This window comes from Gouania willdenowi, chromosome 6, assembly GCF_900634775.1.
Source record: "Gouania willdenowi chromosome 6, fGouWil2.1, whole genome shotgun sequence".
Taxonomy (NCBI): Eukaryota; Metazoa; Chordata; class Actinopteri; order Blenniiformes; family Gobiesocidae; genus Gouania; species Gouania willdenowi.
The window spans coordinates 60,921,696-61,043,262 of NC_041049.1; the positions used below are offsets into that span (position 1 = coordinate 60,921,696).

The 121,567-nt window shown below is 37.4% G+C and overlaps 3 protein-coding genes across 4 annotated transcripts; all 3 read right to left on the bottom strand.

Annotated features, from left to right (window-relative positions):
• Positions 1–20,418: 20,418 nt before the first annotated feature.
• Positions 20,419–29,004, bottom strand: morf4l1 (mortality factor 4 like 1). Its single transcript, XM_028449724.1, has 12 exons — positions 28,879–29,004; positions 27,524–27,570; positions 27,373–27,440; positions 27,214–27,300; positions 26,108–26,185; positions 25,997–26,022; positions 25,824–25,915; positions 23,123–23,224; positions 22,962–23,050; positions 22,657–22,829; positions 22,008–22,092; positions 20,419–20,755 (listed from the first exon to the last, which is right to left on the bottom strand). Exons 1-12 carry the CDS (start codon positions 28,916–28,918, stop codon positions 20,671–20,673), a joined length of 972 nt encoding a protein of 323 aa, XP_028305525.1. The 5' UTR covers positions 28,919–29,004; the 3' UTR covers positions 20,419–20,670.
• A 3,054-nt stretch (positions 29,005–32,058) lies between these two features.
• On the bottom strand, positions 32,059–50,168 carry pias1b (protein inhibitor of activated STAT, 1b). The gene is made up of 14 exons (XM_028451144.1): positions 50,145–50,168; positions 44,079–44,511; positions 43,879–43,963; positions 42,958–43,005; positions 41,451–41,541; positions 41,244–41,378; positions 41,070–41,175; positions 39,503–39,576; positions 39,223–39,383; positions 36,542–36,675; positions 36,279–36,456; positions 36,063–36,202; positions 35,935–35,972; positions 32,059–33,949 (listed from the first exon to the last, which is right to left on the bottom strand). Exons 1-14 carry the CDS (start codon positions 50,166–50,168, stop codon positions 33,626–33,628), a joined length of 1,971 nt encoding a protein of 656 aa, XP_028306945.1. The 3' UTR covers positions 32,059–33,625.
• Positions 50,169–53,354: 3,186 nt separating this feature from the next.
• Positions 53,355–64,785, bottom strand: skor1b (SKI family transcriptional corepressor 1b). 2 transcript variants are annotated; one of them, XM_028450490.1, is made up of 8 exons: positions 64,640–64,785; positions 62,762–64,431; positions 62,158–62,251; positions 61,957–62,058; positions 61,759–61,812; positions 60,638–60,712; positions 58,753–58,827; positions 53,355–53,498 (listed from the first exon to the last, which is right to left on the bottom strand). In XM_028450490.1, the coding sequence occupies exons 2-8, from the start codon at positions 64,421–64,423 to the stop codon at positions 53,404–53,406; spliced, it is 2,157 nt and encodes a 718-aa protein (XP_028306291.1). In that variant the 5' UTR covers positions 64,424–64,431; positions 64,640–64,785; the 3' UTR covers positions 53,355–53,403. The 2 variants fall into 2 exon arrangements, with proteins under 2 accessions (XP_028306291.1, XP_028306290.1); XM_028450489.1 differs by having other exon boundaries at positions 53,355–53,501.
• Between the last annotated feature and the right edge of the window lie 56,782 nt (positions 64,786–121,567).

Genomic DNA, 121,567 nt, shown 5'->3' on the forward strand with positions numbered 1-121,567 from the left:
CTGGGGCCCCCCTCCCTCTCCTCTCATCTCCGCCTCTCTGTAGTTCAGTAATTGGGCTCAACTCATTGTTATTCAAAACCCTGTAGAACCAATTAGCCAGAGACCCTCTGACCCTGGGTTGCAATGTAATGGTTCCAGCTAAAGACTCTAAGTGAGGAAGCCAAGAGCAAAGGTTTTAAATTTCCTTTAGTTCCTGATTAATAATCCGGTCAGGGCGATCAGAGACATTAAAGAGAAACTCGAGTTCAGCTCCTGCTTTTATGGCTTCTCCCTCATTCCTAGGCTGTCCATTAAAGCTTAATGATGCCAGGGTCCACTGTCTTGTCAGATAAATGTACAGTTAACAGGATAATGAGGAATCCTAATCCTCCAGCAATCTGGGCTGAATCTGCCCTCTGACACCGCTGGGAAGAAGGGACGGTGGAGAGGACGGGGGACAGAGGGAATGGAGGGATGGAGGGATGGAAGGGTGTCCATTCAGCCGCTGGATGGAGATGAAAGAGTCAGGCTTGATAAAGCCTGCTGGAAGGCAGAGATGAGAGGGATGCAGATAACATCCTCATGCAACATTGATGAGGAGTGGAGGGGAGGGAGTAGAGCAGCACTCCACTCTCTAGAGGTTTGTCTGTTTATACCTGCTTATCTTAACCCTCTAGTCCTGGGCAACACTATCACAGCGGGGGCCACAAGAATGTCATTGTATCTGATCCGAGGGCCACGTTAGCAACATTAATGTCAGCATATAGAATAATGACTGATCTGAGCTTTAATACAAAGCACTGTGTCTTTTTTTGCCTTTGTCTATCGCTTTGTTGTTTTGTCAGTTTTTAGTCATTTTGTGTATTTTTGGAGTCAATTTGTGTGTTTTTTGTATTCTGTTGTAATGTTGTGTATTTTTCTGCATTTATATTGTCAATTTGTGCATTTTTGGGGTCACTGTATTTTTGTGGTTTTCCGTATTTTTCTGTCATTTTGTGAACAGTTTGTGTATCTTTGGAGCTATTGTGTAATGTGTTGTTTTTGTGTTATCTTAGTCATTTTGTTTGTTTAAGTTCTTGTTTTGTCTCTCTTTGTAGTCATTTTTGCATACTTGGTGCATTTTGCAGTCGATTTGTATGTTCTGGGAGTTATTTTGTGTATTATGTTGGGATTTTTATTCCTTCCAACTTCTTCAAATAAAATTATTGGGGATTTTTTTTGGGAGCCGCACACAATTAAACCGAGGGCCAAATGTGGCCCCCGGGCCCCCAGTTGCCTATGTCTGCTCTAGAGCCAAGTGTGAATCTATTGGTACATGCAGGAATCTGCCATACAGGTGGCCCACATTTCAGCATGTACAACCACGAAAAACACAAGTGGGACTTTGTGGACCATTGAAAAAGTAGCCAAAGTAAAGCAACCCATATGTGAGGAGAACATACAAACTCCACACAGAACTCCACACAGTGGTTCTTGAACCTACAACTTTCTTACTTTTAGATTTAGCTACAGTATACATTAAAAAAAACTTGCTTTAATATCATTCAATCAATGATATCCTACTTTTTAAACACTTTTATTGAACATGAAAAAATTAAAAACATTCTGTTATGGTACTTTATGTAGTTATATGTGGATAGAAAATTAAGTTTAAATATAATACCAAATGTAGTTTAATTTATTATTCCCTTTTTAAGCATCATTCAAGAGTTAAAATAATCACATTTTTGTTATTTAAATATTTTGAATGAGTATTTCCTATACAGTCTATTAGAATGTGATATATCTTTTCAATTTGTCATTACAGCTTTTCACTGTATTATACATTTGTTATCAAATGTCCTTTTAATTACAAATCTTATTTATTGTAAGTTAACAACTGATCTATTTTTTGTGCTTACTCAGATAAGAGGTGGAATTTTAGATACAAGTTTTCTTACCAAGCAGAGTGCACAGCGGACGCTAATGTTTCCGTTGTTCTTTTACAGAGTCAAACTCAAAGTAATGTCGGTACGTCCAAGTGGCTTGGACAAGCTCTTCATCGCGCTCCAGTTCGTGTGTGTTGTTTACCAATGATATCAGGCCGCTTGCGTCATTGGCTTGAGAGTATGGGGGACGACTGGGTAATAATGCAAAAAAGAGAGAGAAAAAGACTGGGTTTTGATGCGCTATAAAACACAAGACGCCCAACAAACAGTTGCGAGACGGTTTCATTCAGTAACGCATAACACAGCCTGCTTGCGGGAAAATAACTGTAATCTAATTACAGCTTCTTCAATTATAATCCCTTACTTTACTCGTTACTTGGGGAAAGTAATCAGATTACAGTAAGTGTCATGTTTCCTGGTGAGATTGTGTTGTATATTCTTTCCATAACCGGAATGAGTTTATTCATCTATCAAAGTCTGTATGGCCTAAACTTGACTTGTAAAGAATAACTTCAGGTCATCGGTGTTTCTAAACCAAAGGATTATCAGGTCACACCTGGTTTCTAAAGCCTCCCTAGAGACGTGCACGTGTTTGCATTCCTGCTCCTGATGTGTTTACTTCTTCTGGCACATTTGACAGTTGAGGAAAAGATTCCCTTGCGTTGCTGTTGTAAGTCTGTTATAAATCCTTTTACAACAAACGCCACAAAGCTCTTTGGTGTCTAAATATTTATGGTTGCCTTAGAGGGTTATTTTCTGTGAGCACCAACAGAAGTGAGTCGCGTGGACTGATTCCAGACGTGTTATCTGTGAGACGGGTTAAGAGGCTCAGTGGTCTGGTCATCTCTGCAGGATGAGAAACACAAAGAGAGCAGAGATCACTAATGACTCCACCATCAGGCATTCCTCTGCTGTGTCTGTGGAGTCATGTGACCCATGTTCAGTAAACATTCAGTTGTGTGACCGCCGATGACCAGACAAACAACCTTTTTGATGTTAGGGACCATAAGACAGTCGAAGTAGATGCAGACCAAACATACGGAGAATATCAATAAACAGTGGAAGATAACAGATAGAGCCCATCGTGGAGGTCAAAGGTTGTTATTACTACACACTAGGGATGGGCGATATAGGCTTATAGAAAAAAAAAATATCCCGATAATTTCTGATATTTATCATGGAAACAATAAAAATTATGATAAATAAAAACAATAAACAAATATTACAATTTCCAACTTAAAGTGTAAACAGATTCCTTACAAACACAAATGTATTTGCATACATCAACAATAGACACAATCTGAGGCCATGGTTCTCCACCGGAAAAAAAGTGGCTTCCCCTCTCTGGGTTGGTGGAGAGTCCTTGCCTCAAGTGGAGGAGTTCAAGTATCTCGGGGTCTTATTCATGAGTGAGGGTCGGATGGAGCATGAGATCGATAGACGGATCGGTGCGGCGTCAGCAGTGATGCGGTCGCTGTATCGGACTGTTGTGGTGAAGGCAGCTGAGTCGGGGGCCAACGCTCTAAATTTACCGATCGATCTACGTTCCTACCCTCACCTATGGTCATGAGATTTGGGTAATGACCGAAAGGACAAGATCGCGGATACAGGCGGCCGAAATGAGTTTCCTTCGCAGGGTGGTTGGGCGCATCCTTTGAGATAGGGTGAGAAGCTCAGTCACCCGGGAGGAGCTCGGAGTAGAGTCGCTGCTCCTTCACGTCGAAAGGAGCCAGCTGAGGTGGCCCGGGCATCTGTTTCGGATGCCTCCTGGTCGCCTCCCTCGGGAGGTGTTTCAGGCATGTCTGAAATGCCTGGTGTCGCCTCGGGGTCCCCCCAGAACGGCTGGAGAAGGTGTGCGTGGATCGGGAGGTCTGGGCATCTCTGCTGAGACCGCTGCCTCCGCAACCCAACCCCGGATAAAGCAAAAGAAGATGGATGGATAGACACATTAAAAAAGGCTACAATAGCTGCTGACTCAAAGAGCTCAAGATATATTTTATGGAATATATTTCTGCATGTGGGTTACTCTATTAGTGTTATTGCATGCAATTCATTAATGTCCTCACCTAAAATGCATATATATTCTAAAAGAAAAAGCACATGAAAAGCAAAAATAACTTCAAAAGTGTTTTTACTGCTGCTGAATCTTGTTTATTTTATATCGGATAATGAGTTACATAAAGTTATGACTGATAAATAACTCTCTGATTTCCTATAATTAAACCAGATAAGGCTGATGATTTAATCATTCAGGATATGTTGGTGTAATAATCACAATAGTTGCATTACTGTCTCATGGGACCAGCCTTGTCTTGTGAACACGTGAAATATAATTAAGAAATATTGTGTTTTACAAATTGAGATGGGTGAATAGTGACATTAGTATTTATGCTAACATTTATTTCATTTAGCTTTTATCCATCCTAACAAGTGTTAAATCTGACCAATTGGTGGCCCTTTGCGGTTTGATGAAGTATTTAGCGTTAACCCTTAGCCCAGTCTATGTTTCGGTGGGTTAGCTTAGCTTAATTAGCTTTAGTTAAATTTCCAGTTCATAATTGTTGCTGCGGTTTCATCTCTGTCACAGCGTTCGTGGGGACTTTGGGTGGATCTGGCGGAGGAACTTGGACCATTTCACTTTGTTAGGTGGTTGTCTGGTCTTAACCAAGTAGCGGTCCATGATGTACCGCTGCACGGCAGCTTCAGGTAAGCTATGACGAGCAGCGCCATCTGTGTGTACACAGTGGAGGCTCCACAGCGGTAACAGCGCTCCCGAGAATAATAAATTGTTGGCAAAAAACTTGGGGGCAATTTTTCCCCATGGAACAAGGTTTTTAGGGGAATTCTTGGCTAAATGGCCCCTGGCCCTCGCTAATTTCCAACCTGAGAATTTATCGTTTCTATCGTGGGATAACATATTGTTACCGGTGAGAATTTTTTTCACGATGTATCGTAAACCATAACATACCACACATTCTTACTACACACTATGGGTCTATATTGGGGAGTAAACACAGGTGTGCTTCTGGTGAATCTCATCGCCTTCCTGAAAAGTGTAATTTCCCTATCGCTGAGCTGCAGGCAGCTGCTAAGCATAGTGGCTCCTTGAAATAAGTGTCTCTAAAAAAGCAGCAGTGGGCCTGATGAGTCCTCAAGCATCCTCCCAGTGCTGCGATTACTGACGTTTACCCTCTTTAATATGTGTAATTCCCATTTTCTCTGATTCATGGCTAAGGGCCCTCAGGGGGGGGACCTCACTAAGTGGCAGTCTGCCAAAGCCCTTCTGTTGGAAAGCCTCTAAAGTCACTTCTCACGTAGCAGTGAGATACCTGCTTTTATTATTGCTATTTACATCCTACAGTTATACAGTGTTAAATTTATTTTTTTTTCAAAAGCAGGTGTGACACCGGTTTGGTTTGTGACTACATACCTGTTAACGTTGAGATGTGATAATATACAAAGTGTTCCTGCTGTTTAAAGGCACATTGCAGCATGTGTAGTAGTCACTGCTTACTAAAGGCACAATCATGATACATAGAGGATGTAAAAGCAAAGCAAACACTTTTCCACAAACACTCACAAGCTGGGACTTGCAGTCATGAATATGATGGGGAAGTACAGCTTCTATCAGACAATACATGGTGGAAATGTGAAAAAAGAATGTTTTCCAACTTTTTGTCCCTTCGAAACCTTGTCATTAGTTGGGTTTCCATTGCAGATTTTCACAAAATCAAAGCAATATTTCTAAATGTCAACAAAGTATAATTTCACTTTGCACGTGTTTCCATTAAAGGTTGTTTTAGAGCCTGGTAACTCACATGATCTCATCCGGTGAGACTTCGCTGCAGGAAGATGGGCACTCCAAACCTCCTTATAACTCTCTGTGTTCCTTTGTTGTTTCACATCTAATGTGGCAGTAATATTTTAATATTACTTTAGTATTTTAATGTCTGGGTCTCCACTTCTGTTTACACGTACCGCGTCATGTTTTCTCTGAGAGAAGTGGTCATGTGACCAGGTACGTCTCGTCATGTGACATGTAGTTGTGCTTTTGCGACACATTTCAATATTGAAACGTTTGAAATACCTTCTCATGAAAGCACTTTTTAGGCAAGGCAAGGCAAATTTATTTGTATAGCGCATTTCATACACAAAGCAACTCAATGTGCTTTACTTTTTAGCAATATTTGAGTGTTTTTTCAAAAATCAGGTGTTTCCATTACCAATTAATATTGCTCCATTTAGATTTTGTACATTTTCAAGGGTAATGGAAATGCAGCTTTGGTAATATATGAGCTTCAGTCTGGCAGGCATTGTTGAGTATCAAATCAGTCCTATTGCTTAACCAAAAGAATACACAGATGATTTCTGTGAAACCTTTAAATGTTCTGGTTTGTGGTGAATGGACTAATGTTTGCACTGACTCTACATACACGAGTAGCAACATAACAAATAACAGAGATTATCTGGAGGTTCATGCATGCAACAGCCATCAATGAGAAGACAAGAAGATGTTTGAAGCCAATTCAATGCAAAAACTTATGGTGGGAAGATACACAGTGTATCACACACTGAGTTCAAGATACGATAAGATGCAATGGACGATAATATACTGTATAGGCTCAATAACAATACAAAATTTTTGGAACGAAGAATAAGACCAAAGAAATTACAGTTGGAAACTGAACCATGCTTTTCTCTTCTTTCTGGACATACAGTACTTACAGTACATACTTGCCATATGTTGTTGAATTATATATTGTCCCAACTTTACTAAAAACGAAGTATAATGAAGTAGGACTACTCTAGGAAGAAAAGCTATCCTCTTAATCAGTTTCATCTTCCCAAAAGGTGACTTTTATGGTTATTTTTTAATTATTATTAAACAATGGTTTGAACTACATGTCGGTCTAAATACACTATATGCCGATTGCATGTACTCCCTGAACGTGTGTAGATTTTTCCTTGTACTTGTTTTTTTTGAGTCTCATATTGAGCTGTAGGTGTAAATGTGAGTGCATACCACCATGGCATAGACTCTAATACAGGGAAAAACCTGCAAATAACCTTCTAACAGAATACGAAAGCTACGCATTTTAACTTCTCAAGTTCTACTCAAGTCAAACTGAAACTATTTACAAATGGTAAAAGATTTTGCTTGGAAAATACAATTCCAGTCTCCTGAGAGGAACCAAGGCTACTTATTGTGTGTACAGTTTTAATTAGTGGTCCACTTATGTTGCTCTTACACCCATTGAGGGCACTTTGGGCAGTGGACAGGGTTTTGTAAATTTTTTTAAGCATCTGAGCGCACTGAAAAGCCACCATTCCCTGCAACTATCAGTGGTCCTTGGCTGCTAACTGCAGGAGAACTTGAACAATTTCCTTGTGGTACACATCACAAACTAACTTCCATGATAAGCTGACACTTTATTCAATAATATTAGCTGCTTCTAAAAAAACAAGGTACAGATGCACCAGACAAATGTTGGAAAACGATTGACAAATTTAGAACAGCTAAAACATTGGAAATGCATTAAAATAATTGGCTGGAATTTGGGCACAGGGAACATTGTTGCTGTTGTACTGACCACTGTAGACCATTGAGATCTATGGAATCAGATTTGTGTCAAAAAGATACAAACAAACATTTGTGAATTGCAAAGAAACAATAAGACTTTGCCAAAAATGTAATCTCAAAAATAAAACATATTACTTCTAATGTTTCCCCTTACTGCCGTTTTGCTTGTAATTCTTGACTTTTTGCTTGCAATTTTTGACTTGTTCTTGACTTTTTGCGTGTGACTCTTGACTTTTTACATGTGATTCTTCATTTATTCTTGACTTTTTACTTGGGATTCTTGACTTTTTGCTTGAAATTCTTGACTTTTTGCTTGCAATTCTTGACTTATTCTTGATTTTTTGCTTGTGCTTCTTGACTTTTTGCTTGCAATTCATGACTTATTCTTGTTTTACTTGTGATTCTTGACTTTTTACTTGCAATTCTTGACTTATTCTTGACTTTTTACTTGCAATTCTTGATTTTTTGCTTGCAATTGATGACTTATTCCTGATTTTTACTTGTGATTCTTGACTTTTTACTTGCGATTCTTGACTTATTCTTGACTTTTTACTTGTGATTCTTGATTTTTTGCTTGTAATTCTTGAATTTTTGCTTGTGATTCCTGATTTTTTGCTTGCAATTCTTGACTTATTCTTGATTTTTTGCTTGTGATTCTTAACTTATTCTTGATTTTTTGCTTGTGATTCTTGAGTTTTTACTTGCGAATCTTGACTTTTTACTTGTGATTCTTGACTTTTTCACTTGAAATTCTTGACTTATTCTTGATCATTTGCTTGTGATTCTTGACTTTTTGCTTATGATTCTTGAATCTTTGCTCGCAATTCTATCACAACTGTCTCGTGTGGGTGGAGTTTATTAGGAGTGCGTCCTCATTGGCTTATTGGTTTTTGAGGGAGACAGCTCAGTGACCCGGATGTTGATCTGTGTCTATGGTTCATTACGGCGGGGGTGGGGTTTTAACCTAAAAACTGCATTAAACCAACAAAAGAAGAAGAGCTCTGGCGTTACTGGGCGTCCTTCATGACACGTGAGCGCTTTGTGTATTTTTGACGCAAATGGATTCTTCAGAGTTCCACGTATTGGAAAGCTGAACTCAAAGTCATTCAACACCTTCTATTTACACCTCAAATTTAGAAATATATTTTCCACTTCCTGCCTGTTATTTCCGAAAATGCGAGCCCTAAAAAAGAGATTTGTCTTACCTGCCAGTGGTTTTAATATTATAGCTGATTAAGTATAAATCTCTGCTTCGGGAAACTCGGAATGTGAAAGAGGCCTAAATGTTGATCCACTCAAAGTGTTTGTGTGGCTTTAAAAAAAAAATCCCTGAAGTCAGTGGTGCTGCTGTTTTCTCGTCCACACCTCCCAGTGACAGCCGGCCTCAACCTGCCCTGTTTACTTACAGAAGCAAAGCAAAGACAGACTTTTCCCCTTCATATTATTTCCAGCTCCAGTGACCCGTCGAGATATTGCATTTCTCCCACTTCCTGACAGGAAAAGCTCTTCATCTTCCCAAGCAGTAAGGACGTGAGCGGCTGTGGTTTTATTTAAAGGCTTGTTGGTGTATTTCTTTTCATCTCTGGGTTACTGACTGTGACTACAGGCCAAACACAGAAGGCTCACTGTTGGAGAGCAGCTACATGATGACAGACCCACCAAGAATGCTAGCCCGACCGCCGCATGTAATCCAGCACCAGAGTCGCCTTATTAAGGGGTGAAATAATTTCCACCAAAGTGGTTGGTGGTGCTGACAGCCCTGATTAATGCTCTCTGTAAAACAGCCAGAATAACAACTGCTCCAGCACACATCATGAAAACCAGTACATCTGGCTGAGGGAAGCCTGCCAGCTCAACAAATTCATGCATATTTGGGTCTGTGAACATCTGCCAGCGCAAATAATTTATGCCGCTCTCTCAGCTCAGGGCCAACGAATCCCCTCTGAAAAGTTTTCTCCAACTTCTACCGTGAGCCAAAGCCGACCCCCCCTCCTCCCTCTGGTGTGAAGTGGTGAAGACACACGCTCTAACCACAGGCCGGCGCACTGAGGAGCATCCTGAGGCATGTGGGAAAGTCCCAGGCAGCACTTCACTTCAGTCAGACAAAGAGCAACGGTTTACTGGGCCTGTGCTGGGCCCCAGGGTTCCAGAACATCCATGGGTGGGATCTCTGCTGCAGGCTCTCGGCCACACATCATATCTGCATGCATGTTTCTCCGCTGGGGCGATGACTATCTCATGACGCTGTGGATCGAAAACATTAGAGCACATTCAACAGCTTTGTTGTTGAGCTCCGGCACAATGACATCGGGTGGTTAAACATCTAAGAGGTGTTGATGTTCAAAGCCTTGCAACCACAGACGGAGCATTAATCATTAATTGATTCTTTGCTGTTTCCTGTTTGATGTATTCAGAGCTGCATTCTTGGCTAGTTTAGTTTAGCTACGCGACAAGCATCTCAGTCAGACATGGCGACCCAGGGGCTAATTTTGTGCGGCCCCCAAAACAAATCCTTGAAAATCGTATTTCAAGAAGTTGGAAGGAATAAAATCCCCGACATAATACACAAAATAACTCCCAAAACACATAAATCAACAAAAAAAATGCGAAAAAACCCCACTTAAACAAACAAAATGACTACAAAAGACACATTACAGAATAGCTCCAAAGACACACAAACAAAATTGCACAAAATTACAGGAAAATACAGAAAACAACCAAAATTATAATAATAATAATGGCTTGGATTTATATAGTGCTTTTTTCGAGGAAAGTCAAAGCGCGTTACAGAAACCTACAATGTAGCCACAGCTACCTCCAGCCCCTCTGACCACCACCAACATTCATGCACAATTCATACCCATTCATACGAGGCAATGTGGGTAAAGTGCCTTGCCCAAGGACAAAACAACAATGACTCAAACCCCCAACCCTTCAGTTACTGGACGACCCAATCTACCACTGAGCCACGATCGAGAGTGACTCCAAAAACGCACAAATCGACAACAAAATTGCAGAAAATGACAGAAAAATACACATAAATACAACAAGAACACAACAAATAACAAAAACACACATAATGACTAAAAACTGACAACACAATAAAACCACAAAGATAAAAAATTACAAAACCCTTTTTCCCCCTTCCTTAATGCTCTGATTGGTCTAAATGAATGTTGATAATGTTGTGGCCCTTAGGAGAGATACAATCACATTTGTGTGGCCCCTGCTGTGATAGAGTTGCTCAATCTCTGTTTTCTGTCGTAATAGCTGGAGTATTTATGTGCTGAGAGGAGACCTATCATTTTCCTATAAAATCATAACAACACGTTTTTCTGTTTCTACAGCTCAACCAGATCACGCTCCCATCATCAAACCAAACAACCATGAACATATTTGTGTCAACATCCACCTGATGACTGATTACAGTCTATGAGAAGTAGCTGGAGGCAGAAGGAAAGTGGTAAATTATTAAAGCATCACTTCACCCTTTGACACACACTTTAATAGTAGCCCATGTGTAAAAAAAAAACAGGTCATCCCGACTGTGTGTCTTGATGTGAGTATCAGACTGGCAGGCAGTCAGTGTGTCGGCCCGATTCCCAGACGCCTCGGGAGGAAATCTGCTGTCAACATGTCAACAAGCAACTCCGAGGGTTTGGACTCAGGACGAGTCGCTCTGACCACGACTGTCAGAGTTCAGGCCCCACGGGGCAGATGTTGGTTCATGTTCTAGAACAAAACTCTGAACCCAACAACATGTTAAAAGATAACTTGGTTAGAAATGACCAGAGGTGTAAAGAGTACTGAAGTACTGGTTCTTGATTGAAATTGTACTCAAGTACAAGTACAAGTACAAGTACAAGTAAGTCATACATAAAATATTCAAGTACAAGTAAAAAGTAGCTCAATTTAATAGTATTTAAAGTAAAAGTTACTTTCATCCTCCATGTTTATTGTTGGGAATAAATCTTGTGACGGTTCCCTTGCATACAGTAAACATCTCACGTATAAACTTAAAAAAAAAAAAAGAGAAATTAAATCTTGCACAATTGGAACTTAATTTATTTTCCACAAAGGAATCTGTATAAAATAAAAGGTTAATCAGAATGTATAATTTGAAATAAATAAATAACACAAATAAATTAAATTAAAAAAAAAAAAAAAAAACATGATCAGGCTTTAATTATAGCTACATTTATGAAGTCAAACTCTTCCATTCAATGATGTCTTTGGTGCCGTGTATTACATTTAATCTGATTGGTCGACTATGATGTGATACATTTGATTGTTGTCTGGTCATTTCATTTTTTGTAGTTTCATAATGTCCATTGATCATTTTAACACAAAAAATAATATTTACTCAGTAACTGTTGGGTGTATAAATGTAACAAATCACTTCAATTCTTTTAAAACATAAAGTAAAATTACTGATTTAGAAATGTACTCCAAAAAATTACACTTACCCATAAAAGCAACACAATAACAGTAATGTGACTACTTGTAATCTGTCACTTTCACCTTGGCTATGCATGTTGGTTCCTGTTCTAGAACAAAACTTTGAACCCACCAACATGATTCAACCAAAAAAAGGTTAGAACGGTTAGAAATGACTAATGTCAACGCACAGTGGTTCTCCATCCACATCAGTGCATTGTAGTAGAACAAGTTATAAATATCAAAATATGCAGGTGTGGTTGAGAACCTTTAAATATATAAATACATGGTTTAACAGTAGCTGTGTTTACATTACCCTTGAAAATGCGCAAAATCTTAATAGTGCAATAAAAACTGGTAATGGAAACACCTGAATATCGATATCAGATATCGCTAAAAAGTTTGTACGCTTTCATGAGGAGGAATTTAAGACAATTCGATATTGAAATGTGTCCCAGAAATTTATTAGCATTATACTTGAAATTATTACTGCCACATTAGACGTGAAACAACAAAGGAATACAGAGGGTCATAAGGACGTTTGGACTGTCCATCTTTCTGCAGAGAAGTCTCACATTTTCAAAGCACAATTATACTTTGTCGACATTTAGAAAGTCTTGCTTTTATTTTGCGAGAATCTATAATGGAAACCCAGCTAGTGAGATGTGCTTTTAAAAAACAAATTTAATGACAAATAGAATTTCATATACTGTATATCTCTCTGCATTTCTCTTTAGTTTAAAGACTGATTTTGTTCAATTCATTATCTAATCTTACTTCAGTTGGTTTATGAAGACTGTTGGACTAAAGCAATTCTATCTCCCCCAATGTCAAAAGGAAGAACAAGTTCAATTTTTGAGATGTTCCGGAAGGTACTATAGATACGGTAACTCTAAACTTGATGGAGGTTTGCACTTTTTTGGTTAGTAATTACAGGCAATTAGAATACTTCTCTCCCTAGAATAAAGAACTTCCAGGAATTTTAGTTTCAATCATTAAAAGTTATTTGTATTGGATTTTAATTTCAAGCTCCTTCATGAAAATCATGTATAAGACTAGAGGTTGAATCAGGCTCACAATAACAATATAAAGGACCATATTTTTGGAAAACAAAAACCTTCATAAAAAAGAAAATAAAAAAACAGGTGAAATCTGGCCAAACACGGATGCTTCCCATAGGTTATAAGATAGGCCTATAAAATCATGCAAAAAGTGCACATATTTTATTTATTGGTAATACATTGAACACATGTTATGTTATGTACATGACTAGTACAAGTACCCTGTAAATGTGTTAGTTGCTATTCTGTTGAGTTAAAACATGCACAATCATGATCATTGTATTTAAAACATGACAGTGACAGTGGGTCACAAAGCCAGAACAGAACCAGTATTTACTTCAGCTTATTTTACTTATTTATTGACGTTTTTTCCTTTGTATTAATTATATAATAGTCCACTTTTATTGGACTAAACTGATTCTTTTTAAAGGTGTTTCCATTATTTAGGGTTTAAGTGTAACTGTTCTTTGCCAATGTAAAGCAATTTACGTTTAGTGTAATATGTGTTTACTTTTCATACTAATCTGTTTTAGACAAAAGCACAAATTGATCATGAGTTATTAAATGAAAGAATTGAATCATATTCCCAGATTTCAGCCATAGATCCTTTAGCCATAATGTTGCAGCTTGGCAGATTATTGCTAAGCTCAGTCTGACCTCTGGTGGTTATACTGTAATATCAACTCTACTTTCCTTTAAGTCTTACTCATTCACTTCATACTTTAAAATGTCAGAAAAGTATATTTACTGCACAGACCATCCATTTTTACATTCTTCCTGTTCATGTGAAGCCTATCTCAGCTGATTTAGGACATAACTACCATGCTTTCATTCCCAGAAGAGATTGTTTCAGTCATAAATTGAAATGAACAGAGAGACAAAATCCACTGCAAAGCAACACTATCAGGCTGTGCAGATCAAAGGCCTGAGAAAGCTGCACATTAAGATGGTTATACCGTTGAGACATGAAAAGACGTCTCTGGGTTGTTTTCTGGAGAACAAAGACATAATGGTGTATTTTCAAAGGTGCCAGTTTACACCATTTAACATCAAAGCTGGTGTCTGATAGATTCATTTAGGCTGAAAGATCATTTGATTAGATACTGATCATGTGCCTTTGACTGTTTATCTGTTTCTCTTGTTACTTTAAGGCTTTAAAAAGGATAAATTAGATGAAAAAGGACTTCATTATTAAGTGAATGGAAACAGGATTTATTTAAAGTAAATGTGGTTCATAATTGATATAAGTGCCATGACATGTAATTTGCAATGGTAACTTTGTGGCAACCATTTCAATGTAAATTTAAAGGCACACCGTGGACTTTTGGACCTGAAGAATTGACCCATATGAGTTATTTGAAATGATTTCTCAGGTCAATATACAGCGCTTGACAGTATCAATGCTCTGAGCGGGGCTTCGAATCACTTTATGGCAATGACGTGACCAAAGACGAAGAGGGCGGCGAGGCCAGGGATTAGAGAGGGGAGTGCCACCAACGAGGTGAAGAGGGCCGAGGGCCGGGCCTCCGGCGGCGGGGAGAGGAGGGTGGCGGCGGCGGCCCAGCCCCGCTTCGCACCCAAGCTCGACCGACCCAGCCCTTAGAGCCAATCCTTATCCCGAAGTTACAGGTCAACTACTGTCTGCATGCTAGGGATGTAACGATTAATCATAAGGCAGTTAAAAATCGATTCATAGGTATCACGATTGACATCAATACTTTGAAAATTGAATCGCAGTACTTTTTTTTAAACAGCAGAGGGCGCTATATATTTATCCCTTCATTTGTCCAGCAGTGTACACGGCGGGCGGAATCTGCTACTACTTTCTTTCTGGCCGCCTTCTACTCTTAAACATGTTAATAAATGATTCCTTACCCCTTTAGCACCGAAATAATATTTGTAATATAACAAGAATATCTGTAAAAGTCACGTTTTTCTATTAGCTCTGCTAGCATTGCATCTCTTCACTGCAAGATATCTGCATGCCAACCGACCACTGGGTTACCAGCGACCTCTGCTGGTCCAAACAAATATCTGACGTAAATCGGTGAAATGACTGTTTTTTTTTTTTTTAAGTCCAATTGTTAAGGCACAAAATACATTTTCAGTTGCACTTTTAAAAAGAAAAAGAACTATAATGCAGTTTTGCATTGTTTACTATAGAACCAGAATTTAAATTAATAGGCTTCTTCTTCATTTGTATTATTCCTTTATTTATTTCCTTCAAGATTTATTTTTAGTTAAATTGCATTGTTTTGAATAGTTTATCAAGGGATTATTTTGACCATGAAAAATAAAAGGAAAACAGTACAGTTTTGTATAGTTTTGAACCCAAAAAAAATAAAGGAATATTTTTCAGTCATTATATGTCTTGTAAAATAAATCGTGAAAGAATCGTATCATGAACCCAGTATCGTGAATTGAATTGTATCGGGAGTTGAGTGAACCGTTACATCCCTAGTTCATACCATAACTGCTCTGAGTTTAAAAACAAATTGGCAACACAAAAATCCAAAACAAAATACTTGTCCCTCTTTTTCTTTTCCTCGTTCTCCTCTGCATCTGCTCATTCATTCTCTGGCTCCACTGCACAAAAACTTTGAGAGAAATGCAAAAATGCACATGCGGGACAGTTTGGAGATGCAAACCGTTCAAAACTACTGGAATCTGATACAGGTCATATTTTAAATGTTAATGTAAACTGTCTAAAAAAAAAATAAAATCTGAGCAAAAAATCGTAATCGAGCATTAAGGTTTGTAGTGTGAACGTAGCCCAACAGACTCAGATTTAGACTGAGGTGAGGGACTCCCATTCAGCCCTACTGGCCTCCATCAGAGAGCTCATCTGATAACATCTGTTGTGCGTCTGTGCTTTTGTAAGCAGACTTAATTTTAAATGGAATTACATGTCATTACCTTACAGTCAGCGACCAACTTGAACAGCACTGAGCAGATTCCCATATCTGTGAAATGCTGCCCCCTATGGACCTGGGGCAGCGTCACAGCTACTATGTAGGACATGAACGCAGAAACACAGTCATTCCAGGTGTTTAAAATCACCCTAAGTCAGGGGTCACCAACATGGTGCTCGCGGGCACCAGGCAGCCCTCAAGGACCATGTGAGGGGCCCTCAGGGGCTCTATGGGGGAAGCCACGAGTTGAGAATCTATCTACTAAAAATGATTGAATCACAAACCTGACTGAAGAGTAGATGAGATTTGTCCCTGTGTGTGTGTGTGTGTGTGTTGAATGTGTATTTGCAGTGAATACACACATCCTGCTGCTTATGACTGAAAGGAAATTGGATTTAAGAAATGATTCTGTAAACACTCTGGATTGTTCTTGTCATAACAGCTGTGAGCAGCTGGCAGATGGAACCAAGAGTAATATTTAGCAGCTCTTTTTCCACATCAGCTCAGTTACAAATATTGAAAGGAAGCCAGTGGAAAAGGTCTGTGTGGAAAGAGGAAGTAGTTTGGTCTTAGATTATTTAACCCTAAAACACTATCAGTGGGTGATTTTCACCAGAGCAAACAACGTGTTGACATTGTTTTCATGAAGTTGTATTTGTGAGAGTGTATCGGGTTCTGGGGTAGCTTCAGCATCTTCTCTGATGTTTAGAAGGTGTGGATGTTCTCCTACTCCAAACATTAGGGTGGTTTTCACCCAGCAATAGTGATAATGTCAGATTATTATTATTATTACTGTATTAACTGACTGCATCTAAGGAATAAAGTAAGTAAAAGTGGTTCTGAAATTTCCACATCATCTTTATTTAATCCTGTAGTTATAAATACAGGGGTTTTTTTCACAATTATTTTTCAAAACTTTTCCAAAATATTTCACCAAATTTCCATGACTTAGTTCTGAAGCACTAAGATATTTTTTATGGTGTATAGATATTCTCGTTTTTATCGTACGCACAGTTTTATAAATGAGGCAGAGTGAATTTGCAAGATCTTGTTATTCCAGCTCAATGATGCTGCCGGTATGCAACCCTTTCACTTTGAGATAATGCTTAACATCTTTGGAGTTTAACATGAATTAAAACCACCCTAATGTTTAAAAATATATGCAGTATTTCCAAAAAATTAATGAGGGCCAAAGTTAAATATTGCAGCCTTGATCGTGTCATTAATTGATAGCAGAATAGAATTTAAGGCATTATTATTTTTAGCACAAGGACAGTTTTAAAGAAAAAAATACACTTGTATACCATGTATATTTTACAAGATGACACATAGTTCTGTGGTGCTTATTGTAAATGTGATAATGGTCTGTTTTTAATTATATTAGTACAGTGCCCGTTGGAAGTATGTATTCATATAGTGGGAGCTTTGTTAGTTGTATTTTTCTTTAATGTATGTTTTTTGGAGTCATGTGTATTTTTGTGTCTTTTTGTGCAATTTTTGTATAATTATTGTTTTTATTGCCATTATAGTGTGATTCTGGAGTGTATGTGTTTTGGAGTCATTTTGTGCATTTCTGTTGTCGTTTTGTGTACTTTTTGTATAAATATTAATTCGTTTTTTACTCATTTAGTATATTTTATTATAAATACCTTGTGTGGTGAGGGCATGTTTTGAGGTGTGTGTGTGTGTGTGTGTGTCTACCTGTCTTCCTGGTTGCTGTGGGACTCTCTCCATCTCATCCATGGGTTCTCTCTCACACACGCACGCGCGCATGCACGTACTCCGTCACAAGTTGTTGAAATGCGTGTGTGTCACGTACAATGTGGTCAGACTTGAGAGAGAAAAAAACCGAACCCGGAAGTAACACGAAAAAGCAACGTTGTGCAACACCAAGTAAGTCCAAAATAATGGATGCACACCATGGGGCCATGTGGTCTTCTTCTACTGATTATTAGAGGTTGTAAATGAACAGATTGGTGCGCTAGCGCCCCCTCACACTGAGGTCAAAAGCTGAATAGGTTTCACTTCTGGGTAAACATGAACAGGGCGAAATAAAATTAAAATAAACATTTTGCAACAACAAATAAGTCCAAAATAATGGATGCACACACTCGGGCTATGTGGAAGCTGTTAAAAAGATCAGACACCGCACTTATATTATGCCACGTTTTTATCACTGAATATAAAACTTGATTTATTGAAGATTAGAAATCCAGGCCTTCACTAAAATTCCCTTAAAACTTTATGCGATGGTCTCTGATTGGTGGTTGGTCATTACAAAAAACATATTTTCTCTTTATTTTGAAGGTAGAGGCTTTGATCTATTTGGTATTAATTGAAAAAGCATTATGATATGTCACAGTATATGAAAAATATATGGTTACAATGAGAGTCAATGGTGCATATTTGGTCACAAGGTTACTAAGTGTCAGTATGATGCATAATGTATCTCCTTTTCTATACACTTCCAATACACAGGTCTTTGGAATTAAGCAAATAAAACTAAAAAAAAAACAATAGTGACAAAATTTCATACAATTAGCCTTAAAAATTACTGAAATATTGAGAGGCACCAAAATGTCACTTTTGTTCACAAAGATGCTTTGAGGGGGGTTACTACACACTTTTAGCTCAAACTGCAGGGAAGTAGAAATAGTGAAGATAATAGAATTATTACAGAGAAAGGCTGTTGTGATGCTGATCTAATCCTTTTTGAGCTTTAAATACAGCAGCATGAAGATGAAATGTGCAGGTTTATCGAGCTCAATAAACCTTTAATAAAACCTCAAATAGTTTCATTCAGAGAGAAAAGCAGCTTGAAATTATTTTAAACAAGGAGAATATTGAAAGCATCTCAGCACTAGGCCTGAAGCCAAGGCAGCTGCAGTCAAGTGTTTAAATTCAAACCATCTGCTCCAAGCAAACCAAGTGATTTACATTTCATTTCTACACAAAGAGGAACTTTGGCTGCCCTCGCCCAGTTACAGCCGTTTACGACCACGACGCAGACATAACAAACCATCCTGATTTACACAACATTACAAGTTTGAAAGAACATGAGCTTTAAGTTAAACCAAAAGTTTCAGAGGAAAACAATGTGTGTTCACCAGGATCCTTCTTTGATCTTCTTAAACACATGGTAAAGGATACATAATTATGAGCTGCTCCAGCTTTACGGTCACGTTGGTGCCGAAGATCAAAAGTACTAGTCTGTAGTGCTCAAGTAAAAGTATAAATGCTTGAATAAAAAATGACTCTGGTAAAAGTTAAAAGTATTGAAATTGCTCCCTACTTGAGTAAAAAGTAAAAAAAAAAAAAAAGTACATGCTACTAAATGCAGGATTGGGGTCAATTATGTTTTTCAGTACAATTACAATTCAATTATGATTACTGTATCCAGCATTTTTTGCAATTACAATTACATTACAATTGTTTTTTATCCTCAAAAGTAAATTACAATGACATTATCAATTACTAAAGTTAAATTACAACTAAGCACAATTACTGAGCTTGAAATAAATAACATAGTAAAAGTTAACGTTACTCATGTGTTAGCTTTCTGTTAGCATCTCTAATGCTAACAGGTCCTAAATCAGCTGTAAAATACACTAAAAACAAATATCTATCATCTAATTTTTGTCCTATCTATTGGTTACCATATCAGGCTTCATAATCAATGAAAATATAGGTTTTCATATTTTTGGTGTGGGCATCTGAGCCCTTTTTGTGTCAGTATACTCCTAGGTTACATTTTTTTTTTTAAATGGTAAAATGTGGGAAAGTTCAATATGAAACATTTTAATTGTTAACTACATATGGGTAGAACTGTACATAGAACTGTAACATGGTTGTACTATTATATTTACGTTATAATTGTAATTCATTATCAAATACTTGATTACAATTATAATTGACCCCAACCCTGACTAGATGTACTTTAGTAAAACAGGAAAACAAATGTCCCTTCAATAATATCTTTTATTTAAGAACTTGTAGAATACTGGTACACAGAAACTGGTTAAATCGGTTATCGCTGAACACCTGAAGAATTTAGTACTCACGATAAATACAATTTGTAAATAAAATGTTAAAAAAAAAAAAAAAAAACACCCATGCAGAGCAGCTTTGAGTTTAACAGTTTTAAGAAGTTGTAGAAAAATTTTACATGGCAATAAATTAAACCTGTTACCTTTTATGAACACCTGGAAAATTTAGCACTCATTATAGATACAATTTGTAAATAAAAAAAAGTTTAAAGCTTCTCATCCAGCATTGTGGTTGTTTGTTTTGCATCTTTACATTGTGACATTATCCTCGAAGGTCTTAAAAGTGATGAGCTCATTTTTAAAATGTAAGGAGTAATAACTACAGATATTTGTTTGAAAAAGGAGAAAAAAATAAAATAAAAAAATAATAATTTTTAGAGATACAGTACATATACCAGAAAAAACTAATTAAGTACAATAAAAGAGTACTTGTATTTCATTACTTGTCAGAAGATGAAACACCAAAACAAAGTCTGTAGAATGAACAACTTTTATTAGAAAAACAACGGCCGAGGAGACAAAAACTAAAAAGTGGTACTGAAAAACATACCAATCCAGAAAGAGTGACTCAGCAGCTTTCCACATGAAAGAAAAAAAAGTTAAGTCCAGGCATCAGAGCCACCTTTGCTCTGCAAACAGATAATCACACAATCCCACCCTACTGTTTAGTAAATGTCCTCCATAATCTACACAGTGGATTAGGATTAGGATCAGGATCAGGTCTGGTTACACTGCCTTGCGGTGATATTCTGGTGGAGCGACTTCATAGTCACTGGTGTTAAAGAGTGATGCAGAGTTCTTGACGAGATACCTGAAAGGGAACACATGTTTCAGCTCAGGATTCATCACTGAGAGCACCATTTCAACCTCTTTAAAGTGTAAACCTGTAGTGAAAACATTTAGAGCAAAAACATGTTTAATGTATTACCAATAAACCAAATATATTCGCCTTTTATTTTTGAAAAAACAAACAAACATTGAAATGACTTTTTAGAACGATTATACTGTATACTGTCAGGCATAAAATATAGCAAGTGGCCATTTTAGACAGGATATGAAGCATTTGTGTCCAAAGCCTGTCTCTTTAAATAACTGGTGCATTGTGGGATGTAGAGGCGTAACAAATCTGTTTACATTATGGGAAGTGTAGCAGTGTGTAACCTCTACTTCAGTGATAAAAGTGCAGCATCCAGGTTGTATGTTAGGAAAGGATTAAATATCACCTTTCTCACCAACTTCCTGCTTCTTGTGAGCCTCCCTGCACCCACTCAGAATCAGAATTAGCCTAATGGACAGAGCTACTGTTAGCAGCAGAAACGAGCCATGGCTGAGTAGTTAGGTGATGGAAGTGCTAAAATACGGCTAGAACTGTGATGAAAGCTGCGTCAAAGGATATTTATTCATGGACGGGAGGATGAACAATTTGGTGGGGGTGCGTTTAGTGCCAAGACACCCGCCCATGTAAGCAGAAACGTAGTTGTGCTGTGAACAAGTACGTTTACAAGCTACATTGTGACTTTCTGTGAAGGAATTCTGTCGCGACCGCATCTGATTTCAGATGTAACTTTTGCTTCGTGTACATTAGCTTAACCCATTAGCTTAGCCTACAGATCCCTCAGAGCAGCTCGGCTTGAAACGGTCCTTATATATCACCGAATATTGTACGAATGTAAACAATCTAAGTGTGTTTACTGTATCGATATTGTGGAGCCAACGTCTGGATAACGCTGCCTTAGTGTCGTTATTTGGTTTTGAGACGCTTAAAAAAAAATTTCTATGGGGTTTTTCTGTTGTTGTTGTTGTTATAGCAACCAATAGCTTTACACTCCGCCTTCTGAAACTGTAGACCAACAGAACACCATTGCCTAGCAACAGCTAACAGGAATCAACGAACGAAAATGGCAACTCTCCATAGCTGATGCCCCGACGGCATAAAATTGTTCTAAAAAATCCTTTTAATGTGTTTTCTTTTAAAAAAAAAAGTGCACAAGGTTTATTGGTAAGACAATAAACACATGTTTTGTTATATACATTTTCACTACAGGTACACTTGAAGTACTCACTTGAGAAAGTCTTGCAGGTAACTGAGTAGCAGAGCCAGGCTCTTCTCATCCAGGGGTGTGTACGCCAGCATGGCTCCGATTCTCACTGAGATACAAGGACAGCAAGAGGAGCTGCTTACAAACTGCACAACATTCTTTAATGTGATGCACAGTCACAGATGTGCACAGAGCACAGCATTCCATTAAAATTATAGGGCCCTAGACATTGTCTGCCAAAGTGATAATGACTGTGTAGCTTCTGTAAACCAATCCAGGATTCGCATTGTTTTACAAAACACAGCAGTAACAGTCATTAGAAGTCATTAAAGTCCTAATGGCATCAACAAACAAGTTTATTTTAATAAAAAAAGAGAATCCAATGATCATTTTAATATAGGACATATACGATCAAATGTTTGCTTTTTTCTGTAGTGTGACGTCATAGAGACAACTTCCACTGCCTGTTTCTGACACACAACAACTGCACATTTTAAATTGGGTTGTGGGCTTTCTGGTGTCATTGGAAAGGTCTAGGCCTAGTGAGTCTGTAAATGTGCCTCTCATAGTGGCAGAGCCTGAATTGATCCCACTGGAGACGAAACGCACTCTTTTTGGACACCCACTTAATAACTTGAGTGAAAACTCTGGTTAGTGTGTTTGTTATTTTTACCAAAGAGTCTGAGCAGGTGCGGGGCTCCGTAGATCTGAGACATGGACGTGTCCGGGTGGTTGGCCAGGATGTCTGCGTACTGCGGCCGCTCAAACTTGTAAAGCAGCTGCGTCCCCAGCATAACGTTGAAATATTCTCGGACACCAGCGACAACCTCGTTTACTGCAAACTCCCTGAACAGAACAGAGAAAAACACACGTTTACTACTGCCTCAATAGGATCAATACATTAACCAATATACGAGGGTGTTAAACTGAAGTCCTGCTGTAGCTTCATATTAGGCCTGTTCCTGAATCAGTTCCTACTTGCTGTCAGAGTTTCCTCTTGATTTCTTGTAGTTTGCATAATCATCAAGAACAGCGTCGACGTTCTTTTTGGCAGGTAGATGGAAAAGCTGCAAACAGACAAAGAACAGATGATAAACAACTTAAGAAAACATAAAGATGTGAATAATAAATGTGCTCACCTGTTTTTGACGTGTAATCAGGTCCCAGTCGTCCACGAGCCACGGTTTGAGTTCCTCTGGGATTTTCACTTTAACCTCAACTCGATTGATGAACGTTTCCTCCTAAAAACAAACATTTCAACAATGTTGCATCTTTTGATGAATTGAAATCAAAAATCAATATTCCGCAGTGACATTTCTTTTTAGATATCTTCAGATCCATCATTTTGTACCAACATTTATCTCCTCTTTTCCATCTACACTGACCAGCTCTCTCCTACACTCTATTTTGGAACTTAATCATCTTTAAAAGGGTCTATTGGACTCATTTATTCTTTAGAGACTTCAGGTGAAGAAATGTTCAGAGGAAGAATTGGGGTTAGAACTTTCTAAGAGTGTCTGGGAAGAATATATAAGGAAATATACACATATACACAGTCTTCCATTTGCTTTATCAATCAATCAATATTTATTTAACCAGGTAAAAATAAAAATAAACTAATTCAAATTTAATAACCTCTTTTAAAAGAAAGAGTGACCTGGTCAAGACAGCAGCACAAAGAAAAAAAACTGAACAGTTAAAGCAAACACACACACACACAAATAAAATGTAGTCACACAATACTGGAGAGCAAAAGTGAAGTATACATGTTTAAATAGCACAGTTACAAGATCAAATTAAGCTAATTTCTCTTTTTTGTATAATTGTGTTGAATTCCCCCAGAGTTACAAGTTATGTCAATTTTAAGTCCTTCTGCACATCATTCCAGGAAGACGGGGCAGAAAACGTAAAAGCTTTTGCCCAGTTCAGTTCTGACTATCGTGGACCTGCATGTGTATGGTATCCTGAGAGCGCAGGCCATACTGACTGATGTTGCTACACATGTGCAAACACAAATATGTAGGTAGAAGTCCAAAAATAGATTTATAAATAAAAGTCAAGCAGTGAGAAAGTCTACAAACATACAAAGATGGGCAATGTGCAACCGCAAATAAGGAACAGTGATGTACATGATAGCTGCAACCAGTAATAGAACGCAAAGCAGTGATATACAGTATCCAGTTCCTTTAAAAACTGATCAGCAGGTCTCTATAGTCCAACAAAGGTAAAAATGTTTTCTGACTCGCAATGAGAAACATGATTTATTTCTATAAAAAAAACAAAAAAACCCAATTTGAACTTCATCTTGGAGACAAGTTTATCAATATGCAGTTTAAAGGGCAAGTTTTGATCAATCAGAATGCCTCAGTATTTATAAGATGTGAGTGACTATTTCAATTTCAATCCCATAATAAGTTAATAACCTAGGAAGGTGAGATGGAAGCTGCTGCGATATGAAAAAAGCCAGGTTGGTCTTTGACTTATCAGCATTCAGCATTAACTTAAGTTGAGTCAAACGTCAACAATGTTGAAGGCTGACTGCAAGAACTCAAGGCATTTCAAAGCTGAAGAAGATAAACAATAAAAAACAGTGTCATCACAAGGGCTGCTCGATTATAGAAAAAATTATAAACAATTGTTTTAGTCAATTGAAATCAAAATTATTTGTCAACCAAAAAGTAATTTATTTTTTGGACAAAAATAAACATAAAATATATTCTTTAAACATAAATAAAATCCTTCAAACACTAAAATCAAGTATGTTCACTTTTGCACAAAACAAAACACTTTTTGCACGTGATGCGTCTTTGCTGTAGATCTTCATCATCAAACCCAACGTGTTCCGATAGAAGACAATTTGCCTTGTTTAAGTGTTTTTGCTGCATTTCTCCTGCCATGTTTCAAGATAACCATTGGGAGTAATAATCAAATTTGTAATAAAATTTCGATTATTTGAGCAGCCCTAGTTATCAGCATAAAAGGCATCAGACAAATTGCCACAAATATTATTCACATAAATTGTAAACAACAGTGGGCCTAAAACCAAACCTTGATGAACACCCTTTAGCACAGGGAGAAGACACGCTGTGATCCAATTCAAGGTTATGCATAGCCTCCACTGGTCTAAAACTGATTCCTGGTATTGATCCCACCATGTATGACCGTTGCAGGCAAGCACCAAGTACTCTTACATACATGTTGTGGTCCAGGTTTTGGAAACTGATATTCTCAACATTTACAGATGTTTTAAAGATATCCTTAAAACTCACTCCTAAAACAGCAATTTTTGGGGTCATATCACCTGAGTTATATCTCAGTCATTGCGAAAAATCTATGTTCGCTTTTGGTTCTCTCTTGGTACGTTGCCTGATATTGTTTAAATGGAAGGACAAACATCCCCCAACTTTTAAATCATGGGTAAATGATATTGTTCATTTCTTGATATATGAGAAAATATGATGCACCACGAGAGGCAGAACCTAGACATGTTATACCATCTGCAACCTTTTATAATTTTTATACAAAAAATGGAAGCTACGGATAGTGTAAATTGGAGCTGATGATCCCACCACTTCTTGGGTAACTTCTTTATTTCGTTGTTAATTTATTTTGTACATCTCATATCTACTAAACTGAAACATCATTGTTGTTTATGTTTTTGTTTGTATGTATAATTGCAAAAGAAACTATATAAAAAAAACACATTTCACAGCTGAGTCACAAAAAACAAGTTAGAGTTGTTTTTTTGCGTGAGTGGCGCTGTAGTTTAAAAATAAATGAATAAAATGTATTACATATTTATTTACGTATAACCGTGGAATTTCTAAAACAGCTACTCACGCTCTCCACTGTCGGGTCAACCCGTGCCCTCTTCTTTCGAGGAGGGTGAGTTGGGTCTCCTCCTGAACTCGTTCCTTCACCTGCTCCAGGAGCTACACAAGCAAACCATTTAATTAACGTTGAAAAGAGTTTACCATCGTAAAGAAAAGAAACCTTCATACTCAGATACTCACGTTTCAGTTTGTTCTTTTTGGTTTTCCTAAAACAAAGGAAAATAAATCATCACCACAGTCCAAACATTATAAATAAAGTCACATGCAGCCAAAGTGAAAAATGTGACTCACACATCGTTTTTCTGCAATGCAGCAGGTAACTTCTTGTTCGGTGCAACGCCCCTCATTCTTCCTTCAACATAATGGTCTCTACAAAGAAAAATTAAACACATGATGAAAGATTTATGCAGGATTCCTCAAATTAATCACACAGCAGGGGGAAAACATCTCTATAGATTTTATTTTTAGGTTCCTTCTTCAATACATCTAACAAGTGTGTTGGGGTTTTTTCTATGTTACATAATCTTGAACAAACTTCACAATCATCAGTATTTTTGTTACATTATTGGTCATTTCAGCCAACATGACTGTAACTGGGGGGCATTTCATCAATGAGCTCTAAAAAGTAATTTAGTGTATTTGTTTTTGCTGTCATTTGTTTTATTGTTGTTTTGTACATATTTCTTTTGTGTGTGTGTGTGTGTAATCATGCATTTGTTTTTTTATTGCTTTTTTGGGGGGTGGGTGCTGTACAAAATTGAGCACTGCATGTGACCCATGTCTGATCTACACCAATATCCAGAACCTCGAGCCAAGAGCGACTTGTGTTGAGTGGGTTAGAGCAATGTTTCTCAAATTGGGGTATGTGTACCCCTATGGGTACGCAATGGCACAACAGGGGGTACATGAGAGAGAGAGAGAGAGAGAGAGAGAGAGAGAGAGAGAGAGAGAGAGAGAGAGAGAGAGAGATGAACAATTGTCAGTCTTGGTCCCGTCCCAGGCATGAGATGACTGGAAACGATAAAAACTACAGAAATGAATCTATTCAGAAGCCACTAAATCAGTGTTTTTTAATCTTGGGGTCACCTGGAGTTTAAATTGGGTCACCTGAAATTTCTGAAAAATTAAAATAGATTTTTGAAATATTTTGAATTAAAATTATTTTCTTTAATTAAGAAAATAAATAAATAAATTTGATTTATAATGCACTTTATATTTAAAACAAATGGGTGCATAGGACTGAAAGCAGGTTTAAACACAAAAAACAGGAAGTGAGCTGTACAAGATTAAAAACAAATTAAAGGAGATAGCTGATGGCGAGTTGGAGAACTAAAGGCTAAGGGTCAGGGTGGGGGTTCATTGTGGATCATTACAGTTTCAAAGACAACGACACTTACTGATTGGCCCTCTGAAGCTCTTTCTGTTTCTGCAGATTACTGTCAACATACTTCAGCACCCTGCTTTCAGGGACCCATTCGTCCCAGCTGCAAAAAAAATATAACATAAAGGTTAGTTACACATGCGTTACAAATCATCATCTTAAACATGATACTCACTTTTTGTTCCACCCGCTGTAATGAATAAAGTATTTGATTTGCTTGTCCTTGATGTTTATTTTAACACACTGTAAAGAAAGCAGAGATCATCGATAAGCGAAATACAGCAGTGGGTGGGAGGTGGGGGATGGGGACAACTAATGCAGCCTACCTTAGCTTCGTAGAGCAATGGCCCATGAAAACACAGCACTCTTTCACCTGAACAGAGAGTCGATTAAAAATCAGCATGAAAGTAGTGGTTCATGTACAGAACAAAAACCAACTTCACAAACACAGTCGTGCTTAAATGTTGAAATCACAATGAGCAAACACGGGGTAACTTCCTACAGCTTTAGTCAAATTAAATCCAACACTTTTAAAGACTTTTTGTTGCCATTTGAAATTAAATTTTAGACCAACGTCACAGTAAACACAATTGGGGAAATTCATTACATAGGGTTAGGCCCAAGGGTCAATTGCAGACGTGCAACTGGCGGCTCATAAAGTAAACACAAAACTACACAAAATGACAGTAAAATACACAAAAAAAACAGACTAAGATAATCAAAATTACTCCAAAAATACAACATCACTATCACAACAGCCATAAATCTATAAAACAGACACAAAAACATTAATAAAAGCAAATTAAACAGGCAATTTTCATAAAATTTACATTTTCCCATGTTATTTATACATTTTCTTAAAACCAATGTTACCATTTATTTTGAAATGAGACTATTTACAATCGTGCTTATTATGAGTTAAAATGTAAAGACTTTTGAAACATTGATTTAAAACATTTTAATGGCAATTAAGGCTTTATTTTTAGATTCATAAATGTATTGCAGTTTAAAACTTTTTAAGGACCATAAGACCTGATAACAGCAGTTGTACATAACTGTCTGTTTTATCTGATATTTATTTCTTTGTTTTAATCACTGCATTTGCCGTTGTTATGAACCTATAAAGTGTTTTTCACTTTGAGTCTCTTGAAAAGCGATTTTAAATAAAATGTATTATTAATAATAAAGTTGAGAACTGCATTAAAAACGAAAATGTTTTAACTCTGTAATCATGTATTCTTCTCATCCTCATATACGAGCTTTCATAATCCGCAAATATATCCATTAACAGTGTAAACAGAAATTATATAGTAATAATAATGATAATGGTAATAAATAAGCTAATGAGGTTTGACAGGTGATGACAGAGATGCTAACTAAATGCTAACTGTAAAGCATTAAGTTGCTAATTTCACCATGCAAAACACACGTAAAACCTTACTAATACACTGTTTGTTGCTACTTATATATTACACATTTCTCTCATGTCTGTTAGATTCATTAAAGATGCAAAAAGGCTTTTACAAGCGATCGATTCTTTGACCAAATCAAAAACAATGAAAGCTAACAAAGCTAGCTGCTGCTCGCAGGCGCCACTCTTAGTTTTGCGGACATACTTGAACCTTTAATGAGGCTCAGACACTTCCAAACAGCCACAGAATGTAAAGAACTACAGTCCCACCTTCTTGAAATTTAGGTTTCGGGTCCTGTTTCGGCGCCATTCACAGATTAAACTAACAAAATATGGGAAAAATCGCCTGCTCCCATTCCACTCTGCAACGGCGCCGCTCTTTAATGACGTCACGGCTGACGCACTGACGCATCGTGCGTAGTTTCCGTTTAGCAGGAGCGGGTCGGCAGCGATGATTGGTCAACACCTTCAGTTCAACTTCTTCTTCTGCTTTTGTGCAGTTTGACGTCAGTTTGCGTCCAGATTGTTTCATTATTGCCCCCTGTTGGTAAATTTTATGGTTTCACCTGTTTTACCTTATACTAATATAGTGTCTATATTATCTAAAACACTGCTTCTCAAAGTGTTTTGGCTGAAGTTTCACTTTCTCTAACTTTTGAATCCAAGTACCCTCTTTGTCCGATTAGCACATTTTCTTCAGAATTCTGTGAAAAAACATCTATAGATCATAATGATGGAATGAACGAATCAAAACACACGTTTTAATCATAATCAGAATTCCTTTATTTATCCCAGGGGGAAATTGCTTTTGTTACAGCCGCTCAAGAAAATATCACAAACAATAGAATAAACGTTAAACAGAGACGAAAGAAGAATAAATGTTAAATAAGTGTATAATTGAGTAAAATACTGTTAAAAATAAGGATTAGATACACACACATTACCACAGTAAAAAATAAAGTAAGATAGATAATACTGCTAATAATAATAAAAAAATATATACACATTTCTCTATAAATATACAAATATGATACAGATATTTACAACAATCAAGCTGTGAGGTTACAGTGATGCATTATACAGTTTGATCACCACAGGCAAAAAGAATATCACTGTGTAAATAAGTGGAATTAAACAGTATTTAGTGCCTTCTGAATAGAATTTCTCTAGTTTTTTGTTTTTTTTAAATAATTTCCTGTCATCTCCCTCCTGATGTGGGACCAAGATTGACCTTTGTATTTTCAGTTCATGTTCTGATCGAGATCATTTCCATCATATTTTTTGTGTGCAATTTGGCACATTTTGTTATTTTTTGTCTATTCTTTTTATTATTCCACATATTTTTCTCTTATTTTGTGTGTTTTTTGTTGTTATTTTTGTGTGTTGTCGGTATATTAAATTATTCTCTCTCAGTGTGTGTGTTTTTTTGGTGTCGTTTGTATGTTTCTCTGTAATTTTTGTGTATTTTGTAGCGATCGAGTGTGTTGTTCTCTCGTTCACTGTGTCTGCTGTTGTTTTGTGTGTTCCTTTCCTATAGTATTTTTCTCTTTTGGTGTGTGTGTGTTTTTGGTGTCATTTTGTGTATTTTGTTGTGTGTTCTTTTTATTAGTTAGTATGTTTTTCTCTTATTTTGTGTGTTTTTGTTGTCGTTTTGTGAGCTGCTGGTAATATTTTTAAGTAAAATCTTTCTAAACTTCATAAAATCTTTCATCACCTTAAACAGATGATTTATTAATATAATCAATTGTATTATTGCATTTAATTTTATCAACTGCTTTTCTTTTTTGTTTCAATGCAAAATGAATTATTTGTAAAATTTTGAGTTATGATAAGCACTGAATAGACTTTTCATTTAAAATATGTTTAACAAGCTTTGAAAATACACAGCTTTAATCATTTCTATTATGAAGTGTGGCGTTGGCATCCAAATGTTTGAGAAACTTTAATCTTATCATATGCATAGCAAGATTTATTGACAGAAATCCTATTTCTTAATTATTATTTTTTATTCCCTACATCTTTCTCAAGTAGGTTTGATAAGTTATTCATTGTTTTCTTTATATTGTTCTATCACAGACATACTTTAAAACAAGACAAAACCTAATGTAATATGAATATGGGAGAAAATCAGAAAAGCTGAAAACCCAGCGCTTCAACAAAGCTTCAGTTATATTATATTAATACTAGGAGTCAAAATCATAATTAAGCTATAATATAGATAACTTATTTGTTTTAACAGGAGGACATCTTTAATCTGTACAGAAATGTTATCATATTTCTATATTTTAAGTTTTGATATTTTTATGTCAATTTTTCCCTAACGAAAAGGTCACTGTGTGTGTGTTTGTGTGTGTGTGTCAGTCTCTCTGCAAAATAAATATTTGAAGAAAGATAATTGTCGTAAGTTCACACATGGTTAAACACAAGGGAGAAATTGAATATGATACGGTTTCTCAACAGTTCGATGTATCAAAAGTTGTCTTCACTGAACTATTTAGTCCATTTGTAAAATGTTCCTGTCATGTTAAAAGTCTATAAACCTTCATACTGTCGCTTTAAAAAGAAAAACACTATGTTTAATATAAATATGAATGTGTCTAAACAGTAATTTCCTTAAGGGTTTAATAGTGATATGTAGTAGGTCAGTGGTTCTAAACCTTTTCAGCCCGTGATCCCCGAAATAAAGGTTCCAAAGCCTGGGGACCCCCCACTGTAGCTACAGGTGGTTGAACACGCATGAACATTAAAGAACGGTCATGTGCAGACAGGGCCATCTATAACGAGGAATAAAGGGGAGAGATTTTTGGGGTCCATCCATAAAATCAGCAAAATGATGGTCCATTGTTCTATGAATCTGTGATAACCACATTTATTTATTCATCTGAATAATATCCACTGTTATGCAGGAACTGTTTAGTATTATTTGGGCCATATTATATAGTCATCTTAAAGGTGTAAATCCTTGTTTTAATCAGAAATAAAAATGGGCTAAAAGTGACCAAAAAATGGTGGAAAAGGTGGTGAAATTTGATTTTAAAAACCACAGAAATTGGTTAAAGGTTGCGAATTACAGTGGGCCAAAAACGGAGAAAAAAAGTGGTAAAAAGGGTTCAAACTGTCAATATTGGAAGAATTAGTTTAAACTAGCAAATAATGGGCATGACAAATTGTGAATGTGGTTAAATAGCAGAAATATGTATGAAATATTGTGAAAAGAGGTTAAGTGACAATGATGGGTCAACATATGGGACATTAGGTGGAAAAGTGGTGGAAAGGATTTTTAAGTGCTGAACATGTCTTGAAAGTGGAAAAAAAAATGTGCAGAACAGGCATTGAAATTTGATGTAGAAGTGTCAGAATTTGGAGTAATGTAGCAAAAATGCATTAAAAGGAGTAAAAAAATATGGCAATAAAAAGTGATGAAAATTGGTTCAAATATGGCAAGTTTGGTGTCGTCTATCGGTTTAGTTTCGTGCAAATATCATACACCACAGGAGACCTGGTGGCCGTTTTCATTGACCAAAGCGTCTATTGAGTTACTGACATCATCTGATAGCAAAACAGACAGAAACGAAAAGTGTTACAATGCAATGTCGAGCAACAATGACGTCTTTAAATAGCATTAATTATATAATTACAAAAGAAATATCACATACAATGCAATGCATATCCACGAATCAAACGAATGCTGAAAATATATATGATAATAAATAATCCTAAATGTAAGCACAAGTCGAACATAATAATAATAATAATAATAATAATAATAATAATAGACGGAGGGGGAGGTGTGCTTATTGAGTATACTGATTTTCAAATTCTGGCCAAAAATGCATGTTGTGATTCACTAAAAAAAACCCCAAAAAAAACAATGCTAGTCACAGTTATGTTAAAGGCAGCTGCAAATACACCGAACATCAAACTAAAGAGGCCCCCTACTCTGGTCCGCACGGCACTCCAACAGGTAAGAGTTCAGATCATTTGTAAGCAAAAGAAAGCTGAGAAATACTCTAAGGTTGAAGTTTATTTCACTGCTCCACTAAGTCAGGAAAGTCAAGTGCTCAAGTTAAACACGGCTAGAATGAAATGTTGAGTCTGAGATCTGACCTCAGATGTACCAGAAACTACCTTAAATTTAAAGAATGGCCACTTTCAGTTTGTTTTCTTTGTCTGTCATATGAAGTAAAAGTCAAAACAAAATACACATACCTAAAAAGGAAACATAAAAACACACAAAATTGTAGATAAAAGGTCAAACTGTTTGAACCAGTGTCCTTCATTGACACGTAGCATTAGCTCGATCTCACAATACTGACAAACTCCCAATTGGTATTTTCATTATCGTCATTGTCTTTGAATGCAGAGGGAAAAAAACATGCTGTCATGACAACAGAAGGATCCAGCTTTTGCATGTTTAGCGGCTTTAAACACACACGCACGCGCGCGCACACACTCACAACATAACTTACATTATAAATATCAACCACAGCATGAATATTGGAGGAAATTCAATGTCCAGTGATGGCAGAGGAGGCCAGATCTTTCTGCTGTCAGAACTCACACACAGTGGATGTCATTTAGAATAGAATAAAGAACGTCTTACACACTTTGCTGCACACACACACACACACACACACAGGTTACACACCTCCAACAATGCCCGTTTCCTTTTGTCCTCTAAATGTCACTCTCCTCGAGGCGTCTGTGCACGTGTACTGAAACAATGCCGTTGACATTAAGTATTGAAACTTAACTGTAAAAATCAGGTAGAAAAGGTACACTATAATAAAAGGACCACATGAAGAGGTGTGAAAAAGTCTTCAGTATTAACAAAAAAATATCAACTGAAGTAACTCACTGGACAAGAAGTGTCCTAAGTTTATATACACATGGTAAGTAAAATTGAAAATAGATTTCCTCTCTGTACATAGCACTGTATTCTCTCGTCTTGCTTCTCTTTATTTACAAAGAACTCCAGTCCTGCGGCTCTCCCATTGTCCTTCAGTCCTTTGAGGATCTAGTCCAGAGAAATAACGTCTGATATGGAGCCGTAAATGGCTGCAGCAGCAGCTTCCACGGAGGTCCTCGACAGCCCTGAAATGCTGTGGCTGTCTCTGTCCCGGTCTTTGTCGCGTTCCCTCAGACTGCTGGAGGAAACCAGGCTGCTGGTGCTGCCGCTGTTGCTGCCTCCGTTGGTGGCGGCCAGCGTGCTACTCCCGGGGGTGCCCGGAGGCTCCCGTAACATGGGAGAGGAGCCGTACGGCAGGAAACGAAGCAAGTCGTGGTCCTCGGGGGCAGAGGCTGATGCTGCTGCTGCCGCTGCCATCACCATGTTGTAATGCTGCAGGACAGGAAGCAAACAGTTTAAAACTAAAAAGTCTCAAACTTCATCAGAGTAACCCCCAATTTCCACTGGATGCGTATCTGCTGCATAACAGCAACGAAGCTGATACGTTTTCATTAAAGTCAACGTGTCAATTTGTATGGGGTGAATGATTAACATTCCCACTTCCAATATTTGATCCCACATCAGGGTTCTCTCCAGTGCTGTTGGGCGTTAAGGCCCCGGACGTGCGTATTCTGTCCATAACAGTCCCAATATTACTGCGGGTCCCACATACAGTAATACCTCATTTAAATTTGTGAAGCACGTCTTTTGAATAAAATGTTATTTCTTGTCTCTACAGTGTGTGTGAGTATTTATTAGTGGAGGACCTATACCAAACGTAAGTAACTCTCTCTATTCATCATGACCCTTCACTAATTCAACAAATAATTTTTGGATTTCAAGTAACGCAGAAAACAACATTTTCTCCTCAGAGCGTTGCCCCCCCTTATTTTGTAAGCATTGGAAACTTTGAATTTGAAAGATTACCAATGTCCTGTGGGATTCCTCAGGGCTCTGTTCTTGGACCCCTTCTGTTTAACCTTTATATGCTTCCTTTAAGACAAATTTTACAGAACTGCAAGGTTGATTATCAGAGTTATGCAGATGACAACTATATCTATCACTGAACCCAGATGACTATGGTCCCGTCCCATTGAGGTATTTGCTTAGAAAAAATAAACTGCTGGATGAGTGAACACTTTCTTCAACTAAATCATGATAAGATGGAGGTGATCGTCTTTGGTCACAAGAAAAAGAGGACTGCTGTCAGCGAGTATCTTGAGTCTCGACCTTTAAAAGCTAAAGACCAAGTCAGAAACCTTGGTGTTCTGATTGACTCAGATCTTACATTCAGCAGTCAGATCAAATCTATCACAAAAACAGCTTCTACCACCTAAAGAACATATACAGAGTGAAAGGTTTAATGACTCGGAAAGATCAGGAGAAACTGGTCCATGCTTTTATCTCCAGCAGACTGGACTATTGTAATGGTCTTCTGACAGGAATCCCCCAAAAGAGCATCAAACAGCTACAGCTGGTTCAGAACGCTGCAGCTCAGGTCTTAACCAGAACAAAGAGGTCAGAACACATTACTCCAGTTTTAAAGTCTTTACACTGGCTCCCAGTCAGCCTCAGAATAGACTTTAAAGTTCTGCTGCTGGTGTATAAATCTGTGAATGGGTTTGGTCCAGAATACATCAGTGAGATGTTAGTCAGGTATGAACCCAGCAGGTCTCTCAGATCTATGGACACAGGTCAGATAGTGGAGCCCAGAGTTCACAGTAAACATGGTGATGCTGCTTTTTGTTGTTATGCTGCAAAGAAGTGGAACAAACTGCCAGCAGAGCTGAAGTCAGCATCTAATGTGAACATTTTTAAATCAAAGTTAAAGACACTTTTTTTCTCTACTAATGACTGAGAGGGATATTTTTGGTCATGTTGTTGTTGATGTAATGTGTTTGATGATGATTTTAAATGTATTTACTGATTTTTGGGGGGTTTTTTCCTGCCGATTTTAATGTTCTCATTGATTTTAAGATGTTGAATGTTTTCAGTTGCACTTTTTGATCATGTAAAGCACATTGAGTTGCCTTGGGTATGCAATGCAATATACAAATACATTTGCCTTGCCTTGTAATTAAAAGAACTACTTTAAAGAACTCTAAATAAATACTTTTAATGATTTTGACTTATATGTAGTCCCCTTTGGTAAAGAAAGCAATATCCGTTCATGTTCAAAGATATTGAACATAGATATTGAAGGTAAACTGATTCACAGTTTATCTCTCTGTTGATCTTCATTTATGGAGCCAAGTTAATTGTATTGGTTGAACATTCTGGATGTAACTTTTCCCTGTAGCCATTACATTTGGTATTGCTATGTAAGTTGACCAGAAAATAACAAGATGTGGCAATTGTCTTGCTGCCTATTAACATACCTGATTGTCACCTTGGAGGAAAGAGAAAAAACTCAGATCTGTAAGACAGAAAAAAGCACTTGTTATTTTTATTTGATTATTATTTGATTACTCATGGGTCCCATGAGGAGAACCCCTGATAGCTGTACCTGGCAGGTCACTGGTTGTGTGGTAGTAGTGGCGGTAGTCCTGGATTAGAGGTGGAGGAGGAGGAATGTAGCTGGTCTCCACGGGGCCCATGCTGGGGGCCCTGCTCACTGGTGATGGCTGACTGTGCAGGTTCAGCACTCTGTCAACAAATAACACAACATGCATGTAAAAACAAGAGTCCTTTAATAATCCTGATGTGTGATTTTGTGACGTACCCCTTGTTTGGAGGAGGAGAAACAGGAGAAAGCGAGGGACAGGCCCTTTTCAGACAAGGCTCGTTGTCCACTTCCTCCTCTGAGGAACTGTCCAGAGTCAGGTCGATAACATCCACTTTCTTGTTGTTGTCGTTTGATGATCCTCGTTTTTGCTCATGTGCTTCTGTTCGAGACAAATCTACACAACGAAACCAACCTCACAACATGCTCACACAGCGACTTTCCAAACGTAAATATTATTATTAAAGGTGCTGGGCGCGTACCGCTGCCGACCCCGTTGAAGGACGCAGAAACCTCCTGCACCTCCTTCTTCGATCTCATGGGAGACCAGTTCCCATCTTCTTTGAACTGAATCTCATCACAGTCAGAACAGCTATTTAAAATTTCCATGAACAACCTGTGAAAATGCAAAGGAACTCACATTAACTCCTGGAACGCACAATTGATAGCAATGCAATAATGTAACATTTATAGCATGAGGCACGAAGGTAACTTAATGTAGGTTTTTGCAGTGTTCTACAATGCTGCAGAGCTTTTCACTATTATTTTCTCCTAAAAAAACACATGTTCCACTTGACTGATGTACAGTTCAACCATTCTGAGATCACAGCTTTTATCACATTAATCATTGTGCAAATTTAAATCACACTAAACAGTTGAAACCACCAGTGAGGTTCTTACTGCAACCATTCCTGATTCCCCTCAATGCAAGTCATCAGAAGCTGAGTTTCCATTGCATATTTTCACAAAATAAAACCGATATTTCTAAATGTCGACAAAGTACAATTGCACATTGAACGTGTTTCCATTGAACGTTGTTTTGAAGCCTCGTAACTCCCTTGAAATCTCATCCCGCGAGACTTTTCTGCAGAAAGACAGACGCTCCAAACCTCCTTATCATGCATTCCTTTGTTGTTTCACGTCTAATGTGGCACTAATCATTTTCAAGTATAATGCTAAGAAATGTCTTAGTCTCCACTTCTGTCCACAGGTACCGCGCCATGTTTTCTCAGAGAGAAGTGGTCATGTGACCAGATACGTCACGTTCTGTGACGTGTATTTGCGGAAAAAGTGTTTCCATGGCGCTTTTGCGATACATTTCAATATCAAAACGTCTGAAATTCTTCCTCATGAAAGCGTTAAATTTGAGTGTGTTTTCCAAAATTCAGTTGTTTCCATAACCAGTTTTTATGGCGCTATTTAGATTTTATACATTTGCAAGGGTAATGGAAACACAGCCAGAGTAAGGTAAGCTGATGAAAATGTACAAACTAAAATGCAGAGTGTCACAAGTGCTCATAGAGTTTTATGAAAACATTTTTGAAATATACTGTATATAAACACTAGGCATGCAACAATTCTCAGTAATATATTGAACCATTAAATATGGCATCCACGGTTCAATACTGACTTGTAAACTACGGTTTTTACCGTTTGGCGTATAGGCTCTGTGCATTGTATGCCTTTAAATTAGCTTTCACTGTGTAGCTGAGTGAGCTAGAAAATAACAAAAGCAGTAGGTGTATTCATTACTATGGATTTGCAGCTGATACTTGAAATGCTTAATTTTTATTTATTGAAAGTAGTGAATTTTTGTTTATTTATTTTACTTCTGAATGAATATTTCCCTAGTTTGTATATGGGTTGCCAGAGTTAAGCACTTGTCCTTTGGAAGAAGTGATTTTTTATTTCATATTTATTTTATAGTTTTGTTTATTTTATATCACACAATCCGCCATACACAGGAATATGTATTAATTTGGTTTTGCCTCAAAGTAAAATAAAAAGGTAACACTGGAAACTCTTTAACGCCCCGAGCATCAGAACTGAACCATGAACGGCGACCAAAAACAAGTAAGTATTGAATCGTGGGCTGACTGTATTGTTGCATCCCTAATAAACATACAGACACAGATAGGCTACATATAAGTAAATAATATGTGTCTTCTTGTTTAAAAAACTACAAATCAAATACTCCTCCGGCCGCAATGCTCCTATTAATCTGTATTAATGGAACGAAAGGTGGCAGGCCAAGAAAAAACAAAGGAAAGAGAATGAAACCAGCATAAAAAGCAAAGCAGGTTGAGGTCAGCAGGTGAAGATGAGGAATTGGGAGAGAAGTCAGAAATGATGGCAGAGAAACAGGACGGTTCGCTTCAAGTTCAGTGATGTAGTTCATATTCTTTGGTGTAGAAAACATTTGTACTTTCAAATTTTCATCCCTGTCGGTGGTGTGGAACTCTTTGGTGTCAATGAGATGGATAAAACCATGATACGGGAGAATCTGCAAAAAGTCACCGATCGGATCGATGAATTAAGACATTACAGCCGATCACATTAATTGCATAAAGTGCAAAATATCAGCCGATCCGATATTGCCGGGGACACTGTGCAATAACTTAAATTTAAGATATTTTATACTTCATATTGAACATTGCACTATAGAAGTTGCGGAGAAGAAGATATTTTAAAAGAAATATCACAATAACTGCTAAGCAAATAATTTACACATTAAAAAAACAAGGCCTGTGGAACGGATCCGCGCCGAATAGCACGTACCATGTTCCCGAGAATTCAGTGAAATGACTCAATTCCACAAAGTAAAACAAATGAAATTGTGCGACTTAAAATGGTAATCTACGTTGAATTGCCTTTGAAACGATAGATCACACAATTATGTTCCGATACATTTTAAAATAACCAGAAAATGTGGTGTCCGTTTGATGTTAGAATAAGATTTGATGACGTTAAAGAAAGAGACGGTAGATATTATAAGAGACTGGAGAGAGGATTTATAGATATAGTGAATTTTGGTTGCTGATGCCCAATAAACCCAAACGTGCATTTCTTTCAGACACTCTAGTTTATATACATACAGACTTAAATACCTCACACAGTTAATTTTCCATCCAAATGTAGTGGGATGTATCAGTGCTGTACTGACCCGTCAATGATTAGATGCTCGTACGGCGCCTTTTTGTCACAAACTGGACAAACCCACGTTGGTTTCTTCTCGTTCATTTGGATATAAAGTGTAGCATCGAAGCACTGAAGGTGGGAGCAGGTCATTGAGCGACAGGGGATGGTCAGCCTCATCTTCCCCAGCTTTAACACGCACACGCAGACACACACACACACACACACACACACACGACACGTGTCACTGAAAGAACAAACACATCTTCACCCAAAATAAACCCTGAGAGCTCATCAATGGTTCTTACAGGACAGAGCAGAGACACTCGTAGACTGGTGGTGGCGATCTCACTTTCAGGATCAGCCGTCAGCTTCTCTTTGACTGGAAATCAAAGCACAAAAGAAGAAATGATCGATAACATCTTCACAAACATACAAAATTCAGATCTAACCAATGGAATATTAATAAATGACATCTCCGACCATTTACCAATATTTACAATATTTAACACTAATGACAACATCCACCCAGAAACACACAAACCAATAACATGTGAACATTGCATATGACACATTCACAGACAGAATAACTACAATATATGAGAAATGCTGCCCTTTGAAACAAATAATCAAACGTAAGACAAAAAAAATATCATGGATTGATAAAAAATTAGCTATCAACAGCTGGAACAACCTTGATGTAGAGACAAAACAAGATTTAAAGAAAAAACTCGGAACACATTCTTACACGAATACAAGAAAGGGAAAAACCCAAATGCTGTGCCTCTCAATCCTCTCAGCGGAAGATGTGGAGGACCACTACCTGTTAGGGGTCATGATCATTGGCCTGCTAATGATGGGGGTATGTGCCTTTCTAATCCTTCGTATGCTAAGAAAACTTTCTGAAGATATCAAGGTACTTCGAAAGAAGATGAACTTTTCTTTTGAACTGGAGGAACACAAACAACGTCTGGGAATGAAATCCGCAGGGAACAAGGCCGACACGAACAACGATAGAGAGGAGAAGGAATAAAAAAAGACAACACTGACTACAAATGAGAATAAATCCTCCACAAAAAAGGACAAAAAAAAAGGTGAAATTGTGTTCAGAACGACCTAAGAATGTTTGACCAGAGAGACAAGCTTTGATGTAAATTTTCTGTGTTCAAAACAAGGGACGGGACTTAGATAAGCAAACTGCTTCTCTCGTCTCCTTTTTCGGCATGTACAAAAAAAAGTGAATGTAACCATGTCGGAAATAAACTGAATAAAAAAAAAAAAGACCTACAAGCGTTACATGTTTATAAGCTGTGTGTAGTAGTTCAACACGACCGGTATGAGATGTAATCAGGGTTAGGGTCAATTATAATTGTAATTGATTATTAATTACAATTATGGTTTAATTGAAAGAGAGAGAGAGAGGGAGAGAGAGAGTTGAAACACTCGGTTAATGATAGAAATAAACAATAAACCGCATAAAGTTGCCAAATAACCATGTTATGTTTGTTGTGTCAACCTGATCACTGCTGAGTCGATGGTGCACGAGGAGCGGACGGAGGTGTATACCAGTCAGGATCCAGTAAAAAGGGACCAGAAAAAGATGTAAATGGACTGATACGCAGAAGTGGGACAGTGATAATGAAAACTTAACTGTAACTGAAAAATGTAATTGACACCAACCTTGCTTGTAATACCAGAGAACTACTTTGGTTTCAAAAAAACAAACACCTGAAGTCTTTCAAAAGGTGAACAAAGCCGACCTGCTTTTTATTCCGTCTGTTGTTGAATCTGGAGTAAGTATGTGGTCAAACCGGCCTGCACAACATCCTGCTCACATGCGTCACATGTTTCAAAGCCCAGGAAGTCATGACTTACTCAGAGCTCTTGAGTGGTCGGGGTTCCGGATTCCTTTAGCTCGTAATCTTTGCAGCAGCACCGCAGACGACTGCTGTCGTACCAGGTACACGGCCATGGAGAAACTCTGAGGACACAAGCACAGATGAGCACCGGTTCTCTCTGTTCATTCATTGTCTGAACAAATTCTCATACTCGTCCAATCTCAGACGTCCACGACACAACGATTGTGTTGGGAACTGTGGTGGACAATCGGACCAGAGACGTGATGTTAATGGGGCGGCTGGGCCTTTTTGGTTCAGCTCCATTTTTGGTGGGTGGAAGATATCCCTGGGGGGGGGGAGGAACTATTTAATAAAATCTGTGATTTAAAACATTACGATGAAACAGAATAACACTCACTGGGAGATTACAAGCCTTCCCGTTGACCTTCACACACAGATTAGAAGGAAAATGGTCCTCCTGGGGACAGCTCGTCTCTGATAAACAAAATCTGAAAACAAACAAAAGCAACAAAGTATTATTTGTCGGGAACCATTTGTGTGTTGTTCAAACACATTCACGGGGGGGGAATGGTTACGTTCTAATTTTACCATTTGTGTTGTGTCGAACTCAGTCATCTCCATCTATGATATAGAAGAGCACCTGGGAGATTTTTGGTCATGTTGATAAAATGTTTTTGTTGCTGATTTTAAATGTATTTACTGATGATTTTAAATGTATTTACTGATGATTTTAAATGTATTTACTGATGATTTTAAATGTTTTCGCTGATGTTTTTAAACATTTTTACTGATGATTTTAAATGTATTTACTGATGATTTTAAATGATTTTAAATATTTTTACTGACGATTATAAATGTATTTACCGATGATTTTAAACATTTTTATTGATGATTTTAAATGTTTTTACTGATGTTTTTAAACATTTTTACTGATGATTTTAAATGTTTTTATTGATGATTTTAAATATTTTTACTGATGATCATAAATGTATTTACTGATGATTTTAAATGTTTTTATTGATGATTTTAAATATTTTTACTGATGATTTTAAACATTTTTATTGATGATTTTAAATATTTTTACTGATGATTATAAATGTATTTACTGATGATTTTAAATGTTTTTATTGATGATTTTAAATATTTTTACTGATGATTATAAATGTATTTACTGATGATTTTAAACATTTTTATTGATGATTTTAAATGTTTTTACTGATGTTTTTAAATATATTTACTGATGTTTTTAAACGTTTTTACTGATGATTTTAAACATTTTTATTGATGATTTTAAATGTTTTTACTGATGTTTTTAAATATATTTACTGATGTTTTTAAACGTTTTTACTGATGATTTTATTGTTCCTATTGATTTTTAAGCTGTTGAATGTTTTCTGTTGCACTTTTTGATCGTGTAAAGCACATCGAGTTGCCTTGTGTATGAAATGAACTACACACACACATTTGCCTTGCCTTAAACGATGCCAGTTACCACTTTTTTGTCATGGTTTTATTACTTTACGGTGAAAACCTTTCCGGATATTTCTCATAAAAGTGGAAGCAACTTGAAATAAAGGTTGAATCAATGTGGCACCTTTTTATTGTTGTTACATTAATTTTATTTTGGCTTTTAAAATAGCTAAACTTACATGTAAAACATACAAGATCATCAAACATGACTTGCATCAGAATCACGGTTTTTTTTTAGTTAGAGTGATCTACAACAACATTAGGGTTTGGTTTCCTAAACACTTTTGTCAGTAATATTCTTTAAATGATTTGAAAATATTTAAATATCTAGCGTACTTCTAAACTAGATAAAACAAACATCAAAGACACTCAACTTACATTCAAAACAACACAAACATTAATAAGATGGGTCCATCATAGAAGAACTTATTTACCTTAACTGGACTTGAACAGCAAAGTCACATTTGGTCCCAGATATGTCCCTAAAGGGCAGAGAGAGCGCTGACATCAGAGCAGGGAATACTGTGGCATGGGTGATAGACTTTTGAAGACTTTTTATTGCCATTTAAAATTAAATTTAAGACCAACTTCACAGTAAATTTAATTGGGAGAGAGAAAAAAAAACCTGCCACATTAATTACATAGGGTTAGGGTCATTTTTTTCTCGTGTCTAGTGCAGATGTGCAACTGGTGGCCCCCCCTCAAAAAAGCCACACACAAAAATGACAGTAAAATACACAAAAAAAGGCTAAAATACTCAAATTTATTCCAATAACACAAGATGACTACAAGAATAGCCAGAAATCTATAAAACAACAACAAAAATACATGAAAAGCCATTAAGAAAAATCTTTGTTGGACAGGCACTTTTCGTTAAATTTAAATTTTTTTCAATATTGCTTATACATAAAAACAAAAACAAAAAAAAAAAACAAACACAAATGTTACCATCAATTTTGAAACGTGAGACTAAATACAATCATAAAGTCATATTTATTATGTGGTAAAATGTAAGACTTTTGAAACATGGATATTAGACTTTTTAATGACAATTAATGCCTTATTTTCATAAATGTAATGCCTTTTAAAACTTTTTAAGGATCTGCAGGAACCCTGCAAAGCAAATAAAAACCAATCATCATTCCAAACTCACATCAGGTTCATTCCATGTAATTTCAACAAATATCCCACGCATTTAGTCAACACTTAGTACATTTTTTTGTTTGATCGGTTGAATAATTTTTGAGATATGGACAATTTAGGCAGAGGGGTATGTGTTGACTTCTGTGCGTCCTTGTTTTTCTTCCATTCCAATAATTCATATTATCATTTTTAAAATCCTTCTACCCACTTACATGGAGCTGCTGATCTGTTGAACTTGCTGTGGCGTTAATGCAAAAGCATAACATGCTTCTTGAAACCGCTGACTGTTGTCTAAAACTGTGGAAAAACAAAACATAAACAGAATAAAGAGTCAAAAGAGAACATTGCAGAAAGCACTCGTGGAAATTCACTACTTTTGGGGTCATAACAGTTCCAGTGCTGTGTATCTCACCCAGGCTGGTCGGCTTAATGAGCTCGTCCAGTAAATCGTAGAATGGTAATCTCTGCAGTTTGACGTCTGGGTGAACGGGATGCAGGGAGGAAGGGAGATGGGGTAGACCCAGCTCATGCTTGGGCCCCAGTATGGAAACAGGAAGCAGCGGCGATGGTGACCCGTGCCTGTCAAAGCCCAACTGGGCGAGTCCTGCGGGTAGGCCGGTGGCGGAGTGAACGGTGGGGAGAGCGAGGTCCACCGGCGACACCATTTTTGTAGGAAAGCGGCGTCTGTAAAGCTCTTTGATCTTCATCTGCACCGCAGGACTGCAGCCGGCCTTGATGAGGTGGAGCGCTTTGGTCAAGAGTTCATGTTTGCGTCCGTGTTTATTCCGTCCTGCATAGCCCAACAACACCTGGAGCTCAGACACTCGGAGGCTCATCACCATTTGCTGAGGATGGAAAAAAAAACACGGGTTCATGAACAAGAACTAAGAGTTTGTTTTTGTTGCTCTAGAATGGAAAACAACTTTCCCGTCATGGCTTGGGCTCTAGAACAGCATCAGAATGTTGATTTGTCACTTAATTTTTGGTTGGTTTGTCAATTAATTTTAGGGATGTAACAATTCACTCAACTCACGATACTGGGTTCGCGATACGATTCTCTTATGATTTATTTTACAAAATGAGACTGTAGATAATTGATGACTGAAAAATAAAAATAAAAAAAATACTGTACTATTTTCTTTTATCTTTCATTGTCAAACAAATCCCTTGATAAACTATGCAAAACAATGCAATTTAATTAAAAATAAATCCTGAATGAAATAAATAAAGAAATTGTACAAATGAAGAAGAAGCCTATTCATTTAAATTCTGGCTCTACAGTAAACTATGCAAAACTGTATAATAGTTCCATTTCTTTTTAAAAGTACAACTGAAAATGTATTTTGTGCCTAAACAATTGGACTTCAAAACAAATCCCATGTCAAAGAAATAATATAAATGAACAAACTATGGCTTTCATTCTCTCTCTCTCTTGTTTCTCCCTATCCTCTCTTACCTTGGATTTCACACGTTCTTTCTTTCTCACCTCTTTCATTTTGTCTTGGGGAAGCCAAAGTGCTTCCACACTTCTGATTTAAAACATGGTGGTACTTCCTGAATTTCAAATTCTAAATAGATAACACTGATAGTATCGATGTGAACCATGACACCTTTGAATCGATTTTGAACTGCCTCACGATAAATCTTTACATCTCTAATTAATTTAGATAAGATTAAAGTTATGCTGCTTGGAAATTGTAAAACAGTTTTAATGTTGGGAATTGATCATGTAAATGACTGAAAGGCATTTCTATTTATGTGAATTTATGAATTATTATTATTATTATTATTATTATTATTATTATTATTATTATTATTATTATTATTATTATTGTTATTATTATGATTATTTTAATTTAGTTTTTTTCCCCATAGTTATGTTGACCTCTTTTTAAATGTTTACGTTTAAAATAAAAGTATTTAAATTGAAATGAAATTTTTCTTCTGGTCCTTATAGGTAAAAAACAAAACAAAAAACGAATCAATAATTATCAATATTGACTCATTTGAAACAGTTGTATCGTGATACATTTTTCAGGCGTATCGCCCAGCCCGAGGTGGTATCATGTAATAATAACAAATATACTTTACAAATACACAATTTGTGCACCATAGAATGCAAAAAACCATTGCAGCATAGTAATGGCGTGTAAATAAACTCTCCTTAATGCTGTTTTCAAAGGCAAAATACAACTTTTTTTCTCCTCGTACAGAGAGTAAACCACAGCGTGCACATTGAACAGGTTGGGAGTCCATTACAGGACGCACGTGGACACTCACACACATGTTTTAGTGGTGAAAGTAAAACCAGACAACGTGTAGAACACCAATCCACACTAAAGGACAAGACACACACAAACCTTTCACTGTTTCTAAGCAATGTTTATCACCTGAAGGGTACACTAAAATTTTTTTTAAAAACTCAATATCGCACACAAATAATTCCAGATTTCCCTTTAAGCCAATGGTCAGGTTAAATAAATAAATACCAATACTACTTAGGTCTCTTACTGCTCGTAAACCTCTGTCTTCTCTGAACATCTAATATTTTCTTTCTGGCATAACCATGAAACAGGAAATTCAATATCCTTTCTCTGAGCTTTGTCTAGCAACGTTGTAGTATCAAGAGAAAAAAATGCACACATGGAAAACCTTAAGAAGCAATATTATTATGAGACAGCTTAACATAAACAGTGTGTTACCTTTGAGTAAATGTGAGCCCTACTTATGCTAACTATAGTCAGACAGTCAGGAAAAGCTGCAAATAATAAAACGGGGTGGGCCGTTTGTAACACAATAATCTTCACAATAAACCGTAGATGTTTTTTAGAGAGAAATCTCAGTAGATGTATTACTGTATGTAACTACAAATGCTGAACATTGGTGGTTTTCCACGCATATCTTTTCATGTGGAGTTTTCATGTTCTCCTTAAAAATATTAGCCCAGTGAGCGGCAGCTAGCGGCTAGCGGCTAGCAGGGTATTTTCTCTTTTTAGGAGCACTCCACGTAAAGCCTAAAAATACACCATTTGAAAATCCCAGTCCATCAGCAGGTCCTAAAATATCCAGATCAGTCCATATATCACAAACCACCACCTGCACCATTATCCCAGTCTAAAGCTCTGATTGTCTGGACCATGTTTACATTTTAGAAGATCAGATTTCACGTTTCAAAATCTCCCTAAATCCACTTCAGTGTTTACTCATTCCCGTGTCGTTTTCAGAGGTGTTTTTTTAATTGAGTTTATTTGTATTTTTCTGATATTTAATCAATATTTTTCCGATTGTATTTTTCACATTTTCATATGTTTTCTACTGTTGGAGATATTGTCACTTCTCAGCAGAGCAGCCTAACTACTGGGCATGTTAAACCAGCTCCTGTTCCTACGTAAAAACCTTGAAAATTGTGCCACTTCCGCACCTCCACTCCAGTAGATGGCACTGTAGATATAATAATAATAATAAATAGGATGTTTTGAAGCAAATTTTGTCTCAATTTGTCCCCTAAATGATCAATATATTCTGATGAACATATAGAGCAACTTGATTTTTCATCTCTACTTTTAATTTTGATATTAACCAGGTAGAATATCGCGATATCATGATAATATCGTACCGTGACCCAAGTATTGTGATATGTATTGCAACATCCTTGCCATTACAATTTCTGCTCGATTCCTTTCTGCTTTCTAAATTAACTACTAAAAAAAACATTATCAACAATAACAGGACTGATTTTTTCTGTATCAGAAAGTAACTTCTGTAATTTCAGTTTAGTAATTAGGATAATTAGTGATCGACTATTTGCGTAAAAAAGAGAAGTTGGCAAATAATCTTGAGACACAAGATCATAGACTTTAGACTACATTACTTCTCAATAGAATATAGCGAATAGTTTCACTTTTAATTCAGCTCACTCATTGGTATTAAGTTAACATTAATGTGACCTTGGTTTTTTTAATTTGCAAATTACATAGCTACGTTAATATAGTTATGTTTGAGTTGTGACAAAGTAGGATATTTTAATCAATCCACGTTGCTAAAGTATAATATAATGCTAATTAAAGATACTGCTGTAAACAACATTACATCCTGCAAATAGGTGGGTTTATGGGAGAAAAACATTTCCAAATTATTTTTGGAAAACTATGCCAGAGCCTCTAGGAAACTGTACTTCATCTCCAGTGGTAATATATTTATATTATTTATGGTTGAGAAAAACTTCATACAAATTCAATTATAGTGTATTATTGAACACTTTTAGTCATGCATTGCAACTGTTAACAAGATGTTTTGTAGCACTGACATTTGCAATGCCAAAAAAATCAACTTGTCTTTAGTGCCTGCTCGGTTGCTCTGTGTACAATTGAATTAAATCCTTATGGTGACAAAAACATTGTTTGCTTGTAGTTCTAGTTGTTTACTGATATGTACGTTTTAAAAGTAAAACTCAAAGTTTGCTGCGATCCATTGTCCAATTTTTTTCTAGCAGAAAATGGCATGATGTCATCACCACTTCAGTGTTCCATTTCTCAGTTGGTTGAGCGTTAGGTATTTAACCGCCACTCTCAGTAAGATATTATGTTATTAACAGTGGAGATTTGTTCCTTACACTGTTGCTCTGGATATAATGAATGCACTGCAGAGTGTAGACAGGTGTGGTGATTTTAGTTACTACTTTAAATATGATTCATATCTGATAAGGACAATATCCAACTTAGTTCTGAGTTTTTTTTTCTATATCTGCAAAGCAGATTTATTAGGATTACTATTGCAACAACTCGTCATCAATAGGGTAACACTAACCCACATGTGGCAACCCCAACAACAGGATCCATTAAAGCATTTAATGTGATATCATAGAGGGTTTTCACCGCGCGTCATTAAACAGGAAGTCGCCATATTGGAGATATTCAGCAGGTACACAAAGCAGATCCCGAACGTTCAACAAAAGAAAATAGTGAATTATTGCACTAAGAAATGTTAAATGCTAAATATATAGTTTTATTTGTACAAATGTATGTCTTTTATCAGATTCTACCTAAACCGCCATATTTGGTGAAAACTTTATCAATTTATCATGCGCATATCCCATAGAATGTTGCCGTGGTGAGAGTAAAACCATTCTATCCGTACGTAGCACCCCTCACTGGCCAGTTTAGATCACGTTATAGGTCAGTCATTGGTCACGTGACTAAGATTAACCAAACCCTAACCCTAAAAATTGTTGCCATATAGAGTTATAACCTAACCCTAAGACGTTACGTACGTGTACTTCGGTAAACGTGCCAATAGTTCAAATAGTTCCCGGAAGTTATTGCCGGGCAATGCTCAAAGCGAACAGCGAAACGTGCACATTTCTCAGCACTAAATAAATGCTGATATTTTCACCACGTGTTTATAACCTAATGCGCACCTTGGATGTAAATGACATGTTAGCGTGTAATTATTTTACCACTGGGTTTTTCCTTGCTGAAGGAGGGTCTAAGGACAGGGGATGACTTTTATTATCCATTTGCCTAAATCCAGAGAACATTGGTGCAAACTTTATCAATTTTTCACGAGCATGTCCCATAGAATTAAACCAGGGAAATCACACACGCTATTTTACTTTGCACTCGCAAATAAACCCCTTTATAACACTACAGAGTACAGAGTATGTACACCTCTTTGTACATCCCAACCTTCAAACACATACTCATTTGGCCATAATTGACAACTCTACTTAAGCTCCTCCCACTATATGAATACATACTTCTGACGGGAACTGTACTAGTACTGTGAAAGAGAAGGCCATCATCTCCCTGTTGACTTTCTGATTTTTTGGGTTTCACTCCTGCTTTGCTAAAATCAGAAATCGCCAACCTGTCAAAAACATTTCCACCAAATAATGTCTGTATATTTTGCAGCACTGTCAACTATAAATAGCAGTAATAAATGGTAAAAGAAGCTGGTTAACTGATACTAAGCTGATATTTTCTGATCGTAAGCACACTGACTGTTTAATATTTGGCTTAAAAGATAGATTATAATTGATGGAATCAGTGATCAGGCTAATCAATGTGACATTAATGTTACATTTCAAAAAGTAGACCAAGCCCGTTTTAATAGAAGCCCACGGTCTGCACAAACCACAATCGATAACCTTTACCTACATTCACATTCATATTATTATATGATGTAGACTTTTGTCTCTAAAATGCTTTTTATCTGCACTATATGCGGTTTGTGGCCTTATGTGCAGCAGATCCGCCGCCTAACGGAACGAAGGCAACAATAACAAAGCTAATGCTAACCTGCTAGCCAGTCCGCTAACTACCTGTCTGCTGCATTATGCCTCGCTGTTTTGTCCCATTAAAGGACTATACCGGGACGCTATATCAATCTACTGTCTGATGAATATCTTGCTTTGAAATGTAATGACAATCTTACAGCGTGCAACCTCTATTTATGTGGCAAACAGAAGAGCTGCCTTTACCTTCAGTTCCGCACTCTCCGCCATCTTGTTACACTGCTGCGCATGCGCAAGGGGGCCATCCCCAAGAGATTCAATCTGTGCCGTATCCGTGACAACCAGTAGATGGCGCTGATGCAACACAGAAAAAACAAAATAACGGCGATGCCGACAGTGAGAAATAGATTTTACTTTCCAGTAACTTCATTTTGTTTTCTTTTTAACTAATATGTTAAGGTTTAATGTATTCATACAACTTTTTTTAAAGGAAATTTACTTTGATCTTCTGTTTCGACTGTCAACTGTCAGATCAAGGGGATCAGCAGAAGCCTCTGAGGAAGACTGACAGTTGACAGTCAAAACATGTCAGGAGCTCAAAGTAAAATTTCTGAAGAAAATATATAGATTCTACTTTACCTCCCCCTGTTACAATCAACAAAATTAAATAAACAATATGAGCATTTTTCAGGAGCAGCAACATCAATTTAAAATGCAGTATATGGCATGTTGGCTCAGGAGGCCGAGCTGTCAGGATTCAGTCTGATTACTTTGTAAAATGTCAAATGAAACAGGATCCAGCCCATTATAGCAAATAAATAAATAAATAAATGAATAATACAAGATAATGTATGTAGATTCCTATTTGTGTAAATAGTAATACTAAGACAAACTAAATAATTGGGGTATTTTTTTCTTTTGTAAAATGTAATTTAATAAATGAAGTGGATTTCATTAGATTGCTTTAACAAATTGCAAATGTTTGTACTAAGAATAGAGAAAATAACCTCAAGTTGTGATGAGTAACAATTCTCCTGCTCAGTAGAAATGTAACTCTCTCTAATGTGGCCTCTAAAGTATATATTAAAAAAAATCTTCATTGAAATTGGGTTTTTGTATTCAATTTATTTGAATTACAGATATTTACAGTGAGTTTGTTTGCTTTTTATGCACACAGTATAGGTGTAAATTAGTGATGCATTACTATGATGTGTTATCGGCACGTTATCGGCCAATATTGGTTTTAAAATTAATTATCGGACATTGTCCATTCCACTAATATAAGTAACCGATCAAATTATTATTTTTTGATCATATTTAGCTATGACACTTCTTGGTTCTTGTAAAAATGCATTTTTTTCAACTCAAACATATAAAAAATTATTGGTAAGTAAATGTAAGTAATGTTTTAAGTAGGATATTCTGCACATATCTTAATTGTTTTGTTTAAAGACAATTGTCACAAATGAATATAACATGTTTTACACAGCATACGTTTAATTATTTTTACTTTAATTTTACGGATGTTACATGATTTTCAGCTCTGTCATTTGTCTGCATTTGCCAGCAGGCCAACATGATAACAACTCTGCTCAATAATTCTGTATCTTAATTCCACTCCAAAAACTAGATGATCTCTGCAACGTTTGGCTGATTCTTTCTGAAATCTGCCAATTGTTTTTTTTACTCTAAATTTTAAAGTAAAAACATGATGCATGTTGAATTAGAGAAAGGTTTTCCCTGCTGTTTTTTTTAACTTGGAATTATCTGCTGTATGAAGCAGCCATGTGAGCGATTATTTCAAAATAAATCAGAGGACAAGTGAAGTTATTAGACCTTTGGCTAATATCACCACAAACAAATAATATTTTGTAAACACTCAATTCCTAATGCAAATTTAATTCTGAATCTCACACACACACACACACACACAATTTTTTTTTATTATTATCATTACTCACCATAGTTACAAACGTTGCTCACTGAGGACACCTGCTGGTCAATATTTACAGGTTTTTTTTAGTTTTTTTTTTAGGATATTAGACCCACTTTAGTTATTTTAAAAGCCCTTTGTGCAGCTACTCCTGTAGATTCTACGCAGGTTTGAACTTATCCTGAGTTGACTATCTGAGCTGTTCTAACTTATCCTGAGTTATCATGACCACCTGTCAACATTGAGCTGTTCTGCAAAGCTGCATTTAAGACAATTTTATGAAATAATTCATGAATGGTATCATTGCAGTCCAAACAAATCCAACAATGCACACCCTTGAACCAAGCAGCAGCCATGTTGAAAGTCTCAGCTCTGTCTGTCCCTGAACCACTGAGATATTTGGGCCACAGACAGACAGATATTCCTTGCTTTATAGATAGATAGATAGATAGATAGGTAGATAGATAGATAGATAGATAGATAGATAGATAGATAGATAGATAGATAGATAGATAGATAGATAGATGTATAATCATTCACACTGTTTGGGCAAAAGGATTAAATCAGGGGTCACCAACATGGTGCTCGCAGACACCAGGTAGCCCTCATGGACTATGTGAGGGGCCCTCAGGAGCTCCAGCCACCAATGAGTTCCAACTAAAATATGATTATGTGGATTTTCTTTAAAATTTCATGAAAATGAAACATTTGCATAAATTCAGAAAAATAAGTATTTCATGTTGAAACCTCAGCGTTTCCTACCTTTAATATGTTAAGGTTTCATTTATTCAGACAACTGTTGTATGTTTTATGAAAATTGACTTTGATCTCCTTACATGTTTTGACTGTCAACTGCCAGTCTTCTTCAGAGGCGTCTGCTGATCGCTTTGATGTGAAAAACGGTAGTCTGAATAAATGAGACCTTAATATATAGTTAAAAAAGAAGACAAAAAGAACTTGCTGGAATGATTACGCGGAAGTCAAGGAAACATCAAAGCGATAATCCTCAAAAGAAAATCAAATATCTTGTAATAAAAGAATTTATTCATCAATGTCAAAAAAACAGTTAATACATGGACAAATAGGCTGTTCTCAATAGAATATGTTGCTTTACTTACAAGGCCGTACAAGAATGCACTCATTTGCCATCAAAGTTCATCAGATAAATGCATGTGGGCCCTGTACATCATCACTCATTTAAAGTGCATAACAACCAGAGTAAGATATACTGGGCTGCAAAGAAAAGCAGAGGTTTAGAAGTTAATGTGTATTTACATTAGCCACAAGTTAGCGAGCTTTACTGATAACATAAAAGAAAAGAACAATCCACCATGACAACATACTTACATCATCATTGCACTTTGCCACAAATAATAAACATCAGCTAATAATGGTGCTTTTATTTAATTTGTTTTGTTTTTTAAATGAAAACAAATGCAACATGGCTATGTAAATTCTGACGGTCCATTGTATTAAATATTACACGTATTTACAGTTTAGTCCATAATTATGCACGTCTGAGGAGGTTGATGCTCTGCTTGTGGTCAGTCAGAGAAGTGAAGTGTGTGGGATTCACGGAGGCATCAGAGGAGACTTGAAGGTGCAGGATCCGCTGCAGTGGCGAGGGGTTAACATCTTACAGGAGAAATGGTGCAACGCGTCGTGAGCTTCTATGAAGAAGGAGATCACACAATCAATAGTGCACTCAGTCGAGACATTTTATGTGTTTGCACTTAGTTATTAATGACATTTGGCATGTATGAGGTAAACAAGGAGGTGAATAGATAATGCAATGGTTTTAAGATGCCGTCAGAGCGGTTTTTAGTATATAACCTATAGGTTCCCAAAGTAGGGTACGGGTACCCCCAGGGGTACACAAATGGTCATAAATATAAAATAAAAATTGGAAACTAGAATATAAATGGACCATGGTTACAGATAATTATTCTTTTTTAAATTATATATTATTCCTCAACAGGATAGGTCAAATTCAGAGACCAATTTGACATTACATCAGTGGTTCCCAACTTTTTTGGGTCGTGACCACATTCAAAATCACACATTTTTGGGCGTTTTTTTTTTTGGAATTAGCTTTTGATAATGTTTGTTAATGTGAGGATCAGTGCACAAAGCGACAATAGCGAAAAGCCATACTACATTTTATTTGAATTAGATTTATATTTGTGAAAGTGAAAGTATAGAATACAGTTGTTTAAGATTGTTTTGTGTGTGGTGTTATTATTTGAAAAAGAACAATATCACACATTTTAAAAATACATTTTTTTATCATTTTTTTCTTTTCAATCATAAATTAATTATTAGACATTTCAGGGGACCCCATTTGAATTGCAGGTGACTCCACATGGCGTCACAAACCCAAGGGGGAACATGGCCTCAGGTTAAATGTTTGAAGGGTGTACGAGTCTGTGAAAAGTTTGGGAACCACTGGTATATAATACGTAAATGGTGTGACTTTGAGCTAAATGTCACACATCATCAGATGGAAAGATTAAACATCCTGACAGAGGAGTTAAAAAAAATGAAAACTCAAACAATTTGATGCGTCATTTCATGTAAATCTGTAACTTACAATTTAGGAGAGAAGAAAAAATAAAGATGAAAAAGTACAGACACTCTAGAAAGTCCTGTGATACAGTCAGTATTACTGGTACTTTTATTTTACAAAGCATATCCGCACCAATAAATCGATTATTATTATTTTTTTTGAATTGGCGTTAGTGAAAGGTACAGATAAGTAATAAATGTGAACATTTAACTAACTTTTTATAATTTTTTCACTTACCCGGTGAGGCGGGGAGGCGAGCCCCCAGCTTATAAAGTTACTTTAACAGATCGGAGATCTGAAATTTTTGTGGTCGGAAGCTACGCTTTTCACGGGTTGCCCAGTTTTCTGGGATGAGGGATGAAAGGTTTTGTTTGTTTTTTACGTGTGTGGTTAGTTCAAACCATCGTTCTGTGTGTTTTACCTCTCAGACACTTCCTCTGTGTAATGTTGTTTACATTATGTTTAAATGACACAAGTTAAATGTACTTCCTGGAATTGCAGAGGCTTGAATGGTGTAAAAAAAAATCAAACAGGTCATGAACAAGTTGAAAGATATGGAGTCTAAAATAGTTTTTTTTACAAGAGACCCATACTTTAGAAGACGATAATATAAAGATAAGCAGAAGGTGGCAGGGAAGTCTGTATGCAGCCTCATTTACTTCAAGGGCAAGAGGTGTTATTAAGGATAAATTTGGTAGATATTTAGTAATTCAAGGACTTATTTTACATGAAAAAATCAATTTGGTAAATGTTTATGGGCCTAATATAGATGATGATCAATTTTTCACAAATTTCTTTCTAACCATTTCATCTCTCTCAGGAAAAACCATCATTGGTGGGGATTGGAACTGTGTTTGGAACCCTACTTTAGATAGATCAACTGGGACTGACTTAACTCATCATAAAAGTAGGGATGTCATCCAGGACTTTATGAAGGACTTAAATATGCTAGATATTTGGCGTCATCGTAAACCCATTGACATAATGTATTCTTGCCATTCTAAAACTTTTAACTCATATTCTCGCATAGATTACTTTCTAATTTCAGCAGAGTTATTACCTAATATAATTAACTGTTACTACGACAGTATAACAGTATCAGACCACTCTTAACTCAGATTTAAAAATACTCTGTAAATTGCTGGCAATGCGTTTACAAGACTCCCTTCCGACAGTTATCCATAGAGATCAAAATGGTTTTGTTTTGGGTCGCCAAGGTCTGCACAATGTACGTAGGGTCCTTAACGTTATTCATGGCTCTGACAATGCTGCAGATCCTCTCTCTTGATGCTGAGAAGGCATTCGATAGGGTTGAGTGGCCTTATCTTTTCAATGTATTGTCACGATTTGGATATGGAGAAACATTCCGCAGGTGGGTTCAGTTACTCTATATAAATCCCACGGCAGAAATTCTGACAAACAAAAATGTGTCTACTCCAATTAAAATAATGCGTGGGTGTAGGCAGGGCTGCCCCCTGTCACCTCTCCTGTTCACTCTAGCATTGGAACCACTAGCCATAGCAGTACGTGCACATGCACATATTTCTGGAATTGTAGTTGATCAAGTAGAACATAGACTCTCATTATACGTGGATGACATAATATTATTTCTCTCTCAATTAGATAAATCTATCCCCGCCTTGCTACAACTAATCGATGAGTTTGGTCATATCTCAGGTTATACTATAAATAGATCTAAATCCTCTATTCTCCTGCTGGACAAGAAAAAGAGAGATACACCTCCTGTAGTAACCTCACAGTTTCATTCAGTCCACCAGTTTACGTATTTAGGAATTAAAATACTCCCAAGTTTGGATCTAATAGTTCAAAATAATTATGAATCTGTAACTAAAGAAATAACTGATAACGTTAATAGATGGATGTCTCTACCCATGTCTCTGGTTGGTCGAATCAACATTTACAAAATGAATATACTCCCCAAATTGCTGTACATCTTTCAGAATATTCCCTTACCACCTCCAAATGTTTGGTTTAAGAAGATTAAAACATTAATACTAAGCTTCATATGGAAAAACCAAAGAGCTAGGATAAGGCTGTCCCTACTTCATTTATCTCATGGCGAGGGAGGACTGAAATGTCCAAATATAATGTGGTATTACTGGGCAGTGCAACTTAGGTCCATCAGGTATTATTTCAGTACAACGGATGCTCCCCAGTGGACAGAAATGGAAAATAGGGTCTTAAGCCCATCTTTACCTCTATATATTTTATCTGATTCAGAAGCTAACTTACTTAAAAAAACCACAAATCCAATTGTTAAGAATATGGTTAAAGTATGGTACAATACTAAAAAATTTATGAAAGAACCAGTTACTCTGTCACAGCTGAGCCCGATATGGGCAAACCAAGAATTTAAACCAGGCAGAGCAGATGCAGTGTTTAAACAATGGGCACTAAATGGTTTGGGTAAAATTCAGGATTTAGACACTGCAGGGTCAGATGATATGATGTCATTTGAAACTCTTCAATATAAATATAATATACATAGGAAATACTTTTTTAAATATCTTCAACTTAGAAACTCTATTCAGAAAAAACAAAGCAATCTTTTAAAACCATTTAAATCTAAATTAGAGGTCTTAGTTACTGAAGACAGTTCGAAAAAAGGAGCAATCTCACAATTTTATAATTTATTGGCGTCAAATTCTTCAGAGAACTCAACTATTAAACTAGAGGCATGGAGAAAGGACCTAGAAATGAATCTATCTCTTGACGAATGGCGTTCTGTTTGTATAAAAGCCCAAAAACAAACTATTAACTCAAGGTTAAGGATACTGCAATATAAGTGGTTAATGAGAGTTTACATCACTCCAGTTAAATTGAATAAATACAACCCTGACATTCCAGATACTTGTACAAAGTGTAATGAAGAAAAGGGTACACTTTTTCACTGCATTTGGGAATGTAGGGTAATTCAGTCTTTTTGGAATGCAGTTACACAAACTTTAAAAGACATCATCTCAAAAAGCTTAACTCAAGAACCTGCTTTTTTCATTTTGGGAATTTATCCAAACTATCCTAAATACGCTAAATGTGAACGGATTCTTACTGACATTGGTTTACTACAAGCCAAGCTTCTGATTGCACTGAACTGGAAAAGCTGTAGGGCTCCCAGTATTGGTCAATGGGCCAAACAGATGTTGACAATTCTACCACTGGAACGGATTACATATCTTCTGAAAGGGAAAAGTGACTTGTTTGAATCCATATGGAGGCCATTTATCACCTACGTGGAACGTTTGAATCTATCCGAGGATCGTAATGAGGACTCATGAGACTAATCGGAGTTGGGACGATACCTTTTGAGTTTTATATTCATTTTTTTAGTTACCCTTTGTTTTGTTTTTTTCTTGGAAATATGGATGTCTCTGTACACTCCTGTAACATGACATTCTTTTTGAAGAAGCAGAAGCACGGGCGTGTGTCTGGGAGGTTGTACTGTTGTTGGGTGTTGTAAAGCAAAAAATAATAAAGACATTGTTGGAAAAAAAAAAACTTTTTATAATTTTATATCCTAAAATTGATTTTTACCAAACTTCTCAGAAAATGTTATTTAACAAACTCATTTTTTGAGCATTTACCAAAACTAAAAGATTGTGCCACGCCCACATACTGCAGGGTCAACTGGAGAGTACTTTTAAAATCAGCTCACAGATTACGTGAATCTATTTTAGTTTTAAGATCAAAATTGTATCTAAACAGTTAACTGATGTTGCAAAAAAAAAAAAAAAGAAAAGCTTGCTGGACACAAATACTTCTCTTTCTTAAATGTAACAGATTTTATTCGGTATTTCTTACTAATTTCATTCAGTAATTTAGACTTTCAAAACATGCAAAATAATTCCAATTTAAAACCAATAAGATAAGAAATCAATGTCTACATATAAACTTTACTTTATTTAAATGAAGTTTGATGTAGTTAATGACTCACTGTTTTTTAAATTAGTCCAACTCGGTTTTTTTCCTTTTTCTTCAAAGCTATCCTAAAAAAAATTAATACAGAAAAATACACATTTTTGGGTTTTTCTGGAAAAAAAAACAAGAAGTTCAATAAACTGCTAAAAAAGTGGTTGGAAAATGTGACCTTATTTTTTGTTGCTGTTGGATCTAAGCAACAGTTTTTACAGTGTTATAGACCTGCTTCTAAAAACCCAAAGTTTTTCCACAATAGTGTGAGAAAATCACTTTATTCACTTCCACTGAAATGCATTAAACCTAATAAACATCTTCCTTTAGACTCAGGCACAATCAAAGTAAAGAGATTGAGTATTTCAGTGAATGTTTAAAGCCACAGCTAAAGGTGTGAATAAGTTCCTCTGCTTTATTTCTCTCACCGCGAACGATGTGAAGCTGCTGAACCATCTCCTCCCTGTAGGAAAGCTCTCTTTTCATCTGATCCTGGAAATTATCTGGAAAAAAAAAAACACGTCTAATTATGGATGTTCCTCAATAATGACATTTTTGATAAAAAACAAGAGGGTTTTTTATGAAAGAAAATAGACTTTATGTCAGAAATTGTTGATTTAGCTTGTTTCCTCCAAGCAGAAGCTTTTTTTTATGAAAAGATATGAGATATATTTTATACAAAAAACAGAAAGTACAACTGACTGACATCATTAAATATTACCCCTAACATTTTGTGAGGACAAAATTGTAAAATAAACTGAACAGTTTGATAAAGTAACATAATAGAAGATGTTTTTAGCCTCATAGATGTTAATAATGACTAATTACTTCATGCCACCATGAGTAAAATCCACGTGTAATATGTATGTTTGTATTCGCATGTGTATGTGTTTTAAGTTTCTATTTCTTTTTCGATCTTCAATTCATATTTTGTTCAATATTTTCATTTTCATTTTGATATTAATGTTTGTGTAATTTGTTTATATAATAGTTTCCCTCGTATATCAAACATTAATTGTGCATTTTTTCCTCATGATTTTATAAGTGTTTGTTAGTCTTTATTTTTAATTATTTGTGTTTATTGAAAGGGGCGGAGCTCTTATACAAGCCCTTTGGGCTTCATTCCCTGCTTGCACCTTAAATGTTGTTTTTTTATTAAAAAATGTGTGCTCAATAAATAAAGGAAAAAATGAAAAAAGGAAAAAAATACTTTTCTAATTTTGTAGATTTTCTATCATTTACAATGTGGTAAAGACTAAAGAAACATTTTTTCTATAAAGTGTACTTTATTTAATGAATTTTAACAGGCGAGATGTATTAAAATATATAAAATCTTGCTTGTGGCCTCACGTGTTACTGTTTTAACTCAGTTTGAGTCTCTAAACAGCGAATAATATCCATGTTTGACCTGTAGAGGGCGCTGTTTCCAAGCTAAAAAATCAAATAAAACATCGCATCCTCTCAACCTACTGTCTATAAAGGACAAACCTATCCTTTAGATGGCATTATATTTCATTTATTATCTATTGATTCTTTGAGGAAAATAAAATATCACAAATACATAATTATATTCAAATTATTCTCTCATGTAATGTGGTCCTAAATGTTCTGTGTTTTATATACATTGCATACATATATATATATATATATATTTGTGTAGGGACAAGAGAGACTATTGAATAATTAACATTTCATCATGGGCAATTATATTGATATATGAAACATATTATGGTCTGTTATATATTCTTATAACTCCAGCAAACTTTTATTTTGAAAAAACCTATTTTTAAATTTTCTGCTCTAAATTCTGAGTATTATGAATGTTCTGTTCACCACCAGCAGTGCCAGAGGTTTATTATTATTATTAATATTATTAGCCTATTATCATTAGCCTATTATTATTATTATTGTTGCAGTTAATTGCATATCTATTTTCTTTATGTAAGTAAGTAATTAATTTATTTATAAAGCGCTTTTTGCAGATAAAATCACAAAGTGCTGTATGTTTTCTCCTTTTAGAAGTTACATATTTAAAAAAATGAATTGTGGCTTGTTGAAATAAAACTGATGAAATAAGAGTACTATTACACAGTTTTCTGATACATTTAAAAATCTTTTTTTTTCTCTCAGGAAAACATCATAAAAATCCATTGCAGTATTTAAAAATACCCTGCAGGAGATTTTAGTCAAGGGATGTTTTTGAGGTGATGTTTGGTTCTGACACACACGAGCTGATAGAATCACTACCTCTGTGCTGGCACAAAAAGATCAAACCAATGCCTCAAAGAGTGAGTGCTGCTGAATTTAACTCACGTTTTAAATGTTGAAATTCACGTTCCAGTCTTTTTCTTAGTTCCACTTGTTCCAAAAGCTGCTTCTGTAGCTCCCCTGGAAAGCAGACCAAACACAGGCTGTTGGAGGAGAAAAAGTGACAGCCTATATATAGGGCAGCTTTATTCAATATTACTGTATAAGGATGTCAGAATTAGAATTAGAGTGAGAACATTAACAATCAGAGAAGCTCTTTGAAATCACATAATCTGAAATCACTTTGCTCAAAAGAGAGAGAGAGAGAGAGAGAGAGAGAAAAGTGTATTTTAAATTAAACAATGAGGAGATTGTTTGATTTACTCAAGGTCAGTTATTGAAATAGATTTGATCTTTAATGAGTGACAATCAGGCCCTCAGGGCTGAGAGCAACAACACATTTCTACAGTAAAAGCAGACCTGCATGGTGCTAAAGATCAGCCTTGTGATAAAAAGACTATTTTCAGAAAACGACATCTGATGAACTCAGATCATTAAAATTTACATTTCATTTTGGTTCCCATTAAAGGGTCCACATTAACACGTGTTTAAATACTAAACTTAAAATGTGCTTTTACTGATCATTTCTTCAACCAGCCTGGCTTTAAAGCTACATTTTTTAAAATCCATCTTTAAATAATAAAAAAACAGATTATTTTTTAAAACATTCTGTGCCAGAAATATTTATTTAAAATAAATAAATAAATAAATAAAAACAACCTAAAAACCTCATACATTTCTGAGGGACATAAAGAGATGACATAAAAATGCTTTTACTTTGTAATTTATGTATTTTCTCTCATTTTCAAAGAGGTTTTAACTTAAAAAAAAAAAAAAAAAAAAAAAAAAAAAACAAACAATTCAAAGCAGTATTGAAATACCTCAGCCTTTCTATTTCATTCCATATTTTAGGTAAACAGATTTAATATTTTATATAGTATCTTATAATAATCATCCACATTATATGACGAGTTAATTATGTTGTGAGATTCACATTCGTTATGTTATGTGCCCATACTGACTGTTGTTTCTGTGCAGTGGCAACAATACATAATAATAATAATAATAATAATAATAATAATAATAATAATAATAATAATAATAATAATAATAATAATGTATCTTACCTTTAGCCAAATTTTGAATTTGTGATGACAGCCCTCTGGTTGACGCGCCCTCCCCTATAAATAGATGCAAAATACATATATTTTTTCTATGTGTAAATAACGATATCTGCATGATTTTTATTAAAAATAGTCGTATAATTAATCTAATCGATAACAACAGCACATAAACGTCCTTTTGGAGCTCGGTGCGTGCCTCACCTTCCTCCGGTTCTCTCCGGTGCTCCTCGCTTTGTTCGTGAAAAGATTTGGTTTCGATTTCCTCCACAGTGGAGGAAGGTTCCTCTTTGCTGGAACTCTCATCTTTAACAAAGAATACAAAGAGCTTTCGCGTTATATTTTATTTTTATGTTGTTTTAGTGGAAAATTGATTTTTTTTTAAAAAATGAAAAAGTGACTAACCATGTGTGGTGAAGACTCCTGTTAAATAAGTAGCAGGTCTGAACTGGTACGGGCTGCTCCTCTGCAGCTGCTCGCTCTTCTCTGGTGTGTAAACCTGCAGAGAATAACAATATTATTATTATTATTATTATTATTATTATTATTATTATTATTAAAAAATAAAAAAATAAAAATAAATAAAATAAAAATAAAAATAAAATAAAAAAAATAAATAATAATAATAATAATAATAATAATAATAATAATAATAATAATATATTTACACAAGTATAACATGTTTTTGTTTTTTAGTCATTTATGTATGCCCTATATACATTTTCCACTACTATAAATGTTAGTAATTATTTTTGTTCCTTTTATACTGTGTTGCTGCAAATGTGAATTTCCTTTCTGAGGATCAATAGCATTCTATTCTATTTTTCATGGTAAATTATATTATTTTTTTGTAAATAAATGTAGCTGGTGAGAATGTGCCTGCAGCACCACTTTTCCATGCACACACACACTAACACACGCACGCGTGCAGGCAGATATTAAGGTATTAATCCAGTTTGGATGAGTGTATATATTACAATATTAAACATCTGTTTTCCTGCTCACTCACTTGAATAAAAGAGGCCCCGGTGCGGGTCTCCGGTGCCGGTTTGCTCTGCGGGTCCCTGTCAGAGGACTGGGCCACACGTGGGCCCTCTTTCTGGGCTTCACCCTGCCCCCCTGCCCTGGACTCATGCCCCCCCACACCGGGAGGAGTTCGGGAATTCTCGTCCTCCTCTTCGTCCGGTGTTCTGCTCGTTTCTACGTCCACGTCCGGTTCACCTTCGCTGTCCACGCACGGGGACGCGGACCGGTAGCTCGAGCTCTCGCTTAAAAAGTCGGGTGAGAGGTGCCCGGTGCGACCCCCGCTGTACGCAGCCCTGGTCCCGTACAGTTTGGCGATGGAGTCGGCGTCTTTGATGACGGGCCTGAAGGCGGACACGTAGCTGCTCTTCCGGACCGGGAGGCTCGACACCTCGTCGCCCGACCGGTCGTCGTCGTTGCGGGCGGACTGGGTGCTGGAGCAGCGGTCCGTGTCCACCGCGCTGTCCTTGGAGGTGTTGGTGCTCCGGTCGCTGAGCTCGGACACGTCCATGTCCATGTGCCTGGGGGGGCACAGCTCTGCTGGGGGTTTGTGGGGGGTCTGGTAGGGGGCCAAGGGCAGGGTGCCCGCTGCGGGCCAGAACATGGGGAAGGACGGGTAGGCGCTGTCCTTGGTACCAGGCCACAGCACACCCGGCAGGCCCGCTTTGCTCTGCTCACCCCCCAGCCCCCCCTCGTCCTTCTTTGGACACAGGCTGAAGGCCGGGAACCCGTACGGGTGGGGGAACAGCGGGGGAGGGATTTTCTGCAGAACCCCGAAGCCTTTGCTGGGCACCGGGATGACCGGGTAGCTGCGGGGCCCGGTGTGGCCCCCCCGGGTGTCCTCACAGCTGAGCAGCTTTGGGGGTGTTTCTGGAGAGGCCCGTGGCCGGTCGGCTCCGTGAGACTTTAACGGAGAGTTGGACCCGGAGACGCTGCCCGGTAGAGTCCTCTTCCTGCTGCCTCCGTTGAACATGGCCTTCACGTCCTCCCAGGCGTGTAAAACATCCTCCGCGGAGCCTTTGTCCGTCAGCTTCAGGTGACGCCGCCACGAGTTGAAGTTGGCCGCGTCCGGCTGCGTGTACTTGGACTCTGGAGTCCGGTGTGAGTGAAAGATGAACTTATTTGGGGAGAAGTACATGTTGCAGTATGTGCACTTGATGCACTTGGCCCTAGAACTGTTGTACCGGGCCGGGATGAAGCTGCCCCGGCTGCCCCACGCGCACTCATGGGAAACATCAAAGGCAAAATTTTCTGGAAGTTTGGGAGGTGAATGAGCTCCAAGGAAAGACTTACAGAGTCTCTCCGCCTCCCGTTTGGTGATCATCCCGCAGCGTCTGGAGGAGATGGGCATGGCCCCGGCTCTGCGCAGGATCTCCAGCTGCACCGGGGTGCACTGCACGCACGTGATGCCCAGCGCCACGCGCCGGTTGTGTATCTCGTTGTAGCTGTAGTTCTTCAGGAGTGTGTTGGAGATCTGCGCCAGGCAAAGTCTTTCCTGTCCATCGATGACCAGGGACACGATGGGTATTCCGTAAAGCACCGTTTCTCCGACCTGGTTCGGCTTCAGGTTGGTGGTCGGGTAGGAAAGCTCTGGTTTGGAGCTAATTGGAGGAGAGCTGGGGTCTCGACCTGCAGGGATGGGGTCCATCCTTGGAGCTGCAGAAACAGGATAGATGCGCTTTAAAAATAAAAAAAAAAATTATATTATATTATAGTTTCATGCAATCAAACACTTAAATAATGCGTAATAAAGCTTAAATAAACACACACATTTTTCCAAAATACACATGATTTTGTACATTAAAATGTTATCAAATAAAACCTAATGTTAAATACTAAACTGTATCCGCGTGCCCGGACTCACCTTCACCGGTGCGCGTGCAGCAGCAGCAGCAGCAGCTCCTCCGTCAGTGAACAACTGTGTTTACTTTAGGACCGACTTTAGTCCCGCAGACCGCGTCCGTCCTCCCGGTGTGTACGGTACGGTGCGCGCGTGCGGACGGATTGCGGTGCAGCAGCAGAGGTTGTGTCCACATGGCAGAGTGAGGGTGTAGCACAACCCCCCCAGCTCTACGACAACAATCTAACTTCAGTCAGGGCACTCCCACTCACACACACACACACACACACACACACACACACACACACACACACACACACACACACACACACTCGCACGCACGCACGCACACACACACACACACACACACACGCACGCACGCACGCACACACACACACACACACACACACACACACACACACATTCATGATTGAGGTGCTTTTGGTCCTGAGGCTGAGGTAAAATATGGAAGATTTCTGCACGAGGAGTGGATGCATTAATAATAATTTAAAATAAAACCGCAGCATTTGTTTAGTGTAATCTGTTAACAGGTATGTTTGGATGATTTATACACGTGCATTGTTCGTGTGTGTAGCATTTATTCAGAGGTGAAAGCATTGGATTACAAGTAGGCTATTTACATTACTGTAAATGAGTTGCTATGGGTACTTGTACTTTTTTTTTTGGAGTATATTTCTAAAACAGTAATTTCAAACTTGTATTCAAGTACATTTTAAAATAAGTAATTCATGTAATTCATTACATTTATTCTACAGCCAACTGTTACTGAGTAAATTATGTATATGTATTTTTTTTTTGTTTTAAAATGATCAACAGACATTGTGAAGCTACAAAAATATATAAAAAAAAAATAAAAAATGAAATGACCAGACAACAATCAAATGCTTCACATCATAGCCGACCAATCAGATTAAACGTAATTTTCTCAGTTTTAGAGTTTCATAAATAGCTAGTCTGATCATTTTTTTCTTATTTTGAATTTAATTCATTGCTGTCATTTTTTTTTTTTTTTTTTTTTTTTTTAAATAATTGTACATTTTGACAAACCTTTTATTTTATACAGATGCCTTTGTGGAAAATAAATTAAGTTCCAATTGTGCAAGAATTGTATTTCCTTTGGATATTTACTATATATGCAAGTGAACCGTGATTTATTAGCAACAACAAACATGGGGGGTGAAAGTAACTAGTAACTTTTACAATTTAACTGAATTACTTTTTACTTGTACTTGAGTATTTTATGTATGACTGTAATTAATTACCACTTGTATTTGAGTACAATTTCACTTCTACTAGATTCGTCAGTACTCATACACCTCTGTGTGTTGCCCATCTGCAGGAGGAACGCAGTGTGGAGGAGGCTTTGAGGGGGTGTTACGAGGGGCCACATCATGCAGTCAGGGGCCCCTCTCACGTGCGAAGGTTCCCACGCGTCCACTGTGTTCGTGTCACGAGCTCCGTGCGGCCCTACACGCGCCGTGACAATAAGCAGCTGCTCCAAGTGTCACACACACACACACACACACACACACACACACACACACACACACACACGCACACGCACACACACACACACACACACACACACACACACACACACACACACACACGCACGCACGCACACACGCACGCACGCACACACGCACACGAAAGGATTTTAGATGGATTATCTACATTTAATAATAATAATAATAATAATAATAATCATCATCATAATAATTACATAACTATGTACAATTTTAATTTGAGTAATTATAGAATTTGTATAGAAATTATTTATAGATTAATCACATATAATAAGAAACCTGAAGCACAAGATACTTATAAGAAGTTGAAAAATCTTGGAAAGTAATTATAATAGGAACAACACTACTACACATCATTGGAAGCTAATTATAAAAAATATATATATAAAAAAGTATAAATTACAAAGAATTGTAATCATGGTTAAGTTCTAAAATGTATTATTTACGTTTCATCTAAACGTTTTCTTCATAAATTCAAATACTTGATTTATTAGGGTTTTTAGTCTTTGCTAAAAGAACAAGCACCGCCCCCATCTGTTCATTTATTGATCACCAAAGGCTATCAACATAAACCTGTTAATTAACAGTGAAATATACCATCATATAATTCCAAAGTGGACATAGGGTGAAACCAAACATGTGGCACTGACTTTATCATCATTTTAATAATGATTCCATTATTTTTCATTTACCAAAAGCCAAATGATGTTTTTAAAGTTGTCAAAAACAACCAATGATTAAACAGAAACACAGATTTGTATATTACCACTAACACGTCTACCTTATGGAAGCATCTATATCCATTCTGCTGAGAATAATAATGTTTACACAGGAAGAAGAGAATAAAAAATAAGCCAGCAAAGACATTTTCAACCCCTTCCACTTCCTCAGTGCTATACGCGAGTGTCTGCATTAATCACAGAGCTGCTAAAGTATGTTCATCACCTGAACACTCTATTAAAATAAAAGTGCTAGCCCCGGGGAAATCTTACCTTACTCTTTAATTGTTTTGAGGCCATGATAAGCTTTTTATTTTAAGATTAATTTATGCATTCTTAAATAACTCTACATATGATTAATAATCTTGAAAATTAAAAGGAGACTGAAGCAATTATAACGAGAGGTTGGTCATTAACTCATTAAGTGTACGAGAGGAAAAAAAATGAAAAATCAGTGCTCGGGTATCATCGTTGAAATCAAAGTGAAGTGCAGAGTGATTGTTGAAGGACGTGAAATATGCTGCAGGCGAATTATTCTGCAACAGCCTATTTTTGTTGAGCAGATGACTCAGTTTTTGATTTCTTTACAATCACACGTGATGTAGATCATAGGTGTCACACTCTTTTTAGTTCAGGGGCCAAATATGGAATAGTTTTATCTCTGGGCCACAGATTTTATGCAGGATCAATTATTGTGCCCTTGTCTACGCATACGTAAAATACAAAATATGTAAGAAACCAACAATAATCTAGCACTAAGTGATAGATATCAGTCCCAACAGGATCTTTACTTTACATTATATCTAGTGACCTAGTAAAATCACGTGACATTATCGGCACCAGAAGTAGAGTTTAATTTGCACAATGATTCATGTTTTCTCTGTAATTTTTACTTTCTCCTGCAGGCCGAATTGGATGCTCCAAAAGGCCAGATTTGGCCCCCGGGCCAAGAGTTTGACACATGTGATGTAGATCAGTGGTTCTCAATCCCTTTGCATTTTTGTCAAATCATACACGCACCTCCTCTTCATATCATAACTATACCTCTCCATAATTTAATATTATTTTTCATTTGTGGAACTGTGGGCTCTCCTATACCTCTAATTGTGTCCCCAAAATTGGCTTCTTCTAAGGTTTATTCTACAACTTCAAAACAATGAGTGAAATTTTAAAGTGGAATTTATTGAATTAATTGATTTATTTTAAATAACATGCAACTTTTATGTTATTACTTATAGTAAATTTGGTCTCCTATTGTCAGAAGTGTAATAAAATGGCCTCTACAGCATAAGATAATCCTGTTTCAATAATCTACAACAGTGGTTCTCAAACTTTTTTGGCTCGAGTCCCCCCTTTCTCTTATTTCTGAATCCAAATTATGTCCGACTACAACATTTTGCTTGGAATACTGTGGGAAAAAAACCCTATAGATCATAGTGATGGAATTAATGAGTGATAACACACATTTTAAAGAATCTAATTTTGTGAATAAGTGGAATGAAACAGTAGTGCCTCTTGAATAGAATTATTTCTACAGTTTTTTTTTATCATTTACGGTCCCTTTCCGATTCACCCCTTGTATTTTCAGTTCATGTTCGTTTTTAACTAAAAAAACAAAACAAAACATAAAAACCCCCATATTTTTAATGCTTTTATTTGTTAATTTTCCTCTCTCTCTCTCTCAAGTACCCCCTGCAGTGCCATCACGTACCTCTAGGGGTACACATACCCCCATTTGAGAAACACCAATCTACAAGAAAATATAGTATTTTATTGAGCAATAGTTACCGTAGTTAGTGATGATTTAAGTTTAAAAAGGAATGAGGACCTTTACCTGATTACTTTTAAGTTAGATGTTAAATCTTTCTGACGAACCACTGACGTAGATGAACCAGTTAGAGATTATAATCACGATCAGGTTTGGGTTTTCTAGTGAGTGCATGTGATGCTTCTGCAACAACAGAGAAAGATCAGAGGCTATACCAGAGGAGAATGAAGAGGAAACAGTGAGACATGCTAAACCAGACATGGGCAACTGGCTGCCCAGGGGCCACATGCAGTCGTCGGCCTAATTCTGTGCAGCCCCCAAGACAAATCCACCAAAAATTGTAATTCAAGAAGTAATATGAAGCCAAAAAAGTAACGCAAGATAAGTTCCAAAACACACAAAACGAATGCACAGAATGTAAAAAAAAAAAAAAAATATACACATAGCAGCAACAACAACAAAAACACTATAAATAAATCAAAAATACACAAAAAGGATCCATAGTACACACAAAAGGACATCAGACACACAGAACAACCACCGAAACTGACAAAACAACAACACATATACAAAATGACACCACACACAACACTAATAATTATACAAAATGACTGAAAAAAATACCCAAAATGACAAAAATACTGGAAAACAATCACAAAAGGCACAGATTGACTATACACAAAATTCAAACTTAACACACAAGAAATAAAAAAAAACAAATAAAACATCTTATAAAATACACAAAATGCCAGCAGAAATTCCAAAAATGAGAGACAACAAAAAACGGTTCTTTCCTGTGTTAGTGCTCAGATTGATCGGATTGGTCGTTATTCTTGATACTGGCATCAATGTTGATAATGTGGCCCTCGGATCAAACAATCACATATTTGTGGCCCTGTTGTGATAACATTTGCCCATACCTGTGCTAAACGGTCGCTAATGTGTAAACAAGGCATCACCCCTCAACTGCCCTGATGTTTATTCGTCTCCTAAAAGCCCACCCCTGGGTCCTGACCCCACATCCTCCACTGCTAAACGGAGCATCTTTCCTCACAGGAGGCACCCTGAGCATGTTTGTGTGTGTGTGTGTATGTGTGTGTGTGTGTGTGTGAGGGGGTTCATCACAGCATCAAATGAGGCTGAGCGCAGGGACCCTTTTGTCACAGACAGGGACTCATCTGCCAATGGTGAGCTGTGAGGTCCTCGGGGGATGCAGGAACAAAGGTGCTAAAAGGCTGTGGAACAATGAGGGTTCTCCCAGGAAAGCCTTTGAGTGTGGGACACAGGCAACCTGGGACAAGCTGTGCCAATCACCGTGCAATTACTTTCTTTTTGTGCCGTCCTCAGGCCTTGTGTGGGCATTCATGGAGAGGTGCAAGGACGCAGGACGCCATGTCTTCCACAGCCCTGATTGTTATATGGAGATAACCTGCAGCTTGTGCTAAATTCCCTGTTCCTCTGTTGTGCAAAAACAATCACTGGGAAATCTTTGGTATGTTCAAAACACCTATTTAAAAAAAAACCTCATTGTGATCATCAGTGCAATTTCTTCAGCACTGTTTTCGGTTCAGTTTTGCAGCTTTAACACAGTGAGAAAAATGCTACATGACATTTTAAACCCAGTCAAACTTGTGTTGGAGTTATGAGATGCTCTCGTGTTCAGTACCTGAGATTGCACACAGAGAGACATAGTCAGGTTTTTGCTGAATCAATCAATACATTTATTACAGATGAACAGAAATGATTTAGCAGGTCATATCAAATCAATATGAAAACACACACTCATCTAATACAGATGTGGGCCTCAGGGTTGGCTCACTCCTGGCGTCCCCAACGTAGGTTTTTTCCAGTGTTTTTATTCCATGTTGGAATCTGGATTCTCCTCCTTGTGGCTGACACATGCTGCACATGTGTCGTCTTTAGTTATGATTCGTAAGATATTTGTGATTGTCAGGGTCAAAGACATGAGCTCATCAAGAGATAAAGACACAAATTACAGTATTTGGGTCAAAGCATAGATTCACAAGTTTATATCTTAAATTAGAAGATATTTTATATTGAGAAATCAATGATCAGTTACTGTAGTTGGTTAAAAATGACATTCCCTGCTGATTTAAAGCAATTATGCAAATTCTGTACAAGATTATTGATTGATTGATTATTATTTTTATCATTTAGGGGTCATTTTGTGTCTGCTTATTTGATTATTAGGTATACGTATATGAGTTGTTTAATTAAGTTTAGTATTTAAAAAAGAATTATTCTTATTTGTTAACGACAGGTTTTGTGCATTTTGTTCTCAAACTGTCTTTTTTAGTGTTAATCTGAGTGTCCCAGTTATTTATATCTGATTTGTCTCATCACTTACGTACATGCCTGTGTTGTTTTTAGATTAAGATTAAGTTGAAATCAGATGTTCTGAAACAATTTGTCCTTGTCTTGAAAATGGCTTTGAAAAAGTTGGCCTGACTGAAGATATACAGTATTTTATGAACAGGATTATTGAGTATAAAGATATATAATTATAGTATTACACAGAAAAATAATCCATGAACAATAATCCATTGAACACCTGTCAAAATTCAAGCAAACAATTTTGTAAAGATGAATATTGTGTAATGAACTACCATCACAATAATCAATAAACATTTGTTTAACGGGTTCCTATAGTGAATTTGAATTGCAAGCTTGATCAGAAAATCATGTATTTAGAGGTGTAGTCAGCGGAGGAGGAAAACCAGAACCTGTTTGAGAGACGGTGGCGACCATTATTACGGTGCACATTTTAGGACATCCTCAGGTGTCACAGTGAGGTATCAGATATCCGGAAAACCTGTCATGTATCAGACCAAACAAACTCATTTGGCAAACCAAACGCCGTCAAATGACACGGCCTCAAGTTTCAAAATAAAAGTCATCAGACTCAACAGCCTAAGGGCGTAAAACATGACGTGACGTATTGTGATGAAATCATAAACACACGTTACGTCATCAATATGTGCTGCTTCGAATACAAGAGTAAGTTGTTTCAAAGGTTAGGATATATCAGCGTTTCATTTAACAATGTATTTATTAATAAAACAAGACGTTGATGTATCTTAACGTAAAGGAAAGAACAGCTTTTCAACACACTTTGTTATGTGTACTTCCAGATCCTTCAAAATAAAACGCCATGTTGTGTTTTACGGCCTTTTATTTTGAAGCCTGAGGCCATTTCATCTGATGGCATTTGGTTTGACAGATTAGTTTGTTTGGTTTGATAAATGTTAGGTTTTCCTGATACCTGATCCCTAACCAGGACCTGAGGATGTCCTAAACGTACATTATGCCCCAAGTCGTACACAGGTGTTGTGTCAAAACCTGTGACCCGACAAAATGGTGGCTCTGGTGTCACGTACTGAGTTTACCTCTGTAGTGAGATTATAACCCTAACCCTAACCTAATCCAATAAACAAAACACGTTTCCGTTCACTTTGAAAACAAAAATAAACAAAAATGAATTATTTTTTTTGCAAAAATTCATTTTCCGGTAATGCGCATGTGTGCGCATGCGCATATACAATCTCAGTACAATGTAAACTCAGTACATGACACTGGCTCTAGTGGCTAAAGTACATGTTTAATTCCTGACTTACTGTAAGTGAACAAAGCATCAACCACTCACTGGTAAAGGGGGCTTAAAGACGAAAGACCAACTAAACCTCTTGTAGTAAAAATATATACATATATATAAATATATATATATATTTTTTTTTTATCGTGCTTGCATTTAAAATTCACTACTTTCCACATTCCAATATGATCCATAACCTCATGTACACACTTTATGATTGTATTTTGACAGACTTGGATGAGGGACTATAGGAGGATCCAAATGTTTACAGTTGAATGAAACTTCATATAATGACATTAATCATTTGAGGTATAGAAATTTAAAATAGTGAATTTTGCACATAAAAATGTATGTGATGGTTTTCTTAGCCCTGTGATGGACTGCTGCCCTGTCCAGGATGTACCTCATTTTCCATCCTGCATGATGAAACTATGATTGTAAAATGAGATTTGAAGTAAAAAAAAAACAAAAACAAAAACATTTTTTTTAATAATTAAGAAATTGAACCACTCTTTTTTCTCTCAGAGAGATACAGTAACTTTGCCAACCCAAGACCCACGGTTGATCAATTTTGTTTTTTACAGGGAGAGGTTTGTGTCAAATTTTTCATTTCATTGAAATTTCACCACAGTGTTCTATAAAAGTATTGAAATGATCTATAATCTTCCATCATTTTAAAGGAACAGAAAACCTTTGCTGTTTCACAAGATCTTTTAAAATATAACTTCACTTTTATCATTTATTATTCTACACACATGTATATCTCACTAGCATATTTAAAACTGCAATTACTAAAAAAAAAAACAAGTGTTCTATTAAAAAGTGAGTTCAAACAGTTTCCCACCAAAGTAAAGAAAAAAAAGAAAAACCTAAAGCCTTTATAATTTAAGCTTTACTGGTTTAATTGTAGCCAAACAGAGTGATTAAATATTTATGAATTTAAAGTTTTGCATACTTTCACTGGAATCTACAGTGTAATAAAGCAAAATGCACAAATTTGTTTGAATCCTACCCTGAACACTTTCAATAGTGTAATGAGGAGTCAAGTGAGAATGGAAATTATCGTAATGATAACAAAGGTCTCTGCTCCATAGCTTGGGGCTGTATTGTTGGGCATTACCATAAAGATGCAATGTGCTTGTATTGCAGGGTTGCTTTTTTTTTTTTTTTTTTTTTTTTTGAGCGAGCAGGCCAAAGCGATAATAACTATTAGTAGATGACAGTGCTTTGTGGGATTCCAGCTGTGGAGCCTACATTTCCATACAGATAGAATGGCTCTGGGTGGATGATATGTGTGAAGGGGGAAGGGTCGGACAACTCTATGGACTCAACCGCACACTCACACACACACACACACACACACACACACACACACACACACACACACACACACACACACACACACACACACACACACACACACACACACACACACACACACACACACACACACCGAGCAGCAGAGGTGGCAAAAGTACCAGTCTCCAGTACTCAAGTAAAAGTAGAGACACTTGAATAAAAAATGACTGGTAAATATAAAAGTATTGAAGTTGCTCCCTTACTTGAGTAAAAGTAAAAAAGTAAATGCTACTAAATGTACTTAAGTAAAAAAGTAAAAAGCAAAACAAATGTTCCTTTAATGATAAGACAAGGTTTTTAAACCAGCAAATTCCATATATTTTATGTTTTTAAGAATTTTCAGAAAACTGGTACATGGAAACAAGTTAAATCTGTTACATTTGAACACCAGCAGAATTTAGCACTAAAGATAAATACAATTTGTAAATAAAATGTGTCAAGAAAAAGTGCAAATGTTCAATAAAACCCATGCAAAGCAGCTTTGAGTTGAACATTTTTAAACTTGAAAATGTTAACTGTAAAACTAAGGAACCTGCCTAACAGAAAAACGTTGTGACGTCATCTTCAAAGGTCTTACAAGTAAAATGTAAGAAGTAAAAAAGTAGAAAGTACAGATATTTTTTTAAACAAGTTTTGATGAACTACAGCCGGGCCCACGGAACATATCCGAGCCGAATAGCGCATGCCACGTTCCCGAGAATTCTGTCAAATGACTGGGTTCCACCGAGTAAAACAAATCAAATTGTGTGATGTGAAATGGTAATATACGTTGAATTGCCTTTGAAACGATATATCACACGACTGTTTTATGTTCCGATAAATTTAGAAATTACCATAAAAGGGGGTGAGCCCCCCATCCCCCCTCTTACAAAAAGGTGTCCGAGAGGCTATTGACAGCCGCTCAAAGAATATCCATGTCAAATTACAACCCATTTCAAAGAGCATTAATGGAGGAGTAGTCATTTGCGCCCCTGTGGCACATACGGAGTAATGGGCTGCATTCATATATTGGTATGTGTCAATGATTCGGTACCACCAACTGTCGCAATATTTGACTCACAAATAAATGAGAAAACGACTTCCACAAAAATTGCCGAAAAAATCAAATTGTGTGAGGCATAATTGTAATTTACATTGAATTACCTTTGAAACAATATATCATACAACTATGTTCCCATAAATGTGGAAATTACCGGAAATCTGGGGTGGGCCCCCGGGCCCCATTTTAAAAAAAGGTCTCCGAGCATCTCATCATATTCATTCCAAACTGCATTCCGATCTAACGATAACTAACGGAGGCGCAGTCATTTGAAAAATGGGTACCCCGGGGTCCCCCTGGTGCCCCCGTGACACGTACGGGGTAATGGGCCCCATTTATGTATTGGTATGTGCCAATGATTTGGTACCACCAACCGTCGTAATATTTGACTTGCAAATAAATGAGAAATCGACTTTCGTTATTTTTTTCTTTTGGGGCCCCTAATTGAAAATCAGGTTTTGAGCATCGATGCGTACACATCCATCGATTATAGCTACCAAATTTCAGCCTGATCCGCTCACGAATAACAGAGGAGTAACAATTTTAACTAGTGTACAAAAGAAGAAGAAGAAGAAGAAGAAGAAGAAGAAAGAAGAAGAAGAAGAAGAAGAAGAAGAAGAAGAAGAAGAAGAAGAAGAAGAAGAAGAAGAAGAAGAAGAAGAGAAGAAGAAGAAGAAGAAGAAGAAGAAGAAGAAGAAGAAGAAGAAGAAGAAGAAGAAGAAAGAAGAAGAAGAAGAAGAACAACAACAACAACAACAACAACAAAGTGAGTGGTGTTTTGAGTACGGTAGCCCGGCCTAAAAATTAAGGAGTTAAGGTAAAAAGTCACCAAAAAAAGAAATACTCAAGTAAAGTACAGATACCAAAAAAAAAAAAAACAATTTAAGTACAGTAACAAAGTATTTGTACTTTGTTAATTATCACCTCTGCTGAGCAGAGCACTGTGTGGAAGTGGTAAATGCCGGTGCTGGCCTAAATCTGGCTGTTGTCCTGCATTACAGGGGGAGGTGAGATACTCTGTGGGCCAAATGTCCAGAGCCTTAGTCTGTTGGTCCTCTGACAGCTTTCAAAGTCAGGAAGTGCAAAGTGTGCGTACGTGTGTACAGAGAACCAGAGATTTCCATCAAGATTGCTCGCTGGGGAAACGCTGTGTGACACACTTGTCAGCACCATGTCTGACAGCAAATAAAAGCCCAAAAATCGAAGTTATGTTTTCAAGGTTGCAAACTTCCCTAAAGTGCTGAGATTCAGCATTTTACAAGATCTTAATGTTAGATAGATTTCTCTACAGATAATATCAGTTCAAATCCTCTTAGTGGATTAGTAATGATCACTTTGACATTCTGAAACCTTAAAAAATGAGTTTGTTACAACCTGTCCATAGCAGCAGTGTAATCCTCACATTATTTATTCTATAATGGGTCAGATTGTCCAAAGATTGTTGACAGGATATTTTCAGACTGTTAAAAAGTTGTTTCAATTCCCATTTTCAATCAGATTTCATATCAATTAATGTGCAGCTCAACTCGTCTCATCTGATCTTATCAACTCTTAGCCTTTTATGCCACGCAACGTCACATACTCTATCTACTTTCATATTATCTATTTCAACCTCATGTAATCTAATTATAAACATCTCATCTCATCCAGTTTTTTATTTTGATTTCATCTCGTTTGGTCATTTTGCATCACATGACTTCTCATCTTTGGCCTTTATTTATTGTCATATATGTTTACACACACATATGACATCTCATCTCATCCAACCTCATTGTATCTGATCTCATCTTGTTTTGTCTCATTTCAACTAATTCAATCTAACCACATCTCATACCAACTTGTGTAATTCAGTCTAATTTCATCTTGCCCATCTCATCAGATACATGTTGTTTAACTAATCTCGTCAAATTTTTTCTGACCTCATGTCATCTTGTCCAATATCATTTTTTAATCTGATTTCCTCTAGATTTATCTCATCTCATCCAATTTCATTCAATCTTGCTTAATCTTTCTATGTCACATCACATTTCATCTCTTTGTCACATCCAACCTCATTTAATATAATCTCTAGCAATCTTATCTAAAATATTTGATCATTTCTTTAAAAAAAAAAAAAAAAAAAAACCTTGCATCTCACACTTTATTCAATCTTATCTCATCTTAGAATTGAATATGACGTATTTATTGATAATTTATCTTCACTCATCATGATGTCTTGTCACCTGTGGATAGGTTGCTTCCTCTTTTCCGTGTGTGTTTACAGCATAGGTGTACGTTAGCCCAGAAACATTTCTATTTGTCCCAAACACAGCTGCTTCACACTGGGGCTCATTGATCAAAGGTCAAAGCAGCTTAAGTTTGTCTTCAAGAAAAACTGTGTGTATTTGTGTGTGAGTGTCAAAAATGGAGAAAGGGAAAGACAGTGAGAGCAGAGAGCGTGAGGACACCAATCACCCTGTAATTATCCTCCTGGTGTGTGTGTGTGTGTGTGTGTAGCCAAACTCTCCGTCCTTGACAGATTCACCTGACCCAATAACATTAACACAGAGCCACAGTGGACCGGAGGCACAATGAAGAAAACACCATAGATCAGGTGGAGATCAGCAACGAGACAGAGACCTAACATCTGGGAGCCATGGAGAGATTAAAAAACAGGAAGTCTGAAACAATCCCGTTACGGATTTCCATTAATAGCTCGAGGAGCAGCAAAAAAAAAAAAAAAGTCAGGAAACAGGATTCAATTTCATCTGATATTAAAGAAACACCCGTTGGCATCTCTCTTCTTCTATGTTACCTCAGAGAGACGCATTAAACCATTTGAATTAACAATGAACCGACTCGTTCTAATACGCTTGTCCCAAGGAGGAAGAGTCTGGAATGTTTGGCAGAGTGGGGGCATCAACACGTCTATGGACCTCAGGCTGGGTGTTGATGTACGTCGTCTGTTTTCACATCACACAAATAATCTGGACATGCATCTCTCCATCCAACAGAAAAACATTCATGGAGCCATTAGGAAGTACCCGCACGTCATTACCAAAGACTCCATCGCCTCCAACACCAGTAAATACCACCAGGATAAAGAGAGAAAAGATCCATCCATCCATCCATCCATCCATCCATCCATCCATCCATCCATCCATCCATCCATCCATCCATCCATCCCACAGACATATCATTGCTATATGTTTTGATCATATGCAGAGTTTGCAGGGGTCTGTCAGGGGGATCCGGGGTCAATCACATATTTCAGTTATAATGAAGCTTTCAATCACCCGTGTTCAATTACATTCCAATTACAATTCCAATTACAAGCATTTTTTCCCAATAACAGTTCAATTAGTTATTTTCTATCCTCAGAAAGTCAATTACGATTAAATTCGCAATTACTTTTTATAGAATTTTCATGACAATTGCAATTACAAAGTCAATAATCTAAACTCAATTACAATTTAATTACAATTACAACAGGAACAGATTCTCTAAATTACAATTACAATTATAATTACACCATAGTTGCAATTAATGATCATTTACGCAATTACAATTATAATTGACCCCTAGGGGTTTTCCCAAATTAATATGAAAAAAACAATTCTTAATATAATGTACATAATAAACAAACATTTAACATAAGTGCATTAAAACACAATGACTGTACAAAATACATATGAATTCATTTGTTTTCACTTTTAAAAATTTGCGCTCGAGCCATTTAACAATGTTTAAATGTTATTGAGATGTATATATATATATATAGTTTTCTGCTGCTTTGATTAACATATTACTGTAGTTTCATGTCACAGATGTTAGTTCTACCACAGGTGTGTAGTATAAGTCTTCAGTGAAATGGTCCCAAACTTTTGAGATTTTAGGTTGGTTCTTCTTCTGTTGTGCAATTCTTCTTCACAATGTAAATAGTGATGGGACACTGCTCCCAGCAGTTCATGTATGGTACTGCAGCAAACTAATGAAGCAGAAAGCGGTCAATTTACAACACTAATCTAAAAATGAGGATTTTGAATGACACGGTCTGAAAAAATGTAAGAAGAAATCAGGGCAGAGTGACGCGTCGATGCAAAATGTTTGTAGTCAACATGATCCATTATGTTACTAATCCTTTTTGCATTATTGTATATGTTACACACATTGCGGTTGGCGCCAATCTGGAGACGGTCTATATATTTAATTCTTTTTTTCTTTTGCCCTCTCCCGGTTGCATGGTTTTGATGCTATGGTCAGCTGACCACAGATGAGGATCCAATGGGGGCTCCGTATAGGCCCCTGAGGGCTTGTGCTGAAACAGATCTGAGATGAGCAGTTTGATTGATGCTGCTGCACTCTGAATAATGATTAGTTCAGAGGTCAAACTGCTTCCCTGCCACGCATTATGTCATTAATTACAGACATCAATAAACAAAAGGAGGCCGTCCATATGTTTCAAGAGGGGGCTTGTGCTTTTTTCCCCCTGCACATGCACAGTGGCTACACAGCGGCTGTAAAACACAGGGAATGAGACACTCCTCAGGTATTGTTTGCATTCTGTGTGCTGTAGTAATTACACATGATGAGAGAAGCACATTTGGATCTCACAGTTACATATGCAATTAAAATATTATTCATTACCTCTTAAATAAAAGAGTGGCTCTGGAATCCCATTAAATTCTGGATAATTGTGTGTGTTTAATTATAAGCCGTGGTAGGAAGCAGCGAAGGAAGTTTGCCTGAAAGTAGCAGAATGAGCCGCGACCTACATAACTGTTATAGAAGTGACCTTGATCGGAAGCCTGGGCTTAGATTAGATCTGATCCTATGCTGAGACACACACACACACACACACACACACACACACACACCATTTTAAACTTTCTTCAGTTCAGCTCTGGTTAAACAGAACATGGATCAGTAAGTAATGGTCGGCTCAATTACTGATGTGAAAATGTGAAAAGATTAAATTAGACACCAGTTCAGGGTTGGGGTCAATTATAATTGAAATCGTGTAATTGATAATTAATTACAATTATGGCATAATTAGGGCCAGAGCACAACAATGCGTAAGACCGTATTGTATGTAACTTTTTTTTATTATTATTAGGGCAAGAGCACAACAGTGCGCAGGACCCTATTGTAATGCACCTCGTTTTTATTATTAGGGTTCGATTATTATTATTATTATTATTATTATTATTATTATTATTATTATTATTATTATTATTATTATTATTATTATTCCACACTATTTGACCCCCTCAGCATGACCAAAGTCTCATCAAAAATTGTATGCACCTCAGGCCTGCTAGACAATTAGATAATTATTATTATCATTTTATTTACTGCCAAATGATCGCAATTTTGAGGGCTTAAACACGTTCAAGAATACATGAAAATTTGAACACATATCAGGAGTGGCAAAAAAATTGATATTTTGGGGGAATTGGACATTGTAAAAATGTATTTGCTCCCAGCTGGCACTGATGACATCATCACTGTGGAATTTCTGCAAAATTCTGACATCATCACTCTCTACAGTGATGACATCATCATCACTGACAGACAGAGATAATTCTATAAAAATTGTCCATTATAATTTAACGCAAAACTGGGGAACCATGTTACAGTTCTGTGTACAGTTCTAGGCATATGTAGTTAACAATTATTAAAATATGTTTCATATCAAGCTTTCACACATTTTACCATTAAAAAAAACTGAAATAGAGGGGTATACTGACACATAAAAGGCTCAGACACCAAAAATATTAATACTAATATTTTCAGTATTAGGAAGCCTAACAAGGTCATGAATATATAGGAAAGAAATTACATATATATTAGTTTTTAGTGTATTTTACAGCTGATTTAAGACTCGTTATCTTAAAGGATGCTAACAGAAAGCTAATACAAGAGAAACGTTAATGTTTATTAGGTCATTTCTTTCTTTTTGAGTTATTTTAACTAACAATGTCTGAGTAAATGGAACTAAATTTGTTTATAAATAAGCATAACTTAAAAACACAACTAAAGTACAACTTAATAGTATTAAGTAATTGCGTACTAAAAATGACAAAGTCCTGTTATTTCTCGTTTTAAATAGGGATTTAAAAAAATAATAAACCTAATTCATATAGCACTTGAATTTGACTGTTATCAAAAAGTACAAGTAGCCAGTTATCCAACCCTTTAGGTTCTGGAAAAAATTTACTTTTAAGTTAATCAACTTAAAAAAAATAAATAAACATTATATCCCTTTCAAAATAAAATGTACAACTCACTTACCGGTAACTAAAAATAGACTAAATTTTAAACATAGCCTATTTTTGATGACGAGGAAAAAAAACACATTTTTTGTGTGTTTTTTTTTAATCAAAAGACAAAAACTGGGAATGAATAAAAATATATGCCATTATAATCACTTATAGGTCCACAGACAGAGTGTCATCCACGCCGTCCCAGCATCCTTTGCTGCCTCCCTTGGAGGTGCAACCTGCAGGCAGCCTCAGGACAGCCCGAGCGGAGCCGCCTGCCACTCCTGTGCTTCATTAGGAAACAAAATATAAGGTTTCCACTCCATTAGGAATGACTTTAGGAGTGAAAGCACATAAGAAGCCGACTCACCTCATCAACAATGCATCGCAATAACGGCTGAGGATGAATGAGAGCGAGCAGAGAGGAGAGAGAGAGAGAGAGAGAGGACGAGGAAACAGCATTAGCCTGTATACAATGTTTTTACAGCAGAGCGTGGAGGAAAAATCATTAATGCAATAAAATGTTGTCAGATTAATCAAATGCCTCAAACTCTTATGAAAATATTACAGGGGGAGAATTTTCTATTACATCTAATGGTATCTAATCTAATACTGGCAGTTAAAAGCTTGGGCATCTATTTATTGTGAAACACAATTTAGGAAGTTTAAAGGGAGGCAGTGAAGCATGTGTACAACATAGCCGTCAGGAACGCCGGCCAACATCTTTCCCTGCCATTTCCTTTTCCTCCGACTCATAAAAGCTCACATTAAAGACTGTAGGGTTTGCAGAGGTAAGAATACACAAAGAGGAGAGGCAATATGTAATTAGCGTGTCATAATCAAAATGACCCACTCGGACAAAATTACTGCACCACTGGTGGCAATCTGTAGACATGTGCTAACACCATTAGCATAATGAAAATACACAAATGTTAAATAGTCTGCCTTTACATGTGGACACAATGTTCATTTCACAGGTTTTCCACTAATGTGCAGGTTGGGAAAAAGTGCTGTCGCCTCTTCTTACATCTCCAGCCAATAGATCTACTTTTCAACAAGAAATGAGGAATGCACAGCAGCATGCAGAGAGTCCGTGTACCATTCGTTTGTTGGTTATTCCGCTTTAAAACCAAATCAAAATAACAAATAAACAGTGTGGGTATTTTCTTTTGCCGGCTTAAAACCAAAACAAACAAGCAGGGATTTTTGTTTTCAAATCTTCAGTTTGTGTGATATTTGGATATTTGAGGGAAACAAGGACGAGAGCTTCCTCACCAAACATTCGACGTCCACGGACCTCCAGATCACGTTCATATTGCGTCGGTTGGTCTGGAGCACATCTGCACGTCTATACGACGTCTGAAATAAGTTGGCATCTCGTCTGGACCTTGATATGGTGTAAAATGTTTGAAGGGATTTCTGCTCACTTCTCATATGAAATTTAAACAGCTTTTCAAACGCACACACGTAGCGTGCGTGTGTTTGTGCTTCTGTTGATTACAAATCATTATTCAGTATTATTCACAGTCACTAAGTTTATATCCAGGTGACATTCATATATATTATGCTCCTCGATCTTTTTAGGAAACAATGTAAATGTCGAGGAAGTGAACATTGAAACGACATTGAGTGGACAACGTCAAAATTACTTATACACATTACAATACTTCAAAAATTAATGATATTGTACGCTCATTACAGTGCCAAACAGTTATTGAAATGTATTTTAATGCTGTAGTTTGTCATAGTATTTCAGACAATTCATTTGGTAAACGTTTCAAATAATTGACAATGTACCTTTGAAAAATGATATGGGTAAAATGATTCAGATTTGGTTTTATTCTACGATGTCAATAAACCAAATTGTTCCTATGTGAATTGAGCATATGCTTGTTTTTGTTGCTACGGTAGTGCAACGGGGAAGGAAGCATCGGTCAGGGGTTCAAATCCAACCTGGGTCATCTTTCTCATGGAGTCTTCTTGGGACGTCGAGAAGACATCGTTTTCGGATGTTCAGATGATGTCCGAAAAAGTTGTATAAACTTTCAAACTGCACCCTCCAGAGACGTTTCCTCAACGTTAGGCCATCGCGTCATTTCAACGTCGTTTCTCCGTCGGTTTGCTCAGTGGGTCATGTTTTGATCTCACCACACAGAGGGGACCCATAGACGGGGGCGGACTTTTACTCCTGGACAAAAAAAGGAGCAACGCATAAGTCACATTACTGATGAACTGGTGAATTGAAACATTATTAATACATAAATAAATTAACAAATGGATGTTACGTAAAACACATGATTTGTGATCAAAGGAACCAGAGGTGGTGTAATGAATCTACTGGTGCTCCTCGTCTGTATTGACGGCTGCCGTTAGTGGCTAGCAGTATTATAACGTGTACAATAAATATATTTACTGCCCTCAAACAAGCTGTGTAATTGTTTTTGCAAAAGTGTCAAATAGTAGAAATTCTAACCTCTATTGTTCCTCACACCAGCCTCACAGTCGATTGTCAGTCACCTGGTTATTTGGATACTATTTGGAAATACTGCATATTTTGTGTTTTTCCTGCTGAAAATGCACCATGACATCATCACTATTAAATCATTTGGCTTTGTTTCCTGCCTGATTCTGTTGAGTTTTGCTTGTATGGAGCGTATTACAGGGGACATCTTTTGTAGAACGTAGAGTTTACATTACTTTGGATGAAGAAGAAAACTTTTAAATCTGAGAGAGAACATACTTTCCTTGAACACTGGAAGGACAGGTTTAATATAATAACTGGGGTTTAAAATGACAAACAAAGATGAATTTAAAAAAAAAAAAAAAATCATGTATTTCTTCTTGGCCGTAGAGATTTTTAAATCTTGATGCTAGTCCACCCACAATGAGCTCATTCAATCAGATCCTTAGATTGTCCATTTCTTGCTCTATTTTGCAAGGCCTCCTCTGATAAAGTGCTACATTTGTTATTGATTCATTCTTTCAATTAAATAAAGCTTTGCTCTCTCCACTCTTAGTAAATACCTGGAGACCCCCTATCCAACACAATATCCATTCTTCTTACGCCGCCAACATTATCAGTCTGCACGCAAAATTAATTCCCCCACTATTGCTGAAATAACTATAATTGCAACCTGCATAGAGAGAGAAATTGGAAAAGGGGTTTTAATATACATTTCCAGGTGTATTCTCCATTTGTTCAAGTCAATAACATTTTTCATTAACAGTTGCAATAATAAAAAAGGCAAGTTGTGTCCCTGTGCTCATTTCCTTTTTAATTCAGAGATGAATTCACGATTCCCGCTCCAAAGCTACGCTCTCATTTCATTTGGTTTAAGACATCCAAATGAGATTAACGTCGGCTATCCACCATAAAACATTTTAATTTACATATTTATCAGTTGAATGAGCCATGACTCACACTAGGTAAGATGTATTAACATGATTGCATGTTGATACAACACTTCGGTGTAAAGAAAAAGGCGTTAGTATGTATAAAAGGGATTAAAGACTTGTCATTTTAGATATAAACTGTAATGTTTCATGGATTGAAGTGTGTGCCTTAAAAATGTCGCTTATTGTTTTGAAAGGAAACGAGAAACCCGAGCAGATCGTCACAGGTTTGAGGTCTCATTAAACAAGTGGCTATAACTGACAATTATTCACCACCTTCTTTATGTCATCCATATGCTTCAGTCCTGATGCTCCCCTGTGTCTAATGTTACGGTTTGAAAGGTTGACAGAGAAAAATACCATAATTGCCTGCTAAAATCTTATGCAAATGCATAAAAATTCAGTTGCCAACATGTGCAGGGGTAAAACAGCGATTTTAAAGTGAGGCAACCATCGACTCCAAATTTAGTTTATTAAATTAATTCACTAAAACCATGATAAAGCTGTTATTAAGTCAGTGATACTCAACATGTGGCTCTTTATGTCTTAATTAGGGCCTGAGCAACAACAGTGCATAGGACCCTATTGTAAGGCATATAATTTTAGTTATTTTTCTTACAAAAAAGTTTTTTGAGGGCCTAAACTCATGAAAATTTGAACCCATATTAGGACTGACAAAATATTTAATAATTTGGGGGAATTGCACATGTGAATGGCAAAATGACTCAATAGGGGGCCTAATGCAATTAGATTCACGTACAGCTACGAAATTCTGTAGATTTCTGACATCATCACTGTAGAGATTGGACTGATGACATCATCACTGTAGAGGTAGGACTGATGACATCATCATTGTAGAGATAGGATTGATGACATCATCACTGTAGAGGTAGGACTGATGACATCATCACTGTAGAGATAGGACTGATGACATCATCACTGTAGAGGTAGGACTTGTAACGGAATTTGTAAATTTTTTATTAGCGCCGCCAACATACAGTGATGATGTCATCAGTTAGAACATTAAAGACCATTGGAACATTGGTCCTACCTGGCTAATCACTGCACTCCGTAGCTACGTGCGCACCAGAGCCAATCACTGGAGAGCCCACCTTCACCCCCCCGATCCATTTTAGAACATACACTGATGATGTCATCAGTCCTACTTCCGCAGTGATGATGTCATCCCTATGTGCCAGTGTTCTAATCCAATCACTGGAGAGCCCACCTCCATCATCACTGTATGTTCCAAAATGGGTGGGGCGTGGAGGTGGGATCTCCGGCGATTGGCTCTCGTGCACACGTGGCTATGGAGTGCAGTGATTAGCCACCTATTGGTAAAAGGAAACCATAGGCATTATATTTGCACAGAACATTGAAGGAAAGTTTGTGATATAATCCTTGAAAATGCTCAGCTACGTCGCAGCACTTTAAAATTTCTGCCACACCCCTACATAGAAACTTTTTAATCCCTTTTTACCTTTTTCTTTAGCCATTTTGCAAATTCCTTTGTCCAATTTTTGCCCTTTTTCAAATTTTTTTTTACATGTTTGTTTTTCTTTTTTCAGATTTTAGCTCCCTTTTCCCAATAAATATCCCCTTTTCCTCATTTTTGGCCATTTTAGCGAGTTCTTTTGACACTTCACTTCAATTCTTAAACCATTTTTTGCTACTTTTCACCCAAATATCTTTGGCCCAATAAAGAACACTTAGGTTTACCTGACTCTTCTGATTTGTTTTTTCAACATAAAAATATAATATTAATATTAAAAATGAAGTGCAACCAACATCTGTTCAGGTTATTTGAGCAGTGGTTAAACCTGCTTATTTTTGTTTTAACTTGATGGTGAAGCCTGAGGCAGCTTCTGCAGTGCTAATGCTAACGAGCTAACGCTAGCACCTCTGCTGCTGCTGCAATAAACACTGCCAAAAGGGCCTGATGGTCGACACAGTGAGCGGCTCCTTTTGAATATCTCCGTCTGTGCTAAAAGCAGTGTTTCACACACTGGACCCAAAAGTGGATTATTGATACATTTCTCTATATATTTTAAAACACATCCATAAAGTCTGCCATGCTTAAACCTTTCAAAACTATTTTAAATCAATTAATGTCATCTGGAAGGCCAACTGGTCGCACACAGATTGATGTAGTTGGTTCATAGGAATATAAATCGATTAATCGATCTAATGGATGAATCGTTCCACCCTTAGTAATTCCGTTTCTCATCCCCTGATTATCTTCTCTGCACTATTTCAGCAGTGCTTTGTCACAGTGTGTTTACTGGTGGATTGTAATTGATGTCTCCCCTTGTGTTTCCAATTACTTATGTGTGTTTTCAGTGCTTATCAGTTTCTTTTGGTTGAAAATGATTTGGATATCGGTCAGATCAGAAAGAAGTTCCACACCATCTACTACACACAGATTGTTTTGTTTTTATTTTTCATATTCGGATTGAGCTGAAAAGGTCATTCCCAGATTTATTATGCAAGTATATCCAGAGGTAAAGTAAAATAAAAGCACAGGTGTTTTTTCAACTACGATTATTTTGGTTGAATAGAATTTCTATTTGCAACAAATTAGGCAAACCCAACCAGTTGGGCTCCCTGGAACCCAGTTAAAAACTCTATAACTTGTGGAATAAATAAGAACTTTGGTCTGTTTTTGGTGAACAGATGAGGCCAGTGTCATATCACACATCATCATCAGATGTGGCTTCGTCATGATTACTTTGCTTTGTTAGTAAAGCGTTTTATTTTTACATTAACTTTCTATGCAAGATACAGTAATTGTGGACATGCCTGGTATATACAGTGTAAACAGCCTCTGCTGCAAAGGCACTTTTTTAAAAAAATTTTTTTTTACAGCTTTTTGTGGAAGATGACAAACTTGATCGATACATTTTCACAGAAAAATCCACAAAACATCACATTTTATCTCAGACATTAATGGGAGATCAGAGCTCTACAAGCTCAATCTCAATCCAGAGTTGGGGTCAATTATAATTGTAATTGTGTAATTCATTAATAATTACAATTATGGTGTAATTATAATTGTACTTTTAAAAATCTGTTGGTGTCGTAATTGAAATTCTATTTTAATTGAGTTTAGATAATTTACTTTGTAAATGTAATTGCCATGAAAATTGTATAAAAATTTAAACAGTTATAATTTAATGCAAAACTGAGGAACCATGTCACAGTTTTATATGTACAGTTCTACACAAATGTAGTTAACAACCATTAAATTATGTTTCATTTCATATCAAGCCTTCTCACATTTTACCATTTAAAAAAATTTTAATCTAGGGGTATAATCAGGCCCACACCAAAAATATTAGCACCGATATTTTCATTGATTAGGAAGCCTAGCATGGTAACCAATAGATTGGAAATAAATTAGATGATAGATATTTGTTTTTAGTGTATTTTACAGGTGATTTAGGACCTGTTATCATTAGTGATGCTAACAGAAAGCTAACACAACAGGAATGTTAACTTTTATTATGTTCTTTAATTCAGTTTCATTAATTGCAATAGAAATTTTGTGATTGTGAATGTAATTGTAATTGAATTTCTGAGGATAAAGAATGCGATTTAATTGTAATTGGAATAAATGCTGGTCACTGTAATTGTAATTGAGTTGTAATTGAACATGGGCAACTGAAAACGGAATTGTAAGTGAAAAATGTAATTGACCCCAACCCTGTCTCAATCACAATCAAACGATAATCAATTCAAATCAATTGCGCAGATTGCTGTTCTAAAAGCTGCGCTTTTATTTTGGATGCAAACTTTGTTCTTAAATGAATGAATTATTGGGACCTTCCACTGCGTCTGCCTCACATCCCTTTGTGTATGCGGAGCGGCTCGTTCTACCCGAAGATAAGGAAGAAAGGGAAAAATGAGCAAACACAAGCCACTCAATAAATCAGAAAGCTCTTTGCTGGCGGCTTCATGCACATTAGACCACGTCTCTAAGATTTTCAGAGCAAAACTCCATTACCTCCTGACACAAAATGCAAATGAATCACAACATGGGGCGACGAGGAATTAAAGACTTTTTCTCTAATCAATGACAAGTCAGGATAAAACCATCTCTCTCTCTCACACATGGCTCTGCCACAGGCAAAGCTCTACTGTTGTCCACTGAAAACACACACACACACACACACACACACACACACACACGCACGAATCTCAGGCAGAACTCGTCTTCGCCTTTACTTTAGACTTCACTGGCCATGGTTACATGATGTTTTTTAATTAGGAATTAATAAATCCGAATTAAATTATTCTAAATTAAAGTGTTCTGCTTCGTGTTTACATGGTAATAGTAATTCAGAATTGAGGTTTACATGGAAAACAGCTTTATTCGACTTTATTAAATTTCGCTTTAAGTCTGGGGGTTGGGAAAGGTTCTGATTGGACAGGGGGAGAACGTGACGTAATCACGTCTATCAGGAAAAAACACACAATAAACCTTGTATTGTTGGCTACAACATAGAAAACCACGTGAGAACAGTTTTCACTTTTATCTTGATTGCAGTAGCTTGATAATAACGTACAGTTTCACTGTGGTCCGCTGAGCAGGAGAAGGAAATAGGAACTAATCACTGTTATGTAAAACTCCATAAAACAATAACTAGGAATAAAAATGTGCTTCCTGGTAAAGAAATTAGCTCTAACAACTGGTACAATGATTAACTTGGTGATATTACAGGGATGCATTTACGGCGTCTCCAGGTTTTAGTATCACCAGTCTGATGAAGTCTGTTCCGTTTGCCGATGTCCGTGTGTGCTTGATGAGTCTATGTGTCTGTGTGGATGTCTGCATTTTTATGCTTCTCTCCATCCACTCTTCTCATCATATCCATGTTTTTTAAGGCTTTTACTAAATAAAAAGTCTCGACTCGAGTCAGGGAGGCCATCTTGGATTATGTTGTCACCGCGACTGGCCTTAGCGAGCACAGAATGACCGAAATTAACTTAAAGCAGAATTAAATGTTGACAAGATCGAGGAATTATGAATTTAATTCGAAATTAAAATATGAACCAACCAGCCACCTAATTTAGATTTAAGTGTAATGCGGAATTACATTTGCATTCGGAATTAAGTGTTTACAAGGTCAGTTTAAAGAGATAAGACAAGATAAGATATAATAAAAACAGCATAATAAAAATAGAAGATATATATACACGGGCTTAGACACTGTCAGTCGATTGGCTGCCAATGTTGTGGTTATACACTCTGACAGCTGCAGGCAGGAAGGAGCGGTGGAATCTCTCCTTCACAAAGCGCGGCTGTAACAGTCTGCTACTGACTGAAGGAGCTGTGCAGTGCTGTCAGAGTGTCCTGGAGGGGGTGGTCGGGGTTAGCCACCATCCGCCTGTCACCCGTTTGTCCAGCTTCTTTTTGTCCCGGGCAGAGACTCGTTATTATTAAAGGTTTATTAAAGGGGAATTAAAGCTCTCATGTAAACGTGGCCACTGACACTTGTCTCAGGCAGAACTCGTCTTTGTCTTCACTTTAGCCCTCATTGTGATAGTGAGGCAGGTTTTGTCAGGTGAAAGCTGTTGGATTTTCTTCTGCTCAAACAGATGCACACAGGCCTTTATAAATGACAGCCTGAGCCCGCGGATGTCTGCTGGCTGCCGCGCGGCCTGCTACAGCCTGCTACAGCCTGCTACAGCCTGCAGGTGAAGTGTCTGTGGCGCCATATGGAGCGGGGAAAATTAACAACGAGAGGAAATTCTCCACAGCAGCGGGCGGTCTCGCTAGTCTCTCCTCCAAACAAAATTTAGAGACGTAGAGAAACAAGAGAGGGGGAGTGATAAAATTAATGGGGTTCAACATTTTAACACAACACCGACGGCAATGTTTGCACAGAAAAACAAGAATTCCCTTTACAGTTTAGTCACATTGCACTCCTGCATTATAAATCAGTGCCCGGCTTAAGTAGTTTGACCTGTTCCATAAATGTACATTAACCCCGCGTGGTGCAGGTACTGTGCTGCTGGTGCAGGTGAGCTGCCTGCATCCCCGATGGCTCCATCATAGCGGAGGTCCCTCCTGTGGAGCCTCTCTTGGTTTGGGTCATTGATTACAAAGAGCCTCCTGGTTTTGTCTGACAGATGTGAATCCATGCTATTTAATTTGAGAGCTACCCTCAAAGGGACCACCATTAGCTATCCAATCTGACCACAAATAGTGTTCCATTAAGCAGAGAGTTTGAGAAGCTCTGGTGAAGTGTCTCCTGACAGCGTGAAGGAAGCCTGGGCGTATTACACTGAATGTTAAATGCTTGGTTGTTTAAACAAAAGGGAGACCTTACTTTAAAGAACGTCTTTGTTTTAGAGAAGCATAAAGGCTCCCCTCAGCGGGATTCTCCAGGCATATTAGAGCTGAAACTGTCCTTGTTTAGTGTCTAAAGAGGGTGGGGTTGGTAGTTAAAATGTTAATAAGTGCAATTCAGTTTTAATTTAACAGCCTTCTGCATTCCTAATTACTCCACTAGCTGTGAATAAATGAGGAAGAGAGCTCATCTCTTGCCCTCTGCTTTTAACACAAAACACATTCTCACCATTTCCGATATGGAGCTAAAGAGGACTGTTAGGAAAGTGATCTCAACTTGTCCTCACTTTATGAACAGCACGCCTCAGTTTGCCATTTTAGCTATTATTTTCTCAGTAGGCAGAGGCCTTCAAACCAGTTCGAAAGTGTTTTTGTTGTTAAAGGAAGGAGAAAAGTGTGACATGTGCCAGGAATTACGGAAAGGGGAAGAGATTTGAGAAAGAAGAGGAAATAAAGCGAGGATGAAACGCTTCTCTTACACCTTTAATAATAGGAGATGCCACAGTGTAGAACTGTGCATAAATTACTTTATGTAATCATACAATGTAGATTAGCATGATAATGGTGGATGTTAATAGATGCCAGGAAGGAGGGAGTGACAGCACTTCCAAATGAGACAAGCTCGGGGCAGTGGGCTCTAATACACACACACACACACACACACACACACACACACACACACACACTCGTGCACGTGTACACACAGCGTTGGGGAATATAGCCGGCGAGGCTCTCATGCCATTACGTGAGTGACGGGGAGGAAAACCACGTCGAGTCGGCCGCCTGAAGGAGGCTCCACTATTTCCACTAGTCTAAGGCTCCCTGTCTCAGGGGGAACTCCATTAATTGTGAGCAAACTGGTCTTCATTTAGATCCAAAGAGGCCAGAACAAACCACAGACAGGAACCAGAACTGGGACCGGACTCACCAAAATAAAAGCCAAATCATACAGGCCTTTGTGTCAAAATACATTTGTTGTTTCACTGTCTGGGTTTATATAAATATCACAAGCGTTCAGGAGACTTTTTTACATTTTTATTTCTATAGCCTTATGAGCAGCATGTCCAGTGTTAAGGATTGTCAAACATTATTAAAATTCCTTTTAATATGTTTTTAAAATTATTTATTCTAAATATCTTTTCATCCTATAATGAATAAATCTGATAAATATTTTAAAAAGTTTTATATATATATATATATATATATATATATATATGTATATGTATATATGTATATATATATGCAACAAACTTTTGTGTACATGTAAAAAACATACATGTAACAAACCTTTACATGTAAATGTATATGTATATATTTATAAATAAACATTTGTTTGATCAGATTTATTTTACTGTATTATAGAATTATATAAAAATATCTAATTATGAAAAGCCGATATAGGAGGAAGAGGAAAAAAATACTATAGAAAATATTTTAATAATAAATTTTAAAAAACGTATTAAAATGAAATATTAATAATGTTTGACAATCTTGAACACTGGACAGCCTGCTAAAAAGGCTGGAGAAATAAAAATGTAACGTGTGTGTGTTTATAATATTTATGCTAAAATAATGTTTCATAGTTATTTAACTATTCTAAAAATAATTCAGCTATGATACATTTAAAAACTAAGCATTCATGCTTTTCTATAAAAATCATTTTGGAAGAGAAATAAAATAGAATTAAGTTGCTCAAAATGCTGTAAAATAAAGGAAATTACAAGGTATATGTGTTTTAAGGAACACAACATTTTTTCTATCACAGATGTGTGTGAGCAGATCAGGTGGATCACATGTTTTAATCTTCATGGGTGGAGGCAAGGTGAAGTTTAATCTGCGATCAGTGCAGCCATTTGTTAATCAGATAAATTCAGTCCTTCACAGACACCAAAGAGGTGTAACAAAAAGACAGCGTGTAGGTCAGAACACTCATTAAAATAAGCTCTCCTGAACACAGTCGGAACAATCAACCAAAGTAACAACTCCTGCTTCCTTTCAACCTCCAAAGCTGGGCCGGATCACGGCGTCCTGCTGACTGTGTGATGTGGGAACATAAGGAGCTTTAGATTTACGGACAAAGCAGGTGTGAACAACCCTGTCAACTAATCCAAATCTGAATGGCTTCTTCAAGACATCCGCAATCGTGATCAACTCTGATACGGCTAATCCACAGGCGGCACTGATTGGTGTTTAGGTTCTTTCAAAGTCTCCTTTTAAAAGACTCTCAATCATCCATGTGTTTAAAAGACACAGTGATTTTGTTTAAAGAGCTCCAAAGACACAACCTTTTTGTATTAACATTAGCTGTGTTTCCACTACTCTTGGAAATGTGCAAAATCTAAATAGCGCAATAAAAACTGGTGAAACTCAAAGTTCGCAGACGACACCACCGCCATCGGTCTCATCCAGGATAGTGACAAGTCTTCAGACTTCACTCTCTGGTGCAGTAAGAACCATTTGGAGCTGAACCCACTCAAGACTGTGCAGATGACAGTGGACTTCAGGAGAAGAACCCCGCCCCCTCCCCCCCACCATTCTGAACAGCACAGTGGCCACGTTTACATGGGAGCTTTAATTCCTCTTTAAAGTGGAATAAAAGTTAATTCCTCTTTAACCTGACCTTGTAAACACATAATTCCTAACGCTAATTTAATTCCGAATTAAAGTTAATTCCACATAAGGTGGCTGGTTTATTCCGTTCATAATTCTTGTAAAGACTTCACTTGGTTAAAGTGGCTTTAAGTTAATTCGTATCATTTTGCGCATGTGCGACTTGCGGCGATGATGCGCTGGTGACGACATAATCCAAGATGGCGGTGGCGGCCCGGACCCTAGCCTAGACTATTTATTAAGAGCCTTAACATGGATATAATGAAAAGAGAGGATGGATGGAGGCATAAACATGAAGACTTTCACACAGACACACACGGGCCTCGGTAAACACAGTAAACGGAACAGGCTTCACCAGACGGCTGGCACTAGGACTCAGAGGCGGAGTAAATGCGTCCCCGTACTGTATTCACAGACTGTAATATCACCAAGTTTATTATTTTACCTGTTGTTAGAGTTACTGAATTTTCCACGGAGCAAATATTTATTCCTGATTATTGTTTTCCAGAGGTTTACTGGGCTTTTTACCAGTGATTAGTTCATATCTCTCTTCCGCTCCACGGTCCAAACTGACACCGTGTGTTATTGTTGAGCTGCTGCTTCAAAACTACAGTATAATACTATCAAAATAAAGGTGAAAACAGTTCTCATGTGTGGTGTTCTGTGTTACACCCGACAATAAAAGTTTTGTTGTGTGTTTTTCCTGATAGACGTGATACGTCACGTTCTCCCCCTGTCCAATCAGAACCTTCCCAACCCCCAGACCTAAAGCGGAATTAACTAAAGCGGAATAAACCTGTTTTCCATGTAAACCTTGTTCGGGAATTACCATTTCCACGTACACACGAAGCATTACACTTTAATGCCGAATAATTTAATTCGAAAAATAAATAATTCAGAATTAAAAAACATCATGTAACCGTGGCCAGTGTCTACTGTGGACTCTTTCAGGTTCCTGGGATCCACAGTCTCACGAGACCTGAAGTGGACCTCCCACATAGACACAATCAGATAGAAGGCACAGCAGAGGATGTACGTACTTCCTGCGTCAGCTGAGGAAGTTCAACTCCACCTCCATCACTGTCTGGTTTGGATCTGCAACTCAACTAGACAGACAGACTGCAACAGACAATCAGGACTGGTGTCGAACTGCCCCCCATCCAGGACTTATACCGGTCCAGGGTCAGAAAACAGGCAGGTAACATCACTGCAGACCCCTCACACCCTGGACACAAACTGTTCAAACTCCTCCCCTCCGACAGATGTTACAGATCACTGTACGCCAAAACCACCCGTCATAAGAATAGTTTCTTCCTCCAGGCTGTGACTCTGATCAACGCTAAACAGTCAAAGAGTGTCAGACCTGTTGGTGTGAAATAACCCTGGAACTAAAGTGTCACTGTGATATGTACAAATACGTATATTATTTAATTTGATCTATGATCTATGCACACTCTTTAATGTAAACACTGGAAAAGATAACTACCTCATGTTTACTTCATCATCCCTTTACACTACTCACCACTGTATTATTATCTTATTATATTATCTTATTTAGTCTTGTACAAATTAGTCTTTAAATGACTTGTTCATATTTTTAGTTAATTGTTATTATTTAATGTTTACATTGTACAGAGAGGGCACAGTCTACCGAAGTTAAACATACATAGCCAATAAAGCTGATTCTGATTTCTGATTCTAATGGAAACACCTGAATTTCAAAAAAACACTTGAATATCGCTAAAATGTTTTGACGCTTTCATGATGAGAAATTTCAGACGTTTTGATAATGAAACGTGTTGCAAAAGCGCCATGGAAACACTTTTTCCACAAATACACGTCACAGAGCGTGACGTACCTGGTCACATGACGCGGTACATGTGGACAGAAGAGAAGACCAGGACATTTCTTAGCATTATACGTAAAAATATTACTGCCACTGTATGTGTTCAGAAATGACAAAATTAAATTATGAAATGTTGTATTGTGAGCCATGTCTAGTTAGTTTTTATAAAAGCTCAACAATTTAACTTGTTCACAGACCTTTAGCGCGCGCACACGCGCACACACTTCCTGTTTAGACAATTGGACAACACTCTCCTGAGCCCTGGACTGAATACAGAATCGAGGGCCTTCCACTGCTGACCTTCTGACAGCCCAGGCTGAGGAGCACATTCATATTTGGGGGTCAACGTCCCCACAAAAGCACTCCCTGGACAGCTATGTGAAAATTAATTAAAACCGCCTGTGTGCGGTGACTGACATGCCATCTTTTGTTGATGGTGTGCATTGACAGAAGAAGGCAGGACCGTCCCATGTCTCCGATGTGGAGGAGCCCCTTGTGATCGGGGCCATTGTTTCACTGCCAGCCTCTTGTTTTATCAGCAGCAGAATATCAATGAAGCTGCTGACTTGTTTGTGCAAATGGTAATTACAACATTCACATTTCCGTGCATTAAAACAATCACATCTTTAGAGCGCAGGAGGAAGGCTTGGAGGAGGACAGTGGATGTTTAAGTAGGCAAAATCACATTATCTGAGCTTAGTGTAGTTAACCAACTACTGTGCACTTAGACTAAAAGTAAAGGAATGCTTATAGCAGCAGTTACCAATATTTTTGATCATACATCCACTTAACTTTTATAGTTTAATCATCATACCAACCTTTTATATGCTGTTCGTATGCATCCTATATGCGATGCAAATATAATTCAAGCTGCAAACATTTTGCATTTGTGTTCCAAGAAAACCAGGGCAAAGAACAGCCACAGTTGGAAATTACAGAGATAATTTCATTTAAATTTAAGGCCAATAACCCCAACCCTAACCTCAACCATTTCATATTGTGGGATTGTATGGCACTGTACGTGTTGCAGAGGTATAGGGATTCATGAGATGTCAAGACATTTTGAATTCATGAGACCAAGCCATCTCATTCCATTGCTCTTTGGTCAAGTTCCTTCTGTCTAAGGCTCATTGGCCACAATTACATGGAAGCTTTAATTCCTCTTTATATCAGAATAAAAGTTAAATCCTCTTTAAACTGACATTGTAAACACTTCATTCCAAATGCAAATGTAATGCCTAATTAAACTTAAATCAAAATAAGGTGGCTGGGTTATTCCGATTTTAATTCCGAAATAATGAATTCCTCTATCTTGTAAACATTTAATTCTGCTCTAAGTTCATTCCGGTTATTCTAAGCATTGCTCGGCAAGTTGCAATAACGCACTGGTGATGTCATTATCCAAGATGGCCACCCTGACTAGAGCCAAGACTTTTGATTTAATAAGAGCCTCAGAAGATATGGATATAATGAAAAGAGTGAATTGACAAAAGCATACCCATGCAGACATTTACACGGACAGACAGACTTATTACACACACGTGGACATTGGGAAACGGAACAGACTTCATCAGACAGGTGATACTAAAACCCGGAGATGGAGTAAATGCGTCCCCATACTACATGTACAGGTTGTAATATCAGCAAGTTTATAACTGTACTGGTTGTTAGAGCTACTCTCTTTACTAGGGAGCAAAAAAGCAGAGTTTTAGTTTGTTTTATTTACCGGTGATTAGTTCCTATCTCCTTCTCCTGCTCAGCTGACCAAAGTGAAACCGTATGTTATTGTTAAGCTGCTGCTTCCAAACTACAATCAAAATAAAAGTGAAAACAGTTCTCGTGTGGTCTTTTATGTTATAGGCGACAATGAAAGGTGTTGTGTGGTTTTTCCTGCTAGATGTGATTACGTCACATTCGCCCCCTGTCCAATCAGAACCCTTCCCAATCCCCAGACCTAAAGCGGAATTGAATAAAGCTGAATAAACCTGTTTATAATGTAAACCTCAATTCTGAAATACTATTTCCATGTAAACACAAGGCATAACGCTTTAATTCCGAATATTTTCATTCGGAATAGCTAATTCGGAATAACTAATTCCGAATGAAAAAACATCATATAACCAGCATTGTAGCAGGTTTAACGTCTTTATAGTCTGTGTTGTGTCAGAACCAACCGGTATTGAAGTCAGGGGGAAATTATTTGTAAAGCTAGTAGCACCTGTAATAAATAAAAACAAGAAAATATTTTAATCTCAAATAGAAGTTTTACATGTGTATATAAAGGTTTATAATTCAGTTAAATTAGATTTGCATGGGTATGTTGGGCCTTTTTCAGAGATTTCACATGGTGCAGGCATGATAGGTCCTCTAGGGACATGCCAGCAACATTAAATACCCTGCAGTCTGCTACAACTCTTTACAGATTAAAGATCAAACCAGGACATTGTGTATTGGAGCAGTAAATTATCTGCTTGATCACACCACATTGGCATTTCACTAGTAAACTACTTACATTTCTTGAGATAATTTTTGATAAAAACGGACAAACGCAGACTAAAAACAACTGATGGGGATGCAGCATGTTCACTTTTGACCTGATTAATTGAATCTACCATCATATACCAAGAAAAGTACATAATCAATGTTTCTCATGAAGTTTGGTCACTGACAGTTTCACAAGTCCATGCAGCGAGTTTATCAAGGGACAACATACATCAGACAAATCTCTTAGTTGCCCAGTTGAAATGATAATCTAACAATCTCCTGGATAAATGTTTCACAGGCGGCCACTCTTCTCTCCGCATTAAAGCTGAAAAGATTTAGAGTGCAAAAGCATTTAAGCAGGATGAAGCTCAGAATTTAATGCGGGCCATCAAACCCTTTCGCGCAGGGTTACAGCGTCTCCACGAGCCCTGGGAGACCATCAGAGTAGTTTAGTGGCATGTTGTGGTTTAAAGGTGCAATAGAAGAGTCAGGTAACAAGGGACAAAATAGTCTCGCCAACTCTCAGTTTTAACTACCCACGTTCCCTTTGGCCCACACTCATTAAATGCAGAATGCATTTGTCCTTGTAGCTTTTCACACACACTTATGCACACGCTTGTTCACAACTCAACACATCCAAAGGCGATGGCCATTATGTGTAAATGGATGGTATTCTGCCCAAGTCTCAGCTGAGCTCACGTTTCAGGAGCGAAGCAGATGTAAAGGCCACCGGATCCATTAAACTCCATCCTGTAAGACGAGGACTCGTCTTCAGCACAAAGAAGCCTCGGCTTTGGCAGAATAACAACGAGGCTGAGCCAAGCATGGCTGCAGAGAGGGCGCATCCATTTAGTGCACGACAAACACGCAAATATTACACTCCCCAGCCAAAATACTTGATTAACAAATTATTCAAGCAGCAAAATACTTTATTACACAAGTGGAATCCTTAAATGAGGTATAGATACTGGAAAAGATGATTTTCTGATTTTAATGCAATCTATCATCTGTTCCTACAACCTGCTTCATCCAAATAAACATCAATGGATACTGAAAAACAAAATAGTGTAATGGTAGATTTATATGCACATACTTGCACATACACATAATTCTAATCTTATAGATGCCAAAATAGATGCTTATGTATATGTACAGTATATTTCTCCCTCTCTGCATGCTCAAAGCTGTGTTTCCCAAGTGTGATGTTTCTCTCAGACAAGTTCTCCCAGAGATTCTCTCTCAGTGTCAGACAATCTCATAACAAAGTTCTTGCAGGTGTCCTGACTCGGAAAACCTTACTACCTTCTCCTCGTTATTTGATTAGCCAATAGCAGCCTTTCTGATCAGTTTTTCCTTTTCTATCCTATAAGAAATCTGAGCCATTACTGTGTGATTGCCACGTTTCCTTTTCCACAAGAGGCCTCTTCACCTCGAAGATTTCCATAACAATAGTTAACTCAGGCCAGTGACCTCAATCATCAATAGTTAACTCAATCATCCATTTGGATGGATGCTATACTGATTATTGGCACAACTTTATGTAGAAGCACGAGTTAGAGTGACTAAACAATATTGACAGCCTAGCCTAAAAGTTAGTTAAAGCTGCTTTAACTCGTATTTCTAAAACTGTACCCGTATGGCATCCAAAAGTTGTTCTCATAAATCCTCCGATAGGGAATTACTAACTAACAAATGTTGAAGGTAGAAATAGCTGCTCAAAAGTTTGTATTTGACTCCAATAATAACAAACGGAGTGTTGAAAAATAGTCAAGTGACTTAAAGCTGATATCCAGAGTTTCTGAGAAAGGTCTCCATGTCCCGCGGTAAACAGCTTCACTTCCTCCAACTGCCTCTGCCAATCTACCAGAAGCCACGCCTCTACTTTTCTGCACGAGCATCGTGGAACATAACGAGGTCACATCGGGTTGCATTGATATAGGACTATAGGTCAGGTAAAAGCCAAAATCATATTTACCTTTTTCTTGTGTTTCTGTGTCAGACAAGACAGTGATTCGCTTGGCATAATTTCTGGTTTGTTTCCCGTTTGTTTCACTCTTCCCTGTGATTTGATAACACTCCGATTTTTGCTGGATTCAGTTGTTTCTGGGAAAGAGACAATATCAACATCTGCCATTGTTTTTGGCACAACTTCCCAAGGGTGAAAACAGCAGAAATGCCACTTTGTCAGTGTTTTGGGTGTCACACTGACATCAGTAGTGGATGAGAACAATGTTTTAATAAAATACAAGTGCAGTTTAAAAAATATTAGTTATCGTCCCCAAGAGCTTAAAAGCTGATATCCGGAGTTTCTGAGAAACGTCTCGAAGTCCCACCTTAAACAGCCTCGCTTCCTTCCACTGCCTCTCCCAATCTACCAGAAGCCACGCCTCTACTTTTCTGCACGTGCATCGCGGAACATAAGGTCGCATTGGGTCACATTGATTTAGGTCTACAGGTCAAGTAAGAGCCAAAATCATATTTACCTGTTTGCTGTTGTGACGTGCAACCTTGTTTCCGTGCACAGTTCTGCATTCACTTTGATTGACAGTCTCAAAAACAGGAAGTCGAAGTCTATTGGCTGGGCGCACTCTGCGATTGTTTCGATTTGTATAGGGGGTCTATAGGACAAAGGAGGGACTTATATACATGAATGTATATGAACGACCACCGGCAGTAGACCATAGTAAAAGACTAGTTAAGTATTTTTTTGCATTTCAAACGAATAATACATAAACAGATATCTCAGAAACTCCAGATATCAGCTTTAAGTGAGTGTGTTTCATGGCACCAACTTTATTTTTCATAAACTTCTTTATTTCAGGGCTACTAAATGCTTACAATAGCTTTTATAATGATAAGAAGTCCACTAAACATTTCACAGAGGACTGAAGATGTGTTAATAAAGTTGAATTGAACATCTCTGAGCTGAAAGTAAAAAGCCATGACCAACTCTGGAGTGGACTACAGGGTCAACAGGGCTGTGATAAGCTCAATAGCTGCAGTGAAGTGGCTCAATTACCACGTTGGCTCTTTGTGTTGACCCTTAGATTAGTCTGCACTGTAACAATCTGCTCACCAAATGCAGTCATTCATCAACCACTGCCTGCTTCTCTGAGTCTCCTCAGTGGAGAGGAGGGCAGGCAGAGGTCAAATTAAAGCCCGGCCTTTGTTACGAGCCTCTCTAATATCCTCTGCTCTACAGGATGAACTCAGAGTCCACAGTCATTACACTTACACTGTGGCGTGCCATTTGGCATTAGAGTAACACAGGTGGAAGATGGCGATCCATTGGTTGTAGCGATTTCTGTTGAAGAATCACGGACTCAAGATTTCTCAGATTACAATAAGTAATGATTACACTTTTATCTTTTACCCACAGATCTGCACATTAGGGTCACTCTTATGATTTCACTTGAATATATGCTGTTGTGGATCATATCCCACCAAACACCCAACGTCATTCAGACGTTCTTTTTTGGGCTAAATGTGGTCAGTCCATCTTAGCCTTGATTTAGTTCAAATATATTAGTTTAAATAGTTTTTTTTTTAAGTGAGCTGGTAGGTGTTAACACTACTGCCAACGTACTGTAAATTAATTGACAACAGAAAAAAAACAAAACAGTTGTATGGAGTTTAGCTATGTTGTCTCCCTCCAGAAAGGTCAGGGGTTGGAATCCAAGTCTCTATTAAAATCCAAAATACATGAGCTGTTCAATTGTGTGGCCAATGGATTTAAATTCATACAGGTATTATATGGGTTAATCCCTCAATTAATGCGTCCATGAGTAATTACCGTTGGTAAAAAGCAGAGTGCTAATTGAGATATGAGTAGGGGCGAGTAATCTGCAAATATTACAGTAGTTTCCACCAGGGGGGACTGGAAGAAAAATTCAGCTCTGGCATTTTCTTTAAAGACCAGTCCACTACATTATCAGAAACAAACTCCTAAACCACAAAGAACCCATTATTAAGTCAGTGATTCTCAACATGTGGCTCTTTATGCCTTCATTTTAATTATTATTCCCCCAGAAAACTTTAAAGGGGGAAATTTTGAACCCCTTTTTACCTATTTCCTTTTCGTCATTTTGCCACTTTCTTTGTCCCATTTTTGCCCCATTTCAAAAAGTTCTTTTCTATTTTTTGTCCATTTTTGTGAGTTCTTTTTGACCATTTTATCCAAATTTTGTATTTTCTTTAACTTATTTTGGCCCCCCTAATCCAAATAGGCTAACTTTTGCCCAATAAATACCACTTGTTTCCTTTTACCCTACATTTTTGCCCTTTTTCACTATTGTTTGCCACATTTTGCTCATTTAAGCTACCTTTAGCCATTTTATACCACCTGGTTCCTCTTTATTTGCCCATTTTTGGCCACCTGTTACCATGTTTGCCTCTACTAACTCGTCAAAAAAACAAAAAAAAAACGTAGCCGACTGGACCGCTTTGGGTCGACGGCTGACCGGGACGATGTCCGATATGCCAGATGGACAGTCTCCCCCTGGTTTCCACCATGGTCGATTACTCAGGTTCAAGGCACAACAGGTGAAAATAATTTTCATTGTTTGTTGATGACATAACTATCCACTGTCCCACTGCCTGCACAGGTTCATCTCCTGCTTGGATAAGTGAGTGACGCTCTTCACTCTGGGGAGATTCTTTACTCTGAGAGCTACCTCACAGGTCCCCAACCAGCTGTCTTCATTAATGCTACATGTCTGCATGCATTTGTACAGTTGTATTATTATTATTATTATTATTTGTATTGTTATGCGTGTACTTGTATTTAATCCTTATTTAATCAATAGTGTTTTACTGAATTATGTACATTTTTTTCCATTTCTTCTTTCTTTGTTTAATGTTTATTCTTTTTATTTGTAATATTTGTTGAGCCTCTGTAACAACAGTAATTTTCTCTTGGGATAAATAAAATACTTCTGATTCAGATTCTGAAATAGCTAAATAGTTAAATAGTCAATAGCAGCAAGAGTACACGAAAAACAGCAGTTAAAGTGACCTTGTGAATAATCATTTAAAATGCTGAGACTAAAAACAAATTATGAAAACTGAAACTAAAAACAAAGTAATAAAATTAGAGCTCAGGTGGGATCGACTTTGATCTGTATACCGAACTGTTGACTGAAGTAGGACAGCAAAGAGTCAGGATTCAAGGTGTTTTTTTTTTTTACTACCTACTTGCTTTCTTACTCAGGTATTATTGTAAATACAGAATTATATTGTGTTATTATCTATTTAACTCTAAGAACCCCAACAACATAGTATTTGAGGTTTATTTTCCCAAATTCACCTGTTTTCTGGAGATTTTGCCTCTGAAAATCACTTTCAGAGTGCTCCTACAAAATGACAAAATGTGGTAAAACAAGGGAGGGAGGAAACAGAACTTTTTCAAATATGACCCTTTAAATGAGGCTAAAGGAATGTATATCACTGTAGCAAAAGCATTATAAAGTGTTTTTTTTTTTTTAATAATATTCTCTTAATCTCTTTTCTCCTCTGTGGAACTGTATGCTTGATAGACACACATACACACGCATATGCACACACATTAAGGTCCATTTCATCACCTGGAAGAGTCAGTAAAAGTGGTCTAATGCGCTGCCCCTTAGGACCTGCAGCACTCTAACCCACATGTAGCGCTCGGCCTGGTTTGGTCTTTGCACAAGTCACTGAGTGCACATGATGTGGATAACAAACAAATGAAAGAAGACGTGAATGGTCAAAAGGCTCAGATGAAACATCCCACGCACGCAGCATCCATCCTGCGGAGGCTTTGGAAGCTAAACCATATTGTTGGTGCCGATAATCAATTCTGTGGGATTAGTTAAAAGTGGAGGACAAAACTCTAACAAATCAGATGGCGTCTTTTTAAAACGACATCATAAAGACACAGAGCAGAGGAGCGTGTATGGATTTTCCACAGGGCTCAATTGTGTGAGAAGTTGTTGGGCTTGCATTATTGACTTTCCCAGTATGGTGGAACCTGGGTGGTTAGGAGCCTTTTCCTCAACTCTAATTATGGTGTCATAAACAGGAGAGACCATTAATGAAAACCACTCATGGCTTTAAAACAGCAGAGAGGATTTGGAGAGTACAGAGGGAGGCGGGGCAGAAAGACGGTGTGGTATCAATCACCACAAACTACTCCTCTGTTGAGTAATGAGCACGAGAGGTGGTCAATAAGTCAGCCAAGGAGTCAACGGACTGTAATAGAGACACAGCCGAGGATGGGAAACTAACGGAGCTATTTGACCTGAGACTGCCTGTCGTTTTCTTCATGCCGCGATCGTGCATCATCCCACAAAAAAGTCACTGCCATGTGCTCGCCAGGCAAAAAATCAATATCTCACAATATCACTGCATGTCGTGTGTTTCCTGCAGTCCAAACCAGACAAAGTCCTATGAAAGGAGCGTCACATTAATCTGATGGAGCGCTCACCTTTCTGAGTTAGTTTTTTTAGTATCAGCATGTAGAGCCACAAACGCTATCAAAGGTCAAACTGGATGATTGAAAATGACGTGACTTCAGCAGTCACTTGACTGGAGCAGGTCACCTCAAGTTCAGCTGCTACAAAAGCAGAACGATCAATAGAACATTCACCCCAACGATAGAAATATGACACAAGACATGACGAGCATGACAAATCTGCTCCGTTTGGATTGTTTTATCTGATTTTGATTAAAGCTGTCAGAGCAGAACTGTGTGAACCTGTAAAAAGGATGAAGAGTTCACAGGTAACGTTTTTTTTCACCTCACAACACCAGACGGATATGATCAGTCATGTGAGGGCTTCAAAATGCCGCTCAAGCACATTTAGTCAAATGTTGAGGTTTACATCGAAAGAATAGTGATTTGTGGTCTGATTATCTAAAAACACAAAAATACTCTTTAATGGGTTTTATACAGAAGAACGGACTAATCTGGTAAAAGTGATCCGTGGATGCATCTCATTGTTGTCACACGTAGAAAATTAAAAAGCTAAAATAACGTAAAATTTAAACATACATTTGAGAATGAATAAAAAATGAAAAAGATTTCATATTCTGAATCTTTTTACAAAATTAAAAATTTCCAAAACTATGAGATTTGGCTTTAACACAACATGAACACAACATAGAGGATAACGTCAAATATTCTCAAAGTTGGTCTCACTGGGAGAGTTTAGGGCCCATACAGCACCTGGAAACAAAAACTTCACCTTGTTCTTGTTTTAGTTAATTTATTTTTTAACTATTTGGTGGCTTTTATAGTTTTATCTTTCATAAACTTGTACTCTGTGACTGTAATTTTTTTTATTGTTTTTCATGTACTTGCCTTCTGTGCTATTTATTTGCTTTGAGAAAAATGTTTTGACACTGTAAACTTGTTTCATTTTCTGCTGCCAGGACATAAAATGGAGCCTTAAATAAAACTGAATTGCAGGGCTATCACATTTTACTTCCTATAGTTGCATCCCATGTGAAGGTTTGTCTAGTTTTTTTTTAATGTTTGAGTACCTCTCTCTGAAATGGTGTTGCTTGTAGCATCTCTAAATGCATTTACAATATGTTGTTCCCACTATTGCCATTTTGATTTTTTTCCAGAGTGAGTGGGCAATAAAATGTAATTACAACATGTTTTACTATTAACTTCAAGATGGACTTGCAACAGCCAAAGCAATTTCATGCTGCCTGTATAAAAAATAAAAATACACACAAAAAAAGCCCCGTACTCAACGTGAGAGAGAGGCAGAGTCATGGTTGAGTGCGAAGCTGATAGCATCGTACACCTAAACTAGACAAATCTATTTCAGACACATATTAGATAAATATTTATATGCCATAAACTGTATCGATAAATCCCTCTGGGAGGGGAAGCAATTCCACCACGTGTCAATAACTGATTTGACCAGCAGATAATCATTTTTCTCTCCATGGCGGGGGTTTGATATGACGTCAATATGTGCTGTCAGAGTTCATTTTGGCTGAAGCAGCAAAAACAAGCATCAGTGGGACGATGCAGCATCCTTCTATTCAGCTCCATTGATTGAGACTTGGTGTTGAGGTGTTGGGGGGGGGGGGGCACCGGCTGTCACGTCTTGTGTGGCGTGCTGGGGACTCTATCGGACCACCGTGGTACAGAGGACACACAGGGGACACGGGCCTTTTAATCGTCTCAGGATACACAGGAGGGGGAGCAGAATTAGTCCAAGATGAGAGTTCATGGGTCTAAAATGGCCTTTGTCCAACAGCGCTCCGATGCCATGAACATATACAATCAGTCAGGATAAAGATCTCACCCTTGGCGGCGCGAAAAGGGGGAAAAATCAATATGGAGCCGCTCATTTTGGAGGGACACGTGTGTCACAGTCAATAAGAGTTAATAGGCAGGGTTGTTGTACACAGACCACTCTGACAGCTTAATACATAGTCACAGTCACTGTGGACACATCAAGTGTGGAATGAAACCTGATGGGTGCAGGCAAAAGTTAATTATAGGATAGAGCTGAAGGTATTACACACACAACTACAGAATTACCCATCCAGTAATGTGAGCAGACACATGCAGCTGACCCACAGCGCACGTCTACTCATTATTATCAACAGTGAGAGAAAAGTCAGCTGTACACTTCTGAGCAGCGTAGAACCTGCTTTTATTGAGTCAGCTAACTGTTCATCGTATATGCTTGTTTGAGTTGAATTAATGTCTTGATGTTTAGTTTTATTCTTTGGGTGGTCTATAGGGCTAGTTGGGCTTAAAGGGGCAGTATTAGGAACAATTCATTTTGTAATGATTTTGCTATAGTGATATACATTCCTTTAGCCTCATTCAGAGGGCCAAAGTTGAAAAAGTTATTTTTTTTTTCCCTCCCTCCCTTTTTATTCCACATTTTGTAAAAAGTCAGCCCCAAACAGGCCAGTTGAATTTTTCTTGCGTTGTGATGTCACAATGCAGAAACTCCTCCTCCTGACAATCCTAGCTCCTCCTGCCCTATAAGAATGTGAGAATATGAGCTCCTCCCTCTCAAACTACCACACAGGTAAAACAAACAAAAATAATGACGGCAGGTTGATATTACAGTTAATATATTTATGTTCAGTATATAGACAATCCAGTATATACAGTTGATAAACCTAAAAGCGTTCACAATCAGTTTCATTTTTAGTAGCGGTTATACCACCTTGTTTCGCCTTTATGGGATGATCTGACATGTTTGTGACCCAATACGATGCAGCGGTTGGACAAAACAATGGACTATTGTCATAAATTGACTATTCCTGTGGTCAGTTGAGGTGAGGAGGAGAAGGAAGACTGTTAATGATTTACTGCTGCTGCTGCTGTGATAAACACACCCTGAAGCAACATATGTGTTCATGCATATGAACAAAGGCCCAAAAAACAGCCTGGTTTTAGAAGCACTCTGAAAGTGACTTTTCAGAGACTAAAACTCCCCATATAGTATACAGTACATCCGGGTATTCGTGTACTCATTCTTTTCATACTGTCTAATGTGAATGCACTACATACTAATTTATGTTACTATGAGTAGTACTTTAGTATGAGTAGTACGTTAGGATGAGCAGTACGTTTAGTATGCATAGTACATTAGGATGTGTAGTACGTTAGGATGAGTAGTACGTTAGTATGAGTAGTATGTTAGGATGAGTAGTACATTAAGAAGTGTAGTACGTTAGAATGTGTAGTACGTTAGGATGAGTAGTACGTTAGTACGAGTAGTATGTTAGTACGAGTAGTACGTTAGTATGTGTAGTACGTTAGGATGAGTAGTAAGTTAGGATGAGTAGTACGTTAGTATGAGTAGTACGTTAGTATGAGTAGTACGTTAGGATGAGTAGTACGTTAGGATGAGTAGTACGTTAAGAAGTGTAGTACGTTAGAATGTGTAGTACGTTAGGATGAGTAGTACGTTAGTATGAGTAGTACGTTAGGATGAGTAGTACATTAGTATGAGTAGTATGTTAGGATGAGTAGTACGTTAGTACGAGTAGTATGTTAGTATGAGTAGTACGTTAGTATGAGTAGTACATTAGTATGAGTAGTATGTTAGGATGAGTAGTACGTTAGTACGAGTAGTATGTTAGTATGAGTAGTACGTTAGTATGCGAAGTATGTTAGGATGAGTAGTACGTTAGGATGAGTAGTATGTTAGTATGAGTAGTACGGTAGGATGAGTAGTACATTAGTATGAGTAGTATGTTAGGATGAGTAGTACGTTAGTACGAGTAGTATGTTAGTATGAGTAGTACGTTAGTATGCGAAGTATGTTAGGATGAGTAGTACGTTAGGATGAGTAGTATGTTAGTATGAGTAGTACGTTAGTACGAGTAGTACGTTAGTATGAGTAGTACGTTAGGATGAGTAGTATGTTAGTATGAGTAGTATGTTAGTATGATGATTATAGATCAGTCCCTCAGATATAAATCTATATCTTTCCTAAAGGGTGTCATTCATAAAAGAAAGGATTGATGCTGTGTGAATCTGATCCGACAACTGTCAACTTATTTACAAAGTTAGATTCTTTAAAATGTTTGTTATCGCTTGTTCATTCCATCATTATGCTCTATAGTTGTTTTCTCATAGTATTCTGAGCAAAATGTAGTAGTCGGACAAATGGGGGTACTCAGATTCAGAAACAAGAAAGAGGGAGTATTTGCATCAAAAAAGAACCACTGCTATATTGCGTCACATGCATCTCCTCATGGCTCTAATGAACCCACCAACATCCCATCACAGGTTAATTGTCTGGATGCTGGGTGAGGCATCTTGTGGCTGATCAAACCAAAAGCCATTTTCCATAATTTTTCTTATTATTGCCTTCAATGAAAGACAATCTACACACATGAGCTTGGCCAATAATACGTTCATTAATTGAGGTCTTCAGGTCATGCTGTTTGATTTCATACAGAAGAATTACCCTTGCAATTAGAACCCATTAGAATCTCATTTGGCTATTGTCTTCTTTTAATTTTATCTGGGTAATTAACAATTATGTACATTTTTATCTACATTGAATTTCAAATGCTAAATTAGCTACATATTTTTATTTATTGGATAAGGCAGTGTTTCTCGAATGGGGGTACGCGATAGCGCTACAGGGGGTACTTGAGAGAGAGAGTGGAAAATTAACAAATAAAGAGTAATAAAAACTTTATAAAAACTATAAAAAATACAGTCAATCTATTGCAGATTTAAAAAAAAAAAATAATTTGTATTTTATTATTATTATTTTTTATTAAAACAATGCACAATCTTAAAACAAAACAAAACTGTATTTTTATACTTTCACTTTGTGAAATAAAAATCTAGTTCAACTAAAATTCAGTAAAAAAAATAAATAAATAAAAAATAAAAAACCTGAGCTCAAACAAGATCACAAACTGATTATTAAATACTGTTTCTTTTCACTTATTTACAGAATGAGATTCTTTAAAATGTGTGTTATTACTTGTTAATTCCATCATTATGCTCTAGAGTTGTTTTTAAATAGTTTTCTAAGCAAAATGTTGGAGTCAGACAAAGGGGCGTTAGATTCAGAAATAAAAGAAAGGGGGTAATTTTGAGAACCACTGGGATAAATGACACAAAAGATGAAAGTTAGAGGTTAATTCTAAGACGTAAGAAGTCCATACTGTGGTAAATTACCCCTGTAGGGAATTATATATATCTGCATTGTGGGAATTGTATTGAATATAATGGGATAAACTTCAGCTTTGTTGTAGGTTATGTGGAAGATCCAGTAAAGAGAATTCAGGAGTCATACTGCAGCCAAGAAGAGTGAGAAGAGAAGGAAAATGGTCTTGGCTCCAATTGACATTTCAATAAGTGGAACGGAGCATAAGCAATCCATTCCCAACTTTTCTGAAACAATTATTCAGATGGTTCCTCCGGGCGATGTGTGTTCCTGGTCCCTGGAGTCCTGCTGGCAGAAACAGTAATTGACTAGATTGTAGAACACATCGGGGCCATTTACAAATTTGCCAAAAATGAATCGTTTAAAATAAAATGAGGGTGCCTCTCAAATTAGCAAGGAGTATGATTGAGATGTGGCTCTGGGAATTACTGAGCGTGAGAAGGAGAGAGCACCAGTGAACAGGCCAGTTCTGACTCCTGTTTAAATGTGACGGAGCTTTAACAGATGCTCAGCAACACATGATGATTTACTGATAGACACACAGTCAGCTTCACATTCTCCATGATGACAATGTTCACTTCCAAGTCGTTCCAAAGGTGCTCAATTCATGACTGTTAGGTCAGTTATTTTATAATAAGAGTCAAGGTTTGGGTCAATTATAATTGTAATCACGTAATTGACCATTAATTACAATTATGACGTAATTATAATTGTATTTTATAAAAACTGTTGCTGTCATAATCATAATTTAATTGTAATTGAGTTTAGATAATTGACTTTGTAATTGTAATTGCCATGAAAATTCTACAAAAATTATCAATTATAACATGGGGAACCATGTTACAGTTCTATGTACAGTTCTACACATGTGTTGTTAACAATTATTAAAATATCTTTCTTATCAAGCTTTCCCACATTTTACCATTTTAGAAAATTTGAAATCGAGGAGTATATTGACACAAAAATATTAAAACCTATATTTTCACTGATTAGGAAGCCTAACATGGGAACCAATAGATACGATTAGATGTTAGATATTTACAGCTGATTTAGAAGCCCTTAGCACAAGAGATGCTAACAGAAAGCTAACACAAGAGGAAGGTTAACTTTTATTTATTTCAGGCTCAGTAATTGTGATGAATTGTAGTGGAGCATTAGTAGTTGAGAACGTAATTATAAGCTAGGTCCGACATGCTCAGAGCAGGCACAATGTGCAGGTCAGATACCAGGTACCCCAGAGTTTGGCTGGGGGAGTCGTGTTCTTTCCGTTCCCAAAGTTGAAAACACAACTGGAGAGATGTTTACAATGAACTATAAAAATATCTCAGGGATGTGTGCGTCAGTATGCATGTATGTGTAATATGGGAGATGCGTATGTTTATAACGTTACCTCATCTTGTCTGCACTAATGTTCAGCAAAATGACAATAAAGCTTGATTTGATTTGATTTTGATTAAATAAGTTGACATAACTATACATTCACATATCTAGTGAAGTCTTTCTCATGTCGGGTTAGCACCGCTAGCTCGTCCATCTTATTGATAGATCTAACATTTCCCTGGATGATGGATGGGAAGGCAGGCTGATATCTTCTCCTCCGTGCTCGGTGCTTTGCCCCCGTGCGACATCCCCGTCGTTTTCCTCCTCAGTTCACGGGGGATGTCGGGTCTCTGCATAGGCTGGCGTAGCATTAGCATGGAGTTCTAACAGCTGATCTCGGGTGAAAACAATGGAGAACGTTGCTCCGAGCAGTATCTCCGGACACAATCGCAAAAATTGCAGACACAAGCAGCAGAGAAAATAGTGCAGTTTGGGTGTCAATGTTTGAAAGAAATAAAGGAACACATAGAGGAGCAGATTCAGTAAAAACGTGTGCAAACGTCACTCCACGTGTTAATAGGGGTCCAAACCCCAGGGAATCAGGACTGCGCATCTTCAGTGCATCACAATGCGCCCACAATCCATTTAGCGCGTTTCCCTCTGATGAATCTGTAAAGTAGGTGGATCTCTTAAGGGCCGCAAAAATTGGGAGGAGGAAATGCAAATAAATTAATGCAGTGGGCGCAATGCAATTCATCAAATCTGGAACTGTTTGCGGTGATTGGTGTAAACACAGGTGTAAACACACACGCAGAGATCAGTTGCAGTAAATGTTGACACAAAACACAGCAGAATTGGAAAAAAGATTCCAGTTAGCCTTTCTAGTATAAGAAATTTAAATAAAATAATAGTCAATATTAACAGCCACCGAATAAGAAAATACAGACACCCGAGGCGGTGTGTGTGGAGTCTGGTGTGGCTGCAGTGCATGGAGCTGTGCGTCTGGAACTCCATGGAAGTCGCTCCGGACGCACCGCTCCAGTGAGCTCCTTTGTCTTTCTCTCCATGTTTTGACCGTAAAATGTAAGCAGCAATGGCACAATGTTCACATATGAGAGTGTGCGTGACAATTGCTGCTCGGGAGCTCAGACCTGCTAGATGATAGTCAGTAGATCATCTTCAAATGGTGCTGATCGACTGATTGACAGACTCTGTTGTTGCATTAACTCAGATCAATGGCATCAACAGATCAATAGGACGGTTTCTGTCCAAATCTGCCTGTTTTTCACGGACTAATAATAGCAAAGTTACACAAACTGACGGAACAGCCACATTAAATTAGGCTGAAAATCATCATCATTAGGTTTTAAAGTTTTTCAAATGTTATTTTTATGCTTCTGTGCACTCTCCTCTCCATGTAGAACGGGCAAAATGTTCATTTATATAGAGCAGTCTCATCCTCGCCAACACGCACAGGTAGACTTCTTCCAGCCATTCCAGATGAGACCAACTCATTCAAATGTTGGATATCGCAAAAGTAAACAAGGAGGGGGGGTTTGCGAAAGGTCAATTGTAATTGGAAAAAAAAGGCTGGTCACGGAAATCATTATTGAGTTGTAATTGAACATGGGTAATTAAAAACATAATTGTAATTAAAAAATGTATTTGAACTGTTACATAGTTCCCCAAGTTTGTGTTTAATTAAATTGTAATTGAAAGTTTTTATAGAATTTCCATTACAATTTAAATTACTACTATGGACAGAATGTAGGTATATTGATACGGCAACCGTATGAATAGTCACTGCCATTTCTATTTGAATGTTCAACAGGTGTACCTCATAAATTGTCAGTCTTGTAAAGTTGTGCATACAGCAGACATGTTTTAAGTTCACTTTTCTGTCTTTGAGGAAGTCTTGCACCAACATTTAAAATGTGATTGACTGGACATTAAAGCAAAATACAACAAAACACACCCAATAATAAAAGCCAGTCAGCCAAAGAGCAGCTCAGGATTGGAACATTCAACCACATCACATGGAGAAGTGACTTCAGGCCTGAGTGGACTCGTGTGAGCCCATAAAACACTTTCTTAGCTAAGAATAATGATTTCTGTGAGCGCGGCGTAATAAATCATACAGCACAGAGCTCATTGGTTTAAACATATTGTGCTCAAAGGTGTTTGAGAAAGTGATCTTAGCTACATTTTACAAGGTGTTTCTCATTTGTGGAGAACACTAACACTTCCACTGAGTGTTGAGGAAGTGACATATGTGATTGATTGTTGTGCAGACACTGTGTTGATTGTTGCCTGTTGTGTTGTTCCTGTGGCTCCCAGCAGCCACTGCTTCAATCTTACCCAGGCTAAAATCTTCCAACCAGTGATGAGTAATTACTAAGTTCATTAGCCGCGCTAGTGGCCTCCAGATTTATTCACCAAAAATCTGTCATCAGCTCTGGAGATGTTCACTGGCTGACTCTGGCAATCACAGAGGAAACTATTATTGACTAAGAAAAGGCATTTTAGGGTTAAACAAACAGGAATAAAAATGGGAGTTTGAAAAGATCATTAGATATACAGTAATTCTACTTCAGAGCCAATACATATAGAAACTCCTACAGGTAATTTAATTAAAAGGGCAGATTTATGAAAAAAATCATTTAATAATGGTTTTGCTACAGTGATATACATTCCTTTAGCCTCATTCAGAGGGCCAAAGTTGAAAAAGTTCTGTTTCCTACCTACCCTTGTTATTCCACATTTTGTAAAATGTCAGTTCCAAATGGTCCAGTTGGATTTTTGCCCCCTCATGACTCATAAGGTGGAAACTCCTCCTCCTGACAATCCTAGCTCCTCCTAGCCTATATAAGAATGTGAGTTCCTCCCTCTCAAACTACCTCACAGTAAAACAAACATAGCAAGGCTGGTTGATATTTTAACAGTTAATGTCAGAGATAATATCTTTAAGTGCAATATATAGATAATCCAGTATAAAGTAAAACCGAAGAGCGCTCACAACGGTTTCATTTTTAGTAGCCGTTATACAGCCTTGTATTGCCTTTATGGGATGATCAGACGTGTCTGTGATCCAATGCGACGCAGCGGTTCGACAAAACAATGGACTATCGTCTTAAATTGACTATTTCTGTGGTCAGTAGAGGTGAGGAGGAGAAAGAAGACTGTGAATGATTTACTGCTGCTGTTGTTGAAGTAGCGCGTTTTTACGCCTGTTCATACATATGCACGAAGGCCCAAAAAACAGCCTGTTATTAGGAGCGCTCTGAAAGTGACTTTTCAGAGGCTAAATCTCCAGAAAACAGAAAATAAACATCAAATACTGTGTTGTTGGGGTTCTTAGAACAATTGGAGATGGGCGAAAAATAGCATAATACTGGACCTTTAAATGAATCAAACACATGTTATTACATTTGGGAGGTGGCCTGAATAGCAGGAAAAAACCTTTATTCTTAAAGGAGTCAAATACAAGGAGCGAGGCAGAACCAAAGCCTTCACCAGTTTTTCTCTTCAGGCTTTTATTTTGAAACTGGAACCAACTGCTTACTATTTTCTGTTTTTCTTCTTCTTCATTTAACAGATGTAATCCACATATAAGCAACTGAGTTACTCTCATTCTAATTAGTGTCCATTTTTACGCAATGTGACATAAGTGCAACTTGAGAAACAGGACACATAAAGTCCACGTAACAAAATTACATAATAATAATACTTTTTTTCAAAATGCCAAGACACTTTGTAGTGTGCAGTCTGTAGTGCACAGATTAGCCACCAATGCTTATGTCAGACAGCCACGTGGCAGCTTTTAATGAAGTTTACCTCCACTGAATGACTGCTAATCCAATTATCATCATTATAATAACGTATAACAACTATAACAAAAACTAAATATAAAAAATCCACATTTATAAGATGTCATAGTTTAATCATAGAAAGAAGCTTTGGAGATTTACACTAAAATTCATCTTAATATAAAACATTATATGCTTAGTTTACTACAAAGTTTTAATTAATTAGTTTGAACTGAAAATAATAAGTGTTTTTTAGTAATATTTTATAGCAAATTCTAACAAATGTTTTTAGACTGAAGCTTACTGCCACGCACATGATTAAAAATGATAAAATATGCCAAAACACAGTTAATTATTGTTTCATAAATGTAATATTTTATTATATTAATACTTACATCAATTTCTATATATTAATTATTAGCATAAAGGACTACAGTGGAAAACTGAAAGTTATGGAAGATCCAGACTGCAACATTCTTTCAAAAATACCTTTCCTCCTGATTTGCAGTAAAAAGAGCCACAAGCTAAGTACAATATCTGGGTAATTATTCTTTAATAGAAAAATTGTTATTTATTGATCTGCACTTTGTAAAGCCTTCCAGCCACACTCCAATCACCACAGCTGTCACAATCCTAGTAACACGTACACCACATTCCTTTGTGATTGGATGACACAATAATTCCATCACTGGCACATCTGCAACGTTAATTACCTTCAGTGTAACAAAGTGTGTTGTCCACAACACCAGTGTGTAGTGGGGGCAGGGTTGTGGTCAATCATAATTGTAGTCGTGTAATTAACAAATGTTACTGTTGTAATTGAGCTCAGGTAATTGATTTTGTAATTGTAATCGGCGAGGAAATTCTATAATGTAATTAAATTTGTAATTTAATAAAACATAAATCTAGGGAACTATGTTACAGTTATATGTCTTACACGTTCACAGTTAATAATTAATAAAAATGTTTCATATCAACTTTTACCACTACCTGTCATTTCTCTTCAGGATCATTTTACCATTTAAAAAGCCTCAGACACCCACACCAAAAATATTAATACCAATAGTTTCATTGATTAGGAAGCCTAACAAAGGAACCAAGTGATGAGAAACAAATTGGATGATAGATAATATTTTTTTGTGTATTTTAGAGCTGATTTAAAGGGGCAGTATTGTGAATAATTCACTTTATAGTGGTTTTGCTACAGTGATATACAATCCTTGAGTTGAAAATGTTCTGTTTCCTACCCCCTTGTTATTCCACATTTTGTAAAAAGTCAGCTCCAAATGGGCTTGTTGGATTTCTCACTCCTCCTACCCTGTAAGAATGTGAGCTCCTCCCTCTCAAACTATCTCACAGGTAAAACAAACATAGTGAAGGCGGGTTGATATTACAGTTAATAATATCACTGTTAATGTCTTTATGTTCAGTATATAGATAATCCAGTATAACGATAAACCGAAGAGCTCTCACAATTAGTTTAACTTTTAATAGCCGTTATACCGCCTCGTTTGTGACCAAATGGACTATTTCTGTGACCAGAAACAGTGAAAAGGAGAAGAAAGCGGCGTAGCAGCTCATGTAAGTGTTTAAAACAGCTAATTCAGCTGATCATTGAGAGTTTACTTCCCTGCAGCGCAGAGCGAGTTCTCACTATATGTTCCATTTTTAGTAGCCGTTATACCACCTTGTATTGTCTTCATGGAATGATCTGACGTGTTTGTAACCCAATATGACGCAGCATTTGGACAAAACAATGGACTATCGTCTTAAATTGATCATTTCTGTGGTCAGTAGAGGTGAGAAGGAGAAGGAAGACTGTTAATGATTTACTGCTGTTGTTGCTGTAATAAACACACACGCTGAAGTAGTGTGTGTGTTTACGTCTGCTCATGCATATGCATGAGGGCCCAAAAAACAGCCTGTTTTAGGAGCGCTTTGAAAGTGACTTTTCAGAGGCTAAAACTTCAGAAAACAAGTGAGTTTGGGAAAATAAACCTCAATTACTATGTTGTTGGGGTTCTTAGGAAAAATGGAGATGGATGGAAAATAGTATAATACTGGACCTTTAAGACATGGGTCAAACTGACCTGTAACATAAGAGATGCTAACAGAAAGCTAACACAAGAGGAAGGTCACGTTTGAGGGGGTTATTTAATAAAGGCTCAGTAATTGTGAGTAATTGTAATTGTAATTCAATAATTGAGAACGTAATTGTAATTTTATTTAGGAAGAAAAACAATAATTGTAATTTTATCTGTGATTGGAAAAAATTCGGTCATTGTTCGTAATTGAGTTGTAATTGAACATGGATAATTGAAGACGTAATTGTAATTGACCCCAACCCTGGTGGGGGGACAGTGATAAGGTGAGAGTGGTGATACTGAGCTACGTCTGTCTCTGTGCACCACTGGGTGCGTCGCCCATTAGACGCCATGATGGGCTTTTCTTTTCCAGGCCATTTCCCCTGGTCAGAATAGCATAAACACACCATTTAGGTTGAACAGCAAAGACTTCAACTGAATAATCACAAGGGTGAAACTGTAACTATTACAGTGGCACCTCTGGGATAACAATATATAACTAGGGTGTCAAAAAACAGTGTAGGTTTTCTGGAGGGCAAAGTGTTTAAAGCGTACGCTGTTGGCTCTTGCTCCAACATCTGCTTTTAATTACTCAATTAGTGCAGTCATTTAGTCTCCTTGACATTCATCCAAATGGCAAATCATAGCCGGAAGTTGTTCTGTTCTAACAGAGCGTTAAGAGGAGTCATGAAAAATGCATACACGATAATGTATATGGATACTTAACTAATTGAACCAATTAAAGAGTGAGCGCTGGTTTGAATGAGAGCATGGCGGCGGCGACGGCGGCGGTGGGGGCGGCGTGGCCCTGCGGGGGGAGGCTCTGACACCTCTGATCTACAGCCTACACCCTCTCCCTTTCACACAGCCAGGCCCCGGGTCATATTTCAGCAACACAAAAGCTTTTTGACTCACACTGCAACAATGAACCAAGAAATTAACCACCATGCAGATTCTAGGCCCTGCAAAGATTCAGACAGGCCATTGTACCATTTAAAAAAAACTAAACAAAAAAACACTGTGGTGGAAAAGCTATATTATCATTTTAGATATCTGTCACTAGCTGTGTTTCCATTACCCTTGGAAATGCGCAAAATCTAAATAGCGCAATAAAAACTGGTAAGGGAAACACCTGAATTTCATAAAAACACTCAAATATCGCTAAAAGGTTTGTATGCTTTCATGAGGAGGTATTTCAAACATTTTGAGCATATTTCGAAATCAGTAATTTTACTTGTTTATTTGTTAATTGGATTCCCATTAGCTTCCACCGTGGTGGTTGCTAATCTTCCTGGTGTCTATAAAAAAAAGAAGAAAATAAAATCAAGATTCTAGTACATATAAGAACAGAAAAACATTAAAGACAGTTAAAAAATATACAGAAACATTACATAAAAAGGTACATCAAGACCCATTTTCATTATACCAACAATGACATAAAAAAAATTCACGATATATACATTAGCAACCAGCTGAACAGGAGGGCAAAGGAGATCTTGAGATTGAGAGGGGAGATCAAGACTCTCAATAAGCAGTACAAAAGAGCAAGTACCAAGAAAAGAGAGGGCATAAAAGATCTGACCAGTAAACTCCAAAAGCAACTCTGCAGACTGAGAAGGGCAGAAAGGTCTTTGAAACTGAGGAAGGAGAAGCAGGCCAAGAGAGCCCAGTTCATTAAGGACCCATACAGGTTTACCAAAAGCCTGTTGGGCGAAGCAAGATCTGAGAGAATGAACAGCCCCAAGAGGGCCATTGTGATGCTTTGAGGAACCGAGCCTGGAGCACACACCCTATGATTGGCGGGACTGAACTCCTGAGGAAGAGCTTGACATTAGCGAACCAACATAGAGTAATGGATATAGTGCAGAAAGCATGATCAGCATCTGCCCCAGTACCAAGCACTATACCCTACAAGGTGTACAGGAAATGCCCAATGCTCCTCCGCAGGCTCTGGAAACTCTTGCAGAGGATATGGTCAAAATGCATGATTCCATCATCCTGGAAAAGAGCAGAGGGGTGTCTTATACTGAAGGAAATGGACTCCTCTGACATTAGCCAATTCAGGGCCATTTCTCTTTTAAGTGTCAAATGCAAGATATTTTTCTCTGTCCTAGCAAAAAGGGTGACCACCTACATGGTGAAGAACAAATATGTCAATACGTCAGTCCAGAAAGGTGGAATACCAGGCTTCTCTAGGTGCTTGGAACATATAAGAGTCCTTGACCAGCTTATCCGGGAGGCCAAAGAAACCTTGTTAAAACAGTTGTCTGGTTTGACATACGGATCAATCCCTCACAACCTCATCAATGTGGCTATGGAGCACTACCATATATCTGACCACATCAGGAGAATGATCTCTAGCTACTTTGGAGGATTCAAGTTAAGGTTCAAAACTGCCCAGTTCACAACCCAGTGGCAGAACCTCGAAGAGGGAATCGTAACTGGCTGCACCATCTCCCCCATCCTGTTTGTCATGGGAATGAATCTGATCATAACAGTGGCAGTAAAAGAGTCCAGTGGGCCAATAATGGAATTTGGCACCCGGCAACCTCCAATAAGAGGCTTTATTGATGACCTCACTAAAACAACTTCAACTCATGTACAAGCAAGATGGATCCTGAGGGCACTTGACGATGCGGCAACCTGGGCTTGAATGCGGTTCAAGTCGAGAAAATTGAGGTGAATGGTAATCAGAAATGAAAGAGTGAAAAGCAAGTTCCAGCATCAAGTTCAGGGGGAGGCAATAGCATTGATCAAGAAAAACCCAATAAAGTGCCAAGGGAAGTGGTATGATGCATCAGTCACGGACAGGAGCAATTTTTCCAGGACAGAGAAACAGACAAATGGCTGAAAAATATTGAGAGGTCAGGACTACCAGGAAAGTTTTAGGCCTGGCTCTTCCAGCATCGGCTGCTACCAAGCTTGATGTGGCTACTGACAATTTACGAAGTGCCCATGACAGCAGTGGAAAGAGCTGATAAGCGAGTGAATGAACATCTTTGTAAGTAGTTCAGACTCCCACCAAGCTTCACGTCAGTAGGGTTATACATCCAGTCTGGCCTGCTACAATTACCCCTATCATCAGTGGTTGAAGAGTTCAAGGTGGCTAAGTGCAGGGTTGCAATGATGTATCAAGATGCCAATGATGAGAAGGTCGGGATTGCAGTTGTCACAACGAGATCAGGATGCAAATGGGGAGTCGACGCATCGGTATCACAAGCAGTAAGTGCATTGAAGCAGAAGGATATTATTGGGAACCCAGCGTTAGGGAGGCAAGGACTTGGATTCACCCATTTCCAGCAGTGGAGTAAAGCAGACCCAAGGCAGAGAAGAGAAATAATCCAAGCCAAGATCTGGCACTTGCAGGAGGAGAGGAGGAGGTCTAGGGCAGTGGAACTTGGAACGCAAGTAGCCAGGACAAAGTGGGACCTGCCAAAGCGGAAGATCACCTGACCAGAACTCTGGAGGCTGGAGCCCTTCCGCTTCTCATTCCTACTCCTCGCAGTGTACGACACCCTACCATCACCAACAAACCTCCACAGATGGGGAATGATGGAGGACCCATTGTGCAGGCTATGTAGAGGGAAAGGAACCATGGCGCACATATTGGCAGGGTGCAAGCCAGGGCAGATACAGATGGCACCATGATAAGGTCTTCTGTGCACTGGCTGACACCCTGGAGCGGGAGTGACTGAAAAAGTGGCAGACCAACAAGAGACTTACATAATTTATGCAGTTTGTCAGGGACGGGCAGAAACCACCAGCCCTCAATAAAATCAAGAAGGGCCTTCTGCAAGCAGCACAATCGTGGGAGATGAGAGTGAATCTGGGCAGGAGACTAGTTATTCCCGAGTTTGTGCAAACACAACTGAGGCCCGACTTGGTCTTGTGGTCTGAGGAATCTAAAAAAATCATCCTGATAGAAATGACGGTCCCGTGGGAAGAAGGATGCGAGGAGGCATACGAGAGGAAGGCTTCTAAGTACCAGGACCTTGTCGAGCAGTGCAGGGACAAGGGTTGGCAGGCCTGGCTATTCGCATTTGAGGTTGGGTGCAGGGGTTTCCGGCACAGTCTGTGTGGAAGACTCTCACAGCTCTGGGAGTAGCAGGAAGGGAGAAAAAGACAGCTGTCCACGGGTTGGGTGAGGCAGCAAAAATAGCATCTTGTTGGCTCTGGAGTAGGAGAGAAAAATTGTGCTGGAGGCCAGGAGAAGGAAGATGGGCAGTGACTGGCCATCATGGAGGGTGTTGCGGTTTAGGATCGAAACACCCAGTGAGAGTTGACACCACCCGATGACATCTCCTGGCTGAAAACAAGTCATGCAGAAATGGCTGTAATATGTCGCACCAAGTGATGTATTCAACAGTATTAAGATTGGTAAAAATCTGGTTTTTAAAGATTTTTTAAATATCCGTAAAGTCAGATCCTGAGGCAATTTGTTTCACAAGTTAAAAGCTTTAACTTGTGGAACAAAGTTTGTGCTTCAGTTTTAAAAGAAGTAAAGTAGTTCATTACATTTCTACACCCAACCGATACTGAGTAAATTATATTTTTTTGTTTTAACATGATCAACGGACATTGTGAAACTACAAAAAATGAAATGACCAGACAACAATCAAATGCATCACATCATAGCCGACCAATCAGATTAAACGTAATGCACGGCACCAAAAAATAAATAAATGCAAGATTTGGTCTCTTCTTTTTAAGTTTATACATGAGATGTTTACTGGATAGAATGGAACGTGGCAAGATTTATTACCAAAAATAAACGTGGGGGGTGAAAGTAACTAGTAACTTTTACTTCTGAGTACTATTTAACTGAGCAACTTTTTACTTGTACTTGAGTATTTTATGCATGATCTACTTGTACTTCTACTTGAGTAGGATACATCAGTACCGTAGATAGTATCCAAGGAAAACCTTACAAGCATAGGGAGAACATGCAAACCCAGGTCCTTAATACCATGCTACCAAGTGTGTCAGACATATAGGCAAAATGTTTTGTTTTTTTGAGCTTGTATTACCTAATCAGTACATAATTTTGTTGTTCAATATTAACAATAATATTGATAAAAAATTATGTTACTAATAACATAGTTAATCATAATTATATTTCTTG

Coding starts and splice junctions, on each gene's coding strand:
- pias1b (XM_028451144.1), bottom strand. CDS start 50,168: ATGGCGGAGAGTGCGGAACTGAAG. Junction 41,176..41,243: donor GGACGTCTGAGATTGGACGA/GTATGAGAATTT, acceptor TTGTGTCCTCAG/AGTTTCTCCATGGCCGTGTA. Junction 35,973..36,062: donor CACAACCAGTGACCTGCCAG/GTACAGCTATCA, acceptor TCTGTCTTACAG/ATCTGAGTTTTTTCTCTTTC.
- skor1b (XM_028450489.1), bottom strand. CDS start 64,423: ATGGACCCCATCCCTGCAGGTCGAGACCCCAGCTCTCCTCCAATTAGC. Junction 61,813..61,956: donor CCGGAGAGAACCGGAGGAAG/GTGAGGCACGCA, acceptor ATCTATTTATAG/GGGAGGGCGCGTCAACCAGA. Junction 58,828..60,637: donor TGAATTTCAACATTTAAAAC/GTGAGTTAAATT, acceptor TTTTTTTTCCAG/ATAATTTCCAGGATCAGATG.
- morf4l1 (XM_028449724.1), bottom strand. CDS start 28,918: ATGGCGCCGAAACAGGACCCGAAACCTAAATTTCAAGAAG. Junction 27,441..27,523: donor CATTGCTCTACGAAGCTAAG/GTAGGCTGCATT, acceptor CTTTCTTTACAG/TGTGTTAAAATAAACATCAA. Junction 23,051..23,122: donor TGATTACACGTCAAAAACAG/GTGAGCACATTT, acceptor GTCTGTTTGCAG/CTTTTCCATCTACCTGCCAA.